We start from the raw sequence: 144,179 nt of genomic DNA, 5'->3' as shown, positions 1-144,179 counted from the left end.
GTATTCCGTTCATTTCAAAACCTTATGTGGTGGGCCCAGCCAGGAGCAGATCCATGGTTGAGTATTAGCCTAGGATCCAGGAGATCGCAGTTTGATTCCCGGTCAGGGCACATGACCAGGTTGAGGGCTCGATCTCCAGTGAGGGACGTGCAGGAGGCAGGCAATCAATGACTCTCTCATCATTGATGTTCCTATTTCTCTCTTCCTCTCCCTTCCTCTCTCTGAAATCAATAAAGATATATTTAAGACAACAACAACAACAACAACAAAAACACCTTATGTGGTGAGTACTATAATTATCCACACTTTACTGATGAGGAAGTCAAGACTCAGAGAGGCTTAGTAACTTGGCCAGGGCAGGCTCACACAATCAGTGATGAAGCTGGAGGTCCCACTCAGGCTAAGCCTAAGCCCAGGACCTCATAGCTCCTTGCCTAGGCTACGCTGGGGACACAGATTTCCCTTCCTACTTCCAGGTTGTGAGTCCTGGGCTTTTTGCCTCCCCTCCCAGGTGAACAGTGACCTGCTCCAAGGAAGAAGCCTATCTCAGCTCCATTTGGAGGGTGACAGATGATTGCAAAATCTTCTGAGAGAACCATTCAAAATGAGGACAGAGAGAGGATAATAAAGAGCATTTAATAGATCCCTGCCTTACCACTTACCTTCAGTTTGGGCTCCTGATTGCTTTAACGTGGTCTTATTAGCGTGCATGCGTGCATATATGTGTGTGAGAGAGAGAGAGAGAGACGCAAAATAGAAAAGTATTTATACCAAAAAGGTAATGGGGGATTTTCAGGCTTTTCTGAGAGGTTGCAGGCTACAAAACAGATTTGTGGGTGCATTCTAAGCTCTTTGTGTTTGTTCTTTCTCTTTTCCTCTCTTTTATGCTTAATGCACATTAAAGAAAGCTAATTAGGGCGCCGTAGGAGTAGCATAAGTAACTCACATCCCTAAAGAATGTTATCTATTGACTGCAAAATATTTTGCACAAAAAGGCATTTTCATTTTTTGAGGAAAAAAGTAGCTAATACACACTGCCCTACTTTACATATATTATTTTCTGTTGGTATATTCTTAAACTTAATACTACATGGAACATCGATTTTCAAATCTAAGTTCCCCAATCTAAAACTGAATGGAACTGGAGTAGGTAAGTTTCACAGGCTTTAGGTGCCGGTACAGTTTTTAGATGATAGTTACAGAATGGCAGACTCCTAATTTCAGTGTGAATTAGCTTCCATAACCAAATTTACTACAAATTGGGTGGCTTAAAACAACAGGAATTTATGTTCTCATAGTTCTGGAGGACCTGGAGTCCAAAATCAAGGTGTTGGCAGAATTATGCTCCCTCTGACAACTCTAGCGGAGGATCCTTCCCAGACTCTTCCAGTTTCTGATGACTTTAGTCATTTCCTGGTTTGTGGCATCAAAACTCTAATTTTGGTCTTTGTCTTCATGTGGCTTCTACCCTAGTTTCTACCTTTCTCTGATGAGGACTCTGACATTGGATATAGGACCTATCCAAAATCCAGTGTGATCTCACTTTGTGATTCTTAATTATATTTGCAAAGACATTTTTCTCCAAAAAAAGGTTTCATTTACAAGTTCTGGGGCTTAGGGTTTGGATGTAAATATTTTTGGGCCACTATTCTACCCATTATACAATATTCGTAGAACAGAAAAGGGGCACTGTAAATAATCCAACTGAAAGTAACCTCACAGGGTGATTTGATCATAAATTCCTAACTGGGCAGGTCATGGTGGGTAGTCATGCCTCAGGCATATAACTTTTTTAGTAAAAGGTTGATTTTTGCCTTAAGCAAGCCCTGTTCACTGTTTCCATGCAAGTAGGTTAACACACCTTTGAAATGTTTGTTTTTCAGACGCCTGGGAAGAGTAACCACTCTCAAGAGAATAGTGATCTTGTTAACTCTCCTGCAATTTAATCCCTGCCTTGCTTTCTCCCACCTTCATATAATCATCTTTAGGCTCCCTCCTTAATTCTAAATGCGTATAAGAAGCTGCAAAACTGTCATCCTCCCAAGCATTTGAGATCTTGCGTCCCAGCAATTGTCATCAGTTTGGCTTAACGAACTTATATAAAAATTCTGTGCAGTTTGGATGTTCTTACCTCCACAAAACAAAGACCCTTTGATAACCCTTACTTAATCCTCATAATAATGCAGTGAAGTTTTGCTGTCTCTCCATTTTATAAATTTAGCAAGAGAAGCTTAGAAAGGTTAAGTGATGTACCTAAGGTCACCCATTTGTCAGGTGGTGGAGCTGGGCCTTGGGCGAAGGTGTGCCTGGCTCCTCAGCCCAAGGTCTTCCTAATCACTTAGGAATGACTGGATGAGTACATGCACCCATAGTGAACTTTATGTTTACCATAACCTGCAAAGTGTAGGTGGCTAATCATAGCTTTGGCCTGAAGGGGAGCAGAGTTTGCCATTACAAAATACGCCTCTGGGAATATTGATCATTTTAAGCTGGCTACTTTTAGGAAACTGCAGACGTGGGAGAAGCTCTAAAAAACAAGTAGAAGTTACCCTTTGTAAAAGGACACCTCCATTTGTGAGGGTGTTTCCCTCACTGTACCAGGAAGAAGAGGGTATCTAAATCTCTAGAAATGCTTTTCAATGTAGAAGATAGGACTTGAATCTGCATAACCATTTTACCCTTGCTTACTGTGTTTTTCCCATCACCTCCCATAACTGACACTCCACCAACATCTTCTTTGGACTTTAGCTGAAGGTGGTATTTAAGGTGATGGTTTTGGTCATTTGTCAAGCTACTCAGTTTACTTGGGTCTTGCCCATGTATACAGGAAGTATACATATTATTAAACTTTAATTTGTTTTCCTCCTGCTAATCCATCTCATGTCAGTTTAATTATTAAACCAGCCAGAAGAACCTACAAGGGTAGAGGAAAATATCTCCTCTCCAGCAGACCAAACCATCCAGAGCAACGGTTCCCAAGTGCTGGTCCATGAGCCAGCGGCAGTTCAGGATGAAAGATTTACCAGTCTTTGATATAAGGAAATTATGACTATAAAATAAATTTATTTAATTTAAGAACCACCTTTATTATGAGATCATGTCCATTCTTTTCTGATATTTACAAAATAATAGCAATAATTACTTGCAGTTATTATTATTATTTTTTTAACATTCTTCCTTGGCAAAATAGACTGATCGTTTTGAGTTGGAATTCCCTCTCTCTATATATTTTTTTAATCCTCACCCGGAGATATATATATTTTTTCCATTGCTCTTCACATAGAGTTGAAGGGAGAGAGAGAGAGAGAGAGAAACATCGATGAGAGGGACACATCGATTGGTTGCCTCCCACACACACCCTGACCTGGGCCGGGGATCAAGCCTGCAACCGAGGTACATGTCCTTGGCTGGAATCGAACCTGGGACCCTTCTGTCCACGGCCGATGCTCTAACCACTGAGCAAAACTGGCTAGGGCCCCCTTCCCTTTTTTAAAAAAAAGACTTCTATGAGATCCCAATACCTGGAAATGGCTATTCTAGAGACAGTTAAGAAGCAATCAACTTCAGAGCCCTATTTGAGGACAGATAGGCTGATGCCTTTAGTGGATGATTTTGAGATTGCAATAAGAACTACTCAGAAGTACCCTCTTTCCCACCATGCCCAGCTGACTCTGAGCAAGCCTTCATAAGGTGTCCCACCCCACCAAGTCCATGAAAGGAACACCCCTTTGATTTGAGCAAAATGGTTGTAGGCTTTTTCTTTTAAAAAGTTTTGTTCAAATGAGGTCTTTGGAGAGTATACATATCTAAAGGCTGATTAAGGTGATTAAGGGGTGAGTAGAGGGAGAGGAACGGGCACTGCTCAGAATGGCCAGGGGTGTTTGGTGGAGGGAACAGGGCATACCCAGAGTGTTGGCAAACAGCACAGAGGAGGTGAAAGAATGGGGAGGGTCTTGAGGGGCATTACGCTAATTGAAATAAGTCAGATGGGAAAGGGCAAAAACAGTATGTCACTCATATGTGGGATATAAAACAAAAAAGGTAACAAATAAAACCAAACAAAAACAAACTCGTAGATATGGACAACAGAATGATGGTTACCAGAGGCGAAGGAAGGTGGGGAAGGGCGAAACGGGTAAATACACGGTGACCGACGGAAACTAGGTTTTTCATGGTGAACACACAACAGAGTATACGGATATCAAATTATAAAGTTGTACACCTGAAACTTATAATTTTATTAGCAATGTCACCTCAATTTAAAAAAAAAATGGGGAGGTCAGATTTTGCCTGTCATTCTACCTCAAAGCAAAAGTCCAAATCAAAATAAACACAACAAACGAAGCTCCCATGATGTCATCAAAAGTGGGCCAGTTTCCACGTGGGAGTTTCAGATGAGCTGATGGAATTCTTTTAGTTTCTCTAATTCAGAAAAGATAGAGTCACGGGGAAATCTCTTTGCCGTAGTGTTCGTGTCGTTGCTGGTGATTAGAGTGACTGATAGGATAAATATAGGCAATTACAATCTTTTCCTTGCCCACATTTCACAACATTCAGCCTTGCCTAACAGAATCGATCTGGTACCCACAACTACAAAAAGAATATACTGAGCAAACAGCAGAGCACAAAATATACGACACAGTTAGGCACGTACCATGACCCCAGAAAGGGTTGGGTGTGTGGCGGATTTCATTTTTATTGTCCCCTTGGTGAGTCATAAATCACTGCACCCAATAAACTGCTGACACACTTTCCAGCCTGATGGTAAAACTACCCCTCGCTGCTGAGGTGCTCAAAAGTTAAAAAGCCACCTTTAGGAGGCAACAAGTATTAGAGCAACATCAGAAAGATTAGATATGGTCGGGACTGGAACTATCCTGCCACACAATGGATTTATTACGTCTGATGTATAATTGCTTTTTTTCCTGAACCAGATCATGTTGAAATTAGCAATGGTCAGGAATCAAATCTGGCGATATTTCCCATCTGTAAATATTTCAATATTTTAAGGAGACAAGGACTTTTGAATGGCAAAGGAGAGAACGGCCCAGGAATATTTCTTCACAGTGAAAGATCTGACCCTTAAATTTATATTCTATCTCTATTGATTTGTGGGTGAGGGTGGGATTAAAGTATTTGAAGGTTGGAATACAGTGGATCTCCAATGAAAACACCAAGCAAATACCCTCAGCGTCTGTATCCCAGGAAAGTGCAGGAGATTTAGCAGTGTGATGACAAACAAGATGGAATCTCTGCTCTCAGGGTGCTTACAATACAGATAGGATGTAAGGTATGTATGTGCATAACTCTAAAAGGTAGGAAGTGATGAAGGGCTGGAGAGATACAGAGGAAGTGAGAGGGGAGAGCATTCTCCTGGCTGGGGCACGGAGGCAGCCTCATGGAACACTTGGCATTTGCACTGAGCCCTCAGGGTGGGGTCTAGAAGAGGACCTAAGACATTTGAGATTCTACTAAATAAGATTAGGGCTCCTCAAGATGTAGGGATGTGCATTCCTGAAAGACAAAACAGCATGAGTGTGAAAGCATAGGGCTTTTTCCATGGGGACAACCTGGGGCAGGTGGAAAATAGGGCTCCTAGTGGTGAGCAACAGAGTTAGTTGGAAGACAAGAGGGACTTAGATTGTGGGAGCTTTGAAAACCCGACTGAAGCATGGCCGGTGTGGTTCAGGAGTTGAGCATCGACCTGTGATCCAGTAGATCGGGGTTCGATTCCCGGTCAGGGCACATGCCTCGGTTGCGGACTCAATCCCCAGTCGGGGGTGTGCAGGGGGCAGCTGATCAATGACTCTCTCATCACTGATGTTTCTCTCTCTCTCTCTCTCTCTCTCTCTCCCTCTCACTTCCTCTCTCTGAAATCAATAAAGATATATTTTTGAATAAATAAATAAATAAATACATCTCTTCATTAAAAAAAATAAAGAAAACCAGACTGAAGAGTGTGACTTTTATTCTGTATGTAATTATTGCAGACGGCACTGCTGTTTGCCAGCTCAGCAGATATTACTCCTTTTTTCCTTTGCTGACAGAGCCACAGTAATCATAGAGTTTGCATTTTATAGACCATTAGCGGTTATAAAATAGCTTTGTAGGTGTTTGGCCAGAGAAATGGGGTTTGAGCTGATCAGTCCTTTCAATGGACAGCCCTGGAGAGGGGGTGGAGGCGTGGCAGGAGGGAGAGAGACTTGAGACAGCCAAAGAGACAAAATAAAGGCTGTGAAGCACAGTAGTAATAGGATACATCTGAGAGCCTTCTAGAATAAAAAAGTAATTTACAAAAGTCACTTCACAAAATATTAGGAAGGCAATAACTTTATAAACAGCCTGGAATGATAACAACACATTTTGATTTAATTCATTCTAGGGGACAACTTAATTTCACCACAGAACTATGAGACCTGTTCCAACCAAGGACAGGGGCCACTGGAAGGCTCTCCTTACATGTTGTGACCTAGGTTGTTGGCACACATTGCTGCCCTTCCTGCCCCCCAATAGTATCAGTAAGTATGTTAAACATAGATGGACTATAGTGGGTTGAATTGTGTTCCCCCTAAAATATATGTTCAAGGTTTTGATACCTGTGGATATGATCTTATTTGGAAATAGGGTCTTTGTTGATGTAATGAAGTTATGATGAGGTCTAAGAGAGTAGATCCTAAGAGTTCTCATCACAAGGAAAGAAACACACTTTTTCTATTTATGTTTGTAATGTTTGTATTTCTGTGAGATAAATGTCAGCTAAACTTACCATGGTAATCATTTCACAGTATATGCTGTCAACTCATTCGGCATACCTCAAACCTGCACAGTGCTGTATATCAATTATGTCTCAATAAAACTGGAAAGAAACCATTAAGGTCGCACTGAATGAGGCGGGCCTCTAACCCAATGACTATTGTCATTAGCAGAAAGGAAGATTTGGATGCAGAGACAGAACAGACAACAGGAAAGAAGGCCACCACGAGGCGGAGGCCAATGGACGCAGAGGTTGGCGTTATTCTGCCACCAGCTAAGAAGTGCCAAGACAGTCACACCATCAGAAGTTAGAAGAAGCAAGAACGGATTGTTCCTTAGAGCCTTCCGAGGAAGTGTGGTCCTGCCGACGCCTTGACTTTGTGCATCTAGCATGCAGACTGTTAACGTAAGAAATCATTCAAACCTGTGAAGGATTTTTGTGAGGTTATTTGAGCGAAACTGTCAACTGCTGGGAAGCCAAGACCTCAAAGGATTGAGATAACAATCTGGAGAATGGCAGTTTTGCACCGTGCTTTATAGGTTACAACCAAAGAGAGAGGCGTCTGCGGGTTACATGGAAGCCATTGGTGATAGATTAGGGAGGTGGGAGATGGTAAAGGGGAGAAACCTCTGGGATTGGATACAAAGTAAAATGATAGACAAATACTTCTTTTCCATAGGTGAGGACAGGCTAGTTAACAGTCAACAGTTAACAAGACATTAATAACAATGAGAAGATTCCTGGTTTTTGCCCTGGTGCATTGAGGGCCCCGAAAAAGGGGAAATTACTTTGTTTTGCAAAGGCCTGTGTTAATCAGGTATGTTATCTCAGATGGAAAAGATAACCGACAGGCATAGTTAAGGTGAAATTTAACCTTTGTTAGGGAAAAATACTGCCTTAGGACATGGCTACCGACCATAAACTGCTTATGTTTAAAAAGTTTTAATTTCAGACCATCCCTTGTGGTTACTTTAGGTCTCTGAGTTTGCAAGGCCACCATGCAGGTCTCCCCTGAGCTTGTCAGGTTTAGCATGTGGCTCCTTTTCATCCACAAGACATTTGAGAGAATACATTTCTGTTGAAGTCGTCCAGTTTGTGGTCAACTGGCTATGACAGTCCCAGGAAACTAACACATGGACAATGAAAAGACCAAGACTGTTGTGCTAGATGAGAAATAATCTATACAGATGCAGCTAGGCTGAATGTAAACAGATGGAGGGTAATATACCACACAAACCCTAGCCGACAGAAGGCCGCTGTGGCGATATTTGCATCAAACCAGGTAGACTCTAAGGTAAGGGGAACACGTCTCACTGATCAAATAAGCTATTCAACAGAAACACGACAATCCTAAATTGTATACACCTAATAACATGGGTTTAAACCATACGAAGAAAATTTATCAGAACTAAAAGGACAAGTAACAATCCACATTAGATCATAGACAGACACCCATCTCTCAGTAACTGATAGAAGCAGTGTGGGCAAAAAATGGGGTTCTATGGAAAGTGACTGATCATAAATTCCTAACTGGGCAGGTCATGGTGGGTAGTCATGCCCCAGGCATGTAATTTCTTCAGTAAAAGGTTTATCTTTGCCTGAAGCAAGCCCTATCCATTGTTTCTTTGAAATGCCCCCTTAAGAAAGCACATAATCTTAACTCCCATTTCCAAATCTCCCTTATGTGCCCTCCTTAATTTCAAATCTGTAGGAGAAGCTGCAAGATGTTATTTGCCAAAGCATTTATTTCAGTCTGTTGAAATCTTGCTTCCTATCCCCTTTCTGGTTCAAATAAATTTTTACGGGAATTCTCTACAGGTTTGGATATTCTTACATGAAAAAAATCAAAATATTTGAGCAGTGCAATTTACCAACTTCACTTAAGCCATGAGCTGAACTAGTGCAGAATTGACTTTACCCACCAGCAGACAGATGGATGTCCACGGCAGGGATGTTTCCACAGTGTTGGAGGGTTTTTTATTTATTTATTGTTAATAAGATTCCTTCTTATACCAGTTGCACAGACATTCTATAAGGGTAGAGCAGGAATAGCTTGCAACTTTCTCGCTTTAATTCCTACCCTCCAGTGTTTTGGTGAAGGGACATTAGGAGAAATAAAGGGACCAGGATAGTTAGGATTTGAGTGGCTCAATAAATATACAAATGAAGACAAGACCAGAATTATAAATACAAAGATTTATTTGGAGGGTTGGGTATTGGTGGTTAAGAAACCAAAGCTGTGTGAGTACAGGAGCCAGTGTGGTTGACAATCAGGGAGAGGAGTCAGAGTCCAGAGGCAGGGAAGCAGGACAGCCTTTCCTTGTCCTCTGGAAGCAGGGGAGAGGTGGGGCTGTAAAAACGGACATGAGATAAGGAGTGGGCCAGTGGAATATTATGGGAGGGTACGGAGGATAAGAGTGCGGACTTTGGAGTCACATTGCCTGAGTTTGAATCCAGTTCTAACTCTTACTAGCTGTGTGACCTTAGGCAAATTACTTTACCTCTCTGCGCCTCATTCTCCTAAATGAAAAAAATCAGGATGAACAATGGTACTGGGTTATCTTGTCGTGGTGAGGATTACAAAAGTTGATCAGGTTGTAATGAATATAAACAAGTTGATAAAGTTGCCGAGTTCCTGGCACACTATTCAGATGTTTGCTGCTTCTGAGAAGAGCCATCTCAGGGACACTGCTCTAGCTGTAGGTGCCCTAGCAGTTGAAGGTATTAGTGCAAAGGTACAGGGCAGGACAGAGGGTGCCTGGTAAAGGACCTCTGGGTCTTTGGTTCATCTTTATAGATTAGAAAGAACCCTGAGGCAGGTGGCCTCTGCAGGATCCCAGTGCAATGAGTCTGGAAAGCACAATTGCCCCTTTCATTAGGATCAGTAGTATCTTCATCTTTTCTCCATCTCTTAAACTTAGTGACATTTTTCTGATTATGAAGTCTCCATATTGCAGCATGGTTTGTAATAGGTAAAAATGGGAAGCAACCCAAATGTCCATCAATAAAGGGAATGGATTAATTAATTATGCTATATTTGATGACCACTCTATAGCAGTCAAAATAAATAAGTTGGTTTTGTTGTAGGCGGTGGGAATGCACTGGGTGTTAGACCGGTGTGGTCAGACTAGACTTGGGTTCAGTGACCTTGGTACTTGGGTTCTGGCTAGGAAAGAATTCAGAGCAAAGATTCAAACAATAAGAGAACATTTACTTAGTTAATCATAGAGGTGGAAGAAGTAATTCCTAGAAGAAATGGGCTTAGGAAACAAGTTATAGAGGCAAAGGAAGGGCCCTTGGAGCTTGGGAGTGAGGAAGCTAATGCTAATGCTAATGCTAACAAGGGGGAGGGTAGAGGGAAGGGGGAGGGGAAGGGGAAGAGGAAAGTTCTGGGCATGCTCCCAGGAGGGAGACCACACTGGGTCCTCCATCCTAAAGCTTTTAAGTGAGGAGATTTTAGGGGAGGTCCCAGGAGAAGATCTCAATAGAATATTCAGCAGTTTTCCAAGTGTGTCCTTGCAGGGTTGTGGTCTCCACTGACTGGTTGGAGCCAGGGTGGGGTCATTATTCAATGCAGCTAGCTGGACCTGAGGTCAGCTTGGCTGGTTTTGTTGCTTTTCTGGGCCTGGAGCTGAAATACTACTGAGGCTTTGATGTTATCTCTAGGGAGGCAAGGTCAGGGGGTCCAAACCATAAGACCAAAGATATGCTAGAGAAGGAAAGGCCACCCTGGGGGTAAGGTCACACCCTACAATTGTCTGTTGCTAGGCATCCAGGGCTCTCCACCCTGATGACCTTCTGTACCTGGCCCTTTGTCCTTGCTCTGCTCATGTCTGTCTAACTGCCTATCACAGTTTAATATATAGCAACCTGAATGACTCTCAAAATCTAATATTAGTGAAAAAGTAAGTCATAGTGTAATAAAATTTTGAAGTACACAAAAAGCAACATTTGCCTGGCCAGCATGGCTCAGTGGTTCAGCATCAATCTATGATTCAGGATATTACGGTTCAATTCCTGGTCAGGGCACATGCCTGGGTTTCGGGCTTGATCCCCAGCAGGGGTCATGCAGGAGGCAGCCGATCAATGACTCTCATCATTGATGTTTCCATCTCTCTCTCTTCCTCTCTTTTTTTTCCCCTCTTTTTTTTTAGAAAAGGCAAGAAAGTAGTCAGCAAAATTAAGGATGGGATAGGGGAATGAGATCATGCACACGGTGTGATTGTATGTGGTAACTGATAGGTTCAAGGATGATTATTTGACTATTATGCTTCATAACATATATATTACCTATATTCCTTTGTGTGTGTAAAATACTGCATAACAAAAAAACATGATTTTAAAAATGAATGTTAGAGTAATGTTTCCAACTTAAAAAGAAACACACACAAAACCACACGTGGCATTACCCAATGAGTTGCCCGGTCCTGCCCTCAGTATGTATTCTGTCTCATGCTATTTACCCACTTTCTTGCCACATTCACATAGACTCTGCCTAGTTACCATCCTGGTCCCCTCTCCCCAGAACCCTCATTGTGGCTTCCTAATTCCCTATCCATTATTTTCTCTAATTATACCCACTGCTGTCCAGCGAGCCTTTTTTTTTTTTTCAATCTTATTTATTTATTTGTTTAAATTAATTTTTAGAGAGAGGCTGAAGGAAGTGATAGAGGGGGAGAGAAAAAAAACACATTGATGTGAGAAAGAAACATTGATTGGTTGCCTCCTATAAGTGCCCTAACCCGGGATTAAACCCGAAACCTGGGCATGTGCCCTGACAGGGAATCTAACTTGCCACCTTCTGGTGTGTGTAATGGTGCTTTAACCAACTGAGCCACACCAGCCAGGGTCCAGTGAGATTTCCTGAAGCATAACTCTAATCCTGTTTTACATAGCTCTAGTACCCTTCAGTGACTCTCCATGGCTCTTGAATTAAAATCTAGAGCCCGACTTTCTCAGCCTGGCATTCAAGGCTCCTACAATCCAGTTGCTGAATGCTCACAAGGCTCAAGCGAAACTGTGCCATTTCCCATTTATGCCCAAGATCCCCTGCCCTGGTAGCTTTGTCCTGCAGTTCCCCTTGCCTCTCTCTTACTTCTCCACCTTTCTATTTTTGAAAGTTCCATTACCTCCACTGTTGTGAGGCCTTTCCTGATCCAGCCCTGGGATAGACATGCACAAGTGTCCCTCCTCTCAATTCTGCTAGGGCTCTCAACGCTATCAGGTGGGACACTCACCATTTTCTGCCTGTAGTACTGGTATGTTGGACCTGTTCACATCCCCTGTGGGGGACGGGTCATATCTGATTCATTTTAAAGACATATTTTTTAAAAAAACAACATTATATGATGTCAATGAAAGCATAATATTTAAAATTTAATAAAAATATAGACTAGATGGATGTATACTCAGGAAGAGAGGGTTTGAGACTAGGAACAAAGTGGACTCAAGTGCCATGTGTAACATTCTATTTCTTTTTTTAACAGTTTATAAGTGTTATTTATTTACTTATTTATTTTAAAGTCCTTACCCGAGGACATGCTTCGAGAGAGAGAAACATCGATCAGTTGCCTTCTGTCCTCTCCCTGACCAGGGATCAAATCTGCAACCCAGGCATGTGCCCTGACCAGGACTAGAACCACCAGCCCTTTGGTGCACGGGAGGATGCCAACCAACTGAGCCGCTCCGGCCGGGCCATTCTATTTCTTTATTAAATATCTTAAGTAAAAACAATAGTTAATTCTGGGTGGAGGTCCATTATTTTCTTGTACTTTCTCGTATTTTCCCATATTTTCTTTTATTTTGAAAAACTTTTCATGCCCATTATAGAAAATTTAGAAAACAAAGCATGGGAGACGCCAGTAACTAATATCATCATTTTGTCCTATCAGGATGTGTGTTTAGAAGTGTGTTTAAAATTGTACTGCATACACAGTTTTATAAAATGCTTTTTAAGTTAATGTATTATATATTTTCCTTTGTCATCATTTAAAGACATGACTTTCAGTGGGTACAGAATAGTTCATCTTCAGCATATGTTATAACTTATTCTATCATTTTTCCATGACTGGATATATAAACTGTTTCTAACTCTTTGTCACTGTAAATAATGAGATTGTGAGAACTGTACATTTCTGATTATTCCATTAAGACAAATTTCCAGGAGTAAAATTATGAGTTCAAAATATATGGCATTTTCAAGGCTGTTGATACACATTGCCAAAAGTTTGGGCCAGTTGACACTCCCACCAGAACTGTATGGGATATGTGCTGATTTTAAGGTCCTTTAATCCAATAACAAGACTCCTAACTCACCCCACCTCTTTTGCAAATTTGTTTTTCCTGTTCCTCCAGGCCTGTTTTCTTTTGGATTTCCTCTAGTGGTCCTTCAGGCCCCAGGAAGGGAGTGGCTGCTGGCTGCAAGACAGGCCAGGTGGGCGATTTCCCTAATATTTGCTCCTGTGGGAACCTCAGAGCCAACCTCTTCCCTCTGATGAATTCAGTCACTTCCAGTCATTAGGCTGAGGGCGTCTTATGACTGCTCACCACCTCTTCCTCTGTGGCTAACACATACACTGTAGTCTTCCTTCACAGAGGAAGGACAACCTGTTATTTTGTAGTTGTTGCTGTCTTATATCAATAGGAAGCCAGTGACAGTACTCTCAGCCAAAGCACAGATTCACCCTAAGTGACTGTCCCTTTCTAAATGTAATAAGCCAGCTGTGATGTTGACTATGGCTGGCAAAAATCCCTTTCATCTGGGAACATCTCTCCATATCTGAAATTTATTCTAATCAGTGGGCTACTGATGAATGTCAAACGGTCCAGTGAAAGAACTAATGGTTTAGTTCTGGCCTATTGACATGTAACATGTACGGGGGGTGGGGGGGAGTAGGTTTACACTTGTTCGTATGGAAAATAATACTATAATTAATAAATATTAATATAAGAATAAACTGTGTTTTGTGTACTCACAATTGTAAACCTACTTTTGCTCCACCCTGTATGTTACAACCCACATATTTGCTTCTAGCATATTTGTGGACATAAACCCCAACTATTTCTAGAGCCTTCCACCTTGTTATAGTACATTGCTTTTAAACTTACATTGACATAAAGCAGAAATTATTTGCATACCCAACTGTCACCTTAAGATTTCAATCCATTCAAGATTTTAAAGTAGGATAAATAGCCATATCCTCACCATGACCCATAAACCTGTCTGATCTTATGCTATACAAACTCTCCCCCTCAAACCTCCTTGATCTTCCTTCTAGACCACAAACACAGCATGTTCCCTCTTGCCTGAGGGCCTTTGCACGTGCTATTTCCATTGCCTGGAATAGTTTGCTTCGTTCTGGAAATTATTCCTGACCCAGCAGGTCCCACCTCCTCCCCAGGCCTTCACCCCATTATTGACTGTGTCCATGGGTTATGCATATATGTATATAACTTCTTTGGTTAATCTCTTCCCACCCTCCACCCCTCTTCCCTCTTCCTCTGAAATATGATTGTCTGTTGCATGCGTCAATGTCTCTGGATCTATTTAGTTTGTCATATTCTTTTGTTCATTAGCTTCTTCTTAAAGAAGACCCTTTAACATTTCATGTAGTGCTGGTCTGATGGTGATGAACTCCTTTAACTTTTTCTTATCTGTGAAGTTCTTTATCTGAGCTTCAGTCTAAATGATAGCTTTGCTATGTAGAGTCATCTTGGTTGTAGGCTCTTGCTTCTCATCACTTTGAATATTTCTTGCCACTCCCTTCTGGCCTGCAAGGCTTCTGTTGAGAAATCAGCTGACAGTCATGTGCTCCTTTGTAGGTAACTAATTGCTTTTCTCTTGCTGTTTTTAAGATTCTCTCTTTGTCTTTAACCTTTGACATTTTAATTATGACGTATCTTGGTGTGGGCCTCCTTGGGTTCCTCTTGTTTGGGACTCTCTGTGCTTTTTCGACTTGTAAGTCTATTTCTTTCCCCAGGTAGGGGAAGTTTTCTGTCATTATTTTTTCAAATAGGTTTTCAATTTCTTGGTCTCTTTCTTCTCCTTCTGACATCTCAATAATATGAATGTTGGCCCCTTGAAGTTGTCCCAGAGGCTCCTTATACTATATTCATATTTCTGGATTCTTTTTTCTTTTTGCTCTTCAGGTTGGGTGTTTTTTGTTTCTTCATGTTCCAAATTGCTGATTTGATTCTCAGCATCCTCTACTCTACTGTTGATTCCCTGTAAGTTATTCTTCATTTCAGTTCATGTAGTCTTCATTTCTGATTGGTACTTCATTATGTCATCGATGGTCTCACTTGTTTTTTTTAATAGTATTATTAATATCCTTGAGCATCCTTATAACCATAATTCTGAACTCTGTATCTTGTTGCTTGATTGGATCCATTTCATTTAGTTCCTTTTCTAGAGATTTCTTCTGTTATTTCCTTTGTGACATGCTTCTTTGCCTCTGCATTTTGGCTGCTTCCTGGTGTTTTCTTCTATGTATTAGGAAGAGCTGCTATGTCTCTTGGAATTGGTAGAGTGGCTTTGTGTAGTAGGTGTCCTGTAGGGTCCAGTGGCTCAGCTTCTCCTGTCACCTGACCTGGGTCTTCTAGGTGCTCCCCAGTGTGGACTGTGTGCACGGTCCTGCTGTAGTTGAGCCTTTGTTGCTATTGACCTCACTGGGAGAAATTGACCCCCAGACCAATTGGCTTTGAGGACCAGCTGCAGCTACAGCTGAAGAGCTGCTGTGCTGGAGCAGGACTTACTTTAGTGGGGTTTTGGTGTTCACCAAGTCTCCCCCTTGAGTGTGTCACTTGTGGATGAGGTAGGATTGTAATCTAGCATGGTCGAGTCTGACCACCAGGTGCACTGTCTCTGGGGCCTCCTGAGAGGTGCAAATTCAGCCTCTGCTTGTGCCCTTCCCAGGGCTCCCCAGCATGAGCTACACAGCAAACCGTAGTTGGCTGCTACTTATGCTGGGCTTGGAGGTGTCCAGGAGAGGCCAAGCAATGAGCCAATGCAGGCTGCCGCTAGTGCCAGGCCTGGGGCCACTTATTGGGAAGTATGGGGCACGCTGAGGCCAGCTACTGCTTGTTTGAGAGATTTTAGGAAAGTCCTAAGCATGGGGCTGGAGAAGGCACTTGCACAAAAAAGCCCCTGGAAATGGCCTGGGTGAGCCTGCAGGTGGGGAGGGGCGGGGCCTCCGGGAATCACGGGGCGGGGCCAACGGTGTGAGTCAGGTGCTGGCAATTCAAATATGGCACCTGCCTGCCAGCCGTGTGTGGGAGGACTTGCCTAAGGAGCAATGGCCTCCGCCAGCTCTTCTGCCTGGGAGGAAGCTGCCTCTACACCTGTCGCCCCAATTTCAGGCAGGTTAGTTCCTCCCCAAATGTCCTAGGTCCCTTTCAAGCTGCTGCCCGGAGCTGGAGCTCAGAGGGAGCTTGTCCGAGTGAGTCCGTGCGCGGGCCCTTTAAGAGGAGTTGCCTGGGACTCCTCAGTGACAGTCCCCGCTGATTTTCACAGTGGGAAGGTGGGGACATCTCTTCCCGGCCCTGAAGCTCTGGGCTGGGGGCCCGATGTGGGGCTGGGACCCCTGGCTCCTCCAGGAAACCTCCTCCGCCGAGATTCCCTCCTGGGTTAACCTGAGGCACCGGGTGTGGGCCCTTGGCCGCATCTCCGGGATTCAGCCCCGATCCACCTGTGTCTCTGCCCCTCCTACCGTCTCGGTGCTTTTTCAGTTCCCTGTTGTCGGCCTCCTGTTCAGCCAGGTTTCAGGAGGCTCTGAGTGATGGTGGTTCTGTATTTTAGTTGATTTTGATGAGGTTGTGGGGGGCGGCGGGTACCGCAGTTACATGCGCCAGCATCTTGTTCCCCATGTCGCCTCAGTCTCATTTGAAAATGGGGACAATATCTTTACATTTTCTCCATCTTAAGTCATCACCAACTTTAAGATGACCATCATTTAATAATAACTTTTTAGTGGGAAAAAAACCCCATACCCCCTTCCCAAATCAGCACTGCTCTCATATTAAATATACATACTGGTTGTAAAACACACCCAATATCTGACATGTTAAGAAGTAATAAATAAATAAATAAATAAATAAATAAACATCTTAGAATTTAGACAAAATTTGGAGGTCCCTACCACAAAGGATGGCTATCAATATTAAAAGAGATGAATGCATGCTGTGTCTGGCTAAGTGCCTAGCACACAATAAGCATTCAATAAAACAGTGCTTATTTTATTATTTTTTTAAATCCTCACCTGAAGCATTTTTTCCATTACTTTTCAGAGAGAGTGGAAGGGAGAGAGAGAGAAACATGGATGTGAGAGACACATGGATTGGTTCCTTCCCACAGGTGCTCCAACCAGGGCTGGGGATCGAGCCTGCAACCAAGGTACATGCCCTTGGCCAAAATTGAACCCCCGGGACCCTTCTGTCTGTGGGCCGACACTCTAGCCACTGCCCCAAACTGGCTAGGGCAAAATGATACTATTATTGCTATCATTTGAGTTTGAAGTTAACTTGATTTTAGCCTGTGGGCTGTATATCCCCAATGACATTAAAGGGCCCACGTCTTCTCTCTCTTTACAAAGTCAACCCCTCAGCCCCGAGTGTTTAGTAAGGAGCAGTGAACACTCAATAGGTGTCTGTAGTGGAAATAAGTGAAGAGTCAACCACCAGGACCAAAGCTGTTTTGAACCTTGTCTCTGGCATGGTCTCGAATGGAAGGAAAGAAGCCAGAGGGTGGGGTGCTGGTCCTCCTTAGACAGTCACCCTCAATATCCAGCTCCTTTTCTAAAGAAAAGCCCTGGTTTGCTGGGCCTGCATTTGCTGTCTCTGTTGTGGTCAGGATGTTATTGTTGCCTTTTCTGTGTTTTCACGAAATAGCATAGGAGCATGTTTATTCTAAGAGATTATTGTTGGGCGTTTTCAGTCCTGCTGCACCCCCTTTCCAGACCCTCATTACTTCTTGTTTGCTCCATGCAGTCACCTCCCACACACCTCCAACTTTCCTCCCTATCTGCCTCTCTAGCTGTAGAACAGAGACAAAGATGACAGCCCTCCCCAAAAGTGAGAAGTAGATAAAATGATGTGTGGAAACTTATCCTTAGACTAAAAGGCCATATATACGTTTGATTTAAGAAGTATACCTAAGATATTTTTAGGTGCTGTTATTTCTTTTTTTCTTTTTAAAAAATATATCTTTATTGATTTCAGAGAGAGGAAAGGAGAGGGAGAGAGAGATAGAAACATCAATGATGAGAGAGTTATTGGTCGGCTGCCTCCTGCACACCCCTGATTGGGAATCGAGTCTGCAACCCAGTCATGTGCGCTGACCAGGAATCAAACCGCAATCTCCTGGATCCTAGGTCGATGCTCAACTGCTGAGCCACGCCCGGCCGGGCAGGTGCTGTTATTTCTATGTAGATCTGTCAGTGACAGGTGACAAGTCATAAACTAGTTGTAAAAATAATTTATCTTTCCCTTCTTCTCTGCATTATCATCATTTTCAGGCACTGCAAAAAACAAAAAAAAAAAAAAAGAAGGCCTTGTTTTCAATGACAGATACCATCTGAGTGGTCATTCTGTCTGTGTGTTCCATGCCTCCCCTGTCCCTTGAGAGCCATGAGCCAGTCCCCAGTGCTGGGGAAGAAGTTCCCTGTGTGCCAGCCTTCTGGGTAACAGTCACCCACAGAAGTGCCCCGGGTCAGGAGGCTCCCCGAATCTAATTTTTCTTTCATTATTTTAACCAGATGCTAATGGAAATCAACAGGTGAATGAGTGACTTTTCATCATGCTTTGGAAAATTTCTTAGTCAGAAGCTGTTCAATGAGAAAAGTAATTCTTCAAGTCTTTTTGAATCTTGTGTGTGTGTTTTTTTAAGATTTTTAATTGATTTTTAGAGAGGGAGGAAGGAAAAGAGAGAGAGAGAAACATTGATCAGCTGCTTCCTCCATCCCCCCACCTGGGATGAGCCTGCAACCCGGGCATGTGCCCTGACCAGGAGTGGAACAGGCAACCTTTCCATGCCCTGGACAATGCCCAACCAACTGAGCCACAACAGTCAGGGTGAGTCTTGTGATTTTTATCAGAATAAAGTTATTTGCCTTAAGGTTTTTCTAAACCCATTACTTTCCTGTAAACGACTTTCAATTGAAATAATACATTTCTCATTATGTAGTTATTTTCATCTCCTGGAGACTCAAAATATTTGAGAAATATTTTAAACTCCTATTCAAGGACCATTTTCACCACTGTAAAGTTCACATATGATGATATACAGTGGCTATTTTAATACCTTGCTGCCATATTAATAAAATCCAGACATACTAAGAAAAGAAAGGATCTGATACCTTAATAATATTGCAGTGCTTTTTTGGAAATGCTGAATTATCACTCTGGCTGGAGTTGGAGAGGCAAGGGCATTCCTTTACTTGAAAGCATCATATGATGCCTAATGACCTAGAGAAAGTATGGCCATGCTTCCCATCTTACTCGAAAGGCACCCATCCTTCAGCTCAGCTTTGTGGGGATAATGCTTCTGAAGGCCACATTTTCTCATTTGCCTTTCTCTTTCACTTACATGAAAGTCGCTAGTTTTAGGGTAGATCTCACATAATTGCTCGTGGAGAATGGCGTCTCATCCCCTTTCTTCTAGATTACAAAGCCCATCTTCGAAGCACTGCAACCTTATCTACTCCCAAATCTGTTTAATCCATTGGAACTGCCAACTTTGGGAGCCATCTGAAGGTTTATGTAGACTCTGCATACCATTCTTGTCTGGCTACAATGCTACCATCATTTAAAATAATACTTTGTAGCTGCCTAAAAATGTTCAAGGTTACTTCTGAATCATAAATACATAATGTGCTTAAAATGCGTTTATAAAATAATTCATTGATTGTATTTAGGAAACTGTTGTATGAAAATTATTGCTAATGGTCTTAACTCGATAGGATTAAGCAAAAAGGCAAGATTATTAGTCACAGAATTTTTCAGTGTAATAAACCTTTTATTCCTTAAAAATAATACTTTGTAGAGTTTCAGCACCTTTTATTTAAAATATTTAAAATTGTTTTGTAGGAGATAATTTTTCAGTTTCACGTGTGAAGTGAGAAAACTCACATGGTCTATGAGAATATCAGTTGCACAGTTAGAAAAAGAATCTCCATAAGGGCTTGTTCTAGCAAAATAAACTTTTCTAGAACTGATATATTTTTACTTAAAAAGAGTTGACAAGATGATATTTATTTCTCTTTCTCTCCTCCATGGGAAGGACTTCCTCGGTTTTAATAATATTTTAGGTATACATAGTTATTTTCATCCTAAGATATTATTGCCTGAAACAGTCCATTTCAAAGAGGTAAGGACAGTTTCCTCCAGCTGTAACAAAAAAGATTAACTTATTTGCTTACGATTGTAATGAAGTTCATGATAACTGCATCATGGAAATATCTAGTGTCCCTGATATTTTTATCATGTGTTTTAGCAAAGAATTCACATTCATCTTAGTATTGTTGCCCAACTGGTCCATGTTTTGCCCCGCTGGCGTGGTAATTGGTTGTTTGGGTCAGAAAAACATCTTAAATTCCTTCGTAAGTTGTCTTTCAACACATTAGGGATGGGAGCGCAGATGGTATGCCAGCTATCTGGAACTGAAACGGAATGTCTGTCAGCATCAGTTGCGTCACAGATGGTGCTGTTGCCACTCCTGCAAATTAATGTTCACAGAAAAGCTGTGACATGTGTGTAATGGAATATAGGTGTGTCAACTGGAAAGAACATCTTCTAAAGATCCCCGAGATCATATTTATATTTGTGTTACAATTTCTTTTTTAGAAGTGTGTGAATAAATGATTATTTAGTCATATAAAAATGACCCTGTGAATGAACCCATTACCATGAATGCTTGCCCATCAATGGTGATAATTGCTCTAGGTTTCTTCACTGTTTTTTTCCGATCCATTTCTTACCAGTATTCTACAGTTGTGAAATAGTTGATCTTCTAAAAGGCTGTGGCCTTTGATGGCATTTTCCCTGATTGATTATTCTTTTTAGAGCTATGGTGTCTCACAAAATGTTAATAATTGTTCCTGGCCGGGCGCGGCTCAGCGGTTGAGCATCGACCTAGGATCCAGGAGATCGAGGTTCAATTCCCAGTTAGGGCACATGCCCGGGCTGCGGGCTCGATCCCCAATGACTCTCTCATCATTGATGTTTCTGTCTGTCTCTCCCTCTCCTTTCCTCTCTCTGAAATCAATAGATATATATTTTTTAAAAAGTTAATAGTTGTTTCATAAAAACAAGATTTTCCTGGCTGTGTTAGGCAGGGTTCTCCAGAGAAACAGAACTGATAGTGAGTGTATAAATAGAGATTTATTATAAAGAATTGGCTCATGTGATTATGGAGGCTGGCAAGTCCACAATCTGCAGTGTGGACCAGCAGACAGGAGACTCAGGAGAACTGATGGTGCACATGTAGTCTCAGGGCATGCTGGAAAACCCTCTCTTGCTTGGGAGAGATGGTCTTTTGTGCAATTCAGGACTTCAAATGACTGGATGAGGCCCAACTATATTATGGAGACAAATCTTCTCTATTCAAATTTTTGGATTTAAATGTTAATCTCATCCTGGAGGATGTGGGCCATTAATAGTCCTGCCTGGATTGCATTGTTGTACTTTTATATTGATCTTAATCACAAGGCATGGTACTGTAAAAGACACCCTAAGTGGTCTCCTGTGTTCCAGACACCCTAAGGGGTCTTTCTTAGCGCCATTGTGGAATAGCAGTCCAATTTCCCCTTGGTCATCAGGATCAATCGTCCGAGCCAGCACAGTAACTCCCTTCTGTGCCTGTTGATTCAGAGGCATAAGGAGTCCAAAGTGGCCAGGTGCCAGTCTTAACTTCCAGCTCAGTGGAATCACTGTTGTGTCTCCTGGTGGAAGTATTTCTCCTTTTGGAACTAAGATCTCTAAGCCATGAGGCTTAGAGTAAAAGGTTATGGGGGCAGGAAGCAAAAATTTTGCTAGTGGGTCACTAGGCGTAATAGTGAGTGGTGCCACTCCCATTTCCACCTTGATTCCTGGACCTGTGAATCCTGTCTTTTGGAGAAACAGCACATGCTGGACACTAATACAGAACACACACATCCTGGAGAACCTTGCCCTAGCCCTGCAAGGATAAGGCATTCTGCTGTTCTATTGAGCTAGCTGCTTTGGGATGGTGGGGACTATGGGAAGACCAGTAAGTCCATGAGCATGGGCCCATTGCTGTATTTCATTTGCCATAAAGTGGATTCCTTGATCAAAAGCAATTCTGTGTGCATACCAGGCTGGTGGACAAGGCATTCTGTAAGCTCATAGAGAGTAGTTTGGCAGAAGCACTGCATGCAGGGAAGGAAAATCTATATCCAGAGTTAAGTGCCTATTTCAGTAGGAACAAAAATGCCGCTCCTTCTATGATGGAAGCAGTCCAATATAACCAATCTGCCACCAAGGTGACTAGCTTATTATCCCACTTCTGAAACTAAAATCTGAGTTAGTTAGGGTTCTTCCAGTCTGAAGGCCAGCAGGCTAGAGACTCAGGAGAGATGTTGGTGCAGTTGAAGTCTAAAGCATTCTACTGGGGGATCCCTTCTTCTTCTGGTCAGGTCTTTATCTGATTGGATGAGTCCCACCAACATTATGGAGGACAGTCTGCTCTACTCAAAGTTTAAATGTTAATCTCATCCCAAAACACCCTCCAAGTTGACACATAAAAGGAGGTACTGTGCTGGCTCAGGTGATTGATCCTGATGACCAAAAACATGAAAGAAACAAAAATAAAAAAATAGGGGAAGGGAACATTGCATGTTTTAGTCCCTTTTGGAGGAAGAATCACATTCACATAAAGGGCCTGTAGTGAAGGGACCTTTTAATCTTTCTATGACCCCACTTATCCCAAGTTTACTTACTTATGAAGCATCCCTCCTTTTTCTTTTTGGAAAGCATATTACCATCTTGCTGGGTACTAGTGTTTAAGCGAACACAGTCAGGTAAAAAGCTGGTCTAAGGAATGGTGTCTATTTAAGCAGCTGGCTCATTTGGGGACTAAATTGATGATACAAACTTCATTACTGGCTTTATTAACTGAATGAGTATTATTAGCCTATTGGGTATTTATGCAATTGATTTGTTGGGTGTTTCCTATCAGCTCTGTTGTCTAAATCACAGTACCAAGGAGTGGGAAGCGAGGGATGGGAGTGGGCATTGTCAAATCATGAATGTGTACAGTAGTATCTAAGCAGATCAGGGGTGGGGGGGCTACTGCTGGTTTTGCCTCATTCCTTGTTGAAAAGCCCAGTCGAGCAAAAGACAGTAGCAGAGAGGGCGTGATGGCTGCCTCCAACTCGGAGTATAGAGAGGGTCCCAGGATTCCACACGTAAAGGTCAGATGTGAAACACCAGGCCCCTTAATGATTACTGTCAGCACTAACACAAAGTACCATCTGAGAAAGACACAAAGAGAAAGGGGATCCTACGCAGCTATTCTTCTTCCACATGTGTATTCATAGGCTTATGAGTTCTTTTTCAACTCAAGGAAATAATGAAGCATCTTTAATCCCTGGGAAACTTGATGAGTACATGTCTGAGGGCAGAAAGGCATGGAAATATGATATTACTTGATAAACATTTTCTGAAGTTGACTTTTAAGAATGTGACATTCTAGGTGGATCACACGTAACTTTCAAGCTGTATAGTTTTATAAAACCAAATGTGGTTTGTCCAGTTAATCCAGAGATGATTATCATCACCCCCAGCCTTAACCCCTTTCACTTTTCACCCAACCTCAGCCACCATCCCTGGTCCTCACAGCAGAAGGGGGCATTGGAGAGAGACAGGGGGAGTAGAAAGCAGAGAAGTGGGGAGCACACAATCAAGAGGTGTTGATTTGGAAGATACCCTTGAAAAGGACAATCTCTGAAAAATTGACCTGAGCACTAAATTATGGACTATGGATTTAATCCACCACAAAGACCTGAGACTTTTAGGCAGGGAGTGAGTGATATGGCTAGATAGGCATGAAAATCATTCTTATACCCACTGGTTGTTATGGGGAGTCAGGTGAGAATAAGTCTTTGTATGCTTTGTGGGTCTCTATCTTATATATTTAATAGGAATATAGCTTCTGGAAGACAGATCCATGTCCTTGCTGACAATCTGGCTGTAACGTGGGCTTTTAGGGCCCAAATGAGCTCCCACACTACTTGTTAGTAAGAGAATGTCAGCAAGGAACCCATTTCTGGCACCTTTCCAAATATGCTCAGTACCCCCACCCCTGCCCCGCCTCTGCCTCTTCCTCCCAGCCAGAGAGGCCTCTGTGGTGGCTTGGGCTGCTACCCGGTTTTCAGCTAGCTGTCACATCCGCTGGGTGCGACGGTCAGGATTGGGCCAGCTGCAGTGCCTAGTCTGCCCAACTGGACCCTGCTGCTACCTGGGCTGGGGGTGGCAGGTGTGACACGACCTGTAAGGTGGGGGAACTCAACTTTACCAGTGAAGGACAGGAGACAAGAAGAAGGTGGCAGACAAATTGCCTGCCCTCCCCCCACCTCCCAATCTTTCCTGAGATGCGATGGTTCCTGATGGCCTTTCTGGAGACTTCCCACAGGACCCAGAGGCAGCCGGGTCTTTGCAAAACTGTGGCCATCTTGGTAACAACCTTAAATTTGTTCCCTCCTTCTCTGCTTCATTTCCCTGTCCCCTCACTCCCGAAACCCTTGCCAACAGGCAAGCGTTGCCTCAGGGCCCTGTTTTCTAAGGAAGTGAGTAAGGGTGATGCCCACATAATAATATGGAAGTCATTTCAGCTCATATGCGATCTTTCCTACAGAAGGGAAGCCAGAATAGATAATGGGGGTGGAACTATAGCCTTCATCAGGTAGGGGAGAGGTCTTCAACTCAGCAGCTACCCAAGTAGCAGGAGCCCTTTGGCGGCATTTTAAGATAATTAAAATGAGTGTCCGAGTCTGGGGCTCCCTCCCTTGAGAGGCACAGGCTGGCTCTGTGTGGCTCTAGGCGGCTCAGATTCTGCTGCTTTCTGGGCCCATCTTCACCGAAGCCCCTCCAGCTCAGGGCTCCCTCCCATCTGCATTGTCCCTGTTCCCCCCCTCCCCTGTCTCCCCCCAGCTCTGCTCTAATTAGAGCGTAGCTAACATTTTCATCCTGCGGTTTCTCGGCATTTTAAACAGCCTGGTGGCAGCCTCCAGCCAGGCTGAGCTGCCTGTCTGCTCTGTTCAAGTTATCTCCCCAGGAACCAATTACCGGTTTTTTGTGAGGACTCAGGTTACAAAGTTGCATAGGTTTGGAATGGTCTGCCCTACCCTACTTTTCTCATAAATTCTGTGATTTTAGAGTGTGATTTTTGAGAATGTGAGGTGTCGTCAGGTATGCATATGTTGCAATCTAGCAGAAATGTTGGTGTCTTTTCAAGTAGACGTGAAATGAGGTGTTGAATGAATAAAATATATTTAAAAACATTTCTAGAGATACGGGAAGTGACTTATCCACATAATAGTGTGATTATTTAAAAAAAAAACTTTCTGTGTATGTCAGGGAAGATTTAAAGTCCCCACACTGTAGCTAATTAAAAAAAACCCACAGACTATTTTCCCTTGGTAGTAGTACATCACCGGTAAGGGGTAAGCATATGAAGCCGATCGCCTTTTTCTGTGCCCTCTGAATCCACCCTTCTCCATCACGCTCTGTGCCCCGGGAGGCCGGACTGACCAGGCTGCATCAATGGTGACTCTCTTGCCGTCTGGCCCCTGGTTGGGTCCAGCCAATGTGAGGCAAAAGAGGGGATCCAAGGGAGGGAGAAGAGTGAGATGGGGTGCCCACACCTTTAATACTCTCCGACTGTGGTCTGTGTGTGCCCCCAGTTCCTGCTGTGATCCTGCTGGAAAAACAACTTTTTGAAGGTTTAGGTATTTTCCAACTTTCAGTAGATGAATGAGTGAGAGGCGACTTTATTAACTCTTGTCATAGTCATGCTCAACTAATTAGAAATTCACAAGAAATGGAGGGAGAGATATTTCACCATGTCTTTAAATAAGTAAAGAGTGTCTCTTCTTTGGCAAATGTGCATTAAAAAATACAATAAAATACATTTGAAAAAGTGCCATTTAAAACATAATTCCATCTGTTTTTTGATGATTCAGAAGATCCGTCTGTAGACAGCAGTGTCTCAAGAGCCATGATTATGAGTAACAATTATAATTGTACTTAAGATGTGTGGAAAGTCTGGTTAATAGAAAAACGCAGAGAAGAATTTTCTAAACTTTGGGTATAATAACCCTGTATATGTCTACTATAGAAATCCCCTATGAACACTGCCAAGTTACTAATGAAACAGAGACCCATAAAAATGATCCCATGATAGATTTTATATTTTGAAAATAAAGTCAGAAATACTTGTTGATTGTCTCCTACATTCCAGGCTCTATTATGGTGTGTTTACCGTATTTCCTTTCATCGTCAGGGCAACCCAACAGAGTGGGTTTTATGATCTCTGCTTTATAGATGAAGAAATAGGCTCAGAGAAGGTAGCTAGCCCAAGATCACACTCCTGGAAAGGGGCAAAGCCTGGATTAGAGAACACATCTGTTTGATTCTATGGCACATACTCTTTCACTAGACCAGTGGCCATTTCAAGGATTGTGAATGGAAATTCAAGAGTTCACAGTTTGGCTTTTCCAAGCGTTCAGTTTTGAGTGACCCTAAAGAGGTTAATCCCAGCAGGCAACAGCAACTGGTGCTTTCCCTTTTGTTTCTCCTTCTAGGTGTAACTGATTCTTGTGCTCCAGGCAGCGCCACGTGTCATTACCCACTTCGGTGGCATAAGGCCCCCATGTCAGCTGGCAGGACCACCCTTCCTGATGGTGGCCAGCAGTGAGCGCACCGCGAGGGCCTAGCCTCTACCTTCTCCCCCGAGGGAGTGAGTGGTGGGGGCCACCTCTCCAGGCAGTCACTCCCTGGACCGCGGATTGGATCGCAGAGTTTAGATCTTCTAATGAAAGCAGCAGTTTTTACTTATTCTTGAAGACCTGCTTTAAAATACTAGCGTACCCTCAGCAGACAAAAGGCAATTTTTATTTTTCGTGTCCCATAAACAAGGCAAAAAGCTCTGTGTGAGAAAGGAAAATCAAGGCTTATTCTTCAATATTTTATGGTCCTCAGACTTGTATCTGCGTGTGTGTGAAATCCTGAAGGGTGACTCGGACCTGGACAGTTCATCGGGGCGGCCTGGTGGATGTGGGGGACTGATAGAGGAGCAGGGTGGCACACCAAAGAGTGTGTGTTGGCAGGTATGTGCCTGCCTTTCCTTGAAGCCTGCTGTTGGTTGGCAAGCTGGGGAGGTAGTAGAGTTGAGAGCAAGGGCTCTGGAGAGACACTGCCTGGGTTCCGATCCTGGCCCTGCCGCTTACCTCTCTGTGCCTCAGTTTCCCTGCCCACTGGAGAGGTTCAGAACAGGCCTCCCTAAGATGTTAGTGTCTCTTTTCAAGTAGACATGAAACAAGGAGGTATTGGATGAATAAAATGCATTAAAAAAAGACATTTCTAGAGATATGGGAAGTGACTTATTTACATAACAGTGTGATTCACTTTGGCAAGTGAATTATTCTGAGCTGAAGACAATTGAGACCATGTGGGCTCATGAGAAGCTTCTACCTCTTCCTTAAAGACTCTAAATTGGGAGACTCACCCATTATTCGAGTTATAACCAGAGATTACTTTTGATGAGCTATCTGTAAGGCAGGACAAACACCTAATTACTGAACATCTGTTCCTCTTATCATCCTGCCAATGACCTTCCTCTCCTCTGAAGCCCCCAGGTTCCTTACCTCACCCTTAGCTCAGAATGTCATAGGTACCTCATTTTAACTTTCTATCTCTGAACTTTTCATGTATGTGGGCTCTCTGACTCTCTCATATATGTGGGGCTCCCATACATACATATGTAATTAAATTTGGTCATTTTCTCTTGCTGACTGTCTCATGTCTGTTAGATTATTAGACCAACTGGAAGAAATAGAGGGTAGAGGAAAGTTGAATGTATGTGGCGAACTTAGATCAGTGCTTTGCACAGGGTATACCATGTACATATTAATGGAAATTATTATAATTCTCATTTTTCAGAGGCTCAGAAGTATGAATCAACTTGTCTAAGGCCATACAGCCAGTGAGTGAGTGACTGGGACTGGAACCCAGGTCTGCCCAAATTCGAAACTCTCTCCTCTCTTATGGGTAGAGAAGAGTGAGCCAGGGGAGCTGCTGTACAAGCTGATGATGCTCAGCCGATGTCCCCAGTGACAACTTCTTTCTAAAAAGGGAATGCTGGACAAGGTAACCCCAGGAACTATCCCGAATAGGTGGAGAGTGAGCATTTTCCATCCCAGGGCTGCCCAGGGGACAAGTTTGTGGTGCCAAAGGCAAGAGTCAGCATTAAAATCCAGATCCATGTGAGATCCCACTCAAGATAATTCTGCAGGCACGTGGCTTTGATGCAGGCAAATTTTGAAACAGTCTCTCTCTCCCGGCCCATCATTCTTGTGTTTAAAGTGTTAAGCCATTTTCTCTGCTGAGAAACATGTGGATCAGGGCCATGGGCCGTGCATTCACAGTGCCTTCAATATTTGCTCAGTGTTCTATATCCAGTTCCTAGAATTGTGCCTGGGTTTGAACGCACGCCTGGTGCTTGCTGAATATTTATTAAATGAATGGGTAAGTGGATGGATGGAGGAAAGAAGGGAGAGATGCATCAACGAGTAAACCTTTTTCATGATGGGAGGCAGGCAACAGCTTTAATGAAACCCACCCAGTGGCCTCCAAGCTGGGGCCAAATGTGAGCCCCAGAGCAGTAGCCTAATGTAAATGGTGGGTTCTCTGCTAAGCCTCTGTACACTTTCCCTCCTCCCCCTCTCCCTGGTGAGCATTAGTACCTGGGTGTGGATCCTCCCACATGGGACCCACACGGGTTTTAGGACACACAGGGAGAGAAAACCCCTGGCATATCCATGTTTCACTTCCCTGGGTCAGAATGGCTCCTGGAGCCTTAACAAAAAGCGCATTGTGGCATTCATCTGGCGATAGGGGTGGAGGAGTGAGCTTGGCACAGCAAGACTGGTGAGAGGCTGTTTTACTAATTCAGGTGAGAACCCGTGAGGGCGTGCGTTCAAACCCAGGTGGTGAGAATAGCCTGGAGGTGATGTATTCTGGAAATATTTGCAGGGAGGATCGTGGGCACTTATTGCACTCATCATATCCTGCCCTGAGGCCTTAGATGTCCCCAAATAAAGTGAGTTTATGGTTTCCAGCTGAGAATGTTGGCAAGACACCAGCTGCTGCTAGGAACTGGCGTTTTTAGAATGGCCACTATATTCACTGTATTTGAATTTCTGAGTACCATCTGTTTGGCTCTACAGTGTGTTTCTTTCTATAATGAATAGAGACCTCTTGAAATGGCATTTAATTCAGAATTTTTGCATCTAGGAAGTCACTGTAACTTTTCCCACTACATTGTAGCTAGTACCCTTCCCCTCCCTGTTTCTCTGTTCCTCTCTCTTTCTCTGTTTCTCTCTGTCTCTGTCTCTCTGTTTCTCTCCCTCTCATCTTTCTTCTTTAACCATGACTCCTTCTGCATATTGTAGAAACACCCTACCCTATAAATTTGATTCTGATCCCAGGAAAGCAAAACTTTTGTAGCTCGAAGGCACCCCCGAATTTTATTCATAGTTTTCTTGCCCCTGGTCCATAGAGTTGCAGTAGATGGAGGCTCTGGCAGAGAAAGGGCTTATCTGGTGTCAGGGCCCCATGTCATTCTAAAGGCAGGTTTTCACTTGTTCCGATGCTCCTCCCATGAATTCTCTAGTTCTTTCTCCAGAGATGTGCTGCAATCACTAACAGCTTCAGGGCTTGCCCTTGCTCTGATGAGTAATACCTGCCTGCCAACCATTGTCTGCCCCACCAGGAGGCTGCTTCAACAAGGCAGAGGGCAGGCCACAGTCACTTTGGAAGATCTACTTTGTGCCATCCTCTGGGGACCTGCCTTTTTGCTCTTACCAGTTTTTTTGTGTTGGGTTCCAGCCTCAGTCTATTCGGATCTGTGCCTCCCTGTTTAACATGGACTCTTGGGTGCTGGCTTCCTGACCTCAGCGTTACCCGAGTTCAGGTCTCCCACTCATTGCCCAGCTTGGGCCTCTGGATGCCATACTCTGACTTGGAACCTTCTCTGGTTCAGTCTGGAGACCTGACCATTGTCTTTTCCCTGTCCTGAGGCTCTTTATGTCCCTGGGTGGCAGTCAAGCCATTGGCCTAGCTGTCCCCACTTGAGCCTGCTTGGCTAAAAGAAGGTGTGCATTGTTATATGACCCCTACACCTTTCAGTCACTCCACAGTGATCCTAAGATTTCTAAGTTCTCCCTCTCCTATCTTTCATCAAAATTTGAAAATCCAACTTCTTATCCAGAAATCTCATTCAATGAACCTAACTACTTTGATTATACCTTTTAGGTTTAAGCTGTGCTCTTGGTCTGTGTTTAAGGATGGTGTCTGCTTTGTTGGGAACCTTCTATTTTCACTTTGGAGGAGTTATTTTTCAGTTTAAATTACTTTCTAATGGAACCAAAGGGCCACCAAGAATATAATGCGATCAAGAGTAAGGTTAGAGAAAATTAAGGCTTTTGATGATTACTAAAAGGTGATTTCTTTGTGAAATGGAAGTAATATTAAGAAAAAATTAATGTACTTCCTCTTCTAAATTTTTGGATAAGTTACTTTATTGTTGATGACCCTGAGGTTATCCATCTGCCTCAGGGGTGTGCACCGGGGTAAGTAATGGGGATTTCTGTTGACATTACAAAGGAAATGTCAAGGAGAACTGAAAAAGCAGTCCTTGGCTTCTGACACTCCAAATAGGTTCTTGCTGCCAAACAACGGGCTTGAAAGTCAGGTTTTGCTGAGAGAGGATCCCAAGTGATCAAGGCCTGAAACCCTGCCTTTCAGTTCCTGAGCCTTTGTGGGAAGAAGGGGGAGCGAAAGGCTAAGAAGAGGAAGTAAGAGCGTAGTCTTTCCCTCCCTCCAGCTTTATTAAATAATAATTGACAATTAAAAATTGTTTATATTATGCTAAGTAAAATAGGTCAGACCGAAAAGAACAAAAGCGACACGATTTCATTCACATGTGGAATATAAAACAAAAAGTAGCTAATGAACTAACAGAACAGGCAAGAACAAACTCATAGACACAGACAGCAGAATGGTTACCCGAAGAGATGGGGCAGAGGGGCAGGGAAGAAGGCAAAGGGGGTCAAATACTTGGAAGGGAAGGAAACTAGGCTTTGGATGGTGAGCACATAATGGAGTACCCAGGTGTCAAATCATAACCTTGTACACCTGAAAATTATATAATGTTTTTAACGTGTTATTTCTAATAAATTTAATATAAACACTGTATATATTTTAAAGTATACACTTGATTATTTGATAGATGTACACATTGCGAAATGATCATCACAATCAAAGTAATTAACATATCCATCACCTTGCATAATTTTTTCTTTTTTTGTGGTGAGAACACTTAAGATTTACCTTCTTAACAAATTTCACATGCACCGTAAAGTATATTTAACTACAGTCACATTGTTGCACATTAGATCTGCAGAACTTGTTCATCTTACATAACTGAAGCTTTGCACCCCTTGACCAATACCCCCCATCCATGTCACCCTGACCCCAGCTCCTGGCAACCACCATTCTACTCTCTATTTTAGATTTCACAAAAAAGTGAGATACGTGGTATTTTTCTTTCTGTGTCTGGCTTATTTCACTTAGCATGTCTTCTAGGATCATTGATGTTGTTGCAAATAGCAGGTTTCTTTCTTTTTTAAGATTGCCTAATACTCCACTGTATGTATATACCATATTTTCTTTTTTCAGGCAACCATCGATGGACACCAAGGTGGTTTGCATATCTTGGCTATTATAAATAATGCTGCATTGAACACCAGGATGCAGACATCTCTTCGGGTCAGTGATTTAATTTCTTTTGGGTGTATATCCAGAAATGGGATAGTTGGATTATATGGTAGTTCTAGTTTTAATTTTTTGAGGAACCTCCCTATGTTTCTCATAGGGGCTGCACCAGATTACGACGTTCTTACTAACAGCGGGCAAAGGTTCCCCTTTCTCCACATGGTCTTCACTACATCTATCTGGGGAGAGAGTCCAGAGAAAGAAGGGGTGTTATTAAGTTGAGGAGATGTTGAGACTGTGGGGCTTTTGTTCCAACTTTATGTTTGGAGTCTGGGAGGGGATTGTCTTGCAGGCTGCTCCCTCGGGAACCTGAGGACACCCACGTGGAAGTAAATTAGGAAACACAGAGTGGGCCAGGGTTCCATTAGCCTGAGTTACTCTTGTTCTGGAAGGGCATGAGTGGGGCCTAGGTTTCTCGGGAGCTCCTGGTGTTGGGAGTGGGGCTGGAGACTCAGAAGGAACTGGGTTTCAGACCAGTAGGTGAGCAGGAAGTGGACCTTCCACAGAGGCCGAGGAAGGACCACTCAGGCTAAGAGCTCAAGGGGGATGTGCTGGCACTCAGGGCTCCAGGAGGAGGGGACACCTGACCAGGGGATAGTAATGATGTATTTTGACCCAATAAAGGAAGATTCGAGTGTAGTATGCTTGATCACATTTCCTTAATTGCAGAACCTGGGAACCCTGGAAGGATATGCTACAAGAACTTAATGGTGTTACACTGGTTCTTAGAATTGTAATCTGGACTTTTTCCTTCTGCTTTTCTACTTTCTAATATATTTGGTTGTGAGGAAGTGCTCATTTTATGAAAAGAAAAAATAAAGCTATTTTAAAAAATAAACAACAAAAGAGAATCATACTAGACACATTACTCTGCAACTTAACTTTTAGTATTCCAAAGCCAACCCTACATGTCTATAGACATAAATCTCTTTTTTCTTTAACACACACATATAATTTTACACAAATAGAATCACACTTTTTTGGTTCAATTTTATTTTTCTCTTTCCTTTTCCTTCTACCTTTTACCTTCTCCCTTATCACCCCACCTTCTACTTTCCCAGGTAAAATGTTAGCAACCTCATGTGTACACTTTAGTACATTTTTCTTTGGATATAGAAATATATTTAAATATGCATATAGACATGTATACATCATATGCCTACATACATTTAGACACACATATGTAAATACATTTACAATTTTTTTTGTGTGTGTGTGATGAGACCATACTATAAACATATCTGCATTTTATTTTTTGTACTTACTACACCTCCTGGGAAGTCTCCCCAGTCAAGTGGTGTAACTCCAATTCATTTTTAATGGCTCTGTAATATTCTATGATGTTGTTGTATTATAATCCATACATCCATCTATGAGATTTTTGAACATTTCTTAATTCTTATAGATGGTGGCTATTTGGCCACTGTCCTTTGAGAGTTTATTATATGTCTTATGTTCCAAATTATTTTAACAATGAAGTTTTATTAAAATGATGATGATAATACACTGAGATTTTTATCTACTTATTTCTAATGACATTCAAATGTGTTATTCTATTTTAGGGTGAAGGCAATAATCCTTGGTTAATGTGAGTGATATGGAGTAAAATTGTAGAACAATAAATGAACGAATATTAGAGAATCTCTACTATGTAAGATACAAATCTCACTTTAATTAGTGGTTTGCCACAGAACTCTACTAGAACACATATCAGGGATTTCTGTGGAGGGCTGAAATTTGGGCCAAACTAAAAAAAGGTAGTGACTCATATCTGAAATAATCAATTGTTGGGAAAAAGGCTTGATAATCAGAAAGCAATAAGGTTTTTACAGTTTTATTGAGATTTTCATTGCAATTATTACTAATATTTGGCATTCAGGTGTAGACCATATCTGATTTTTAGAGGTTAATAAAATAGTATTAGCTTCTCATTTTCAAACTCTCCTTAATCTCTGTAGGAATTAGTTTATGCCCCAAAGATTTGAGTTAAAGACAGTCAATACTTAACTGAGATAACTCTTGCTTATACTTCTAAGTCCAAATTTTTGAAAGGTTATGTACATCTAAACTCCCATGTAATTTTTTAAAAACCTTTTTGATTGTGAATCTCATTGACAATAGATGAAGATTATACTTTTTATTTTAATTTGCCAAGCATTGAAGACCGTGACAGCTAAGTGAGATAAAAGCCAATATTGCTTAGCTGGGTTAACTCTGATGACGGTTTTTAAATCATTTCCTATCATTTTAACCACAGGAAGGAGAAGTTGTTAGCCTGTCACTTTTGCTTTAAATATCTAACTGTGGCTTCTATTACAAACAAGAATTGTGAAACATACTCACCCACTGTCGTAAACTTCACTATTATAAACAAGCACATAATAAAACTTTTAACTCATAAGCTCAAGTTTAAAACCAGGCGTGTGGGCCAGGAGGTTTGCTAACGCTGAACACAAGTCTTCAGTCACATGCACAGTTTGTAGCGTATAATGGATAAGGTTGATTTTTTAAAACAAAAATGTTACTTGCAGGAAATAGAACCAGAATTACCCGAGAATCTGCCCAATGTTTTCTTTACTCTTTCAATCATTTGACTCTGGACGAAAATCAGGGCATCCTCAGCTCACAGTCAAGAGACTAAACGGGAAATTGAGGCTCGGGTAAAGCCTGTAGAGAGAAGTAGAGTCCCCTTTGTAATAACACAGCTTAATCACCACCTTTGCCTTCTGAATGTTTTTTTAGTATTGCATCTCATCTCTGGGGATGGCAAAGAAGGTGAAATGCAGGCAGCCCCGGTGGTGAGCGATCTGGTGCGAGAGAGCCAGTCTCCGCCTCCCACACAGCCTTCCCGAGTGTGGGCTGAGTTCCGGACGCAGGCCTTTCCCAACCTCCAGGCTGACTCACCCGTGCCTGCGACCGAGTCACATCCCGTCTGGGCACCGTGTCCCACAGGCAGGCCCGGCTCCCGCTCACCGGTGCTGGGCAGAGGCACAGTCCTCTCGGGGCCTTCAGCTGCTAGAATGAGGAGAGACCTTGATGGCCACCCCTTATCTTCCTTGCTTTGCTGCTGATGAAGTTGAGGCTCAAGGAGATGGAGTGTCTTGTGGTCAACCCCTAAGTGGATCCCATTTCCCATCTCCTATCCTCTGGATCTGTGTCCTTTCTCTCCCACTGAGCTCACTGCTACTTAGCTCTGATTCTCCCTATCGGAGGCCCCCTCCTTTGGAATTACTCCGTTCTGTTACTTTGGGAGAAGTGCAGTCTTGGGTCAGCCTCGGTGCAAAACTGTCAGTCACCCACCTTGTTACAGAAGATGGCTGTAAGGGTGCTGAGGGCATGGGACTTTTGTTGAATGAGATAAGATTTCCTCTGGGTTGTGAGGTGCTGGCCTGGGGAGCTGCAAAGAGCAGGGAAGGTGAGCTGGACTGTCACTGCTTTTTCTGTGGCATCCTCCATCCATATCTGCTCTCCCACCCAGTCCCCACCAGCAGCTTCCACCACCCGAAATGCTCTCTGTGCATCTCAAGAACATTTAGGGGCTCTCATATCTCTGATACATTCAACTGTGAGCTTCGTGGCTGAGAGCTGCTTCATGAAGACAAAATATTATTATTGATACTTTGGGATCATTAAGACTTCTGGTCATAATTAGCTGCTCAACTCTTTTTAGCCTCTCTTGTCTGCAATGTTTTCATTACCCTAATGAAGGAAAATAGACTTCTAATTCTAGATAATGCTAAATTGTGACAACTTCATCAGGATTTAGGTAGAATTAAATTTCTTTATAAATAGTTTAAGTTCTGAATGGATTAAATGACTTTCCCATGCTTTTTCTTTATTTCAAAAAATCAGAAAGTAAGCTACATTTTACCTTCTCCTGGAGCTTTCCAAACAAACAAACAAACAAACAAACAAACAAACAAAAACTACTAGATGGGGGCCACCAGGTTCAGGTAGTGAATGAAATAAAGAACCTTTAAGAAATATGAAGCCATTATTTAGAGAATTAATCACTATGATTTCAATGAAAAATGTAAGCCAGCCTTAGCTGGAGGCAGCATCTGATCCCTTTTTATCAGTGTCATTCACTGATGGCTTCTCATCTAAGTGAATCTTGATTCCAAATTACTTTCAAAATTTCCCTGTAGGATTCCATGAGATGCCATAGGTTATTCTGTAAAAGGGAATACTAGCTATAGATTTTTTGCCCTTTAAATTCTCTTGAAAAATTAGATGTAAGAAGACTGCTGAACACATATGACATTCCATCTGCCAACGACAGGGAGGCAGATGTCCTATTAACATGGGCATTCTCTTTGAGGATCAGTGGTCTATGCTCTAAACCCTATGTCTTAATTACAATATACATTAGTCATGTTATTCCATGCATGAAGGCTACTAACCAATTACGTCATACAAAGTCACTTCCCAAGGTCCGTAGCTGACAGAGAAAATGTAAACAGAAAAGTGAGCTATTGGGGTATTCAAACTGTGTCCACTCTAAAGGAGCTGAAACAGGAATACATTAAAGGGAATGTTAATCAGTGTCTTTGGTTTCTATAAAATTATTCAAGATAATCTACACATTTTAAAGTAGCCTAATTCAGGATTACCCAATTTTATAACCCTGGCAGTTCACATCTCTGACTTGCTACAGTGTACCTATAAGAAATAGAATTTTTCCTCCAGGCCAGTGTGGTTCAGTGGTTGAGAATCAACCTATGACCCAGGAGATCTCAGTTTGATTCCCAGTCAGGGCACAAGCCCGGGTTGTTGGCTCGATCCCCGATGGGGGGTATGTGGGGGGCAGCCGATCAATGACTCTCTCATCATTGATGTTTCTATTTCTCTCTCTCTCCCTCTTCCTTCTTCTCTCTGAAATCAATGAAGATATATTTTTTTAAAACAAGAAATAGAACTTTTCATAATACAACATTGCAGTGAAAACAAGAGACGTAAACTTGGGGTACTGCATTGTTGTTGAGATCTTGGGATTTTGTACAACAAAATGAGTTCAAAACCAGACTCCAGCAACTTACTCTCACTTTGAGCATTATTTAACCCCAGTAACTTGTTTTCTCACTTATAGAATGAAAACAGCAGTGGCAGATGCCTCACAGGTCTGTTTTGAGGGTGAACTGTAAAGGGTTTAAGGCAGCATCCGGTAAGCAGTAAATGGCCAGGGCAGATTAGCTATTTTTATTAGTTTTTATTCATGCTGCCTCCTACATCAAGACTGAATTTAGCAACAGCATTCTTCCTTCTAGCAGCATACTAAAAAATAAAAAATTTTATTTCTTACTTTATTTTTGCTCCATTAAGAAGTTTACAAATCTCAAATAAATTTGGGGTCATTTCTTATAGCAACTCATGATAGTATTTTATCTTAACTCCTGTTAGGATTTAAGAAAGTTTCTTGGTCAAATGATCTTGAGAAGTGGTGAGACAAGCTATCATTTATCTATATGAAGATTAAAAAATTGCTAGTTACAGTAATAAGAAAATTGAAAAGTGGCTTTTCTATGGCATTATATACCATGCTTGATTTAAAGTGTCATACAGTTGGACATTTAAGCTGTTTCTTACCTTTTGCTGTTGTAAATAATGCAGAACATGAATAATAGGTAGAAAACAAAATTAAAAAAAAATAATATTTGAAAACCCTTTCTAAATGACTATAAACTGGTCCCCAAAGCTTGACATAAAAAGTGTGACTCAGACGTGGCCAGTGGGAGTGTAAAATGGCTCAGCCACTGTGGAAAAGTTGGTGGTTCTTTAATAAGTTAAACACAGAATTGCCGAATGACCCAGCAATTCCACTCCTGGGTATATGCTCCCCCAAATTGGAAACAGCTGTCCAAGAAACTTGTGCATAAATGTTCATAGCAGCACTATTTTTGCCCCAACCTCTTGGAATAGGCTTATTGAAAGACATTTTGATCAACGTAAAAAATTCCTAGTTTAGTTGAGATGCTGTCGAAGAAACCCATTTCCCAATAGACACCTCTTGCCCAACTTCTTTTTTCTTCATTTTTTTCTTTCCCCCATCTCTCTGCCCACTTCCCCCTGAACTGTTGCTTATATTTCAGGTCTCCCGGCATATGGAAGAATATTATTTTGGTGGCACTGAGAATGGAGTTGGTTGGTGTTCTTGCCGCTTTGTCAGAGTGAGACCATCAAGACTTTAAAAACTCTCACGGGCTGGCAGCCCAGACAGGCAGTATGGGGACGCACTGGAGCTGGCAGTGCCCGTGCAGGGGTGAGCGGTCGCTCACTCAGCAGTAAATCACTGTGTCACACCAAATCCTAAACATACCACTACAAAAAGTGAAAAAAAAAAAGACCTTAAAAACTCTCAGGAGACATAATGGACTCTGATAAAGAATTGTCTGTGTTTGGATTCATGTTAATATAGATATTGTAGACATAACTTTTTTCTTAAAACGTCAGCAGGGAACTGCCTCTATTTGTCGTCTACAATTGGTCAATTCTTTTGATAATTTGCTGCCAAATAGCTTTAAAAGGGACATATTTTTCACTTTTTGTCCCTGATGATGATTTTTAAAAACCATCATTGGTATTTAATGTGGGAGGGTATGAGAACTAGGAACAGTGGACTGGACCTTAAGAATACTACTATTATTTACCAATAAAGTAATGGCTTTTTAAAAATTGAAGTAAAAAAATAAGAATTGAATATTCACCAACTATTCAATTAACCATTTTGAAGTCCATAATTTAATACATTCACAATGTTATGTAACCAACCCCCTCTCTAGTTTCAAAGCTCTTTCATCACTCTAGAAGAGAGCACATTAAGTAATCATTCCCCGTTGCCCTTTCCTCCAGTCCCCTGGGAACCACTTATCTGCTTTCTGTCTCAATGGATATTTCATATAGAAGAGTCATATAATACATAACATTTTGTGCCTGGCTTATTTCATGTAGCATAATGAGTTCAAGGTGCATCCATCATAGCACGGATCAGTACTTCATTCTGTCTTATGACTGAATAATATTTCCTTGTATGGATATATCACAATTTGTTTATCCATTGATTCCTTTATGGACATTTTGGTTGTTTCTACTTTTTGGCTATGTGAATACTGCTGCTATAAACATCCACGAACAAGTTTTTGTTTGAACATTTGTTCTTAATTCTTTTGGGCATATAACTAGGAGTGGAATTGCTGTATCATATCGTAATTTTGTGATTAACTTTTTAAAAAAAGTTTATCTTTGTTGTTGAAAGTATTACAGGTTTTCCATTTCCCCCCCACATTGGCCCCCTCCACCTCACTCCCATTCCCTCCCCAGGCCTTCACCCCATTATTGTCTGTATCCATGGGTTATGCATATATGCATATAACTTCTTTGGTTAATGTCTTCCCACCCCCCCACCCCCACTTTCTTCTTCCCTCTGAGATACGACAGTCTGTTGCATGCTTCAGTGTCTCTGGGTCTATTTTGTTTGTCAGATTCTTTTGTTCATTAGCTTCTTCTTAAAGAAGACCCTTCAACATTTCATGTAATAATGGTCTGGTGGTGATGAACTCCTTTAGCTTTTTCTTATCTGTGAAGCTCTTTATCTGACCTTCAGTTCTAAATGATAGCTTTGCTGGGTAGAGTCATCTTGGTTGTACGTTCTTGCGTTTCATCACTTTGAATATTTCAAGCCACTCCATTCTGGCCTGCAAGGTTTCTGTTGAGAAGTCAGCTGACAGTCATATGGGTGCTCCCTTGTAGGTAACTAATTGCTTTTCTCTTGCTGCTTTTAAGATTCTCTCTTTGTCTTTAACCTTTGGCATTTTAATTATGATGTGTCTTGCTGTGGGCCTTTTTGGGTTCCTCTTGTTTGGGACTCTATGCTTCCTGGACTTGTAAGTCTATTTCTTTCCCCAGGTAGGGGAAGTTTTCTGTCATTATTTTTTAAATAGGTTTTCAATTTCTTGCTTTCTTTCTTCTCCTTCTGGCACCTCAATAGGACGAATGTTGGGCCTCTTGAAGTTGTTCCAGAGACTCCTTACACTATCTTCATATTCCTGGATTCTTTTTTCTTTTTGCTCATGTTTTTTGTTTCCTCATGTTCCAAATTGCTGATTTGATTCTCTACTTTTCTGTTGATTCCCTGTAAATTATTCTTCATTTCAGTTTGTGTAGCTTTCATTTCTGATTGGTATTTTATTATGTCATTGATGATCTCACTAGTTTCCTTCATAGTCTTACTAATATCTTTGCGCATCCTTATAACCGTAATTCTGAACTCTGTATCTAGGAGCTTGCTTGGATCCATTTCATTTTGTTCCATTTCTGGAGATTTCTTCTGTTCTTTCCTTTGTGACATGTTTCTTTGCCTCTGTATTTTGGTTGCCGACTGGTGTTTGTTTCTATGTATTAGGTAGAGCTGCTATGTCTCTTGGAATAGGTAGAGTGGCTTTGTGTAGTAGTTGTCCTGTAGGGTTCAGTGGCTCAGCCTCCCCGTCACCTGATCTGGGTCTTCTAGGTGCTCCCCAGTGTGGGCTGTGTGCACTGTCCTGCTGTAGTTGAGCCTTGGTTGCTATTGGCCTCCCTGGAAGGAATTGACCTCCAGGCCAACTGACTGTGAGAACCAGCTGCAGCTACAGCAGAAGAGCTGCTGTGCTGGAGATACCCCTAGGGAGCAGGATTTACTTCAGTGGAACTTTGGTGTTCACCGAGTCTACCCCTTGAGATTGTCACTCGTGAATGTGACAGGGTTGTAATTGAGCATGGTCAAAGCTACCACCAGGTGCACTGTCTCTGAGGCCTCCTGAGAGGTGCAAATTCAGCGTCTGCTTGTGCCCTGCCCAGGGCCACCCAGCATGAACTACACAGCAAACAGTAGATGGCTGCTGCTTGTTCTGGGCTTGGAGGTGCCCAGGAGAGGCCAAGCTATGAACCAATGCAGGCTGCTGCTAGTGCCAGGCCTGGGGCCACTTATTGAGAGGTATGGGGCACTCTGAGGCCAGCTGCTGCTTGTTTGAGAGATTTTAGGAAAGTCCTGAGCAAGTGGCCTAGAGGCCACTTGCATAGAAAAGTCACTGGAAATCACTTGGATGAGTTTGCAAGTGGGGAGGAGTGGGGTCTGGAAATCACCAGGATGGGGCAAAAGGTGTGAGTCAGGTGCTGGAGGTTCAGAGAAGGCACCTGCCTGCTGGCTGTGTGGGGGGAGGGCTCATCAAAGGAGCAATGGCTTCTGCCAGCTCCTCTGTCTGTGAGGAAGCTACCCCTCCAGCTCCTTCCCTGATTCCAGGCAGGTTAGTTCCTCCCTAAGTGTCCCAGTTTCCTTTCAAGCTGCTGCCCGGCGCTGGAGCTCAGAGGGAGCATGTCTGAGTAAGTCCATATGCAGGCCCTTTAAGAGAGCTGCCTGGGAGCCCCACAGCCTCAATCCCTGCTGGTTTTCACAGCTCGAGGTTGTGGGACTTCTCTTCTGGGCTCTGGAGTCCTGGGCTGGGGGCCTGATGTGGGGCTGGGACTCCTTGCTCCTCTGGGAAACCTCCACCGCCGAGATTCCCTCCCGGGTTTACCCGCAGCACCAGGGGTGGGCCCGCAACCGTGTCTCTGGGATTCAGCCCTGATCCGCCAGCGTCTCCGCCCCTCCTACCTGTCTTGGTGCTGCTTCAGCTCCCTGGTTGTAGGGCTTCTGTTCAGCCAGATTTCAGGAGGCTCTGAGTGATGGTGGTTCCTTATTTTAGTTGTGATTTTGATGAGGCTGCAGGAGGCGGCGGGTGCGCGGTTACCTGTGCCGCTGTCTGGTTGTCTCCCTGTGATTAACTTTTTGAGGAACCATCAAACTGTTTTATACAGTTGGTTGCATTATTTTAAATTCCCATCAGGAATGCACTGATTACTTTCCTTCCTTCCTTCCTCCCTTCCTCCCTCCCTTCCTTCCTTCCTTCCTTCCTTCCTTCCTTCCTTCCTTCCTTCCTTCCTTCCTTCCTTCCTTCCTCCCTCCCTCCCTCCCTCCCTCCCTCCCTCCCTCCCTCCTTCCTTCTCTCTCTCTCTCTCTCTCTCTCTCTCTCTCTCTTTTTCTTTCTTTCCTCTTTCTTTCTTCCTTTTCTTTCCTCTTTTTTGGGTATAGTCATCACCAAAACCTATTTCATATAGATATGAAGTAGTATCTCACTGTCGTTTTGATTTGTAATTCCTTAATGACCAATGATGTTGAAAATTTTCCACAGGCGAGTGAGCTCTGTCTCACTATTGAAGTTATTGTTTCTTTGAGGAAATAAGAACAGGAAAGTGAGGTGGGGCCAGGGAATCAGGGAATGGATGCCTTGTTTCCACCTGTGGATTGTCAGAGTACTGTAGGAACTTATTTTAAACCAGGGATCAATTCTCTGTTTTTTCAATTAAACCGAGTCTATAATTCCAATAGAAGACATTGAGATGCAAGACAATTTCTACTCTTTTTGGATTGGCAGGGGAAAGCCATAGCAGAAGTATTCCAAGAGGAGACTGGTTATGCCTTATAATGACTTTTGCAGAAAAAGTGAGCTTCAAGTTCTTGACAAGAGAGAAATGGTGCCTCTGAAATTCTGCATCTCTTTCCTGGCATTTTGCAGACTCTGTTTTAACGGCTATTCGTGTACTAGCCTATAGCTGATCCGGACTGGAATACCATTACCCACTGCCAAAAGGACAGCTATCTAGATACGTATGTCCCTATGTGTTCCTTGATAGAGAAAACAGTTCTTACTTGATGAGAAAGAAATAATTAGCTAGACACTCTGTGTGTTTGGATGCAGTGGAAAGTACTTTTCCTGATGGAAGCTTGTTGGAATAAGACAAATCCTCATTTATTTCGTAGCTTCATCTACAAACACACAAAAACAGTGTTTATAATGAAAGCCACCCCTGTATGAAGAATTGTTTCTGTTATTTGATCCCCTGAAGGAAATATTTGAGGACCTGAGGCTTCCAGTATCAATTGAGAGAATATTCTGGTAAATTCCTGATCTGGACAACCTACCTAAACTGTTCTGTAACTGTTTCCCTGGGTGACTGGAATCCTTTTAGCCTATCAGGTGCCCCTTAGCCTTTGCCTTTTTCTTTCACTGACTTCTGTCCCTCTTCTTACATTCGAACGAACGTTTGATGTTGGGACAAGAACAACTCATTATGCTTATGACAAAGCACAAAAACTGTCTAGAAAGTATCTACTGATCACGTAATTACAAACCATGACTAATAGTTATCTAAGTGGAATTAAGGGTAATGACTCCAAGAGGTCCATAGGAAAAAAGTGCTCAGTGTTTCCTAGCAGTAACAATTGAATAATGTTTTCCACTTTCTTTTATAGAACCTTTACCCTAAATCTCAAAATGCTTAGGAAGAACCCTTTTTTTTTATGCCCTAGAACAATTCCTTTTGAAAGCCCTTATAAAACTGTCCTCAGAAACATCACACTATAGAGAAATGGAAAGAAGCTTGAGGTTGGCCAAATTAGTCAAAAGGATGATTTTTAAATGCTCCCCTCTCAAGTCACTGATGTCATTAACTTTCTCCCCCTCTGTTGGGAACAGGCTGTTGTAAAAAGATTTTCTGAAAGTTCAATTTCAGGGCATGTTTCTTGCCTTTTATTTTTAATTTTTAATATAGTTAGTGTGGGCAGAGATCTCCAGTAGAGACTGTTCTTCCGTTATGCTTTGGAATTAAAAAAGATAAAAGTGGTAGATATTTCTTTCACTGACTGCAGTCATCTCTTGAGGGGAAAATTAATTCCTCCAGGAGCACATGTTGGCTTGAAGTACAGGGAAGTGAGGTAGCTGGTGTAATATCCTGAAGCAGGCACCTGCATGCTCTGTTCTTCCCAGCACCTCTGTGGAAAGATGAAGAGACCTCAGTGAGCTGAAAAACCTACCTCCTCTGCTTGCAACCTATGGGTCCTAGAGGTATGGAGTACATTTCCTCCATTTTCTGTGGAACACTAACCTATCAAACCAAATCAAATGAAACCAACCGTACTTTTTATCTTAGGCATTATTTCTGGGTTACCTTTTCACTTCTCAGCAGATATGAACAACTCAGCAGGTTAGAAACTGTGACATCAGCTTGGTTCAAAAATAACCTTCTGAATTCATTATCCCTTTCCTATTTCACAAGCAGGGTTTGAGCAAAGGGGTGATTTGGTATATTTTTGTTCTATGCTTTAATTCCATTAAGCACCAAAAATATAAATAAACAATAGTTCAGACAAGCAGAGAACTTTCACCTAGACAGTAAAAATCAGAATCCCATATTTATAATAGTCTTTCCACACAATTTCATGGTCTCAGGGGAAATACATGCTCTGGAGATATTCATGGAGGCAGGAACTAAAGGATCACCTCACCTGAAATCCCAAACCTGACAGCTACTTACATCTGTCAGGTTAAATATAGTTTAGTTTCTTTGCCTTACTCACCAATGTGACATTTATCAAATCCTCATACAAAAGTGTAGGTCGGAGAGAATGATGAGATTGTATTATTTAATGGACTCCTAAAGTCGACTAAAATTAATGAAGTTTAACTTTAGATGTGTTTCTTTTTGTTTGGGCTTAAAGGAGGGCCTGCCAATATGTATATACACCACTTAGGGAGTTTACATTCAGGAAAGGGGCTATATCTGAAGTGGTTTGTACTTTGAAATATTGGTATGAGAGGGAGTTATGCTGATGCTCAGGTTTTCATAGAAATGATAAGACATCCTATTTAATCAACTCTAAATGATATACCCGAAAAACATTATCACTTTAAAAACATATGCATTAATTAGACCCTATAACCAATCATGCAAAGTTGCATTTAGAGTTATATATTATAATGCATTATTCAAAATTCTCATTTTCACCACTTCTACCCTATTTTACTATAGTACAGCAATGCATCAAATGGATAAATAGATACATCAGGGTCATGGTGCCACAAAGGGCCTTTCTGTGGAACATTTCTCAGGTATCTTTGATTATCCAAGCCGCCACTACTATTAGCTTCCACCTGATAACAAAGCATATCCGTTATTTATACACATTGCTTATCTTTTGATCTCTCATAATTTCTTCTGAAAGTTAAAAAACCCCTTCTACTTAAATGATGGCTGACTTCAAGGTGCACAGCTGTGAAAGTGACCCTGTATCTATCTCCATTGCAGGGTTTTTCTGTCCAACTCAAAGCCCAGTGTTATATTGTTATAAAAATACAGCTGTCATTAGAATTGGGGTTTTTGTTGTTGTTGATGTTTAGAGAATATACAGGGTGTTCCAAAAAATGCACATACACTTTAACAGCTGATAGCTCAATTTTGAAAATGAAATTTATTTTAATAAATACTGTCTTTATAATTATTCAAAGTGTGTGTATACATTTTTTGGGGACACCCTATATGACTTAAGTCAAAGGATTGGTTTTAAACTATCATAGCGATAAATGCATCTGTCCTCAGTGTGGGCATTTTATTTGTTCAAATAATGGGCCATTTTTTAAATTCCCTTGAGAGAGAGTCTATTGCCCACACAAGGGAATGAATAATCACACTGAACATTCTCTCACTAGTTGTCCCACACTCTTTGCCTGTGTCACTCACCTGGCATTACCCTGCTTTCTCTGCCACTTTCACTGACCGTTCATGAGCCCATGAGCAAGCCAACCCTCCCTCTGGAGCTCTCAAGAATCTACAAACAAAAACTTCCTGGGAACTATATCATTCTTTTCCTACAACCCAGCCCAAATAAAAAATCCAAGAGAACAGTTCTCCTCCATTAATCAAACTATCTTCTGAACTCAGTTTTTCTAAATGTCTTCAGATTCCTCAAATATCACAGGTTTCTTTCCAGCAGCCTCACCTCCCATGGTTTACTCACCTGGTGAAGTGATATGGACTTTCTGGTTAGATCTCTTCTTAAGTCTTCTCCAGGAAAATATTAGAGTTTCAGCTACTTTACATAGGAGTGCTTCACTGCTATGTATTGAACTATTTTACTGGCATCCTTTAAATATTATATGGAAGTCACCACTAACATATAGAACCAACCTTAAATAATAATAATAATTAAGAGCCTTGGAATGACCCTCCCCACCCCCACCCCCAAGTCCTGTCCCCTTGTATACAAAACTAATGAGATCTTTTTTAAACTGAAAGTTGGAAGGGTTTTCACACAGTTAAACTTTATAAGGAACTTCTGGTGTCTTACACTTTTTAAGATTGTCCTGAAGTATTATTCCATGAGGTCAACAGTGCCTATTTTTGTGTACCATTGTAGTTCTTGTGCTCAGAACAGTGTTTGGCACGTAGTAAGTTCTCAGTGAGTATATACAGTCTGCCCTTTGGCTGTATTGAGAGGTTGTTGGTAGTGCTGGTGTGAGGACCTGAGCATGGGAGAGCAGGCATTCTACACGTGGTCCTGAGTACCTGGGAACTTACAATCACGTTGGCCACATCATGCTCAGAACCATTGAAGCTGGAAGCTGTCTAATGTGTCCAGACAGAGAGAAATAAATGGGGAGATTTTCATTCTAGAACATGTTAATTGGATGCAGGTTTTAAATTTTGCTCAGAAGCGTTTAAAACGCCTCTGATCAGAAATCACATCCTATTCAAACATTTGGGAAAACAGAAGTAAGAATTTCCATCCTGTTTATGGCCATCTGACTGGTGGGTTGAGAATTGTGCTGGTCTGGGGCCCCATTTAATAATTCTATTTGTTACTGTGCACTATTCTATTCACTGATATGTAAAAAACAAAGACCCAGGAATCATGGGCTTAAACAGCACAATTGCCTGGTTGAGGCTCTAGCATAGGGAATACAATCTTAGGTTCTCAAAACACAAGTTCTCTGGCTGGGAATGAATGAAGAATTGGCATATGCCATCCACCAGAGGGCACCAGTACATAGTTCAGCCTTAGAGCCCATGGTATCAAGACAGGGCTTTAAAATTTTATTATTATTATTTTCAAAAATCACTTTAAAGGATTCACCAGAGTATCCAAGAATGTTTGCAGTGGGAAGGGGCTTCATTACCACCCAATCATACATCCGTCAGCAAAGACATTAAGTACTTAGAGGTTCCATGAGCTGGCCAGCAGTAAACAACTGGTTAGAAACAGGGCCAAAAGTTAAACCCAGTAGCATTTTCTCATATAATGCTACCTGTTTCCTTTTCTTATGCTCTCTTCTCTGAACATCATTAATCCAGTCCCGAACAGGAAGGGCTCATTTCTGCAGTAATCTGCCTACCCCGTGCTGGAGCCTACCCAGGGGGAGGCAAATTCTTCCTGCAGGATTTTTCCTGGAAGCCTTGCCCTTTGCAACGCCTAATGTGCCTTTGTGGTGTTCCTTCCTCAGGAACTAGTTAAGAAGAATGGACAAGACGCTCCTTTCCACTTCTGGGCCATTGTGGTGCTTCCCGTGGCAGTGATGTAGTGAGGAGGACATTGGGGTTTAAGATTTTAATCTTTTTAGCTTAAGCCTTGCCGTGATGTCAAAGGGCCAGGAAAACACAGCACAATTTGTATATTGTATTATGAAGATTTCTTTAGGGCATTTAGAAAATTGAGTGGAAAGAATAGAACGAGACAAAGTAACAAGAGGTTATTATAAATGCACAAATAAGTTGTATACTGTCTTTGAAAGTAATTTGAACATCTGTGTCGTCTTTTAGCCTTCTCAAGCTCCCAATGCAATTCCAGGCAAAATCAATCCCTTACATAGTCCTACACACTTATATGTTTTTGAAGAAATAACTGTCCTCTCTCCACGTTTACTATTGTTCTTATAGAATAGTAAATGTACATATTTGTTAAATTAAAAATAAATGTTTAACTAAAATATAACACAAATAAAGGAAATTATGTATTGATTTTCACAATGTGAACACAAGTTATAAATGCCATCCAGGCCAAGATATAAAATGTTACTGGCAACTCTGAAGCCCTCCTCAGGACCCCTCTCAGCAAATCCTCTCCTCCCCCAAATGGTAACCAATATTCAGAAATCAATCAGTGGTTGTTGGTTTTGCAAGTTTTTGAACTTTTTGTAAATGAAATTACAGACTATTTTCTAGTGTCTGGTTTCTATTAGTCAACATTTGTCCATGAGATTCATTTATGTTTTTAATGTAGTGGGTTTGTTCATTGTCATCGCCACATACCATTCCAGCATTTGAATAAACCACTGTCCACTTACGGTTGATGGACTTGTGAGTTGTTTCCGGTTTCTGGTTACTATGCAGAGAGCTGCTGTGAGCATTCTTGTGCATTTCTTTGGTATACATGCACCATTGTCTTCTAGGGATTATTCTTAGGAGTAGAATTGCTGGTCATGGAGGAAGCATATGGTCAGTTTAAGCCAAACTCTTTTCAATTGGTTCTACCAATTTATATTACCAACAACAGTCCAAGGAAAGTTCAAATTGCTTGATATCCTCTCCTGCAGTGGCTGTTCTGGTGGGTACATAGCAGTGTTTCATTGTGGTTTTAGTTTGCATTTTCCTGATGACTAATGATAAACAACTTCCCATATGTTTGACAGCCATGTGGATGTTTTTTTGCAAAGTGCTTTTTCAAGTCTGTTGCCTATTTTTTTCTATTGAATGGCCTTTTTTTTCATTAACTTGTAACAGTTTTAATATATGTTGAATATGAGACCTGTGTTGGATATTTGTATGCAAATATTTCCCCCCAGTCTGTTATTTGCCTTTTTACTTTACTAATGGTATCTTTTTGATGAACTGAAATTCTTACTTTCAAATTTAGTAAATTTTATCCATCATTTTATATATGATTATTGTTGTTGTGTCTTCTTAAACACTTTTTTACCTACCCCAAGGTCCTGAAGATATTCTCCCTTTTTCCTTCCCTATAATTTTTATCTACTTTCCACCTACTTTTACAGCTACAGTCCACTTGGAGTTGGTTATTATGTTTGGTGTGAGGTAGGGGTTTAATATATATTTTTTCCATATAGGTTTCCAACTGCTCCAGTACAGTTTATTGAAAAGGCCATTCTTTCCTCACTGATGTGCCACTTTTGTAAAAAATCAAATCCCCAGAAGTCTTTACTTATTCAGAATTGAGCCCAGTTCTATACTGACATCTCTTTTCCCCAATTGCAATAGTTTCTGAATAAAATGTGTTCTAACCATTGTCTGGCTCTGGTTTTCTCTATCAGACTGGAGATAATCTTCATGGGGTTAAATAATGAATACAATTTCAATTTATTTATTGGAAATCTAACTATTCAGATTTTCTATTTATTCTAGTGTCAGTTTTAAGGTTTTCAAATAAGGAATATGTTCTTTCATCTGCATTTGCAAAAAACGTTTTTGGAATAAATTTTGTAAGATCCTCTTAAGATCTTTTTACATACTTGTAAGATTGGAAATGATATTCCTTTTCCACTCCTTATATTTATATTTTGTAGCATTTTTTCTTTTAATCAGTCTTGTTAGAAGTTTATTAATTTTGCTGATAGTATTTATTGTACTTTATTTTCTGATTTTTTTTCCTTCATGTTTCTTTGAGTTTAATTTTTCCTTCTTTTTCTAACTTCCTAATATGAACACTTAGGTAGTTGATTTTCAGTCCTTCTTTTCTAACATTTTTAAAAGATACACAGTTCTCTCTAAGCAGTACTTTAGCTGCATCTCTCAAAGTTCGATATATCACATTCTTATTATCATTAAAAAGATTTTTCAGTTGCCATTGTGATTTATTCTTGGATCCATAGTAGTTATCTTAAGTTGGATCCCTGGGAAACAAGTTCTGAGATGAGAGCTGTATGCAAGAGATTTATTGGAAGGTGCTCTCCACATCTACACCTGTAGGAGAGAGATATAAGGATTGTGCAGAAGGAATCATCTAGCTATTAGACTTAGATGCAGAGGTCTTAGCCAATCTCCTGTGGAGCTCTGGACATGAGACAGAGCTTCAGGGTTGCCTGATGAAGACAAAGGCCTTTGTACGTGTGCATCACTAGATGCAGGATGTCCCTGGGGTGGGGGTGTAACTTCAGGCAAGAGGGCTCCTGGCAAGAGTATGGTGTCCCTAGCAGCTGAGAAAATAAATGTTTGGGTTTTGAAGTGGGAAGATCTGCATATACCTGAACAGCTATTTAAAATCTCAATTTCCAAGCAGTTGAGAATATTCTGGTCATCTTTTTCTTACTGACAGCTAGTCTAATTCTACTGTTGTCAGAGAACAAACCCTAATTTATTTCAATTTCTTGTATTTGTTGGGAATTGATTTGTGACCAGCATATGGTTCATTTTGGAAAATGTCCCAAATGCACTAGAAAACAGTGTGTACTTTTCATTACTGGATGGCTTGCTTTCTCTCTATCAACTAGGTCAAACTTATTAATTGTGACATTGACATTTCTTATATCCTTGCCATTCAAATCTTTTATATCCTTACTGAGCCCCCCTCTCCCCCATTCTACCAGTTGTTGAGAAGGCATGTTAAAGTTTTCCACTATATTGTGGACTTCTCTATTTTTCTATTTAGCTTTAAAAATTTTTTACTCAATGATATTAGATACGTACCAATTTATAACTTGTATTTTCTTGGTGGATTAACACTTTTGTTATAAAATGTTCTGCTTTAACTCTGCTGCTATTTCTTGTCTTAAATTGTAGCATGTTTGATATTACTATGGTTATATAAGCTTTATTTTGCTGTTTGCATGGTATACATTTTCCATCCCTTTACTTTGAACCTTTGTGCCTTTTTATATTTAACATGTGTATCTTGTAAACAGCATTAGATGGGTTTTGTTATTTAATGTAGGCTGTTAGTCTTTGTCTTTTATTTATACTACTTAGACCATTTATATTTTATGTAATTATTAATAGGTAAGTTTTTAAAAAAAAAATACATCTTTATTGATTTCAGAGAGAGGAAAGGAGAGGGAGAGAGAGAGAGAAATAGAAACATCAATAATGAGAGTCATTGATCAGCTGCCTCCTGCACGCCCCTGACTGGGGATCAAGCCCGCAACCCAGGCACATGCCCTGACTGAACCCCGATCGCCTGGATCCTAGGTTGATACTCAACCGCTGAGCCATGCCTAGCCGGGCAATAGGTAAGTTTTTAATCTACAATCTTTATTATTTTTTTATGCTTGCTCTACATCTTTGTATTCTTTTGATTTTTTTGGTCTCTTTTAGATTAACCAGCTATTTTTTTAATGACTCTTTTTCCCTCTACTGGTTTTTTGTTTTGTTTTTTAAAGAGAGATGTTTTTATGCTCTTCATTTGGAAGTTATTATAGAATTAAAACAATTCTCCTTGACTGCTGAGTATTGGACTCATTCTTGGTGCCCTCCTTCCTTTTGGTATCTTGGCCTCTCAAGGCCACTTTTCTAGCCTCCAGTCCCATTTTGTCTTCCTAGCCCCATAAAATTGCCCAGAGCTCTGCTGCCTTTTCTGCCCTTTAGCATCTGCCCTCTGCCTAGCTTCTCAGTCTCCAGCCCAGTACCAAGAATTGGCACATACCCCGCAGGTGAAATTGGGATGCAGAAAGTTGGGCTTTTTGCAAGTTCCCTTTTTTCTTGGATCTGGTGCCCAAATTCTGCCTAGTTGCCTTGGCAGCTCTCCCACGCCTTTAAACAATTAAAAACAAAGATTTTTTATCCGTTCTTTTTACTTTTTCTTTAGTTTTCTTTAAGCTACTCCATGACAGCCAGAATCAAAAGTCTTGTAATTGTACTTTTAGCACATGTATTTTCTGGCATATAGGAAGCCTTGGTCGTTTAAGAAACCAACTAGTATGTTGTCTTGGTCGCTTGGGGCTGCTTTAACAGAACACCTGCTGTGTACTATGAGAGCTTGTAATCAACAGAAATTTATTTCTCACAGTTCTGGAGCCTGCAAAGTTTAACATCAAGGAGCTTGCAGATTTGGTGTCTGCTAAGAGCCCAATTCCTGATTCATAGACAGCTATCTTTTTGTTATGTCCTTACATGGTGGAAGGGGCAAGGGAGCATTCTGGGGTCTCTTTTATAAGGGTACTGAACTCATTCATGAAGGCTCCACCCTCATGACCCAATCATCTGCCGAAGTTCCCACCTCCAAGTACCATCACCTTGGGGATTAAGTTTCAACATATGAATTTTAGGGGACACAGACATTCAGTTTATAGCATATGAGGTGCTTAAAGAGTCTATATATGGAGAGAAGTGATAGAGAGATTGTTTTGTTCCAGTAAATCCATTGCCAACTCCAGACCCTCCTTCTGAATTGGCCTATAGTGCAGAGAGACAGCACCTCACCCTACATGGAGTCACCTCTCACCTTCACTGCAGCTCCAGAGTTACACCAACAATGCAGGGAGTGACTGCCTGAGTGTGTCATTTAGTACCCTAGGAGGGCCCTCCAGCCTTAAAATGCCTTCTTACTCCACCCACCCCAGCCTGATGTTGATGCCTGACATCCCTTCAAGAATGAACAGATCCCATAACTAGAGGAAGTTTAAACATTTTAAAACTCTGAAAGCACAGGGTAGGTAAGATATTAACTTTGGTGAATGATAGCTATCAAATTATTTCTTTTTAAAAAATATATCTTTATTGATTTCAGAGAGAGGAAGGGAGAGGGAGAGAGATAGAAACATCAATGATGAGAGTCATTGATTGGCTGCCTCCTGCATACCCTCAACTGGGGATCAAGCCGCAACCCTGGCATGTGCCCTGACTGGGAATCGAACCGTGATCTTCTGGATCCTAGGTCGACGCTCAACCGCTGAGCCACTCCCGGCCGGGCTCAGATTATTTCTTAAGAGCAGGATTGAGGTGAAGGGAGAGGCTATGACAGAGGGAACTAGGTGGAAGACAAGCAGTCTCACAGTCTGCCAAAGTTTTGTGAATGTCTCTGTCTGAGTCTAGGGCACAGGAGCAAGTGGTCCTTACATTGCCATGATAACCAAAGGGGCCAGGTGGCTTGACAGCCTTTATCTCCTACGTGGACCCACAGTCCTCAGCAGATAGATAACCGAGAGGGTGTTAGCCCATCCATCCTCTGATGACTTTTACCCCTATGCCACTTCCTCCCAGGTCACAGCTGTGGCCCAGGGAAAGTCAGGTGGCAGGAAAAATGACCCCATTTGATGCTCCTTAGTTAGATCTTTGAGATTTTTCTTTTGCTAAAATGTCAGGGGCACAGCCTTTCTAAAAAATTGATTACTGGTAACGCTGGCATGCTTCTGATGGATAGGCGTTCTCTCCTTGTCTGTTGTCTGTTTGCGTATGCTGTTCTATAAATATGTTAATTGGTGCCACTTTTCATTTAACTGTCACTGCTGTCTCTCTTCTTGACAAGCTTATATTAAACTCTCTTATGATGGAACAAAACAAAACCACCCAGCCATAGGGGCCTATTTTGGCGAAAGAGGAATGTAAGAGGAAGAAAATTTGTAGTCTTCTGTGGTGTTAAGACTCATCAGTGATAGTTTGCATGAAAAATTTAGAATGCAAATTCTTTCATAGCTGTGGACTAAAAAAATAACAAAAAAACAGCCCTCCAAGAAACTACTGAAATAAGGCAGGTGGGGTGGAATGATCAGAACAGCTGCAATTTAGGGAATGGGATGAAACCAATTTCAACATTCATCAAGTCTACTTATTTTAGATGGCTTTGGTTTTGGTAATGTTTCAGAAACCATATGGGTTCCTTTCTGCCTTGAAGGGCTGCAGCCACTTAACAACAATGGAAACTTAACTGGTTCAGGCAACAATTTCAAGCGTCTCTCCAACTGATAGAAATTGGGATTAGCTACTTGTATAATAGAGTATATTTTTACTAACTCCCCTCTTTTAAGAATATAGCAGCAAATAATTTTAAAGGTCTGCTTCTGTATGCTCAACAGTTTATAAGACCAATGTTTTGGGATTTGTCAACTAAGATTTAGGGTATGATGAGGCCCTTTATTTCCAGATGAACTTAGATTGATACCATCCCAGACCAGTCGACAGGTGTATCAGTCAGGGTTCTACCAGGCAAACAGAACCAGAGCTAGCAGGGCTGGTGAGTTACTGAGGCAGGCCATCAGGAAGAACTCTCTGGAAGCTCTCAGGCAGGAAACTGCTGTTGCAGCCTACAGGTGAAATTCCTTCTTCCACTGAGAAACCTCAGTTCTACGCTTAAGGCCTTAGGTGGATTGGGCCAAGTCCATGCACATCACCAAGAGTGGTTTCCTTTCTTTAAAGTTAACTGACTGTAGTGGCAGCCACATCTACAGAACACTTTCACCCTGACCAGTGTTAGGTTGAATAACAGGGTAATGTAGCCTTGCCAAGTTGACACCTAAGACTAACAGTTGGTCATGAAAAACTGTCCTCTGGTTTAAAAGGAATGTCTGGAAGGACCATGCAGTGTATTCATTATAAGGGCACGAGCCTGAGAGGCTGGCTGCAAGGTCTGCTCTCTCGTCCTAAATGGAGTCCTCCCCGGGGTGTGAGACAAAACACAGATCGTGCTATCCTGTTCTCAGGGCTTTTAATACTGTGACAGGAGGACACTAGACTCAAGGCAGAACTTTCTTATTTGTCAGAATGAATATCCACAGTCTCAGTCTACCATCTCTTTGCCACTTTGTCTTTGCTTCTGGAGAAGGGGGTGTAGAGAAAGGCTTTTGAGAATTTGTAGTCTGTGCTTAGTTCTGAATTCAAAAGGTACCAGAATGAATACAGTTGGTGTAGGTAGGGATTCTTTACTTATCGGTAATGTTTTGTTTTAGAACAGAAAAGACAAAATGTGCGCTTGGTCCATCAGAATTTATTCATAGAAACTTTCATTGTGGCTTCACATATTGTATAGTTGGAAAAATGTTAAATTGGACAGACAGAGCTCTTTTAGTTTGTTTAGTAATTTTATACTTTTAAGTATATATTATGCTGGAACGTACAAAATGAATGCAATGAGAATGAATGTAACATGCATCCAGTAAGAAATAAACTTTGAACTTAGGTCTAAGTTCAAAGGAATAGGCCTAGAACCCTTGGTCACTAAACACTGACCCCTCAGAGGTGAAATACAAAGGGGAATAATTACCCAATTTATTTGTTAAGTGTAGTTTGTCAAATGGGATTGTGCAAATTCTTCTTCTTTCACCAGAAGCTTATTTGATCTTTTTGTCTCTTGGGTTGCCTGCACTTTATCAAATGTAACTTTGAAATACAAGTTCAGTTTATATGAATATATTAAACACACACTAAGACACTTTGATGTTTCCTGAGCATGACAGATATTCCTTGTAAAACCTTTGGTATTTTTACTGTTAGTGCCAGTGAAGAGGAAAAGGAAAGTTTAAATATTTTGATTTTTATTTCAAAATAAAATTATCTCGAGATAATTCCAAGAGAAAAAAAAAACCCAAGCCCTTTGCAATATTATTTATTGCCAGAAAAACCCCTCACAATGCTGTCCACATTTTGTGCAAATGGGAGTAACCCCAGTGCACACGCAGCGAGCTGACAGGAGCTGGCCCCCCAAGGGCAGGCAGTGAGGGCAGCCGTGCTGCTCCACCAGGACACCTTTCAGCGTGTGGTGGAAAAACTCAGGGCTTGAAATCTGCTGCCTGGAAAGGAAAATTTTTGTCCCTTGTCTTTTTTGTCTTGTTTGAGGATGAAATATAAATGGGAGTGTTTGTTTTTGAGCCTCTTGTAACTATTTTCTTGGAAAGTAATACTTAAGTGTTTTCTTAAAACATCATTTGAAATTGAAAATGCAGACTGTGAGGCTCTTTAGTTTATTGATGGGTGGTCTTCAGAGGCTGGGCAGGGACTGGGTGTTGGGGTGTTTGCTGTGTGCGGTGATGAGGTGTGGGTAGGCCTGGACACATTATTTCTGAGAAACCTTGGAAATATGCCCCACAGTTTTTCTGCTTTCACCTCCTTTCAGCTCCAGAGCATTTGTCCCCACAGTATCCCATCGAGGTCATGCTTCAGAGTGTCACAGTGCTGGGGAGGCCTGTGTGCAGTGAGGATGGGCTCGTTCTTGCCTTTGAACACCGCTCAATGGACATTTTGCTGACAAGCTAAGCCAACGTGAGCAGTTCTCTATTTATAGGTGAAAACTGGCAATTGCTGGGGGTAGGTGAAGAGCCTCATTTCTATTACAGTAGTGTTCGAACTCTGATGATGCAAGATCCATTTCACATTGTAACTTAGAACACAATTGTACTTGTGTGTGTGCACACACACTTGCCCATCAAACTTAAATAGAAGTCTCACAGACCAGTTCTCCCCCTTGTTCCCTGTGATTTGTTTTGATATTTTGTATCCTGAACTATCCTATCCTATCCTATCCTATCCTATCCTATCCTATCCTATCCTATCCTATCCTATCCTATCCTATCCTATCCTATCCTATCCTATCCTATCCTATCCTATCCTATCCTATCCTATCCTATCCTATCCTATCCTATCCCATCCCCTATCCTATCTATCCTATGCTATATGTACCCAAAATACTAGCCATGAATCATTCAATTAATTTTATGACACTTTAATGTCTTGTAAAAAACACTGGATCTACTCCTAGAAAATAAAATCAGTGGTGGTACATTTTCATAAACACTGACAATGAAAGAAGACTTCTGGACTGAACAGTCTGGGGCCCACAGATACACTGATTTCTGCCAGCATGCCCAGCCCTTCTCCTCCCGCAGTCGGAATGATAAAGAGGAGAGAGGTAAAAGTGCGCTCTCTCAGTAGGGTACAGATGCACACAGGGCTGTATGTATTTCTTTATCATTTTTTTGGTACCATGCATAGTCTCCAAACTTGACTTTCCTTCCCCTGAAGTGGGGTGGGAAAGGGAAAGAAGAAAACTAGTGTCAGTTGAAACTGGACAGTGCACGGATTGGTGCTGGGAAGAGGGACTCTTTTCACAACTCTCACACCTCCTCCCAGCTAGTAGTAAACAGAACTTTGGGTAGACTGACTAGTCGGTGATCTGGGTGAATGCCTTGATGTGGCATTCATTTGCTCTCCAGGGTCAACTCTGGTAGACATTCTAAAAGCCCCTAGGAAGGAAATTAATTGCCCACTTTTCCTGTGTCTAAATGGTGCTCCCTTGGGTTTTCAAAAGCAACTTTCAAAGGAGAATGTCATTTGGTCCAGAGTTCTGTTTATTTTTGGGTTCCCAGTGTCTGGACTTCTTTATTAAAGGCTGTGAACCTAAGGTTTTAACCACAAAGATTTACCACCATGTTTTTAAGAAAAAGAAAGTCAAATTGGGGTTAATGAAGGTTAAAAATCTTTGAATCTCCCTGTAGGACTCTGTACAGACACTTGTTTTGCTCCTGTCTCTTCCCTGGTGTGCCAGGTTATTGCAGAGCAGCTCGACCAGAGGAAAAACAAGGTAAACATCACCAGCAGTGGCTGTTGTAACAGGCAGCATCTCCCCCGCCCCCCCCACTAGACAAACCTCTTCTTTTTCCCTTTAAAATTTTGTCTATTTGACATTTTGAATCACCCCAGAAGATAGAATATTGTTTTTGTTGAAGCCACCGGGTAAGCGTCTCTTACCTACTTTGTCTGGAAAGAGTCCCAGACATCCCTTGTCATTTTGCCCCATCCCAGGAAAATACTGCTCTTCCCAACTAGTCTGGGTCATGGCACTGAGGTCTATAGCTCACGTGGCCCCAACATCCAGTGTGGAGACAAATACCTGAGCCAGGGTGCCTGAGCACGGTGGAGTCGAGCTCACGTGTTACAATAACCCTGAGACCTGGTCTAGCTGGACTGTTCATTTGCAATGGGCCTGCCTAGACTTTAAAACTCAGGTGAAATGAAATGCTCAAAACTCTGAAGATGTTAGTCATTTAGTAAGTGAAAATAAGGAGATTCTTGGAGGAGACAGTGGTTGGAGTATTAGAAGCAGGCTTGTCAAAACAAATGTCTGCTGTCATCTTTGCTTTGCCTAATGGATAGGTGGGTACCAACATTGGGATATAATTCTTAGGCTGCTTGTCTGTCTTTATACCTCAAAATAGTCACCATCTACTTTCTGGTTCTCCCAAGACTTGGCTCCAACACTTTTCTTTTCCTTTATATCCAGTTCCTTCTTTTTAAACAGGGATTCTTTTCTTCCTTGTATGCAAACATGTTTAAAATATTTCCCATTTTGGAAAACAAAACCCTTCCTTGGCCTTCCTCTTCCTTCCGCCAACAGCTTCTTCTTTCCTCCAGGTATAAACTTCTCTAGGTCTGTGCCTGTCAAGTTTTGGCATGCACCAGAATCATCTAGAGAACTTGCTGAGCACAGATTACTGGGCTCCATCCCCAGAGTTTCTGATTCAGTAGGTTTGGGGTAGGATCCAAGAATGTGCATTTCTAACACGTTTTCAGGTGATGCTGATGGTTGGAGACCCAGTTTGAGACCCACCACTCGGGAGAGCACTCTGCATTTGTTAGCTGCACTCATTCTTTTTTTAAATCCACTACCCCAGCTGCTGCATGCAACCTGACCTCTGCCTCGTCACCATCCACATGTCAAATCCAGAGAATGCTTTGTGTTCTATCTTACTCTAGATCTCTGTGACATAGGTCACCCAACCTTTTGGCTCCATGACATCCCTCTCTCCCCAGTTATCGCCTTCCTTTCTGCTTGCTCCATTTGAGTTGCCTTTTCAGGACCCTCTTCTACTCATGATGGGTTTCACTCTTTCTCAGGGCACTGTCCTCATCTTGTACTCTTATTCTATACTCCTCCGGGGATGCCTCAGCCACAGGTATGCCTTCAACTGGCAAGTCAATAACCCCAACCAACTCCTCTGCCACAGACTTTGCTTCTAGCTCTGCATCTGTATATCCATAGACTCTTGAAGATAAGCATGTCCTCAAATGGATTTATTATGTTTACTCCCAAGCCTTCCCTCTTATTTTTCTTATCTTCTTGAATGACACCTATTTATCCCAAGCTAGATATCTGTATGCCACTCTTATATATTTCTCCCTCATCCTTAATCAATGATGTCCAATTCATCGTCAAGATCTCTCTTATATGCCCCTTCTTTCATTTTTCATTGCTAATGCTTTTAGTTTACTTTTGGCCACTGTTACTGATATTACTAAAACAGCCTCCTAATTGTTGAGTTGGTTTCCAGTTTGGGAAAGTATAGGAGTAGCACATGAAGTAAAGATTCAAAGACACAAATATTAGCTTTCTGATGCTTCAGTTTTGTTCTCTTTTTGCTATTGTAACTAATCCTCATGGAAAATGTAAATAAGTAGCAGAGATGGCTAGAATTGGAGTTTACTTCTATGTCTTTGTATGTGAAGTTGACAAAACTGATACAACTTTCCATCTACGTTTGAGATAGTGGCTGAAAAAGTCTTGGTATTACTTGTAATTTTTTACTCACTGAACAACTCATTGAGTCTTTCAAAATTAATTAAATGTTTCTATTCTGCCAAACTATTAGAAGAGAAAAATCACCAAAGGAAGCACATAATAAATGAAGTTGTACTTGAATAATGGGTACAGCATTATAATTTTGTATCTCTGTTTGGATTGTTCTGCTCTTGAATGGATATACTTAAGGTTTTGAAGAGCACCTTGATTTTGTTTCAGCTGTACCTTTGTCTCTACCCCAAATAGCCTGGTTTGTAAACACAGAAAATTGAGAAGCACAATTTCTTCTTTGCTAAAAGAAAGCCCATCTGAAGTGTTGGAACTCTACTTTCGACATTAAAGTGATACTAGCTTTAGCCTCTGTCTAAGCCTATTCAGGTTGCTATAGCAGAATACCATAGACTGTGTGGATTAAACAACATTTATTTCTCACAGTTCTGGAAGTTGATAAGTTCAAGACCAATGTACCAGCCAATTCAATTCCTGGTGAGAGCTCTCTTTCTAGTTTGCAGATGGCTGCCTTCTTTCTGTGTCCTCACATGGTAGAAAGAGATCATCTCTCTCAAGTCTCTTCTTATAAGGGCCCCACCCTTATGACCTAATTACCTTCCAAAGAACTCACCTCCAAATATCTTCACTTTGGGGATTAGGTTTCAACATATGAATTTTGGAGGAACACAAGCATTCAGTCCATAGCAACATCCTGTAGGAGGTGAGAAGTGGGGAGTTTTCTGAGAGGAGATAATTTGAAGTGAAAATGTGGCCTTCACACACAATTGAGTTTTTAGGATGATGCCATCTGGTTTTGGCTCATGCCACCAAATATGGTATATTTACAACTAAAGTTTAAAAAGACATACCAAAGGCATGTTATATCTCTGCCCCGAGGGAACTTATTAGCAGAGCTGAGGTTTTCTCATTGTTTCCTATTCTTATTCATAAATAATCCTCCAAAGTTTTTTATGCTTAAAAAAACAAGGACATCCCTTTATGTCCTTGTCAGGGTGGGATGGCAAGAGGATAAAGATAAATGATTCTCAGTTTTCATAGTTCCCTTAATATACTCTTTTTATATATGAAGAGAATTATCAGGGAGTGGTATTGTTTTCTCCAAGTCTACTGAGCTCTAACTCATTCCATCTATCTACAAAGTTTCTGTTTTAGAGTCACATAATGGTCTGTGGCTCTCCTATGAAGTCTACTGTTTGGTGTTGGAAAATATTTTGGATCTCTTCTTTTCCAGATCAGATTTGCAAATCAGCTACATATTATGAATAGCCACTCTTCAATTGTATGCACCATCATGGGTAGATTATCTTTCTTAGTCCATGAATTGTACAGGGAAAAGTTCTATCTATCCTCTAGAGTAAAAACCCTGAGCATGTTTGTTGATCAAAGGATAGTGAGGGGAGCATTTATGGCTGGGGGTGAGTTGAGAAGGGAAGTAATGTACATGGGAGTAGACACTGTAAGGCATCTATAGAGGTAGTCAAGATAGTGAGTATAAAGGTTTGTTATCACAATCCAAAACATGATGTATATTTAATATTATTTACATGTGGACTATGTTTTTATTCCTTACTAATTTTTAATTACAAGTTAGTTCATTTATTGAAAAAATCCAATTTCTTTATTCACTTTTGTCTTGGCAGTGACTAACTCAGCCTGTAACTCTCCTCTTGACTGTGGTATTCATTTTATAATATTTATTGCTTCACATAAAAACAAACATGGGAAGTGATTTATTATGAGTTCATATTTAGATTATATGCTAATGTGTTCCAGAATTTCATACATTGGTATTAGTAGAAATAAATATAAATCCATTGATTTAAACAACCTAAGTGAAGCACTTACATATTTCTGTAAAATCTCTCAACACTTTGAGCAGATTTTATATCTCTGGAGAGAGTGACTTTGCTTGCTAAGCTGCTGTGGCTGAGTCACATTTCCAAGCCTCCTTTGCAAAAGTGTGGTCAAGCTCTTTTCTCTTCAAGGGCAATCTTGGAGGGAAAATTGGGATGACGGTGGGACCACAAGAGAGATTTAGTTCTCAGTTTTCTGTTCCTAGAACAACACTGCTGTTAAGACCATGAGCTTTGGAATCACAGACCTAGGATGTGATCCTCTTACTAGCTATGCAGATATTCTAACTTTTCGGGACCTCAGTTTCTTCTTCCACAAAGTAGGGATAGAAGACCTGTTTTTCAGGATTACTGTGAGGATTAAATAGAAAGTACTTTGCACAATGCCTGGTATATAATAGTCAGTGATGGGATGGGAATTATATTTTATTTTTATCTTTTTCACTTCATAGTAAAAATGCTTCTGATTTAGTGAGTTTTAGCTATTTTCTCTCTGATTCCTATTACTTATGGTCAGGTAATATGCTATGCATTTCTATTTAATTGGTTCTTTTCTTTATATTGTTTCTCTGTCTAAACATTCTTTTATTCACCTGGAAAAAGATATCCTTCAAGGTCTAGCTCAAAGACTACCTGCTGTGCTAGATTTACTTTCCAAAAACAGCCAAAGCTATATTTTTGACCCCAAAACTCTTCCAGGAACCTTAGTATTTCTCCGTCAAGTTGTAGACAGGACTTTGTGATCATGCCAATGAATAGAATGTGGCAAAATTGATGATGCATGGTTTCTGAATCTAGGTCCTCTCTCTCTCTTTCCTTAAAATCAAGTCACCACGTTGTGAGGGAGCCCAGGTAACATGGAGATGCTACATATAAGTGTTCTAGTTAACAGTCCTAGGTAAGGTCCCGGGCAGTAGTAATGAGCATCAGTCTCCAGAAAAGGGAATGAGTGAGCCTTCGAATGATTTCAGTTCCAAGACTTTGAGCAGCCCCAGTTGAAGCTAAGTAGGGCAGAGAAGAGTTGTCCCCACTGACCCCTGAACAAACTGCAGATTCAAGAGCAATGCAAATGTCATCATTGTCTTAAACTACTAAGTTTTGGGGTAGTTTGTTAAACAACAATAAATAGTGGAAACACCTCCTCTATGAAGCCACCTTTGGATCTCTTGGTTTTCTCCTTTGCTCAGAATTAATAATTTTTCTCTGTGTTCCCTTAGCATTTTATTTATTTTTCTAACACTTAACAGCTTGTTAAAGTTTGTGAAATTCTTGACGGCAAGGATCAAAGCTTATTCTTTTTTGTATTGCCTGTAGCACCTAATACAGTACCTGGCATAGCGCAGGTATGAGCAAATGCTTATTAAATGATGGTCGACTTTATGTTGCCTTGTCAGAGCTGTTATACCACATATAGAAATTTCCACTCTATTAATTCCTGGTGTAAAATGGCATCTGCAGGACAAGCAAGTCACATGAAACTCAAGGATGGTGGTGACCATCCCAGAATTTGTAATAAGATTGGATGGGAAAAACCAAAATGTATGACCAGAGAAAATGCCTAGCAGTCATTATGCAACACTCACTGGTCTTTTCTGGTAGTCTATACACCAAATTATCTTGTGATCATTGCTGTCAGGGCCTCTAAACATCATGGGGCCTTAATTACCCTCATCAGAATTTCCTTTGTAGCAAGAGTTCTTCAAGATTTCAGGAGCTTGCAATGACTCTCAATGGTGCTCTCTTTACATCACAGAAGTGTTCCACAAAACGTTCTGATATGCTTAGAAAGCATAATTCTCATATTACAAACCTGTTTTCCACACTATCAACTTTGCTACAAGGAAACACATGTGCGTTTCCAAAGCTTCAAGGTCGCATATTTCTCATAAATGGAACGAGCACTTAACTGAAAGTCTAGAGACCTGATTTTTCATCCTTGCTCTGCAATTGGCTGGGAGTGTGGTCCTTGGAACATCTTTTTCTTTTTTTTTTTTTCCCTTCAGGTTTCCACTTTCTCATTTATGTCCAAGTCTAGCACTCCTTTTCAAGAGCAACATAACACAACATTTTTATAGATATACAGATGAAAACTCAAAGTGCTTAAAGCTTCCCGACCCATACACGAAATTGAGGGTGTAGGGAGCATTAGGATTTTAAAATTATGAATGCCTTCTCAATGGCTGACAAGACTAGCCTGTTCATCAGCTGTTATTTTTGTGGCTGCAACAATCCATTTTAACCACTAAGAAATGGTTAGAGAGCAGCGCTGTTCTGAAGAGGAAATCCCAGCAATGCTCCTGGCACGGCTTTGATTGGTCACATCAGATCATCTAACTGTGGACGTTCACTGAGCTGCAAGATTAGAGAAGTTTTTATGACTCCTTTAAAGCTAAATTTGTTTCAGGTCCGTCTTTATTGACTTTAAAGAAAGAGGAGGGGGGAGAGAGAGAGAATATCAGTGTGAGAGTGAAACATCCACCCGTTGACTCCTGTACGTGCCCTGACCGGGAGCTAACCTGAAACCTAGCTATGTGCCCTGACTGGGAATTGAGCCTGCAACCTTTTGGTGTTTGGAAGGACACTGAAACAAGCTGAGCCACCTGACCAAGGTTTGTCTTTAAGAGATACTAAGAAAAGGCTAAAACATCACCCAAGGTTGCATTTTGAGACAATAAAGAATACCCAGCAATGGGATACAGTGGCAAGCAGAATCACACTTATCCTCAGTATGCTCTTTAAAGGTGGTCTAGACTGAAACAGAATGGAACTTGTCTATTTACAACATTTTTCAGTTTTTCTGGGTGGTGAATAAAGCATTACACTGCCACCATCACTTTTTCTCACCTGAGCCAGGAGATTTTTCTTGTTTGATATTTTGAATGCTTTACCCATTGTGAAAGTTTTTTTCCCCCCTCTTGAATTTTGCAATTACCAGTAAAAAGAAATGAAATGACAATTTGTTTAAAAGCCATATAATGCCCAGCCAGTGTGGCTCAGTGGTTGAGTGTCCACCTAGGATCGAGGAGATCATGGTTCAATTCTTGGTCAGGGCACATGCCCAGGTTGCAGGCTCGGTTCCCAGTGGGGAGGGGGATGTGCAGGAAGCAACTGATCGATGACTCTCTCTCATCATTGATGTTTCTATCTTTTTCTCTCCTCCCTTTTTCTGAAATCAATAAAAACATTAAAAAACACACACACACACCTTAAAAGACATATAACAAGAGTATCTTAACAATACCCTAAAAAATGAAACCCATGGCATGTTGCGTGAAGTATATTTGATGTCTTGTGACATTAGATCACTTTAGATTTCATCTAATTCCTTCAAAATCAGGTCATCTTTGCACCGTTTCTATTTCCTCATTGCTCCTGTGTGCATATATGTTTAATATATTTTTGTGTGTATTTTATCTGAGACAAAGAGTATAAAATAGTCATGCTCCAAGAACAACGTTGAAATGATGTTCTCCAGGGCATAGAACGCCTACCTGATATTTCAATGGCGTGATGAGCACAATGAGCTCTTTTGTGCTGGGGGTCAGGGCCAGACTGATTCTGCAACTTTTTCTTATTTTATGATCTTGACCTCTATCTCTCTGTTTGTTTTTTTTCAACAAAAATAAAATTCTTAACTGGGCTCATTTTCATGACTGACTATAAAATTTTTATTTTCAACCCTACCTGTTAACAGAGGAAAGCAGCACTTCCTCTCCCCTGTACTTGGAAGAAATTAAATGAAAACATCAAATAATATAGCTACTAGAAATATTGGATTAACTAAAAAACCGAAAAAACCAGGAATTGAGTTTAATTTTTAATTGTGTGAGATTCTCAAATAGTTCTCAAATTTAATCCTTAATTTAATTTTTAAAAGTGCTGTGTATTTCTGCCCGGCCAGGCATGGCTCAGTGGTTGAGCGTCGACCTAGGATCCAGGAGATCGTGGTTCGATTCCTGGTCAGGGCACATGCCCAGGTTGCAGGCTCAATTCCCAGTAGAGGGCGTGCAGGAGGCAGCTGATCAATGATTCTCTCACTATTGATGTTTCTATCTCTCTCTCCCTCTCCCTACCTCTCCCTGAAATCAATAAAGATATATTAAAAAAAATAAAAATAAAAGTACTGTGTATTTCCTATAACACTTTTCTCCCTTTCTCGCCCCCTCCACCACTACTCTTGGAATTCCTTTGCAATGGAGACCTTTCCATGGTAGAATTGTCATTGTATTTATTTTAGATATGAGTTATTTTGAGGGTAATGGCAGATAAATTGAGGGGAGACTGCTTGGGCAGTCTTTATTATTTAAAACTATTTATTTAGAGTAGAATTATTATTGCTATTTTTAAATACTTAGAAAATTTTTTGATTAAATTACACAGAATCACTTTGATAAACATTGCAAGAGGATACAGTAATACAATCCTTCTTTTAGTACTGTAATATTTTATTTGAGTGGGTTTTTAAATCAATAAAGACCAATTCAGTCCCCTGAGATGCATAGGCAATTTCCATAGATTTGTATGCAATTCTTGTGTATTTTTAAAAGTGATGAATGGTTTAGTGTGATTGTTTAAGAAGAAGAGTGCATCGCTGGTCTGGAGATGTTACACTGGAGAGAGATGGCATACATATATCAGATGAAACTGGTAATGGAAGTCCATGATGCCTCCTGGATGACCAAGTATTCCTGAATGTTTGACTTCTGTTTCCAGGATGAATAATGTTTTCCAGTGATTCTCTATCACATGCACTTTGGTTTCCCTGTATCCTGGACAATTATACAGTCTATCTATAGCTGTGAAACTCTTAATGAGTTATTACATGCAGATGCTTCGAACCCTGTCTGGCATAGAATAAGCACCATTTAAGCATTAGAAATAATTATTACGAACCATTCCAAGACCAGCTCAAACAACTCACCAACCAGATAAAACAGAAATGGAAAGTATGGGTTAAATCAGTGTCAGAAGGAGGAAAGATATATTAGTTAGCATTTGCTGTGTAACACAGACATCCAAAATTTAGTGCTTTAAAAATAACAACTGTTTATTTAGCTCATGATTCCATGGGCCATGAAGTTGGACTGTGCTCAGGATGGCAATTTTTCTGCTCTTGGCTCTGTTCTCAAGCATCTGTGATCAGCTGGTTGGTCATCTGATGCCTGGTTAGTCTAGGATGGGCTCAGCTGGGATCATTTTCTTTGCTCCACAGCCTACCTTGAGCATGGTCTCATGATGAAGACAGAAGAGCAAGTCACAAAGTCACAAAAATCAGCCAGATTGGCCAAAGAAAGCTGAAAAGTCAATCAAGATGCACTGAGTTAGAAATAAACTTTACCTATGGATGGGAAGAGGTGGAGGATCACATTAAAGAGGGGGTGGATAGAGAAGAATGAAATACTTGGCCATTCTTACAATCCACCAGACAGGGTGAGATGGCTGATGTGAGAGCAGGAATTAGAAGATTTGGAGATGTGTATGTGTGTTTGTACATGCAAGGACTTGCATTTTGGGGAGCAGAGCTTGTGTCTGGTGTAAAGAGGGGAAAAATAAAGAATAACTCCAAAGTCATGATTGCAGATGACTTAGAATATAGTGGCACAATATAGATAAATAGCAAATACAGTGGGAGAAACATTCACCTTTGAATATATAGATTTTGAAGAAAAAGAGATGTTTAGGAGAAACTAAGTGGCCCAGAAATTCAAAAAACAAACCAGGCCTACATACTTAGGATGCAAATAGATGTAAACAACAAAAGCCTGTTGTCTCCCCCCAGCAAGCATCCACTCCTCTTCTCTGGTGACAGCAATGATGTGATTTCCTTTAGGGGACCCCCTTCCAACTCTTAGTTCATGTGATCTGGATGAAGGTAACCCTGGCCTCTTGCCACCCAGGCCTGGCCAATCAACACATTCCATCCCTCTGGGCACAGTGATTGGGTTAGAAATGGCACCTGACCAAACTAGGTCTAATAAAACTAAATTCCAGCACTTTTGTTGGAACCACTGGAGCGTTTCCTTCCACTGGAACAGCTGAGCTGGGAGGCCATGGAGCTGCTGGAGGCCATCTTACCAGTGGAATCAACCTAGGAGCAGAGCCAACAGAAACAAAGCAGAACTGTGTGTGTGTGTGTGTGTGTGTGTGTAGGAAGAGAGAGAGAGAGAGAGAGAAGAAATAAAATCTAGATCTCTAGTCCAGATGTACCTACAGCCATACATACCTCTAAGCTTTTTAGTTTCAGAAACCAATAAATTTCCTTTTTTACTTGAACTAGTTTGAATTGGGTTTCTGTCACATGTTACTATTATGAAAAAAGAAAAGAATGTGAACTTAGAAAACAATTACATCTTCAGGGCTGATGAAAAATTAAAGAGTGAGTAATAAAAGCCTACGGAGACAAGAAATCCATGAAGGGGAAGACTAACAGAAAGGAGGGGTGGACAACAGTGTTGATGTCACAGGTTGGGGAGCAAGGGTTCTACACAGCAGCCCTGACTTAGGAGCCAGGAAGGACTCCGAGGGAGTGCTCTTGGCAGCCGAGAGGAGGACTGGAAGGTGCTAGGCCAGGAGCGAAGGAAAGAGTAGGTGAGTTGCTTTTTCCATAAGAGGGACTCCTAGTCACTTGGGCTTGAAACCTTGGAATCAACTCTCCTGCCTCCTCCTGCCACAACCCACACGTCCAAACAGTCATCTTGTCCTGTAAATTCTCTCTCCACAATTACTCTTGGACTCGAACCTTTCTTCGCATTCCTGCTGCCAACAACTTGGTCCAGGTGCCCAGTAGTCCTTTCCTGGCACCTGTAAAGGCCTCCTGGCTGTTGCCGTGCCTACGGTCTTTCACTTCTGTCATCTCTTTTTTATTCTGCTGCCAGATTATTTGTCCTAAGGCTCAGTTCTGATTGTGAAATAGCCACACACAGTGAAGGGCCTGGAACTGGGAAACCAGAGCCAGCTCTGACTTGCTATGGGATCTTGGGAAAGACCTTCAGCTCTCTAGGTTCAGGGTTCTAATCTTAAAGTGAGGGGTTGGAACTAGATCTTCTGATATTTGTTGCCTCTCCACTGCCTTAAAAAAAAAAATTCTAGCCCTAATCTAACTCTTTCAACCTTAACTCCTTTAGATTGGACATCTAATCTCAGTCATATTCATTGTTGTAGCTATCAAGGCATCTAGAACAGCAATTAATCCTCAGTAAATGTTGACATGAATGAAAACATATGAGTCGTTACTGTGTGGCTAACTCAACCGTCTTGCAAGCTGCCCAGAGCAGTCTGATGTTGTAGGTCTGCTGAACAGGATTACACAGAAGAGAGTGGTCTTCTCATGGTTTAGCTCTTGACAGTGGAGAGGAGTGTGGACAGGCCAGTCCAGGAGAATAAAGCCAAAATGGAGAGAAGGGAAAGTCTAGGAGACAATGGTGGGTAAAGAATGGGAAATATGGAGGTGACAATTATCCCCAATAATTTCTTTTTATAGCAAGATTATCAAGTCCAGATCTGTAAACTTGTTGACATGTGGTGAGACTGAGTACTGACAGTCGGTGCCCATAGCCAGTAGCTAGAATTATGTGGCTCTTTCCTACCTTACGCGTGAACCTTGAGGCCTTCCTCTGGATGCTGGTTTTTTATAGGGCTGAGGGGAAACGGGCAGCTGTACTTGGGTGAACCTTTGCTGCCTCCTTATTGGCTTCCCCTGTCCACCCACAGCAACTTAAATCATTAAAATCCCGTATAATTAAAATTTCATCCAAGCTGCACCAGTTGTGTTTGCAGGCCACAGCGGAGTGTATAAATATCTTAGAAAGGAGTAAAGACAGGGGCTGCTTCCTGCCGTGGTTTGTCCCCTTGCACAGGAAGCTGTCTGCTGCCGTGTGTGCTACCAACAGCCCAGTGCAGCCTGAACTCGCTGCTCCCACCAGTCCTGCTCTGACTGGACCTTGTTTTGTAGGTTTATTTACGCAGCTTGGGTCTAAGGGTGACACGTTGGTGGTGGGGGTGGATGTCTTTGCTGGACTCTTTATGGGACTTGGACTCTGTCTGTCTGTCTGTCTTCTTTTCTCTCTCTCTCTCCCTCCACTGTTGTCTCTCTCCTTTCCTCTTTCCTCTTCCCTCTTCTCTCTTCTTTTCCTTTCTCTTCTCTTTATTTCCAGCTCCCTTTCTTCTCTTCTTTCTCTCCATTTAAAATTTGACCTCTTGTCACTGATTATATTTACAATATAATATGTAAATAAATGCTTTATTATCTCATTTAACTGGAAAATAAGAGTTTATCTCCCTTCCTACCCATCCTCTATGCCAACGTCAAATTAATTTTTCTGAAACACAATTTGTATTGCTATTTTATTGCTCAGAATCCTAGTGGTTTTGCATTACTCACAGATGATGTTAAGAGTCTTCTGTACATTCATTCACTGAACAACTCATTTTGAGAACATGTCACATGCCAGGCACTGTCAGGAGCTCTCTTGCCATCAATGCTCCAGCAGCTCCAAGGTTGGAAAGGGACTAGCCTGCAGATTGGCCCCTAGCGTGGGGTTCTGGAGCCCTGTGATCGTGACCTCTTTGGGTTGTGAGCTGTGTGTGTCTCTAACTCATATAATACTTTGCTTGGTGTGGGTATCATTGAACTGGTGGTGACTTTGCTTTGGCCTCACCTAAACTGAGATGCTTGAGATCAACATATGTCTTTGGGTTCCCACGTAGCAGACCTTGAGACAAGGATTTGAGTGCATGTATCTGAGAGATGGTCCCAGGCATGTGAGACAGGAAGGGAACAAAGCTACTGGAGTCCACTTTCTCTGGGGAACTTTGGGAAGCAGTGCAGAGTATGCCTCGGAGTAATCCCAGTTAAGGCTCCAGGAAGCTGCACATTGTTGGTCATATGTGCCCAGAAGTTATTGGTTGAGAGTAGAGCCAGGGGCCTGAACCTGCTTGTACCTGCTTCTCTGCATGTCCTGAGGTCGGATAGAAGAGCTCAGAGTCACTCACATTGCACGAGGCAGCCTTGCACACGTAGAGGTGAGTGCTGTGGGGGCTACAAGAGAGGACTGACAGATTCACTATAGCAGGGGAGATCCGGTTTTGTGCTTTTAGAGTATCTTGTACAGTTGATTCTCATTAGTTGCGGCAGTTACTTGCTATGGAGCCACTATGAGCACCAAATTAGTGAATACTGCATCATTGCTCCCAGAGGAAATACAGGGTTGGGTACCCGTGAGCTGCGAGCCAACAGATTAACTCATAACCTTGTTTATGTGTTTGTGTTGAAACAGTTTATTTAATATAAATTGTCATTAATGTTGAACTCAAAGACAACAGCATTATCACCCATGCCTGATGAAGCTTGTCTAACTCTTGTACGTTCCCCATAGAGTGCATCACAACCTTTTGCCCTTAGGAACACTAAAAAGCACTTCAGCACTATGATGAGGGGCCAAAACCAAAAAAAATCACAGCAAAAAGAGCAGAGATGTGAAAAATGTAGCACTAAGTAGACTTTGAAAAGGACACTCCTGCAGCGTGAGAGCTGAAACAAGCAGGCGGTTGCCGAGGTCCACCTCAGGTGGACCATGTTCATCAGGTGCTCATCAGATACATGTCGTGAATGATCATGACAGTGGCTTGAGTTTTATTGATTTGGGTTCACAAATAAGTTTTATCTAGCTGGTGAATTTACAAATATGAAATCTGAGAATAATGGGGATTGACTATATCTCACCGTAGGACAAATATGGTAAAAGTCTACTAAACCCAATCATATTAAATATGGCCTTGTGTTATTGGGAGACTAAAGAAAGACTAAGGCAGGCCTGTGCAAACAGTCGGAAGTCTGTGAAATAGTGATCAGTCTATACACAGTCGTTTAAAATCACCATTAAGTTATGCTATCTAATAAAATAACATTTTTGAATTAGAATAAATTGTCTCTGGCAAATTTGGATTTTCCTGGAGACATCAATATCTTTATTTGCATTGGAACAAAGAGGTCAGTGCCTAAATTAGATGAATATTCATAGGATTATTTAACTGAGTATATTTTAGGTCACCTTTTAAATGTGTTATACATGGAGGAAGGGGCTTAGAAATATGCCCTGGTGTGGGAATAAGAAAGGAAAGCAAGAGATGTTAATTTTTAAAATAAGGCAATAAGCCATAAATTTTGCATCTGTGTGACTATATTTATATATAAAATAAAAATGTTTATATATAAATATATATTTAGGCATGCATATATTAAATGTAAGCTAAGTCAATGAAGGACGAATGCTGTATTTGTTGGAAGCAATGAAAGTATTGGGCAAAGGGAACTAGATTTTGCGGCTGCCCTTAGTCATCTCAAAATGGCTTATGGTTGGGTGAAGTTGGATAGAAAATTAGATAAGTGAAAGTACCAAAAATGTTTCTATTTTCTTTTGAAAGATTTTTGGTTGCTTTTGTCTGTTGTCTCTGTGGGTTTAATTATGGCCAGAGCTTGGTTATGGCATGAAGAAAACAAAGAATACTTAGGGATAAATTTTGACTATAATATGATAATGTGTGATAATAAACATCACCTGTGAGTTTTTGTTCGTAAAATCCCACTAAGATACAATCTCTCACAGTATTTCAAAATGAGTGCATGCATGTTTGCATTCATTCATTCATTCATTCATTCATTCACTTGCTCATTCATTGGTTATATACAGAGTGCTCACTCTGTGTCAGATGGACTGCTGGGTATTGGGGATGCACTCATGAACTAAACCTGTAGCAATTCTTGCTTTTGTGGAGCTTACACAGTAGTGGGGAGAGACAGATACTGAATAAATACATGCTTAGCACAAGATTCAGATGCTGGCAAGAACAATAGAGAAACACAGGGCAGGGAAGGGAGATGGGGCTCCTTTTATGCATTGCTTCAAGTCTTCACTGTCCTCCCTTTCACTCCGGCCACTGCTGCCAACACCAGTCCTGCAGACTTTGGCCAGGTCTGCACAGAACTATGCACAGAACTCTGATGTTGAGCCTGGGACACTCTATTGGGACTATGTCTATACTCAGATGTGCACAACCCCAAAGTGTGGGCAGTTAGTGCCCAGATGGGCAGGAGGGGTCAATAAATGCTTCTTGTTCTTGTTCCCCAGAGGGAAGGTTCTTATACACATTCCTAAGGTCCCTCCAGAGGCACCTGGAAGGATCAGTCATCACATGGAGACAGCCAGCTAGATTGCATGCACATCTTTGACGGCCCTTCCCTCATTGTCTCTTTCACCTGCCCAGTCCTGCCGTTTTGCTCCCTAGGATCACATTCTGCTTTGCCCATCTTATATTTTGCTTTCTTACTTTATAGTTACATGATGTACTTGGATCCCCATTTTACGGGCAGGTAAGTTGAGTCTTTTAAAAATATTGTTCATTTGAGGTTTTTTTTCATAGCCAATAAAGTGGTAAGTCCTTTGAGGACTGTACTACAGATACTGATGTACCATATTGATGGGTGTTGATCTTAGAGTATCATCCCTACCTTCATTTATTGAGCAATTACTTACTGAGTACTACTATGTGCATGGCACTGTGAAGCAGCAGGAAGACACAAGGCTTCAAGAACCTGAGAATGTGGTAATGTATGATGCAATCCAATTCCTGGAAGTTTTCTATTTAAATATTCTATATTTAGTGTGTCTCATACACTATTTTTTTTCAATTTTATGGGAAGGACTTCCATATATCAAAGCATGTTCCTGCTTACTTCAAATCCCATAAGCCCCATTGCTATTCTCAGCTGCCTTACATCTCTTCTCTGATGTATCCTATTGACTGACTACAAGTTAAATTCTCCTTGGCAGGGGCAAGGTGAGGGGGGAGGAGAGTAAGAGTGGGGGGCATTATTCAGTGGAAATAAATGAATAAATTGCCATGGCCTGAAAAATATGGAAATTAACAAAATCATGTAGATCAACACTCAGTTCTTCTACTGACTGAGCTCATTTAATGTGACAGAGGTTCTCCAAGGGGAGACACGTTCAAGAATGTCTTCCATCTCGCTGCAAAGAAAGTCTCCTTTGTGGCTTACACTCTTTCCGCCAGCCTCACCTGTCTTGGGTATGGCATCTCTGGTTCTATTTTTATAGGTCCTTTTTGTATTGTGCCCTTTACTGCGTAGAGATCATTTGTAACTATGTTGTGTGGTTTTCATTTTCATGGGCTTCTTTTCCCTCTTGAGCCATCTCATTCTCAGGGGACCCTACCTCTCTTTCCTTGGCAACTGCTGGGAGGGCAGCAGGACGCAGATCTGAGCATGCATTAAGTCTCACATCTCCTAGGAGTTCCTCTTTATTAAGGAGGGTCACATCCAAAGTAGCCATTCCTTTGCCACTTTCTGAGAAGTGAAACTGTAAGGAAGACAAGTTAAATTCAGACATTTATCAGATGACGTGATTTTCAAATGGAAATTTGTAATATTTCTAGGTAATTGAAGTCTCTCTTTACTCCCATAACTTGCCGATGCGCCAATTTTATGATCAGTATCAGGATTAACCAATTTCTTTAGCATACTCTCATTGCACTGCCTCCTTTGTTGCTCTCTACCTATGTTATATACACTTACGTATGTATGTGTATGTGTAGATATTTTACCGTTACCCAAATTTCTCTACTAATATTTTACTCTTGTATTGATAGATTTCCCCAAAGGTTAGAGTGACCGTATGTCCGAGTTTGCCTGAGATAGTCCTAGTCTATCTGTTGTTCTTGGGATAGTTAATAACTAGTATCTCCTTTTTTTTTGTTTTCACAGTGTGCTACTTTGAGCTTTAAATTATATGATCACCCTATTGAAGTTTTCTTTTCACATCTGTATCCTTTCGAAATCCTAAATTAGAAATAAAGATAAAAACAACATCTGTGCCCCCTGACCCTTTAATTTCCTGACCAACACTTCCAGCTTTGGGGGATTTTTCCAGTCACATGCTCCTGGCTAAGTCAAGTCCAAGTATGACTAGACTGACATGCCCTTCATGGTTTTTTTTCCTCCCTCCTGGGTCTTTGACCCCCTAGTTTCAATGTGCTGGTTCCTCTGATTCTTTTCTGCAAGATGTGTGGTCATGGATTATCCTCAGTAGGCACTGATTCATGGTCCTCGTGAGAGTGAGCTATTCCTGTTGTACAGGTGAACTGGTTCCAAGTGTCTTCTCTTATGTTTCTTGTTCTCTTCTTTTCAGCAAGCTGTATCTTGAGAATCTTTGATATCCTGAATTGGAATTTTCTTCATCCCCTCCACCCCCCCAGGAACACTTGGTTGTGTGTAAAAAGCAGACACGTAGACAGGAGCTGGCTCCACCTTTCACAGGCTCTTGAAACAGGGAGACCAGTTTGGCCAATTGGGATTGCTAGCCCCAAAAGAAACACAGCAAATCCCCACAGGTCATAGAAACAGTCCTCTCTGCTTCTCTACTTTTTGGGAAATAAGTTGTATTGAGAATCAAGCCCTTTGCTTCTCCTCTAATACCCCCTAAAGCAAGCTCCCCTTTGACTTGTTCCAGTGGGAGGAAGGCAGCACATCTCAGTGGTCAAGATCGTGGCCTTGCAGTCAGACAGCTTTGGGTTTCATTCCTCACCCTGTGCCTCAGAGATTAAGTTACTTTATCTCTGAGTCCAAGTTTCCTTGGATATAGGGGAAATCTTACCTTATCAGATACAGGGGAAAGTTAAATGAGGTCATGTATAGAATATGCTGAGCATTGTGCCTGGTAATTAGTATATATTAGTAAATAGCTGTTATTCTTATAATAATATTCTTATTAGTTTCAGTGTCAGAATTATAGCAAGCTGTCGATTCATCACGTTTTATTTTACAAAGGTGACAGCAACTCCTAATGCAATGCCACCAGCCATTGAGCCAACAGGGAGGTTCTGAAGGCAGCCCTACTCTTGGGCAGCTATTGGTGGCTGAGAATTCCTGAGTCAATCAACCAGCCAGTAGGCCATGTGATGTAATAAAATGATTCTCTACGTGTGAGTAGTTGGGGGCTCGATCTTTGCTTTGCAGAGTCCTTCCCTTTTGACTCAACAAGGAATAACATCCACTATTGCTTTTTCACTTGAGGAAAGATAATCTGAGAATGAAGGATGGAGAGAAACCAGGATCTTGAATCTGTAGCCTGACCAGATGGGAACTATTTGGATGTCTAAGAGTGTGATTCCCCAAGTGAAGTTTGAGTTCTCCTGCTCAGCTACATTTTCTTCTGGAGGCCAGGAGCAAGACCCCCAAATTCCTGACATTCCTCTCCCTTAGATTCTTGGTTCTTTGATTTTCTTCCCATCATAAATTGCCTTTTAGATACTGGCTCAGTCAGGACCCATACCTGCTGAAGCAACACTTACTAGAGGAGTCTTCAATGACTCCTTTCAGTTGGTAACATTAGTTAGAGGATCCCGTTTTTCTTCCACATTTATCATTATCCATTTCATGAAGACCTGTATTCAGATGTTGTTATTTCTTTTTAGAGGTGTACTTATTTCCCATTTCAAATTGTTGGATGATCTGATTATTTCTGAGCAATATCTCTAGGTAGGAAAAAAGTGAACAAATTGAGGCTCACAAGGATTAAGTGACTCTCTGAAGATCTTATGATGAGTCAGGAAGCAAAACAGGAATAGAAACCACGACTTTAGTCTCCTAAACTGTTTTTCTGACCACTAGACCACACTTCCTCTCCAGACTATGAAACACTGGAAAATGGGAGTCAGGCAGAGAATAAATATGGAGGCGAACCCACAGAAACACAATTTTACTTGTTCCCAAATCATGTCATTTAGCAAAGGAAAACAGAGAAACACCCCAGTCTCTTTGCTGTCATCAAAATTATAACCTAAACCCACAATGGATATAGAATAGGAAATGAGTCTGCCCTGAATTGACATACTTCTTCCATTTAAAATGAATTTGAAAAAATTGTCCATTTTTCAGTCCTGATGTTTTTCCCTTTCACAAAAGGAGCATCTAAGCATTCGGTTTTATTTAGATTTAAGGGTGTATAAATAAAACACCTTTAGTTCTCTCATTCTTCACACAAGAAAGACCTAGCCAATAATTATTTATTACATATTTAAGGTCTTGTGGGAACAGTAAGTATATTAGATGTAGTCACTGCCTTTAAACATAAAATATGGTTGGACAAAGGCTACATGTTACCCATGAAGAGCCGGAGGCAGTTGATGAATATCAAATGAGCAGAAGTGATTAAGAGGCAGTGTTTGATGTGTAATAGTGAAAACCAAAACGATGTTGATCAAAGACTTGGGGTTGAGTCCCAACTCAACCACTGGCTAACTTTCAATCTTGGGCAAATCAGATCCTATGCACTGACAGGTAGTGGTAGTAATTGCCTGCCTTGTCTTCCAACAGCATTGGTGTGGAGACCGACATGAGAAAGTGCATGTAAAATGAGCTGTGAGCTGGAAGATGAAATATGGGAGGTGTTCAAGTCATGGGAAGCATCTGAATCATGCCAGGGTTGCACAGGCTAGTCTTTCTGCTTTGAATCCAGAATCCCCAATGATGCATCTTTCAAGGGGTAGTCAGCATGTCCAAATGGAAACCAAAGCAAGACATTAAAAACAGGCTCCCTTTGAAATTTTTTTTGGCTGTGAGAAGAGAAGAGAAAACGACATGATATTTTCCCTTTGGCAAACAGCTCCTCGCCTCATCATTTGGAATAAGTGTGAGTGAGAGATGCCTGAACACCTTCTGTGAAGTCTGCTGATAATGGTTGTGAAGAGAGAACTTTTCCATTTGGAAGAGCGAGGCATGGAGCTCAGGGAAGAGTCCTCTGTTGACTGGGACAGAGGTTGCCAAAACCCTTCCCACCTGTGCTTCCCAGGGAGAAGTGACAACAGTCTTCCATCACCAAGGCAATGTGGCAACCAGCAGGAATCCTTAAATGACCCTTTCATGGAAACTAGCCTGAAGTTGTGTTCAGGGCTTCCATCTGTGGCTGAAGCTGGGTATTGTTGATACGGAAAACTTGAACAAGGGCAGGAATTTACTTTTAAAATGAGGCAGGGAAAATTGATCCTCCTAATTGTGAAATTAGTCTGGGAGGACATTTTAATTCCAGGAGGTCTTATGATTTTTCTTCATCAAGGAGACAGCAAACTGTAAAACTTCGTTCTCTAAGATTCTTTCACTGACCTCTGCTTGCATCAAGGCCATCTTTTATAGCAATAATTCATCACACTTTACATCTAGCAAAAAAAATGTAGATTTCTTGTGTTTGCTATATGACCCTAATTGTGACATCAAAAGGCAACTATTTAAGTTGTCTTCTATCTGAAATAAAGCAATTGAAATACAACCCTTGTCTTCCTCTCGGGGTAGCACATGGCTTAATAGAAAGAGCACTGTAGGCCCTTGTGACAGAAGTAGAATAATAGATAACATTTAGAAAATAATACCCTGGCTCCTGCCAGCCCTCAAGCACATTTTTTATTGTGAAATTTATATGAAAAGCATTGTGGGTGGGTTATAATATATTAGCACCATCTAGTGGTGATGGGTAAGACTGTCTTTTTTCACTCCCCCCTACCCCACCTCCATCAAACAAATTCTGGCCAAAACACAGCTGATTGAACTCTATTTATAGTCTTTTATCTAAACTTGTTGCCAATTTATGCTTTGAAAGTTAAAGGCACTGCCCAACTGGGGTAAAACGATGGAGGGGAAGTGTGCAAACCTATTGTAATAATAGCAATAGTAGTAATATCACTAACATGTATTGAGTACTAATTATATGATAGACTTTGTACTAAATGCTTTTTGACATTATTTGTTCAACTCTCACAAGACTCTAGGAGGTAGATGTTATTCTTAATATCCCTATTTTACAGGGGAGGCGGGAAGAATTTGAGGAGCTGGCCCAGGTTGCACATCTGGTATTTAGAGGACAAACACTTCCCTTGTCTCACCGACGTGAAATTTTCAGGCTTTTCGCGTTGGTGCCGCCAGGCTCACCTCTGCTGGGCCGCTGTGACACAGGTGGAACCCAGGAGGCTTCCCAAGCTCAGAGAGTAACGGCAGCTTGGGGAGCAGTGGGCGTGCTGATTGAGAATGGGCGCTCCGGAGTCACATTAGAACTGGATCCAAGTCACAGCCCACTCAGTTATTCCTCCTGTGTTTGGCCAAATTAAGGTAGCCACTGAGAGCTTCAGTTTCTGCTTCTGTAAAATGGAGATGATAATATATTATTCATGAAGGAGTCGGAAGTGCGGAAGTGTGTGCAGTATGCGTGGGTAGAGTCTGGCTCATGGGGGATAGTAAATCTCTATTATTAAATATCTATTTTAATTTTCTTGAGTGCTAAAATCATGCAATGACTGGAGCCCTCTACTTTCCTCCCAAGTTATCAAAACACTTACTTTGTGGATGAAAAATAATGGGACAAGAAGGGTTTGTTTTAGGGTTCAGTAGCAAATCTGGGGCGGAAAGGAAAGGAGTGTAGCTCATTCCTAATATGTCATTTATTGTGGAAGGAAATGTGGCTCACTCACCCCACAGTGTTGCTGCTGTTGGCAAGTTTGCCCATCAGGGAGCCAGAGGAGGTTCACACAGTGGTCAAGGGGCTCCTCCAGCCTGTACCTCAGCTGCGGGGGGTGGAGAGCTGGGAACTGGGCCTGTCCCCTCCTTAGCCCTTGCAGAAGCCCTTTCATTTTCAATTCTCAGGGGACTGCAGGAGATCATGGGTAAACAGAGCCATCTCTTCACTGGAGTTTTTCTTCTCTGTTTGTGCTCCTGTCTATCCATTCAGCACAGTCTGGGTTTGTGCTGAAGGGGTTGAGAGTTTAAGATGGGCAAAGGCAGAATTTATATCTGGAGGATGAAAGACAGCAAGTCAGTGTAACAGGAGGGAGTTGGCCTCAATGCAGCTCATTTAAATGAAAATAAGACTCTTCCAATGCCCAGGATCAGCAAGGAGGGCCTGACTCCTTTCTGCTTTGCTGGGCACGACCATGGCCCTATTCCTGTCCTATCATTGTTGCTCTTTCTACAGTTCTGAGCTACTTAAAAATAGAGAGGGCTTTAGGTTAATGTGTCATATTAGGTGATATTATATCACCTCCAATACTCTCTCTGCCCAGGGATGCCCTTTATTACCACAAGTCTGATAAGGTCACTCCCTTATCTAACGCCAGACAGTAGCTTCTTATTGCTGTCATTCAAAAGTGTGAAATCTGTAACTTACTTACCAGGGCCATAGTCCTGGCCAGCCAAGCAGAGAGGCGTCAGGCTCTCATCTTCAGCCTCATCTCCTGCTCCTCCCAGCCTCCTTCTTACACTCCGGGCACCTTGTTTCCAGAAGGCACTAAAGCTCCTTTCAGACCTTGGGGTATTTGTACACACCTTTCCCTCCAGCAGGACATCTTCGCTGGACTCACTCTTACTTATCCTTGTGTTCCCAAACTTTGGCGCACACTGGAATTGCCTAGGGAGCTTTAAAAAATCCTGATGCCCAGACTTCACCTTACAGTAGTTTAATTAGAAAGAATCTCTGGAGGTGGAACCCAAGAAAAAGTATTTTTTAGAGCTCCCCAAGTATTTCAATGTGTAGCCAGTCTGAGAACCAGTTCTTAGATCAGATGTTTTCTCCACATAGATGCATAATTTCCCAGTCTGGCTTGGATGCCTTCATTCCATGTTCTCATAGCACACTGCACATTTCCACTCGACTGTAAGCTCCATGAGGCTGTGCCTATTGTGTTCACTTCTCTATGGTGTCACACAGAGCCTGCCGCCCTGAAGGTGCCCATGGGTGCCAATAAATAACCATGGAAAGAATAAAAGCTGGAACGTGGATTTATTAGTTTCCTCACTGCCAGTAGCTGGCAATCTCCAGAGGATGGGAAGCTGCAGCTTGATGTGGCTCAGGCACATGCCCCAAAAGGAGAGTCAATGAAACAGCTGCTAAGAAGCAGAGGACTCCCTGCTGGGAGGGCACCTCAATCCCATCTCCTGGGGAGAGTGTTTCCCTACCTTTGGGAATGCATCTATTGCTGGGCCATGGCAAGGACCAGAATTATCAAGGATTACATTTGATCATTGGAGAGCCCCCCCTCAAAGGTACTGGCCTATTAACTTATCTTTAATTAACTGTCTTCAGCAGGAAATATTTACCAAGAAAAGCATTCTCAACACTCAACAGTCAAAGGATAGTTTCATTTGACTGTTAACTCAAATTGATAGCGTGCTTCTTGGTTAGTATTCACTGGTATGGACAATAAATTAAAAATAAGTTAATAGAGCAATATATTTGCATGAGAGCAATATATAGAGTATCAATATAGTCCTAGTATCTAACTCAGAGAGACCAAACATAGGCTTAGTTTACAACTCCTAATGTGCTATATTGAGAAACAGCATAGATATGTACTCAGGATAAAAAATTAAAAATATGTTTTCATGTATAATGTACTATATAATTAAAGCATGATGACAGGAAAATCTTGACATCCATCTCAATAGTTTGTATTTTCTTTTTTGCATTCACTGCTACAGATTTGTTGCATAGTATCCCAAGCATGGAAAACTACCTTACTGAAAGGGAATGGAAGAAGTAGTAACATATAATGAATAGACTTCTCGACTACCATTTACCAATAGATTTTGCATCTGATTTTTTCTGTAGCTGTTGATGATTCATTTTATGCTAGCATCTCAGTTTCCCCACCCTTAGAATGAGAGGAATACAATTTGCCTTTAATTGCCCTGGCTGGTGTGGCTCAGTTGGTTGGAGTGTCATGCGTGCACCAGAAGGTGGTGGTTCGATTCTGGTCAGGACACATACCCAGGGTGCGGGCTCCACCTGGGAGGCAATGATAGATGTTTCTCTCTCACATCTATGTTTCTCTCTCTCTTTCTCCCTTCATCTCTCTCTCAAATCAATGTCTTCCAGTGAGGATTAAAAAAAAATTGCCTTTAATTAAAATCTCTATTTCAAAAAAAACCACAAAAAACATCTCTTGGGAAGCTGGGTCCAATGGAAAAATAAAATACTTGAGAATCTGACTTAGCCTATGCTAGGAATTTTATAGGCACTTCATCAGGGATTTTTTTCCAAGCGATTTGCACGATATGCAAAATGTATTTTAAGCCGAATCCCGGCTGGGAAGCCGAGCACAATAACCTGTCCCAAAAGCAATTATCACATCAGGACACACCCGTTGGGATTGGAGGCTCCTATTTAAAGTCTGTCCAAACACCGCAGCCCACGTGTCTAATGCCTTTGGCAGCACGAGGAGAGCCAGCAACTGCCAGAACCTTATTTAACCAAACAGGAAATGGATGTTTTCTGAACCAAAGTTTTGAAAGTCGAGAAACACCTATTTTGTGAACAGGATTTATGGTTTCATTTGTATGAGAAGAAATAAAAGCAAATGGACAAAATTTAATTTTATATTAAAAAATCATGGCTCTGGAGCCCATTTTCCAGTTGGAATTGAGGGTGTTTGTGAAGCCAGTTGGCTCGAAAGGTAATCTCCTTGAAACGCAGGGACTTTCCTAGGCATGTAAAAATATTTTGATCTCTGTAGATCTCTGAGATTTTCAGTGATAAGATTCAGTGCAGGCCTTGCCTTTCCCAGGGAGTGTTCGCTCATAACTCCTCCCCTTCTCTCTGAGTTAGACCCCCTTTTGTGCCACATACCCATCACTGGGTTTCCGTCTTGTTTTGGATGGTCCTCTTCTCCACTGGATTGTGAGTTACTGGTGACCATGGATGCTGCTCCATTCATCCCTGCTCCTGCTGGACCTAGCACAGTGTTGTTCAATATACAATTGCTCTATCAATGACTAAAGGAACAAGCAGTGCTGTTACCATTATAGGCTTGGTAGAGTGTAGGTGGTGATACTTGGAACCCAAGCAAATAAAGCTAGTGAAGAGCCACTCTTGTTTGCGCATGACTAACTTGTACCACGATCTTGCGTCATCCGAAGGCTGAGTGTTCAGGAAACACTGTGGTTCCAGTTAGTCAGTGTATTTTGGCCCTGTTTGATTCTTGTCACTGCCCGCTGCAGCGGTGTGGGTAGGCAGAGAAGGAGGGATGGAGAGAAGCCCAAAGTAACTTCTCAATAATCAAAGACTGTCTTCTTCAAGGCCCCTTTTCCTGCCTTTAAAAGAAAATGCTTCTTTAACACATCATTTCCTAAATCACCTTCTAAGAGGAGAGAAGCATAGGAAATCACTTATTGAAGATGGTCAAGAATTATTCTGGTTCAGTGTTATTCAAAGGGAATAGCTGCCTTGGCTCAGAGCCCAGGTAGCCTTTGGTTTTCTGTGGAAGATAGATTTTAGGGGTCTCAGAGTTATGGGTAAAATGTTTAGAACAGCCAGGCGTATCAGCAGTTGAGTTAGGGGGTTCTGGATAAGAGGCAGGCACTTGACATAACAATCAAAGGTGCTTTGACGAGTGGCAGAAGGGACAGAATCCTGGAAAGCCAAGGAGTGAACTTGAGAAAGGAGATCTAAGTTTAAATAAGAAAGCAGCAAAGATGACTTAATTTCTTGAACAAAGGAAGTGTGATGTGTAATTTTTTCCCTAACAAAATCTCAAATTAGCTAGAAAATATGTCTGACTTACATTCCAGTGGTGCATTAAAATTATTCTAATTCTCAAAATACTAGGATGAACATTTGTGACTGGAAAGTGCCTTTATTTAAAACTGTTGCTCCCCCAGCATGAAACGACCTAGAGGGTTAAGTAAAATAAGCCAGACATAGAAAGACAAATACCATATAATGTCACTTATATGTGAAATCTAAAAAACAAAACAAATGAACCAAGAAAATAAAACCAAAACCAAGTCATAGATACAGAGAACAAACTGATGGGAGGGGGTGGGGGTTGGGCAGAAATGGGGAAGGGGGTTAAGAAGTGCAAATTTCCAGTTATACAATAAGTCATGAGGATGTGACGTACGGCACATGAAATATAGTCAATAACATCATAATCACTAAGATGACGACATAGTTACTAGACTTACTGTGGTGATCACTTTGTAAGGTATATAAATGTTGAATCACTATGTTGTACAGTTGAAACTAATAATAAAATGTCAATTATAATTTAAAATAAGTTCAAAAAAACCAAAAAGCAAATAAAACTGTTGCTCCCCAAATTATACAAAAATAAGTACCTTTACATTATTGTGGTGGAAATTCTATGGAAAAGAATAGACCCCATAATATCCATGGATGAATGAAGTCTGCTCAGATTTACTTGTGGCGATTCAGTACCCAAGACCTCAGATCCAAGAATCATCAATTCTGGTAACTCTCTGCCCCCATGTCTATATTTACTTTCCAAAACCCTGTAATGTTTACCGAGGGAGTAAATGAAACTAAGCAACAGCAGCTAAATTATTTGTTCATAGGAAGGTATCTTAAGTAAAAAAGAAACATTAAAAACATCTATTGACATGTTCTTGGGGCAAAAATAAAGAATAAGTTAATTTTTGTGTTCATACTATAGATTTCTCTTTGAAAGGTTTTTTTTTTTTTTTAGGTTATGTTCTCACCAGTCAACTAGTAAATAGTAGGACAAAATATTACCTAAGCCAGCATGCTTTAAACATCTAAGATCTGAATCTTCTATTCAGAATGTGAGATTTCCTTATAGAAAAGTTGTAGAGTCAATGGCAGTAGAATATCATTTTTTAAACTAATATCTACTATGTCTCAGGCACCACACGAAGTAATTTATATTTTATTGATTCTTCCTCACAGCCCTAGAGAGGTATTGCTAGCCTGGTCATGTTATAGATGTTGGACATGGAAATGGACTCAGAGAGATACAGATGCTTGGGCCACGTGCCATGGTTTGTCAGTAGAGGACAGAGGTCTAACAACTACCAAAGCTTGAGCTCTTGCCCAGTTAGATAATGTCTTTCATAAACAAAGCCTTATATGGGGGCACAAAACATGTTTATAAAATGCTTCACTCTAATTTAGAAAACAAACAAATGTAAAACGAGGAATACACAGGAGAGAAACATTTATATAATAAATTTTTATTTGCAAGTCAACCCCAAGTGAATTTTAAGCTACTTTTTGGACCATGTGCTTTCTTTTCAGAATATTTAAAAATAGAATCACTTAAGGCCTATGGCATTTGAAGAATTTACATGTTAGTGCTTCCTATGAAGATAAGAAATCATCAATTCTCCTGAAAAGGTCCCTTTTTCTTCTTTTCCTTCCTAACTCAGAAAGTGAAATTGAGGAAGTGGGTTGATGGGCATGATGCCCCCATGGAACACTTTGCAAAATGATTCTATTGCTGTCAAATGTGTTTCAAAATGTCCTGGAAAGACAAGGCATGGTTCTTTAAGAAAAGACTGTATAATGTTTTGTTATATCCGAAATGACTATTGGGCCATTAAAAATGCTTAGCATGGAAAGGCAGTCATTTCCAGTTACATGAAAAAGACAGTTCTGAAATAGTGTACACAGTAAGATTCCACTGTTTGGAAAGGCATACGCATGGAAGAAGAGACACAGGAATGCTAATGTATTAGTTTGCTAGGGTTGACATTACGAACTAGCATAGACTGGGTGACTTAAGTGACAATTCTGGAAGCTAGAAGTCTCAGATCAAAGTGTCGGCAGGGCTGGCTTCTCCTGAGGCCTCTGTTCTTGGCTTGTAGATGCCCATCTTCTTCCTTTGTCTTCACATGATCTTCCCTCTGTGTGCGTTGTGTCCAAAAATTTCCTCTTCTTATAATGACACCAGTCATATTGTATTAGGGCCCACCCTAATAACTTCACTTCAACTTAATCACATCTGTAAATACTCTACCTCTGAATATAGTCACATTCTGAGATCCTGGGGTTAGGACTTCAACATATGAACTTTGGGGGACACAACGCAGCTCCTAGTTGGCATCCTGAGTGGGAGGATGGTGGGCAGTGCTGCCCGCGGAGCCGTGCGGTCCTGGGCAAAGAGAATCGACCGAGTTCACAGCTTATCCCAGTCAGGGAAACTGGAAAACTCATATCTTGGTAACCATCTGAAAATTCAGTAAACTCTTAGATTTCAATTTTTCTAACCCAGTTACCACAATTTAGTTTTGATGAGTACTTTTGAAAAGAAAAACTTACTAAAAATCATTATGATAATAAAAATTCAACCCTTCATGAACATTAAAAGCAGAGTAACAGGGGAAAGTAAAAAATGATGTGGAACAAAAACGTAGATTTGTAAATAAAGGTGTGTTCACAAGCTAGAGTTCAGCAAATGTTCTCAAAGTGCCTGCCATCCCAGATGCACCAGGTGAGGAGCTTGGGATACAAAGAGGAAGCATATCTAATCCCTGCTCCCAAGGCACAGGTGGGGAAGGAAGATGAACAGAGAGTTCCAGCCCGTGGGATATGGATTGTCGTAGAGGTATGTTCTGGCACGGTGGGAAAAAGAGCAGGTGTTAATTAAACAGACACGGGCAGGTGTGTGGGAGTGCTCTTGGTGGAGGCCACCACAGCTGGTGTGGTAGAGATATAGAGGCAGGACAGGGCCTGCTGTGGTTCTGGGAACCATGAATACTTTGGCCCAGTTGGTGAAGTGGGATTGATGGGGAGAGGTGAGCTTCAGAATTTGCAAAGGTTAGAATTCTTGAAGTAGGCAAGGGAAATCCTTTAAAGGGTTGAAGCAAGCACTTAGAAAGATGTGGCGGTGTGCAGAAGGATAGACAAGAGTGGGGTGAGTGTGGATACAGAGTTTATTTAATAAGTTATTGCAAGGATGTGAAGGATGGGAAAGACCTTGACAAAGTTGTTGGAAATGGAGGGAAGAGGTAAATTAGAAAGACATTTGGGAATAGAATCGGGGTCTTGATTGCTACTCTTAGTAAGTGGAGAATGTGAGAAATGGAGGAGTTTAAAATGTTTTCAGTGACATTTACCTAACCAAGGTTTATTAAACTCCTACTATATGACAGACCCGGTGGCAGACATTGAATGCACAGTGGTGGGTAAGATAAATCAGGTTCCTGCTCTCACATCCTCAAGTCAGGTAAGGACGAAAAACAACTAAAGACACATTGAAAATGAAGTGAGAGAAGAGTGATGATGGTGGAACACCTTACAGATTTCTGTCTTGGTATCTGCTGGTACTTACTGTCAACCAGATCAGGAAATCTAGAAGACAGAAAAGACAATGAGTCTGTTTGGGGACACTTTGAGTTTACAGTGGAATATATAGAATATAATCCATTATTTCCAATGTCATTGGAAAATAAGAATATTTTTCCAAAAGAGAATCTTCTTTTTCTTCTTTTTATTTATATGTTACGTGAATATTATATGGGAGCCACTTTCTTCTCTTCCTCTTCTCTTTTTAAAAAAATTTATCTTTATTGTTGAAAGTATTACAGGTGTCTCATTTTTTCCCCCGTTGACCCCCTCCACCTCACTCCCACCCCCTCCCCAGGCCCTCACCCCACTACTGTCTGTGTCCATGGGTTATGCATATATGCATATAACTTTGGTTAATCTCTTCCCACCCTCCACCCCCTTCGCCTCTTTCCTCTGAAATATGATTGTCTGTTGCATGCTTCAATGTCTCTGGGTCTATTTAGTTTGTCAGATTATTTTGTTCATTAGCTCCTTCTTAAAGAAGACCCTTCAACATTTCCTGTAGTGCTGGTCTGGTGGTGATGAACTCCTTTAGCTTTTTCTTATCTGTGAAGCTCTTTATCTGACCTTCAGTTCTAAATGATAGCTTTGCTGGGTAGAGCAATCTTGGTTGTAGGTTCTTGCTTTTCATTACTTTGAATATTTCTTGCTACTCCCTTCTGGCCTGCAAGGTTTCTGTTGAGAAATCAGCTGACAGTCGTATGGGTGCTCCCTTGTAGTAACTGCTTTTCTCTTGCTGTTTTTAAGATTCTCTCTTTGTCTTTAACCTTTGGTATTTTAATTATGATGTGTCCTGGTGTGGGCCTCTTTGGGTTCCTCTTGTTTAGGACCTTCTGCGCTTCCTGGACTTGTAAGTCTCTTTTTTTCCCCAGGTAGGAGAAGTTTTGTGTCATTTTTTTCAAATAGGTTTTCAATTTCTTGCTTTCTTTCTTCTCTTTCTGGCACCTCAATAATATGAATGTTGGGCCACTTGAAGTTGTTCCAGAGACTCCTTACACTATCTTCATATTTCTGGATTCTTTTTTCTTTTTGCTCTTCTGGTTGGGTGTTTTTTGCTTCCTCATGTTCCAAATTGCTGATTTGATTCTCAGCGTCCTCTACTCTACTGTTGATTCCCTGTAAATTATTCTTCATTTCAGTTCCTGTAGCCATCATTTCTGACTGGTACTTTATTATGTCATTGATGATCTCACTAGTTTCCTTAATAGTCTTACTAATATCCTTGAGCACTTTTATAACCATTATTCTGAACTCTGTATCTTGTATCTTGCTTAGATCCATTTCATTTAGTTCCTTTTCTGGAGATTTCTTCTGTTCTTCCCTTTGTGACATGTTTCTTTGCCTCCACATTTTGGCTGCTTCCTGGTGTTTGCTTCTATGTATTAGATAGAGGTGCTATGTCTCCTGGAATTTGTAGAGTGGCTTTGTATAGTAGGTGTCCTGTAGGGCCCAGTGGCTCAGCCTCTCAGTCCCCTGAGCTGGGCCTTCTAGGTGCTCCCCTGTGTGGGCTGTGTGCACTGTCCTGTTGTAGGTGAGCCTTGGTTGCTGTTGGCGTCACTGGGAGGAATTGACCCCCAGGCCAATTGGCTGTGAGGACCAGCTGCAGCTACAGCTGAAGAGCTGCTGTGCTGGAGACACCTCTAGGGATCAGGATTTACTTCAGTGGAACTTTGGTGTTCACCGAGTCTCCCCCGCTTGAGTGTGTCACTCGTGGATGTGGTAGGATTGTAATACAGCATGGTCAAGTCTGACCACCAGCTGCACTGTCTCTGAGGCCTCCTGAGAGGTGCAAATTCAGCCTCTGCTTCTACCCTGCCCAGGGCCCCCCAGCATGAGTCACACAGCAAACCGTAGTTGGCTGCTACTTGTGCTGGGCTTGGAGGAGCCCAGGAGAGGCCAAGCTATGAACCAATGCAGGCTGCTGCTAGTGCCAGGCCTGGGGCCACTTATTGAGAGGTATGGGCACTCTGAGGCCAGCTGCTGCTTGTTTGATTTTAGGAGAGTCTTAAGCATGAAGCTAGAGAGGCCACTTGCACAGAAAAGCCCCTGGAAATGGTCTGGATGAGCTTGCAGGTGGGGAGGGGCAGGGCCTCAGGGAATCACTGTGGAGGAGTCAAAGGTGTGAGTCAGGTGCTGGAGGTTCAGAGAAGCGCCTGCCTGCCGGCTGTGTGCAGGGAGGGCTCGCCAAAGGAGCTGTGGCCTCTGCCAGCTCCTCTGCCTGGGAGGAAGCTGCCCCTCCAGCTCTTTCCCTGAATCAAGGCAAGTTAGTTCCTCCCCAAGTGTCCCAGGTTCCTTTCAAGCTGCTGCCCAGCGCTGAAGCCCAGAGGAAGCCCATCTGAGTAAGTCCATGCGCCGGCCCTTTAAGAGGAGCTGCCTGGGCCTCCCCCAGCCTCTGCTCACTGAGCCACAATCCCCCCTGGTTTTCACAGCCTGAGGTTGCGGGATGTGTCTTCCTGGCCCTGGAGCCCTGGGCTGGGGGCCCTATGTGGGGCTGGGACCCTCACTCCTCCAGGAAACCTTCGCCGCCGAGATTCCCTCCTGGGTTTACCCTGCAGCACCTGGGGTGGGCCCGCAGCCTATTCTCTGGGATTCAGCCCCAATCCGCCGGCGTCTCCGCCCCTCCTACCGGTCTCGATGCTTCTTCAGCCCCCTGGTTGTAGGGCTTCTGTGCAGCTAGATTTCCGGAGGCTCTGAGTGATGGTGGGTCTGTGTTTAGGGGTAATTTGATGAGGCTGCGGGAGGCGGTGGGGACAGGGTTACCTGCGCCGCCATCTGCTTATCTCCTTGGGAGCCACTTTCTTAATACCCAGTGTAGTGCAAGAGTGAACTTTCCTAGTTTAGTATGAAGTGAACAAGGCAAACAAAATGTGGCAAGTGTGGAGCATAGTTTTTACTAGAGAAAAATAGCTTAAAAAGAACCAAGTAAAAAGAAATATAAACTATGGAGAAGGAATATGGATTATAGATGCAATTTTTAACATGGTGGCCAAGGAAAGTCTTTCAAAACAGGGGACGTTTTAATAAAGACCTGACAGAAGTGAGGGAGAAAGAAGTGGGGGAAAATTTCAAGGGGTTGGAACTATAAATGCAAATAGTCTCCATTGACGCAGACCTGGAGTTAGAAGGACAGCAAGGAGGCCAGTGGGTTGAGTGAGGAAGGTGAGTGGCCAAAGGGGAGAATGGTCCGCAGCAAGGACAAAAAGGGACAGGATGTGGTGAGGACTGAAGGTCATGATGGGTGCCGTAGGTCTTTATAAAGTTTTCAGTTTTTACTTGGAGTGAGGTTGAAAGACATCAGATGGTTCTGTGGATGAAAAGGGGGCTCCAAAATAAATCTGGCAAGCACAGTGACAGAGAGTAAGCTCACAGGGTGACCTGATCATAAATTCCTAACTGCACAGGTCTTGGTGCTTAGTCATGCTACAGACATAAAACTTCGTTAGTAAAAGGCTTGTGTTTACCTTAAGCAAGCCCTGTTCATTGTTTTTGTGCATCTAGGTTCACCTTTGAAATGACTCTTTTTCAGACCCCTGGGAAGCATAACCACCCTCAAGAAAACATATAAACTTGTTAACTATCCTGTATCCAGTCCTTGCCTGTTTTCTTCCATAGTCATGTAATCTTAGGTTCCCTCCTTAATTCCAAATACATAAAAGAAACTGCAAAACTATCAGTCTCTGGAGCATTTGAGATCTTGCTTCCCCACAGTGTCATCAGTTTAACTCAAATAAGCTCTTATGAGAACATCTACAGGTTTGGATGCTTTTTATGTTGACAGTTCTTAGCAGAGTGAACCTCCTCCAATATATATCTTTTTCCACACTACTAAGCAATTAACTCAATTGTGACACCATCTACCAGGAGATAGTGTCAGATCCCACAGATTAAGGACTCAGTCCCACAAATCTGTTCCCCTCCAGGACACCACTTTAGATGTCAATCGAAAGTCCAGGTTGTCACCTGTGCTTCTGACTGCCTATAAGTGGGAGGTTCCCATGATGCCTTCCTTAGGTTTGATTAATTTGCTGGAGTGGCTCACAGAACTCAGATAGTTACTCATGTTTATCAAGCTATTACTAAGGATAGTATAAATGATACAGAAGAAGAGGCAATGAAGAAGTACATAAGGCATGTGGGAAGGGTTTGGGAACCTCCATGTTCTCTGGGTGTGATCCTCTCCCCAAATCTCCACATTTTCACTAACCTAAAAGCCCTGCCCTTTTAGGCTTTTTATGGAGGCTTTATTACATAGGCATGATTTACTAAAACATTGGCCATGATGATTGAACTCAATCTCCAGACCCTCTTCCCTCCCAAGAGGTTTGGATGTGACTGAAAGTTTCAGCCCTCTAATCACAATGTTGGTTCTCCTAGCAACCAGCCCATATCCTTAGGTACAACCCAAAAGTCACCTCATTAACATAACAAATGACACCTTAATTGTTCTTGCCCCTTAGAAAATATTATGGGTTTTAGGAGCTTTGGTGCCAGGGACTGGACAAAGACCGAATTCATATTTCTTGCTGTAAATCACAGTACCACAGAACCCATTATGTTTTTTGGGTTCTTGAGTTCACTCTGACTCTTCTGATGGGAATAGAATGAAAGGGGAGGAGGGTAGAGTCAGGGAGACCCCTTGATGCTATTGCAATACTGAATGCAGATGATCGGGGTTTGGCTCAGATGGTTCATAGGCTTTATTTAATTGGTTCATCTAATTAGCAGTGGGGTTTTTGAGAAGTAGTCAAATTCTGGATATATTTAAAACTGATGGGATTTATCAAACTGTTGGAAGCAGAGTCAGAAAGAGATTTGAAGATGATTAAAAAATTTCTGACCAGTACAGTTTGGAATGAAACTGTTGTTATGTGAGATGGGATCGACTGAAGGGGAAAACGTTGGGCAAAGGGCTAAAGCATGGTTTTGGATATGTTAATTTCAGATGTTCATTAGACAGTGAAGGGGAAAAGTTGAACTGGTCATTCGAGATGGGAGTCTGGAGTTTTGGAGAAGGTCCAGGCTGCAGATAAATACATAAATACACTTGGGAGGCTGAAGCATATTGATTGTATTTAAGTCTATGAGTCTTATACACCGTGTTCCATAACCTCTCATACAACTGAGAACTTTGTTTTTACAGACAAGCATGCCGATATTTTATCTAATATATACATCATTGCATTCCTAGTTGCATACCAGTTGAAACACATCTTTTTAAAAAAAGGCACATTCAAGACTGTTCACAATAATACTACTTGCAACATCCCAGACTGGAAACAACTGACATACTGGAACTACCTGCAATGGTGTGGATGAATCTCTCACACATAATGTTGACCAAAAGGAGCCAGACGCAAAAAGTATATGTTGTACTTTTCCACTTATATAGAATTGGGGGAAAAAGTGTGAGAAGTCAAAATGGTGGTTAACATTGGTGAGTGGTGAGTTGAAAGGGGGCCTGAGAGGGACCTCTGAGATGCGGGTCCTACTCTTTTTCTTGAACTCTGTGCTGGTTACATCACTGTGATCTCTTAATGAAAAACCATCAAATCACACACATTTATGATCTGAGTACTCTTCCGCATATATGTTGTATTTCAATAAAGTGTTTGCTTAAACTGTCTTTATTGATCCCACTTCTTCCTTCAGCTATTGATGTTAAAAAAGATACAGTAGAGATGAAGAAATTGAAACAGTAGGTGAGAGCAAAACATTACTAGAGAAACATCCTTGAGTAGACAAGAGGATACGGAAAGTAGTAGACAAGTAGGTGGTTTGGCCTTTGCTAGGAATATGAGAAGATCATCTGTAGTGTCTGGAAAAAATGGGTATGGAAAATAGTATGGTGTTTCCCCCTTAAAAACTAATACATGACCCAGCTATCCCACTTCTGGGTATATACTCAAAAGAATTACAGTCAGGATCTCAAAGAGATATCTGCACCCCCATATTTATTTTAGAATTATTCACAATAGCCAAGATGTGGAAACAACCTAAATGTCCATCATGGATTAATGGATAAAGAAAACATGGCATATACATAACAGTGAAATATTATTCTGCCTTAAAGAAGAAGGAAATCCTTCCATTTGAGACAACATGGATATGTACTTGGAGGTCATTATACAAAGTGGAATAAACCATGCACAGAAGGACAAATACTGCATACTGAAGTATTTGTCCACTTATATGAAGTATCTAAAATAGTCAACTCGTGGAAACAGAGTAAAATGGTGTTTGCGGGGGCTGAGGAGTGGGGGAAATGAAGAGCTGACGTTCAATGGGTATAAAGTTTCAGTTACACAGGATGAAGCTCTTCTAGAGATCTTCTGTGTAACATAGAACCTACAGTTAACAACACTCTAATGTACATTTGAAAATTTGTTAAGAGGGTGGATCTCATGTTAAGTGTTCTTACCACACACATACAAAAGGGGGGTGCAGGAAGGGAGAAACTTGGAAACAATGGGTATGTCTATTACCTTGATTGTGGTGATGGTTTCATGAGTTCATGCATATCTCCAAACTCATCAAACTGTATACATCAAAAGGGAGTCTTCTTAAAGGGAGGAAGAAATATTGAGGGATTTTATACATTCCCTAGTTTTTGAGTGTATCTGAGGAACAATGTTGCCCTCTAGTGTTCAAGTTTGTTTCTTTTATTTCATGCTGTGTTGGGTGGGCAAGGGTCCACATGTGACTGCAGACAAATTCACCTTGTTACTTTGGGTCTCTGTGACATTTTAAATTAAGGTTTTCAATGAAAACAAAGGTAAAAATATTACCAGTGTTTCTTTTGCTTGGTAGAAACAGTCCATTCATTGAAAGATACCAGGAAAGGCCATTTTGAACAATGGCGTAAGGCTTGTGTACGTAGCAGGTCCTTTATATGGAGTCACAGGCAATCTAAGGTTCAGTGACAGCCAAACACAATTTACATTGTTTTTAAGCATTTGTGAAATGTTCGGGATTTCTGTCAGGGTGATGTGCTAGGTAGATGATACACATGGTCGTGCACAAACACACATAGGGCGAAATTTTATACTCAATATGTATAGTTTGGATTTTTACTAAGATCATTCTTCCAGAACATATTTCTTGAAATAAAATAGCGTTTAACCCCCCTCACCCGCATTTTGCTCCAGGTATGATAAGAAAAATTTTTATTTTGAACTCACAATGATGTCTTTTGGTAGGTCAAAGTCAAGAGAATGAAGTAAGTATAGCAACATTATTTTCATTTATAAATTGAGGAAAAGGGTGTATAAATGAAAAAACAAACAAACACTACATACAGGCAGGGTTTCTCTGCAGTATGTAGCTCCCCTCCTTTCTTGAGAATATTTTCTCTAGAAGCTGTGAACTTCCCAGAGCCTCTCTAGCTTGTGGGAAGTTGTGTAACTAAATTCACTCCATGGGCCTTCAGACAAACCTGGATGAGTCCTGGACTTGCTAGTTTACTCTGAAATATTGGGCAAAATATCTGACCTCTCTGAGTCTCAATTTCTACGAAATAGGAACTGTAATCTAACTTATCACTAGAGAAGTATTACATGGGAAAAAGTGTGTGAAAGCATTTAGCACAGTGACAATGAAGAATATGACATGAAGGACCTATCCCACAGTCTTTGCAATAGTGAATTCTGCTGACAAAAATGTATTCCAGGATCAAATGAGAGTAGGTTGTTGCCTTTGGAATTCTTTTCAGCAATGATATCAATATACAGTCTAGATCCCAAAGCAAATTCTATATCCCGATTGTAAAGCCCTCTCTCTAGCTCTTGCAGGTAAAGCAGTCATATCCACCCCACCCCCACCCCCCGGACTGAGCAACTTACTCTTTTCTGTTCCTTCTAAAATTTCCTTGACACTACTGCCAAAAGTTGGGAATTGTTCATAAATTCAGAATGAGCCCTCCCATAAGATCACCCCTTCCTTGTGAATATATTTACTTTTTCCTGATTCTAGAAACTCCTTTTACTTAATTTCTAGCTGATAATTGTTTAGGATTATCTCTCCATCAACATTGGCCTCACATCTTGCCTATTTTTAAAAGTTCTCTATGAACTTTGAAACTAACTTTCCATTACCTTAAATTTTTCTTTAATAACGGTTTTCAATCAATGTGGGATGAAACTTCAGGAGGTGGTATCAGCCTGATCTGATGGGCATCCCCCCACCAAGCCCCTTTCCTGGAGTATGTGGGAATCCCATCATGACGAAGGATGAGACTGGAAGTTACCCTTCCCAGCAACCACCAATTTCAGAACTCTGTATAGCTCAGGACTCTTGCAGTTGAAAATCACAGGAGCCCTTGCCCGGCCGGGCGTGGCTCAGCGGTTGAGCATCGACCTAGGACCTAGGTGATCGGGCTTCGATTCCCGGTCAGGGCACATGCCCGGGTTGCGGGCTTGATCAATGACTCTCTCATCATTGATGTTTCTCTCTCTCCCTCTCCTTTCTTCTCTCTGAAATCAATAAAGATATGTGTAAAAAAAGAAAGAAAGAGAGAAAGAAAGAAAATCACAGGAGCCCAACTCAAATTTGTTTAAGCAACAAAGAGATTTATTGGTTTGAGAGACTTAAGAGTCTAGAGCAGATAACTCTTTGTGGATACCTCAAAGAGTTATACCTGGGGCCTGGCAGTCTATTTATGTGCATTGCATGGGATACACAGTCAAAATTTTGTCTTCATTGGTGTGTTTCAAAATATAGTCTCCAAGACAGCAATGAGTCTACCATGGGTCCCTTCCAGCTTTGTGAATGGCTAGTTCATCCCCCAGAAATGCTTTGAAACACTGTTCACAGCTTCGCTGTCTGGGGGTGGGGGTGGGGAAGGTCTTTAGTTTTTGAATGCTCCAGGCAAGGCTGGCTATCTAATCTGCAGGGCTCAGTGCAAAATAAAAATGCAGAACCCCTTTTTCAAAATGCAGGGAAAAAGTGCCATTAAAAATACTAAAATATAAACCTTTTCCATTTTTCTGTGGTCTTTCTCTCTACCTTTCATGTTTATGTTTTCTAAACCATGTTGCTGAGTCATTTGGTTTATATTTTTTAAGTCATTCCTTCAGATTTTCAAAAATGTCATGTCTTGTTCCTCTAGCTTATCCCTTAATCTTATTTGACTTTGTTTTTTGAAAGGCATTTTTATTATTGCTTAGGTCAACATCTTACCCGTTTTTGAGTCAGGACTTTGGGAATAAAGGGCATGAGAGTGGAATGATTTCTGTGTTTTGTGCCAATATTGTCATCTCTTGGCAACACTGAGTTAGAGACAAATGATGTATTGACCCAGTAACTTTCCATTTTCGAGGCCAGTGCCTTCTGTTTAATGACTTACTATATCTAACTTTGGAGATTTCAAGTGTGTTGAGTATTTATGGTTCTGTTGTGAGCTCCTAGTCTCTGAAGAGAATAATAATAACATAAAAACATAAAGCATTTCTCTCCTACTTACCTGAAAGACAATGTGATAATTTCAGCATTTTTCTTCATGGGTCTAATCGCTGTACCTGTACAGTTGAGTTGAAGGCATAAAGCCATTAGATCTGTATCTGCTCTTTTCCTGGTGTCAGAATGATTCAGATAGCCCCATACTCTTGCTCAGAAAGAACTCCACCTTCCTTGGGCCTTTGCTTGGCTTTCTTCTGTTCAGTTTACTACCAATTGCATTCACACATTCATATATCTTTTCCTGATGCACCAACAAACTCCCTCACAAAAGCCAGATCCTTCCTATGAGCTATAAATTAGTAAAGTTTTAACCTACCTTTGTCATGGGCTTTCAAAAAAAGTTCCACTGAAGATTGATTTGCCTTAAATAGATTTTATAAGGCTTTCATGGAAAAATTACATTTAGATTTTACCACTTCCCCATCTTGTAATCACATATTTTAACTGAACAGTCATGTGTTTATTCAACTTCTTGGATAGGACGCACGACAATTTGTATTTTGTATACCTACCTATTACACATTATATATTTCAGTTAGAAAAAGATTTACAGTGAACGATAATCTTTAAATTCTTGTTTCAAATGTATGCTCTTTATTTTGAAAATAGGACCATTCAGAAAACACATACTATGGTTCATAATGGTGTTATAACAACCTTGAGACTGATAGAGAGGTTGTATAAATCAAGGGATGAGAGCCCTGGGAGAAAAAGTTCGGAAAACTGAGATCTAGTTAGGATTATGCCCTCAATTGAGGCCTTTTAATGGTTTACCCTTCTGTAAAATAAGAAAATTAATAGTGATGTCAGCTTCCCAACATTGGAAATGATATTAAAAGGACATTTAAAAGAAAAGATAAATGGGATGCTTCTGTACACACCCACCTATGGTGAGGTTGCACTTGGTTCATGATGGGAAACTCAGGGTGCAGGTCTCCTGATGCCCCATGGTTAGTTAGGTTTTCAGTCTTTACCAAGACCCAGCCACAAGCCAGAAGCTGTTTCTCAAAAGGAGACTAGTTCAGATTTCTGATTTATCTCATTAACTGTCTGTATGAAATATATTTTAATACAACCTTTCTATTTTTTAAAGTAATTACCTATGTTCATGTACCAAGCAAGACCCAGTCAATATACAATCACCATACTGTGTTAGCTGATAGATCTTTACAGCTTGTTTTCATAGGTCAAGTTTCTCTCATTGTTCTTTGAGTTCTACATTTCTCTTCCATTTTATAATTAACTTCTCAATTTCAATAAAAATATTGGAATTTTGAGTTAGATTGTACTGAATTTCTCTGATTTTATGGATTTTCAAATTCTTGCAAGTATCCTTCATATTTTAGCCTTTTGTTTCATACCTTTTTTTTTTTGTCCTGTGCAGAATTCTGGGAGAATTTTTCAGCTCTGTGCTCTAACTTCGTAATTTATTTCTCAGGGGTGTCTATTTGAGATTTTTGTTTTGATAATCTTGTTCTTTCATTTCCAAGATGTCTAGCTGGTTCTTTGTCAAAAGAACTCATTTTTATTTCATAAATAAGATAACCTCTCATAACTCAGAGGTTATTAATTATGCTTCATTTAAAATCCTCTCTTGTTTGTTCTATTGTGCATGTTTTCCTATTTGTTGCCTCTTATGCTTTTCTTTCAAAATGTTAGTTTTCAAAAAATATTTTCTTGTTTCTTGCCCAGGTACTCATTTATAAAGTTTGAGATTTCCTGTTGACACATGTGTGATTTTGTTTGTTTGAAGTGACCTGCCTCCAGTAGTTTTGGAGAAGGGGCCAGGATGGAGCATTTGATTTCTCTGTCTTTTGGGCATTGGGGCTTGCTCCCTGCTTCCCTAATTTGTCAGAAGTTACTGTTGGCTCCAGCCAGCCTCTCCAACCTGAGCATTAGAACTGCTACGGTCTAGGGCAAAATGCTTTCCTCTGATTGCAGTGGAAGTGTGGAGTGAAGGGATGGTGAAGGCAGGGTGGACCCATTAGGCTACCTTAAATGATCCAAAAGTGATTTCACAGCTCTGATGGTTTCCCCAGCTCCCTGTAACAGCCACATTCAGGCTTAGCGCATACCCAGCTCTGCTCTGATTTTTTTCTAGTTTTCCTCTCCTGGACTGAATTTTGGGCTCTTGTTTACTCTGTCAAAGCAAACTTATTTGCCTTCCATCTTTTGAGAATTAGCCAAAAATCTATACTAATGGATTTTTGAAATTATTCTCATGTATAAACACACATGTGCACACACACACACACACACACACACACACACACACACAGACATACACGCACACTTTCTAAATTTCCTGTATTTCTGGGGATTTGGGACAGAAGCGGAAGCAGTCTATGTTCTCAGTCAGCAATCTTGATCTAATTCCATTTCATGTTCTTCAAATGATGTAGGTTCCCTTTTGTGATTCTATATTGCCTCAAACCACAAGTTATCCCCGCTGAAATATTCACAGTCTTGCAGTATAAAGGCACCAGAGATAAAGCTACTGGAACATAATGACTCATAGTAATGAGGTTTCATTCGAGGGTAATATGAACAACTGGGGACTTTGGTCTTTGCTCCCTGAATTCTGGAATGCTTTCACATTGGGAAAGCAGGGGGTAGTGGCTGGTCCCTTGGCTTTTGTTCACGGACTCTCTAGCAGACTGTCTGCTTGATGGATGTATTTTCTCATTGCCGGTGATGATTCCACAGGGGGTGATTCTCTAGCAAACAAAGGCTGACGCAGTGCATTTGCCTCCTCTACAGACTCATGCTCATTCGCTTTGCTATTCACTCCCAGTGTCCATTTCTCCTACTCAATATATCACCTTCTGATGAGAAAAAAAGTACAAAATGTTAGTCATGTGATGATTTGGATCATGTTTAATGAAAAAAATTTTCTCCTTAATCCAGTATTTGTCTGGAGCCACAGCCTGTGATTGCCAATGATTTTGTGCCATCTGAAGCCCAGATAGCTTGCTCCCGAACCAATTTTGGGCTCAAAGGATTCGTGCTGAATTCCTGCCGAGGGCTGAGACTCTCAGCCTGGGAATTAAACTGTAAATCAGGAATGATTCGAAGTCACAACTTTGCTAAATCTGATCTTCTTTCTCTTCCCAGTGCCTTTTCTATTTTTCCATTTTTCTATTCTTTTATTATTGACCAAACCATCTTGGATTCAATGCTATACTCATACCTCAGATTAAGGGGGGTGGGGCATGTAGAGAACAGCTAGCTGCCCCATCACTTCCACAGAGAAGAAATGGATGGACTCTCCCCTGTTTTAAATTTAATTCTTACATATCAGACTCTTAGTGAGTTGCATATCTGTTTCATCCTCACAAATCTTATGTACTTAGGTGGGAATCTCTTTAGGCATCATAGGAATTTTCATCTCACCTGACTGCTTTTATGTAGGTATGTATGTGTGTATGTGTGTATTTTTGGCCGAAGCCTTGTTTTCACCTCTTCCTTACTTTTTTTTTTTCATTTTTCTTGAACTTACTGAGGTGACATTAGTTAATAAAATTATATAGTCTTCAGATGTACAATTCTATAATACCTCATCTGTATATTGTATTATGTGTTCACCAGTCTTCTGTGTCTTAAGGAAGTGAAAGTGACACACATTAGCTGCTTTCACAAGAGGTTGCCTATTTTTAAGAAAATAAGCAGCTTCAGTTGACATGGGAAGCTCATCAGGAATTGTGGCCCTCCTAGACCACTGCTGGTTTCCTTCTCTCTCTCATGGTCCACACAACCTCTTTTTCTTTTTTTATTCTTTTTTTAAAAAATTTTTAAAAAATATATCTTTATTGATTTCAGAGAGAGGAAAGGAGAGGGAGAGAGAGATAGAAACATCAATGATGATAGAGTCACTGATCGAGCCCGCAACCTGGGCATGTGCCCTGACCAGGAATCGAACCCCAATCGCCTGGATCCTAAGTCAACGCTCAACCGCTGAGCCACGCCCGGCCGGGCCACACAACCTCCTTTTCTTGTTGCATCTCCGTTTTGCTGTTTTCCATCTGCTTCCAACTAGACAATCCTCTGCTGATCTCCAGTGGGAGTACAGAGGAAACCAGTCAGTTGACTTGCTTAATCACCATTGTCCTGGTTCCCTTTACACCAGGCCACTGCCTTGGTCTCTGCCTGTCTTGGGTCAGACACTCACACCTGCTCCAAGCAGTGTCTTCCAAATAGGGCCAGTTTAACTCAGAATGGGAAGTGGGGGGACTGGTGGGCACCACAAGGGACATGTCTAGGATCCCTATTTCCTAATACATTCTTCAGGCCACTTATAGTCCCTATCAGGGGTGGGGAACCTTTTTTTCTGCCAAGGGCCATTGGATATTTATAACATCATTCTTGGGCCACACAAAATTATCAACTTAAAAATTAGCCTGCCATATTTGGTGAAACATGTAATTGACTCACCCCTAATGTGACGGCTGGAACTGCTCTTTGGTGAGGCTTTGGCAGGGCCTCATGGGCCGGATGTTCCCCACCCCTGCCTAAATGAAGAATATGAATGAAGAATATTTTCTACACTGGTGTGTGGCATGAACAATTCCTTCTGAGCCTGTCTATAGGTGCAGTTGACTCCATACTTTACTGGCCTGTGGGTAGGACTATGGATCTCCAAAAGTGCTCAGGCATGTAGGGTACTCTGAGCGCTTTTCCTGTGCACTACAAGGCTATCACTTCTGATAGAGCACTGCTTTTTCTGACTTGATCTGGCCATCGATTCTAGCACTCTCAATCCTCTTACTCAGTGATCATGACAACACTAATGAGTCTATGAGATTTTTCTTGTCTACCTTTATTGCTTGAGGCTGTGTCAAATCTGTCATCAGGAGAGATCCTATGGGTAATCAAAGTAGACAGTTCATTCATTTTCTCTCAGCACACATTTAAAGAACACTTTGAGAGGCATTGGGGGTTTACAGCAGTGAATGAAAGCAGCCATAATCTAGCAGAAAATAAAAATGTCATGTAATTAAAAGGTCTATGAATGTTGTAAGAGGAAAATGGTGGGTACTCTTATCAGAGAGAGAAGCATTGGACAGCTGGTGCTCATTCATTTACTCATTGGTGCATTTATTAAAACATACTCATCGAACACCTTTTATGTGCTAGGCACTGATCTGGCTACTTGCATATAGCAATGACAAAGACCTCTATCTCACAGGCTTTATATTAAGGCAAGAAAAACAATAACATTTCATGGTATGGATAAGTCCCACGAGGAAAGCAAGGTAAGGATCAAGGAAGTGATGGAAGAGAGTTACTATTTTTCATAGTGTGGCTATAGCAGACTTCACTGAACAGATGACAATTGATCTGAGTGCTGGGTGAAATGAAGGAGGAAAACCTGTGAATATATGGGAGAAAGAGTTCCAGAGAGAGGGACCAGCACATACAAAATCCTGAGTCAGGAATATGCTAGGCATATTTGAAGAACAGCAAGGTGGCCAGCATGCAGTTGGATACAGAGAGAAAGAAGGGAAGAGGCAAGGTGTCCAACTGGAGGCATAGCCTGGGACCAGACCATGCAGGGCCTGCTAAGCCTTGGAAAGAAAAAGATTCTGGATGTGGTTCTAGTGAGATGGCTTTGAGTTGGGGTGTGACATAACCTGATGAATCTGGTCTGTTTTAAAAGGATCGTCACAACAACCTTGTGGAGAACAGATTCTGTTCTTGAATCAATTTACTGCTGTTTGTTTGAAGAAACTATATAGATTTTATTTATAGGCTTTCAAATACTAATTATGATCTATGAACTGCAGAGTAGGCTTAGTTCCATTTTTCTCTTTACCAGAAAATTTCTGGATTGTTACGCCAAGGTGAAGGCAGATTTATTGGCATGAAATAACTAAGCCATGACAATTCCATTAGGAAGACCTGATAGTATCTTTATAATGGCTGGAACTTTCTAAACATAAAAGGACAAAATGACATTACCCCCTTTTATAGTATCTCATCCTCTTTTCAGTGAGTGCTTTATTGGTTCTCTTGCTTATGAGGGTATCATAAGCAAGTCAAGTTCAGTTCTCATTATTCATCATAGCCATCCAGGAACACACCCAGGAGAAAGGAAGACTTCTGCTGTATCTGCACAGACAGTATTATGCTCAAGTTCAATGTAAAAGTGGATGGGGTTAGGGTCTTGAGAGTCTAGAGTAGGTCTTGACCATGTGCTAGGTGAAAAATTAGCAAAACAATAAAAACATTTTGTTGAATGAGCAAGTACTCTGTCAAAACAAAAGTACTTTATTAAAAACACCTATGTGTTTTTAAAGGGCTGCAAAATGACATTTTGGCCAAAAGCTATTCATTTTCCTTTAAATAAGTCATTAAAGTAAGTCTTACTGCCTTCAGCAGAGTGGCAATTTAACAAAATCATCAGCTACAAAGCCATGAACAATTAAGACCTGTGATTCTACAATTAGTTGTTGATTTAACAGTCTCTTAGGTTGGGCATTTTTTGGGGAATTTGATTTGTCCTGGAAGCATTCGTCCTGGCTAAGTTTTACTGAAGATTTTCAAGCATAGGCTAGATTACATTTTGGTAGAGTTCTCGAAGGGGCAATAGCAGTCATGAAAAGGATGATTGGCTTAGATGACCTGTAAGGTCTATTTCAACCTGAGATTCAATGATAATAAGATGAAATCTTGAATTTGAAACCCAGAGGTCTTGAGCTCTGCTTTCTATAATCTACTCTCCTGGTGATTCAAAATTAATCTGTAGAACATCTCTTGAGTTCCTACATAAATTTGAAAAAAGCAATTTTCCTTTTGAGAAAAGAGTGTTTCAGTCCTTGAATGTCCCATTAAACCTTTTTATTAATGATAGAAAAAATATGTGTGTGAAAAAATTGCAAGACAGTAGCTGTCCAAAAGAACTACCATGATAAATATGTTCCATATCTGTGCTGTCACATTTAGTTGCTACTAGACACACAGGAATACTGAGCCTTTGAAATGTGGCTTGTGCAACTGGGAAAGTTAATTTTAATTTTTATATAATTTAATTAATTTAAATTTACATGGCCACATGTGGCTGGTGGCCAATTTATCGAACATTATAATTGTTGGGCTACCTGAAGAATTATTCAATACTAAATAGCACCTTAAGTCAAATTAAGCATGGTTATTTTATCTCTAGTCTTCACGTGTATGTATGCATGTACATATACATTATCTCTCTCTGTCTTTATCTTGTCTATCTATCTGTCTATCTATCATCTATGTATCTATTGATCTTCTATCTATTTATCATCTATCATTTATCCATCCATCCATCCATCCATCCATCCATCCATCCATCCATCCATCCATCCATCCATCCATCCTATCATCTATCTAATGTTTTCAATAGCACATTTTGCAATGTGTGGAGGGAAATGTGAGTGAATGGAGGATTGAAAGAATATAATGAAGGTTCTTTGTGTTCATTCCATAGATAAAATTATTATTTTTTTCAAAAAGGGAAATAGATAAAAAAGAGGGCAGAGAGAAGTGCAAGCAACCTACTTGCTTAGTTTTTGAGCCTCATTAGGGCAAATCAGCTTTATTGGTGCTTGGAAATTCATTTGGAAGATTGAAATAATATATTCCCTAGAGGCAATTCAATATTTCAAAGCAATCCTTTCTAGGTCCTTCCGATCTTCACTAACACTGTGTGCTCTGTAATATATAGACAAAGGTAAGATAAAGAGTGTTTGGAACAATTGAATCCAGGGTTCACTTTCCATAACTCTGATGTTTTCTTGTAATGGCTTTGAAGAAGGAGAGCTTTTAAAGAGAGGGTAGAAGGAAAGAATTGATGGGTAGAGTGGAGTTTGATGAGTTTGTAAGAGACTATGTTATTAGCCTAGTGATCATATAGTAGAAATAAGATGATTAGAAATTTTAATAAAGGATTAATTTCTTTCTTTCCCTCCGCTGAACATCCCATTATGCAAGAACTCTTCATCTTAAAACCAAAGTCATTGCATTTCCAGTGCTCCTGTCCTCCATTTCACTGTCCTCATAGATTGATAGAATTCTTCTACTTTGAACTTTAAATGGCTCCTCATTGCTTCCAAAGACCATAAATATCTGCTTCTTACAATTTGTCACTGAAGTATACCTAATGTAAAGGCCATGAACTTAAACCCTGGGAAATCAAGGGAGTGGCTTAAAGCCAACTGCAAGTGGGACACTCTTAAAGTTTTGTGTTTAATCTTAAAACTTCATGTGTCACATCCAAAGAGTCAGTATTTCTCTGGTTATAAAAATAATATTACTCTCAAGACCAAAGACAAATATGGACAAACCTGTTTCCTTCCTGAAACCCTATTTCATTGGTGATTAGTTTATAGGTAAAATATTAATGTATTAAACTTATCATTTGCAGAAAATTAGGCTGAATTGAACTAATGCATCAGATTTGCCATATAGGCAATTCCTCTGCTGCTTCTTAGTGTCACGTAATCTAGTAAGTCAGACTTAAAGAAATATGTAAATATAAAAAGCATTTTTTCTTTATTATTATATGAATTTGTTAGAGTAATCTCTGGAGAGAGAAGTCCAAGTGTTGCCAGAGGGAGGAATAGTAAGGATTTCAGGCTGCTCTTGGATATTTTGATGAGTTCTTCCTTGAGAGACATGAAGGTTGAATAATATGCAGACAGGAATAATTTCCGATTCATGAGTCAGGTCTCCTCTATTGTCTCAAGAAAGCACTCCTCAGAGTAGTTCTTTTCCCTAGAAGAAAGCTGATTTTTTAATCTTTTATTTTACTGCTGATAATTTTAATCAGATGAAAATGAACCAACAGTCTTAACTCTTAGTTCCCATGAGCTAGTCACTAACTTTTTTATTTAACTCTCAAATTTAATTTTTCTACCTTAAATTTTTTATATTAATATTTGTCTCTTTTATCAGGACAATACATGCACATGGTTAAAACATCCCTGCCATACTCTATCACTGGCAGGAAGCAGCCCACGGAAATGAGATGATGTGAATGTGGGGCTGCAGGAGCTGTGCTGTCATTCAAATGGCCCTCCTTTCCATGGCAGAAACACTGCTGTTTGTTTGACATGCCATGAGGCCTTGTCCCCTTGAAGTGTGGTCTCATATCTCAGGCCTGGGTAGGTGACTACTGCTGGAATATCAGGAGCTTGCAACTGTAGTCAGGCTGGCCTTTGAAAGGAGACTCATTATTATCAAGGTCATGCACAGCTGCTTTGCTCGTGAGCCCCCTGCACAGGAACAGGTAACGGAAGGGGGAGACGTACCATGCGCAGAGCAGGTCACCCTGGTCAGTGATGAAGGATCTCTTGGTGGTGCTTGGAGGAGGGAGTCAGAAGAGTCTTCCCTCAGGGTCTCTCAAAGATTCCTCAAACCCTTTCATATGAGGGCTCCCAGTTGGTAAAATGGTTCACATCTGGAAACTGTATAAAACAACAGCTACTATTGACAGTATCAAATCTTTCAAATGTCAAGAATATCCCATTTCTATTTTCTGGAGTTCTCCATCATTTGGCTCCCATCTAGGCTGGGTAGGAAGGGAAGAAAGGAAATGAGGGCTCCCTGTAACAGTGTCAACAAACGTCCTCGAATTCAGGCCCTCTTTTCACTCCTGCCCTCTGTCATGCTTGTCCCTCCAGACTGGAGTCTTAAATCCCCTCCTCTTACTCATCCTCCAGCCCCCTTTATGTGTATTCTTAGCTTTCACTTCCTCTGCTCCTATGAATCAGCTGACATTTCTCAATCTATTTCCTGTCTCCCAAAGTAAGGTTTCAAAGTTACTTCTCATTTCATGGGAGACATCTCTAAGCACTCATGGTTTTTTTTGGTCAAGTTGTTTGTTCTATCTAAGTGCCTCCCCCCCTTTTTTTTTTACCACCCCATCGAACACAATGAGAAGATCAAGAGGCAAGCCCTTTGGTCTTGGCGAATGATGAAATGAACACTGCTGCATTTATTGGTCTTCACAGCCTGGAGTCTGACAACTACCACTCCAGCGGTTTGTCTTCATTGACTTGGCACCACATTTGCTATTTATTCAGTTTTTCCAGTTCACCCTAAATGCTCACTGACATACTTGCTGATCTTTTGTTTCTCATTTCCCCTCACCAGCTATTTTCCATCAACTGTGCTGCAAATCGACATGTTTTCACAGAAGACCATCACTAAAATGACTAAATATTGAACATTTGTTCTTTCAGCCATCTGTAAAAAGAGAACCTCAGTTTCTCATCCAGGTTTTCAATATGTCTTTTGAGCATATTAAATTATGCCATTAGAAAGTTTATTTGATAAAGACATGTTTTAATTTGTTCTCTATTTCTGACCTAAAACAGATCTGAAAATATCTCCATTGAAAGGTTTTATGAAATCTCTCCTGTTACTTGAGTTCCACCTTCTAAGGCATTGTTGACACCAGTTTAAAGAGAGTGTAAAAGAATATGGATATTTTTAACTTTTTTTAATGCAGAGAACTATGGTTTTATTTGCATTTTTTATTAGCATCATCCTGATTTTTGCTTCTTAAGATATTTATAGAAACACAAAAAGTTATATTGTGTAGAGGAGTAAGAAGTTATAGAAAGACCTAGATAATACTATGTGTCTGCAGTAGAAAACGAGTATTTATCAAGTTTTATTTATTTATTTATTATTTTTTTATTTTTGCAAGTTCATTGGTAGTCTTTATTATTTTTAAAATTAAAAAAATATTTATCTATGACTGAAAGTATTACAGATGTCCCCTTTTTCCCTCCATTAATCCCCTCCACCCTGCATCTACTCTACCCCCAGGCCTTCCCCAGACCAATGTCTGTGTCCATAGGTTATGCTCATAAACATGTAAGTTCTTTGATTAATCTCTCCCCACCCTCTCCCCCACCCCCACCTTCCCTCTGAGATCCCTCAGTCTGTTCCATGCTTCTTTGTCTCTGGATCTATTTTGTTCATCAGGGACTTTTTTACTTTTAATTGTGCTTTGTGTTTGTGATTGCAGTCTAACAAGTTTTCATGATTAATGTAAATATTGCTGCAAAGGTGATCTTTCATGTATTTATTGCTAATGTTTCTTACATGAAACATTAAAATTAAGTTCATTTGTTCTTTATTTAACTTTTTAAAAAATACGTTTTTATTGATTTTTAGAAAGAGAGGAAGGGAGAGCAAGAGAGAGAGAGAAACACCAATCAGTTGCCTCCTGTAAGAACCCTGACTGGGCATCATCGAACCGCAGCCTAGGTACAGCCTGACCAGGAACTGAGCCCACAGCCCTTTGGTGTACAGAACACTGCTTCAAGCCATTGAGCCACCTACCAGGGCTGTGAACTCCCCTCCTTTTTTTTTTTTTTAAAGTTTTTATTGATTTCAGAGATAGGAAGGGAGAGGGGGAGAGAGAAGGAAACATTAATGACGAGGGAGAATCACTGATTGGCTGCCTCCTGCACGCCCCCTACTGGGGATTGAGCCTGAAACCCAGGCATATGCCCTGACCAGGAATCAAACAATGACCTCCTGGTTCATAAGTTGATGCTTAACCACTGAGCCATGCCGGTCAAGCTGAACTCCCTTTTTGAAGAACCAATCCACTGCATGTTTCCTGTTAACTGCATATGACATTCTGAAATAAGTCTTGATCAGTTTAACATTTAAATGACCACAGGGCAGAGGCATAGCCTTATGTCTCAATAGATACTATTTGACTATGGCTTTGTAGAAATGCAACATTCTTTAATAACAAGAATTATCTCCAAGGAATATAAGTGAGTCTCTACTCTAGAAAGTCTAAGACACACTAAAACATGAAAAATTGTCATTGAGGCTCTGTCGACTGGATGATTAACTGAGAAATGGGAATCAATGAATGTGAAATATTTAGGCAGCAGTTTCCATAGAGAAACTCAATAAGCTGACGTAAAACAAGAAAATTGCTCTTTTTTGTAAGAGAAACACCTCCCCCTTTTTAAGATGCTGTGATGAAATGCTAAAAAGGACTCACAAGGTGAAAGCTGATTTTCCCTGAAGTGCACATTGTAAATTCCAAGCCAACATTCTTTCAACAAGATTAATAAGTGCTGTTCATGGTGTTCCCTGGGTAGATCAACAGTGTGAAGAGCACAGGTATAAGGCTACAAAATAAAATCCTCTGTTATTTTCAGATGTATTTGAGCTGCAGCCAACCATAGGAGGAGCTCTGATCATCTTCTGTTGGGAAGGAAACAAAGTGTAGAGGGTCAAGTTATAAAACACAAATCATTTTTAGGTAAACCTGGTGGTTAATTAAAGGGCTGACTTGAAAGCTAAAGACCTTTACTTGAGAATATAGAACTTTCCTGCCTTCTAATTTGCAACCCTTAGGAACATAAAAGTGAGAAACCCTCCCTAAAGGCTACAAATATAGAGTAAGTCAAGGTGGACTCAGGTCAGATGGGAAGTCAAAACTTTGAACACAGGGAAAGAACAGAACAGCTCATGCCCCTTTTCCATTCTGATGAGTAATTAATAATTAAAATTCAATGCATATTTTTATTTATTTTAAATGACAATTGGAATTTCTATATAATTGCTGGAATTAGTTCCTTAATATATCTACATTATTGCTGGAATTAATATGTTAATTAATATCTTGATTCCAACAATAAGGCAGTTGAAAAATAAGGGCCTTGGGAGTGAGAAAACCTAGATTTGGACCTGCCTGCTTTCAATTTCTGTGACTGTAGGCAATTCTTTTTGCCTCTCTAGGATTTAGTTTCCTTGTCCATATAAGGGCTGGGCTGAATGATCCTAAGATGCCTTCAACTTCATGATTTTTATGATTTATGAAGCTTGGGTTTCAGAGCTGGCTGACTCACTGGTGATTTATCTGAGAAAAATAATATTGTTGACTCTCAAATGAGAGACTAATATTTCCTGTGGGTGAAAAATTAATTTTTAGCTATCATTAATGTCAAACCAAAGAAAATATCCTGACTCCAATAAGAAATTTAAAGAGTCTGCTCAAAGATAGATGACTAGGAATTAGCAGTGTGTGAGTTCCCATAATTAACCAAAACTCCACACAGGAATTCTTTCTAATTTATTAAAAAATTCTGCGGTTCCTTTTCTTTTCCAAACTAAATATTCTCAAAGAAATAAAAATATGCTTAAGGAGTGTACTTAGCTAGGAGCTACTATATTGTATTTTCCTACTAATAGTGTCTAAATCTTTCAGAGGTGAAACTAATATTACAATGTGATAATAACACACTGCCACATGCTAATCCACCATTTGTACTTTCTATTGAATCCCCAAGAAGAAAACGAACTGCCAGGCACTTGAAATGTATATCTTAAATGCAGGTGCTATGAAATTTGGAAGAAAGAGATGATCCTGAGGCCATAACCAAAGTGACCGACTGAGTCATAGTTGTGTGATCAATGATTACATATGTAAAATACAGCAGTGGATGTTTAGGAATTGATCAGGGGGGATGCTAACATTAACGACAAACTCGAATAGACGTAAACAATGAGGCAAGTCCAGAAGGAGGGTGGGATTCGGGGCTGACCTAGCCCAGACCTCTCTTTGCTTCCTGGTGTTCTTTCTTCCCCCTCAGGTCCCATGTGTTGCTCCATCCTTGGTTTAGATGCTTGCTTCAGAGTCAGAATGTAATAAGCTCTCTTCTGGCTCTGCCTCTCCTTGACAGATCACAGTGCCTGGAACCCAGCGAGCATACCATGAATAATAAAAATAGTGATAAGTGCTGGCATTTATCAAAATCTCATTGCATGCTGTATGTGTTTGACATGTATTGATTCATTTACTCTATCATAATCCTGTCAGGTGGTGGGGTACTTAAAAATATGTAAAAAATTAAATAAACAACAACAGTCAACAAATTCTTTGCAATGCCTCCCTTTGAGGTGAGGTCTAATTTCCCTCCTCTTGCATGTGAACTGGACTTAATGACTTGTAATGAGTAGAATAAAGCTAAAGTGATGATGAGAGACTTTGGAGAGTCATAAAAAGGCTATGGCCTCCATTTCGGTGGTTCTCTCTCTCTCTCTCTCTCTCTCTCCCTTCTTCCTTTCCTCTGCTGCCGCCCTCCCCCCCCTTTCTCTTTATCTACCCCACCCCACTCACTCAGGGGAGAAGTTAGCTGCTATGTTTTGGGGACACTCAGACAGCCCTGGGGAGAGGCCCTCATGGTAGGGAACTGAAACCTCTGACCCACAGCCACGAGTACTGCCAACGACAGGAGTGATTTTGGAAGTAGATTTTCCAGTCCAGCTTCAAGATGACTGCAGCCCTTGTCCGTAGCTTTATTACAACTGCATGATGGTAACTGGTTCAGAGCTACCCAGATAAGCCACTCCAGGATTTCTGATCCTTAAAAACTGTGTGAGATAATAAATACTTGTTGTGTTCAGCTTCTAAGTTTTGGGTAATTTGTTATACAGCAATAGGTAAGTAATACAGGCAAGTACTATGACCCCCATTTTACAGATAAGCACGTTAAAGCAGAGGAAGGTAGAGTGACTGGTCCTAAGTCACAAAGCTGGGAGGTTGTGGAGGTAGGAGGCAGACCCACCCAGTCTGATCTCCCAGTTCACATTCTCAGCTTCTGTTGTACATACCTGTGGACTACCTAGTTTATCTGAACTATTTAATCTTTCCTTTTAAATTGTCCAAAATATCAGAATTGGTAAATAATTTCAGAGTGATTAACATGAGCAGCTAACAGATAGTGTTAAAGTGTTCTTAAACTTATTTTATTTGTAGTTTAAAATAATGTTTACATGTCTTAGGAACCATATGTCACTGATATCACAGATTATAGATGTGAGAGGTAGAGCATAGCTTTAGGAAAGGGGTAAGAAGTTTGCTGATTTTCCACATAAAGAGAGAAAATCACTTTGAATTCAAATTCTATGTTGATAGTTTCTACTCATTAAAGGTATGGCAATGAGACAATAGTACATTAGAAGTACTCTATATAGTTTTATAAATTCTGGTAAGCATAATTCTAACTATGTCAGGTGTTGGTGATTTCTTTCGACATTAAGATAAGACTTGGTGAGGTTTCTTTGTTCTGACTTCATGAGACCATTGACCTAAAAGTCAAGGAAGCCTAGGTTTTAACTCCTGTATCATTGCTGAGCTATCCTGGTGAAGTTCCCACCTTATTTTTTCCTTTCTCATTTGCAAGTCTCTCTTAGTTTCCTGCTTCTCAGTTGGAGAGAGGAAGAGGCTGGAAGCTAGATTTTTCCTGAGTCTCCCTGTTCTCCATACTTTCTTGTTTCTGAACCGCAGGTGGGTGAGGGCCGTGTGGATTGGCTGTGAGGTCCTGGGGCAACAAGTGACCGTTTCTGTTCTACACAGAGGGTTCCCTCCACTTTCTTGAGAACAGAGTCCAGAGGGGGAAGTTGCTGCCCGAAGTCACTTGAAGAATGAATAACAAGGCTTCATGGTCTGGTTATTTTTTCACTGCTGTAATATTTGCTTCCAAGTCTTACCTGAGGGTGGGATGATTCTGTACCCAGTCTTGGGAAGTGACCTAGACAACATCTATCTTGTATTCCTTGTACCATGAATATTCAAGTGTCTCTTATCTTGCTAATGGATTGAAAGCTCTTGGAAGCAGAAAAATGGAAACAATGCTCTACTTATTAGTAGATAACTAGTGCTACTAGTAAGTGAAAGTGAAAGGATGGATGAGTGGGTGAATTGATGCATGAATGGGTGGAACTATAAAGCACATTTAATTCTCCTACTAAGGCTGCATTGTTAGATGTGCATTGAAATAAAAATAATCTTATGAGTATTGTAAAATCTCGAATCTGATGCACAAATGAATGGCTTTGAAGTAAGAAGAAGCAATAAAGGAAAGCTTTCTATACTGAAGGAATAAGAGGGGTTTGAGGTGCGATGATGAACATTGATTCCCAGTGGTCACAGCAAGAATGGAGAGTTAGACTTTGCCTGGATCTATCTAGGTTTTGGCCAATAACTAATTATAGCTATGAGACTTAGATTTTGATAGTAATAGTTGCAAGTAGTTTTACATTATAAAAATGCCTTTCCTCATTAAGATTTAATTGACATTAAAATTTACTATTTACTAAAGGTGAAGGACACTATGTGACATATATTAGGCACCCAATAAACCAATAGCAGCACACTGAGTCATGCTTCTAATCTGTCTGTCTTCTGCAATATCTCCTCTTCCCTCAGCCAGAGAAAGCTGCATTTAAGTCATCTTATATGATTGGGGCAAGCCCATCTGGATAATCTCTGTATCTTAAGGTCGACTGGCTTGGAACTTTAGTTACATCTGCAAAGTCCTTTTTGTCACGTAGCATAATATGATTATGGGTATAACACCACAGGGTAAAGATCATGTGGACCAAAATTCTGCCTACCCACAACCATAAAACTAGAAAGTGGCAGATTCAACTGCAAATTGAGGTCTAAGGAGCTTCAAAGTCTATATCCATTCATTATACCATCAATACACTACCCATGGGTTAAAATAAGAAAAACGTATTAAAAAATAGTTTAGCATCTCCAATAGAATATGAGTAATTGTTGATGTCATGAAACTACCCATGTTCCCTTCCTGAAATTAATGATTTGAAAATATAATCCAGGATAGATAAATCAAAATGTTGAATTCAAAAGGATAACTGATATTGGGCAAAGTACTGGAAGTCTCTGTGCTTTAGAATGCTCACCTGAAATATGGAAATGATAATAACAGTACTTCATAGAACTATTGTGTGATTGAATGTGGCAAAGCATGTGAGACAATTTCTAGTGCATAGTAAATGCCCAATAAATACTAATTATTGTACATACGCAACAGTGCCCTTGACTTTATAATAACATTTATCACACTTTTCCTGTCTGCTTGTTTCATGACCTGTCTTCCTTTCTTGACTGTAAGCCTCATAAGAGCAGGGACCACGTCTTTTTTCACTGCAGCATTTCTGGAATCTGGTACTGAGCTTGGCATGCATGAGGGTACTCAGTAAATATTTGCTGAATACATGAGTGAATAATTTTGGATGAAATCCCTCACTTATTTTTAACACAATGTGGGTCAAATAAAACACATATGAGGGCTCCACTTGGCTTATGGATATCCAATTTGTGATTTCTGCCAAAAAAGTATGGCTGTAATAATTTAACATGAAAGTTTTTCAGACATATGCTATTAATTTTCTAAAGAACTCTAGAAGACTCAATAAACATCTATAGTATGTCTAATTTTAAATAACATAGACACTGGTGAAACTTTGACATTTTCATAGTTTGGATGATTGAAAATATTTCTCTCCCAAACTGTAAGAATGACAAAGTTGTTTTATTCTATCTTCCTTTGAATTAAAAACAATTTTACCTGCTTTTAAAAATGGCAATGTGTCTTGATAGCTCCCTAATTATGGTTCCTAGCACTTTGCTGGTTCTCAGGGGTGTTTCATCTGTTATTTTTTCTTTTTCTTTTTTTTCTTTTAATATATCTTTATTGATTTCAGAGAGAGGAAAGGAGAAGGAGAGAGACAGAAACATCAATGATGAGAGTGATCGGCTGCCTCCTGCAAGCCCCCGACTGGGGATTGAGCCCGCAACCCGGGCATGTGCCCTGACCGGGAATTGAACCCCAATCGCCTGAATCCTAGGTCGATGCTCAACCGCTGAGCCAAACCCGGCCGGCTCATCTGTTATTTTTTCATAACACCAACATGCCGACCTTGGAGGAGGACCAGAGCTATACTTCTAGAGGGAGTCAGCTCAAATTAGCTCTTGGTGCCCAGGCTCTGTGCTCCCTACTGGTCCTTGAAACACAATCTTTCCACTCAATATTGAACTTTATGGCATTTGGTATTTTGATACTATTTGAAAAGGGGGAAAAAATGAGTTAACTCCAGTCAATGTAGCATTAAAAAGTTTCCTTGGAATAAAAATTAGTGTAGAAATGGTGAGACACATTCATTATTAGGACCAGGGCCAGAAATTCACTATGAAAAACTGTTAATTGTTAAAAAAAAAAAGCTTATGTAATTAAATACTGCAGTCTCTATAACCCTAACGCGTTGCTGATATAATTATGCGTACAACTATTTTAATCAAATTTCAGTGGCTGTCTGGACAGACTGGTAGAATAACTGGATCTGCAATTTAATTAAATAAAGAGAAAAAACTCTAAAAGAGGAAAAATGTTGTATGGCTTTGGTGTCTTGTTTTCAAGACATGGTTTGGAGATGAATAATCTTTATGGAGAGAGAGAGAAGAGGTTTTAGAAATGAGACATTGGGTAAAAGAGAGGGAAAGAGAAGCTATTATATTTTTGAAACCACTATTAGGGATTATTCTTTAATTCAAACTGTGAACTAGGGGTCCATATTAGATTTTGTGTGTTTGGTATTAAATGACATCGAAGTTTTGAAAAATGGCTTTTCCATTTCCTATTCATTCTCTCATGATTTCTGTGTTGCCTTTTCTGTTGTCCTTCCAAGAAGAAAGTCTCTGCAATTATGTGCTATCTTTCAATTTTTACTTTTGTTAGTATATTTTGTAGTAAAAATTTTACATTTTAGAATGCAGTTTAAATACGGACCCGGTAAGAAAACAATGTCAGCTTAAACCTGGAGTCTGGAGGAATCAGACACAGCTAAGTAGTTTGCAGAGAGGAACCTGGGAAAAGTCCAATCAAAGTGTAAAATTTCACAGTTTATGATGGAACTTTTGACATGAAATCATAAGAAATCTTTCAGCTTTTGCCTGACTCTCTGGAACCCACTTTCTGAAGGAAGCTAGCTGACATGTGAGGAGACTACCCTAGACCACCATGCTGTGAGGAAGCCCAAGCAGTCACATCCTTTCTCATTGCTTCACCTATTGTGACAAGTCCCAAATATATACATTTGGCAGACCTCACTGAGCCTCAGAATCATGTACCCACAGGTCTATTTCATATCTCTGCTTGAAAGTCCTGTCCCACAAGCATCACAGTCTTAATGTTTAGGACTAAACACATGAGCCCGGCCGGGTGTGGCTCAGCAGTTGAGCATTGACCTAGAATCCAGGCAATCCGGGTTCGATTCCAGGTCAGGGCACATGCCCAGGTTGGGGCTCGATCCCCAGTTGGGGGCATGCAGGAGGCAGCTGATCAATGACTCTCTCATCATTGATGTTTCTATCTCTCTCTCTCCCTCTCCCTGAAATCAATAAAGATTATATATATATATATATATATATATATATATATATATATATATATATATACATATAAAGACTAAACACGTGATTTCTAGTCCTCACAAATCTCCCTGACCTTCAATTTCTCATCTTGGGAATTGGTTCCAAAATCCACCCAGCACTCCAGCCAAAACCTAAGAGTCAGCCTTCATTTCTCCTTCTATCAAACCCACAGCTAATCCATCCACAAATACTATTGATTTTGCATCTACCAATGTGCCTTGAATTTTTCCTAGTTTTCTCCATATCCACTGTCTGCAGTGTCATCTCTTTCAATAACCTCCTTACAACAGCCTCCCAGCCTCCTTTCCTGCCACCTACTCACCAGCTACAATCATGTTTTTAAAATGTTAGCTGGATCTTTTCATGCCCCTACATAAACACTCGAACGTCTTGCTATGGCACTTAAGTACAATGCAAATAACAGAATGTGACATGAATGGCCCTACATGGTCTTCTACAACCTCATTCCATGTCTCTCTTCCCTTGCTCGGTTCTTCCAGCACACAAACCCTGTTTCCTAGTGGCCTTGACAATGGCTGTTCTGTGCCTGGAGCATTCCCTGTCTATTCTCCATATTCTCAGCTTAAATGTCAGGGAGGCCTCTTATGATTACCACATCGAAAGTACTTTCTTCTGGTATTTTCAGTCATAGAATTCTATATTTTTACCATAGTGTTTATGATCATTGTATTTTTTGTGTGTGATTTTACATTTAATATTTCTTTTTTAAAAAATTTAATTTAATTTAATTTTTTAAAATATATCTTTATTGATTTCAGAGAGAGGAAAGGAGAGGGAGAGAGAGATAGAAACATCAATGATGAGAGAGTCATTGATCGGCTGCAGCCTGCAACCCGGGCATGTGCCCTGACCGGGAATCAAACCCTGATCGCCTGGATCCTAGGTTGACACTCAACTGCTGAGCCACGCCCGGCCGGGCTACATTTAATATTTCTTATCTAGGTCTATACAGTATCCTTTAAGCACCACAAGGACACAGTCCATGTCTATTTTATTTTATCCATTATGTGTCTGGCACTTAAGATAGTACCTGGTACACAAGAGATGCTCAATTAATTATTCTGTCAAACAAATGAACATATACCAAATCCTTAGAAAATCTCAAGAGAACCATGTGGTTGACTTAGAGGAGAAATTATCAGAAGCTAAGGGGGAAATTGTGAGAATGCATTATTTTCCATAGTAATATAGAGAGTGAAAAAGTAAAAATAGAAAACTGGAGACCCAATCCCCACACATCTCCTGCTATACCTCTTGATTTGCTACCCAGCCTTTCATCACCCAAGCTCCCATCTTTCTCCTCATCCTGGAAATTTGACTCCCAAGTCCAATCCTTTAGCAACCCTGCCCTCTTCTAGCTCATCTTCACCTGTAACACCTTCCTACTGATGTTCCCTCCTCACACCAAGGATGCCCCTACCAGAAGCCTGAAACCACAAGACTTCATTCTCACCACCCAGTGAATGGGAGAGACTGCAATGGGGTGAGGGAGGTGGGAGGTAATTGTCGGTTCCTCCATCCAGCATCTGTGCTCCCAGCACCCAAACTGACTGGGGGAGAGATAACTGTGGGATTTCCAAGCACAGGTGTCAAGTAGACACATGTATACATGATTCTGAGGCTCAGAGAAGAGGGCTGAGCTAAATGTGTACATTTGGGAGTTCATACTAGACGAAGCCTTGGGAAAAAACCAAGATTGATAGAAAAAGGCATTGGAAGGAGGAGGGAAAAGGGTTGACAGCAATAGTAGGAAAATTTGATAGCTGGGAGGAAAATAAAAATCTTTCTTTCTTCTTCTTGACACTTGGTTCGAATAGAAAGAGACTGTGTCACAAACACATCAGCTCCTGATATAACTTCTGCTTCCCAGACATCAACCTGGGGAAACAAAGTGAGGGATACTTAATGTGTTTTTCTAACTCTCACTACTAACGTTACACTATCCCAGTACCCCACAATTTTACCAGTTCTTTCATGAAGCCCATGAGGGATTTGAAAAGTGCTTGGGAACTTATCCTTTCCACTACCACATGGAGTATCACCGCTGTCAATATATATATATATTTAAAATATGTCTTTATTGATTTCAGAGAGAGGAAGGGAGAGGGAGAGAGAGAGAGAAACATCAATGATGAGAGAGTCATTGATTGGCTGCCTCCTGCACGCCCCCCCACTGGGAATCGAACCCCGATAGCCTGGATCCTAAGTCAATGCTCAACCACTGAGCCACGCCCAGCCGGGCGCTACTGTCAATATTGATCCAGACATTTACCACTGTCAATTAAGGGGTCTCCAGAAAATTATTTTTAAGATATTGGGAAAAACATGATGTTTTATCCCCTCTTGATGAGTTTTAGCTTGCCATTAATTAGCCTAGTGATAGAGGAAGAGTGGATTGGATTAACTCACAAAAACAATAAACTATAGTGTCAAGAAAAAATTAAAGAGGAAGAGACAAACAGTATAAGTATGTCATGAAACTATTGACAAAATTTAAACCCAATTTATTTATTCATTAAGAAAAAAAATAGCAGTAGTAGAAATCATTGTAAATTAGCCTAGATGTTAAGAAATGAGGCCCAGGGACAATAACACAACAATTAGGAACCAAGTAATAACCTCTGAGCAAAATATTATCAGGTTGCATTGGTTGCAAAATCAATGGACACTGGGCCACTGTGAAAAGATGCAGTTACTCTGGAATTAAGAAAGTTGGGCGTTGTGAGGAGGAGTGGTATTTACTTGGTTTCCAACTCTTGAAAGAGGCAGTTTGACTGGGAAGTGGGTGGCTTTGTGCGTAGCATTTGTGACATATTTAACTCTACATGACATGGGTAGAATTCAATTGTTATGTTGACTATTTAGCATTCCAACACATCCTCTCACCATGTTACTGTTTTGACTCATGTTGCTGCCTTTACCCCCTACCCTAAAATTTTTACACCCCTCAGAAGCATTAAGAACCCTGACTGTTAGATTTAATGAGAGGGTATGTCATGTACTTTATCAAAGCAGGTCATGATTTTATTAAGTTGCATTAAACCTGTCCTAAGGCTCTTCACCATGTCAAATTATAACTCAGCACTTTTAACGTCCATGGGATAACGTAGGAATTTCAATATGATTCTCTATGGTGACTAATTTGATTTTCTAGGACAGTGATTAGAGAAGAAGACACTGGTTGAAGATGCTTCTCTCAGGTATTATCTCAAATGAAACCACTTCATGGTGTTTTAAGAAAGTCAAGCTGTGTCTTTGAGAGCCTACAAAGAAACCAATTTGTCAGACTTGTGCCCTTCTTTGCTAAGAACTCTGCAACATGTTAGTGTGCACTCAGAAGTGCAGGAGACCTACCATCCTGACTACATGTGATGCACACTCATGTAGCTTGTTCTTCTCACACCCCAGTGGCAACCTTTGAAAAGAAACCTATCTGACTAGCAGTTGTGTGACCCTATAATTTCTGGTGCTATCCAAATCAGAAATTCAAATAGAATGAGCTGACAAGGCCACCTTTTCTTTTGACAGTCAGAGAATTAATGAGTGCTTATCAAATGCTTATGTGAATTATAATTTGAGCCTTAGGACAGAAATGTGTGGGCTAGTGATAGAAGTCAAAATTTCTAAGTTAAAACCTGGGCCTAAATATGCTATTATCTTAGTGTCTGTAAATTGTATATAGTTTTATATAAAAAATTAGTCTAAGTTCCAGTGACCTGGTTTATATATATATATATATATATATATATATATATATATATATATATATATATATATATATATATATATATATAAAATATATATTTATAAAACATAAATATATATATATAAAATAAACTATGTGTATGTATATCATCTATTATCTATTTATCCATCCATATATACATATACACATACATATACATTCTTTTCTTTAGAGAGAAAACAATCTCATTGGGGCTAGAGGGAGGTAAATGTAGAACTTGTCCACCAGCGCACAAGGTTCAGGATGGAACTCTTAGTAGGAGCCAGGAGAGACACGGGAAGAGAGAGAGATTGCTCTTAAAAATATCATCCACTCAGCAATTACATTAGAAATAAAATCGTTCATTGTAAAGGCCACTGAAAAAAAAAAACATTGGACTGTGGTAGTGGCCAAGTCAATTTGCTGAAATTTCACAGCTCTCTGCAAATTGGACTCTTGTTGGCACTGAGGAGCACGTGGGTGAATCCCAGGCACAGAAGAATGTCAGCTGGGCTTCTTCTGTGAAGATAGAATCTTGTAGCTGCTTTCAATCCTGAGAAAGTAGTTTAGAAGGATAACAAAATTATACCATTTCCCCCCCCCCCGTATTAAAAACATCAACTTGTTTCTCTTTGGAAGGTGTTTAAGGTTCCTGAGACCTGTGTTTACCGCTGACTTTTAACAATGACATTTACCTGTCATTCCCATATCCCATCTTAGTTACCAGATAGTTTCATGGTGTCCAGCCTAAACGGGCCCCATTTGTGCTTGGTGACCACTCTGTTCTCCCTCCCAGGATAAGGCGTGTCCTTACAGCCATCTGGGGAAAAATGGACTATCTGTTTGCTCCTCAGCAGCAGAGACGTTTGGCCATTTTTCTAGTGCTCTGCCACTTTGGAAACTCACCGCTACCCCCTTGGTTTCTTCTGCTCCTTCTGCCACCTGCCGACCAGCTGTCCTCTCCCTGAATGCCTTGAGTTCAGATTGCCCAGGGAAGACCGGATCCCAAATGCCAGCCTAAAGCCGTGTTTCTCCTGGACACACCTGTAAGATTATTTGCCATCGGATGAAACCTTCTTTCCTTGTCCGCCCTAAATGGGATCAGAACGGTGGGGTCACGTGGTACCGTACAAAGTCACTTCTGTGCAAGGAATTGCCTCCTGCATTGAAAGCAGGAGGAATTTGGGCATTCCTCTGGCCCTGCGTAGGAGATGAGAACCCTGCCTCACAGGGTGGCTGTAAGGATGGAAAGAGAATGCCAAGTGCCCAGCATGGGGATCTTCTGACTGTCTTTTCACTAGAACCTGTGGCCAACAGTAACTTTTTCAGATTTTCAATAAGTTACAATTTTTTGGTTTTACCTTTTTAATTTGTACATCTCAAGAGTGATGCAAATGAGTCATATTTAGGATACAACAGCAAAAGAATATATTGGTGATGGTGATGGTGGTGGTGATGAGATGATCATCATGGCCAGCACTACTGAATGCTGTCCATGTGCCAGGTACTGTGCTAAGTGCTTCACACGAACTATCTTACTTGATCCCCACTTCAATACTATAAAGCAGGTTCTGTTTTTGTTTCTATTATACTGAGTTGGCCACTGAGACTCACAGGAAGGTAAGGTAACTTTCCCCAAATTGCATGACTTGTGGACCTGATTTTGAAATCCACTGCAGAACCAAACTCCTAAACAGCAGGCAGGTTAAATTTTTAGTTTCTGGAAAGTTATTTTGGTGACCGTGCTGCTCTTAGAGACTCATTACCTAGCTTGTTAATTTATGATAGCTACCTCCTCAAAGTGGCTGGCATGTGAGGGGTACACATGAAACTGACTTTTAAAAATTACTGGCCAATCAGGTTGGATGTTTAAAATATCAGACAAATCAATGTTTAACTGAGACAAGAGTACCTATGACAAGTGCACTTTTGGATATATACATGTAACAGAGGCATTGATAAGTTATATTTTAAGAAACCAACTAGAAAATAAAATCTGTGAGCTGTATCTCTCTCATGGTGGCTATAGAAACTGATACTGCTAATTTGTATTGATTTATATTGTGCTAGTAGCTCATGGAAAAGTGTTTTCCATGTTTTCTTCTTAAAACTGTGAAGTACAACCATTGGAACCAGCACATTTGAGACCTTATTTGTAAATGATCTTAAATAAGGTGTAATTTTAAATAAATATCCCATATTTTTCACTTTATTTAATTCTGTCATCAGTGATACAGACATACTTATTTATTGACATATCTAGAGCTTCTGTTTCAAAGCTATATGTGAACAATTATATCGCCCTAACACGTTGACTCATTTTTTTTTAAGAAGAAAAAAAAAAAGCATAATTTGCTTTTTTCTCTCTCCTTTCTACTTGCTAGGAATTGTACTAATATTTATTACTTCTAAATAAGATGACAAACATGTCAATAGGTCTCTTTGAGAAGGTCAAAGGGTGTGACATGGATATTTTTGAGGCTATTTTAATATATTAAGTAACAGCTTTCTCAGCTTTCATTGAAAGAAAACCATAAAACATTCCCTACATTTAATAATTTATGTGAGTTTATAGCAAAGGAGCATCAGTCTAATAGTTCTGGAAACAGATGATGAATGAAACTGTGATGCTCAGTGTAGGTAATTAAAATCAAAAGGACAAGGGACAAGAGTGGAACTGTCGTAATATTAAAACACGATCAGTGTGAAGTATACTCACGCACCTTCTGACAGTGGAGTGCCGTGGCCAGCATCAGCCACGAAACCCACAACGCTGTGTAAGTAGAATTTATGCACTTGTGCATACAGTCGTCAGTGATAAGAGCATGTGGCGTGAATGAGTGTCAGAGACGGTGTCACGCAGTGTTTCACTGCACAGAGTCCAGTGCTTGGATTCGGGGCCCAGCTCTGCCGCGTCCCAGCTCTGTGACTCCGAGCAAACCGCTTAACTGCTCCAGGCTTCTCCTCGTAGGTCAAATGTGGATGATAGTGGCCTCTACCTTAAAGCACTGCTGGGCCAATCCAATGATTGAGCACAAGGCATTTAGACAGTCGATGGTACACAGTAAGCTTATATGCGTCAGCTCTTGTTATATGATTGTCACTGTCATTCTTCTAGAGGGGATAAAGTAAAGGTGAAGTTAATGCCAAGAGGACTGGTCCATATTGAGATGAAAATCAAGCAGCACAAGGATAAACTTCTGAAAAGGGTCCGACACCAATGAATTACTGATGATCTCCAACATGCAGACCACAAGTGACCCGCCAGCAGTAAACCAGCGTTGGCTCATGGATGTGCCCCCGTCGGTTGACAGCTCCCCCCACTGAGCCCGAGCTCATGCTCCCAGACCTGCTGATGGAGCCAAATTCACTTCTGGAAGAATTCAGAGTGAGACCGTTCATCTCTGTCCTTTTGGCCAGGACATTGGTCTGTGTGCTTCTATCAGCTGAGGCCAGATGTCCTGCCAAGTGCAGTGCAGATTTCCTGCAGCGGTGGCCCAGTGGCCCTTTATCATGTGAGGGGGAACCAGTTTACTCACATTTCCTCCTGCTCGGCAAAGGCCTCTGTTAAGTGCTCCTGGGCAATAACTGTGCATCGTCCTTTATGATGGGCTTTTCATTTTTACCTCAAAGTCACAGCTTTTTTATCATCCATGAAGAATTCCTGCACCTCTACCTTCAGGTTTCTCAGTGTCTTACCTAATTCTACTATTTATTCTCGCTCACAGGAACTCTCTAATCAGCAAAACCCGAGAGTCTTCTGCACCCTTGTAGCAATGGCCGATACACCTTGAAATCAGCAAAGCAAGCATGTTGGGGTATTTGAAGGTGCCTGAAAAAAAACCACATAGTATGTTTGATTTATAAGCATCCTATGGGGCACCTATTATTGGTACTTCTATTTTATAGGTGAGAAAATGAAAAGAGAGAGAGATAAATAGCTTCTCACAGATTAACCTCACAGATAGAGGTTGGTTGAGCTGGGATTTCAGGCATATCTGACTCCAGAGTCAGAGCTCATCTTTTTTTTCCCCCTGACTAGTTTGTAGGCATCCCTTTTTTGGTACGAAGCAGTGGTTTAGTGTACTTGTAAAATTCAGTTCTCTGAAAAAGTGAAGCAATCAGTAGTCCGAATGGCCAGGTTATAACTATCTGCTAATCAAACATTATAAAGGAATTGACTAAGGGCCAAGGCTGGGAAAGACCGACTCTTGGCCTGGGTCACACCACTGGACAAGAAGTGCTACTACCCCTGGTATAAGCAGGGTGCCCCTTGGGCCATCACAGCCTTCCTCTCAGACCTGGGTGTCAGGTTTTGGCTGGAACAATCAAGGAGCACTGGGTGATGGGGTGCTGGAAATGGAACAACATCTGGGGGAAGGAGGAACCCAGATAGGGCTGGGGGGTATATGGTCTTTGACATTGGTAAGTTCCATGTTATAGATTCATGTGCTTATAAAATAACTGATGGGACCTACCAGGTTCTCATTTTATGTAAGACCTCAAACAATGATGTAGATGAGCACAGACCAGAATCTGAAAGAGCTTGATGGCGATGCACTGGACACCAGGCCGATGGCAGATGCAGAGTTTAGCAACGGTGGAAAAAAACGGCCACACTGTGCAACACGGAACTCTCCCTCTCAGAGGCAAGTCATGACTGAGAAGGTAGGAACGGATAAACAACAAAACAGGATGTTTTTGGAAATTTGATAGATTTCAGAATATTTTTGCGTGCTTTGACCATGTAACTGTTCTTTTTCTTAAAGTTCTAATAAAAATATCTGTGAATGTGGGATTGAAAAGGAGAGATAAAGCTTTTAACTTCTGCTTGTGTGGATGTGCATCAGAAGAGGACAGATCCTATGACAGTAGCTGCCAGTCGTGAGCAGAACTACCCTCCTTCATTCCCCCCCTTGAAAGTCCCAGGGCCTCTGCGTCTCTCCCTTGATTCTTTGCATAGACAGGCAAGTTGTTTGATGAGCTATCTCTCAGTTCCTCACAGAGGCACTCCAGTGCTCATCTTAGAAACCCACAGAAAAAATAGTTTCATATTCAATAAAATGAGAGCAGATATGAGAGAGGCGGGCATCAGCTAACATTGTCATCTGATGTCAAACTGAGTGAACAAATCCAGAATGTTGGAAATGGTATAGACGATTGTCTGGGCTCTCCAGAGGCGTGAATGTCATGAACCACAAAAATGGTGATTGGGAGGAGCTGTCCTAGATGGATATAGACTGACCAGACATGCTAATCAAATGCAACAGCAACATGTGAATCTTGAGTGGGTCTTGAATCAGAAATTTAAAAAAAAAATGTAAAAAATATTTTGGGGGACGATTGAAAATAATTGAGATATGGACTCTATTGTACACAAAGTTATTGACTGATGTTAATTTTAAGTGTGGCATTGATATTGTGCTCATAGAGAAAAAGGCCCTTATCCTTGAGACATAAATGCTAAAATTTTTAGGAGATCTCATGATGACTGCAACTTGCTGTTAAATCCTTCAGAAGAAAAGAAAGTAGATCGAAATAGAGATAAAGAAAGCAGCAAAATGTTAACAGTTGGTGAACTGTAAGGGATGGAAATAAAGGCGTTTCATGGTAATATTTATTCAGCTTTTATTAGGCTTTAAAAATTTCCAAATAAAAAGTTGGGAGAACACAATCCTTAATACTATTCCTCTCATAGATCAGCAACCACCTCCTGAGTGTCTTCCACGTGCACATGTCTTCTTGGAACTTGTTTTACTATTTTGTTCTTTTAAAAAATCATTGCAGAAACAAATCCTCTTGGGCAGTGTTCACATGGCTCGGTTTTGTTTTGTTTTGTTTTTTCTTTCTTTCTGTTTCTTTAATTCTATTTTGTTTTACCCAGGATGGTGCCTTGGCTGGGTACACACTCAGCACTCCAGAAACACTGTTATACTTTTAAAAAGTAAATCGTATTTTAAATAAATGTCACTTGTTAGACGAAACACCTTGGGGATGTTACTTTACATCTCCAAAATGCCCATTTGTGAAAATTTGGTCTCCAGCTTTCCTCTCTTGGGTGATGGGTATGTGAGGTGCCCAGTGCTCATGCTCTCTCTGGAGTGGCCGCCAGATGGCAGTGTTTCAGAAGCTGTTCTGCTCGGAGGTTAGATGTGAGCATCCAGGGCAGAAGGTTCGCAGCTCTGATGCTGTGCTCATGGTCCAAAAGGTTTCAAACAAAGACTTGGAAGCCTATTGGGAAAAAGACAAGATAAGATGTTCTTGTGATATCCTTTGCCTAGAGCTCAACCGGTTTCTATAGCAGCAATCCATGGCGTTTTCTTATTTGTCCCAATGCTAAGTTTGTAATTTTTCTCTAGTTACTTATATTTTCATGTATTAATGCAGGGACTTCACCTAGCATCTCCCTCTGCTAGCCCATGGCCCGTTAAATCTACTACTTAAACAAATGTAAACTGCATTGAACTCTATTTGTTGCATGGATTTTAAACACAACCACCAGTGAATGTTCTCCCCACCTATAGAAACACTGTGTGTAAGTGTTGCTATTACACTGCCATTATTCTTCAGATTCAAAGGAGAACACGTTTCTCACTTAGAACCTTTATATAGGACATAATCTTTAATAGGTTCAATTTTTAATACTGGGCTTTAATAGTCTGTGAGGAGCTAATAATTGAAATGCATGATTCCTATGTTCCTGTGACAAAGCAAACAGAGGTCATTTTTTGTCCAAAGTCCAGTGCAGACTCAGTAAATCCCAGAGTAGCCTAATAGAAATAAAACTTGATGGTTCTGCAGTTATCTTTGGATGAGCTTCAAACTGAGGCTATAGATCATTATAAACGTCTGGGAGAGTTCACTGTTGGTAAAGCCAATCCCTAAGCTTGTGAAGAGGTGAGGAGGCTGCTGTGGGACCCTCTCAGTGAGTGTGGTCTCCTTGCTCCATAAATCTGCACGTAGGCTTGTCTCGGTGTGGGCTCTTTGGCAAGGGCCCTTCTTAAATGCGCAGGGTGACCTCAATGTCTGGAGAAGCATCATTTGGGTCTTTTCCTCTGACAACCTCCTGATAAATTCTCCCCCCAAATGGAAAGACACTTAAGCCACTGTGCTTAAAGGATTATCTTGTTAGAGCCGTATAACCTTTGGATTATCCAAGGCTGAATGAAGTGCAAACGTTTGTCTTTCACTTGGTGAACCCACAAACTGAATTAAGCCCCAGCTCATTTATCAAGTCCACTGACAAAATGGCTTTTGACTGGGTAAGGACTTGGTGATGTGCATGGAAAAGCTCATGCCTGGGCTGGTACCTGTGAACCCAAATCATCACAGTCTGCCTTAGGGGGTAAAGAATAGTTTGCTATTTCAAAATTCTGGACTACCTTTTGTTTCTGGTTTTCTAAAGATTCCAGGTATTAATTGTGGACTGTGAATAAAGTGTTGTAGAGTTTATTATCTTTGCCTTTGACATCAAGACACACCATTGTGATCAAGACTCAATTCCTAAGATTTGTATTGAATATAGATTTATTTCCCCCCCTAAATTGGAATACACTTTATCACCCTGTGAAGGAATGACTTGAACTAAAGTTTTAATAAGAGAGCATATCTTTTCTAATTGTTTGTAAACTCTAACATCAGGAAAGGACCAGAATAATTTTGAAATGCTTTAAGGCAGCTGTCTCTGGACTGGTGGCATAAAGTTATCACAGCTTCTAACATCTGTTCCTATTAATATGTTAGCAAGTTGCACCATCATAAATCGTTAGGGTAGGAACTGGCTGGAGCATCCCGTTTTGCCTTTAAAGGAGCTCCAGTGTCCTGCAGGACTGAAGGATTCCAACATGTAACACTAGCTGGTGATAACTACGCTCTCAGAAAGATTTTAAGGCAACAGCTTAAGTGAGAAGACATGCTCTTTTATGGCTCAAAGAATGTAAAATATAGGATGATGTAAATACTGAATGGATCAGAGCTGCCTTCATTTGAGTGGAAATTCAAAGCTAAATCCCTCCATAGAGATCAGTTCAGTGTTGGAGATTTGAATGACTGAGACCCCACTGCTACTTCCTCCAAGCCCCGGGCCGCACTGCTGTTGGCTGGGATACCATCCCTTCCCTTCTCAGGGTGTTGGCTGTCTCAGATTTTAGCACACAGAACGGCTCCACGGGCCATCTTCAGTTCCCTTCTTTTACTCCTGCTATCGAAAGAGGTAAATCCTTGGCATGTTCTCCTTTCAGCACAGAAACATCAGAGTACAACCTGGGGCCGTTTTTGGCGACTCATCCCTGTGCACCTCTGCCCCTCCTCCCAACTCTGGGACTACGAGAGTGAATGTGACCGTGTCTGTAACAGAGTGAAAGAGTGCCAGAAAAATCCAGTGCGTGAATAATGTTTCCAAATGGGGTTACCAGGGCTATATTTCTGGATGACAGTTCATTTGATTCAGGCCCTGAAGGACATGCAGTATTTTAAAAGGCACTTTGGGGAAAGTGGGCCGTTAGTCAGGAGTGGCAGTAAAAGCCTGAACAAGGAGATGAGAAAAACCTGTGGCAGATTTTGATTAATCCAGCCTGATGCTCCTGGATTATAGTGTGCATGTGTCTGAAGCATAGACTATAAGAAACCCTGGAAAGGTGGGCTGGGATTAGAGCAACGGTAGCTAGCACACAATGCCATGCTGAGGGGTTTGGTTTCCAGTTTTAGACAATATGAGCCACTGGAAGTATTTGAAAAAGGAAGGGACATAAAATGTACTTGAATAGTCAGTAACAAGGCACCTACTGTGTGCAGGCACTGTATGAGTGCTGCTCATGTATGCATACATTGCATCTTCTCAATAATTCTGTGGAATAGGTATAATTACTCCCAGTAAAATGGAAGCACAGAGCTAGAAGTGGCAGAGTCTGAACTCATACCCAAGCATCCTGGCTCCTGAAGGCGGGATTGGCAGGGAGAGGGCCCAGGGGGAAGGAGGGGATACTGCAGTAACAGCACGAGACAAGAGAGACCTAGACTTGCCAGGAGAGCGCCAGGGGCAGGCAAGACCCTGAAGAGGAAATAGCAATGTGGGCCTTGGTAGCAAAGGAAACATCGGCTATCACATGTCATGGTTTCAAATCTTTCCTCTTGGTCTTAACCCCTCCCTCCCATAGTACCTACCTTGTGCTTATCTACTTCACTCCATGATCCAAGTAAGGTCTCGCCTGGGAAGAATCAGGACACTACTCACCTCATTTTAGACATGTGACATTTGTGGCAATATCTCACTTTCCCAGAAGCCACATCACTTTGTTTGGTAAAACTTCTAAGCCTATTTCCATGACAGCTGTGACATAGCTAGAGAGATGCACCTGCCATTTTGTTTTAATCCAAAGGAAATATACTGTGTTTATCCCAGATCTTTAATGCTTTTAGAAAAGATCTGAAGACCGGAATAGAGTGAAAACACCATCTTATTCAGTTTGGGGATTTTCCATTTGCATCTCCTGATCATTGATTTGCAATATGTGGTTTCTTAATCACTCAGAACAATACAGTTGATGTCCTTGCCAAATTTGGCTTTCACAAGACACCTTGGCTAGAAGAGACCTCTTTAAAGTTGGAAATGTTTATGACAGAGGTTTTTGCTAAGAACATTGAACTGTAATACTAATGCAGTGTCTTAATTTAATATATTATCTTAGTAAGGGAATGGATATCATTATCACTATATTGATAATGACATATCCTGGATATATAAAGACCTTTTTACCTATCAACTCTTTGGGAACCATCAGGAAAGCCAATTAATTTAAATACCTTCCTTGAGTCAACCATGTAAAAAATGAAAGTGCTATGATATTAATGTAGTTATTTCACAATGAGGAGAAAAAAAGCTAGTTTTCCCAGCTTGTAGAAGCGATAGTCTAAAAATGGTTTAAAGACTGTCTGGATGGGCAGCCTGTCCTGGAAAGTTGAGAAAAAACCATAGACTGGGGTTTTGTGGCACATGGCCTGTAAGGGCCTCCATGGGGCTGATTCTAGTAGGAAGGAGCTACATTTATTGAGTGTCTAATGACAGCCATGCCTATTCCAATGGCATTAACCTTAACCACTCTCTAGGAGCTAGGTATTTTTCACCTCAGCGAGACAGAGCAATTTTCTATGGCCCCACACAACTGCAAGTGAGAAAGCAAAACTTGTCATTCAAGTCTGTCTGACTGTGTAAACAAGCTCTTTGCCTCAAGTGACTGAAGGTGGCAATCACCTTTAGTAGCACAATAGGGTCTTTAGCTGTGGTAGAGATTCTACCAATCATTTCAACATCACTGCTTATCAGTGACACAGAAATGAATTCAGAAGGCCAGGGGAAGATAAAGGTCAGAGTTTGACTTGAATTTTCCCTGAATCCTGAAATGGTGCTCATGGAACCTATAAACACCACAGTAATAATCATGAAACATGTAACAATCATGGAAATGAACTGACACTCCTTGGACCTCCCATGTACCTATCTACCCAACAACCCAAAGGGAAAATTATGTAAACCATGATTTACAAAGATGTGATGTCAGCATATTTGATACTTTTCTTGTGTTGGTAATGCAAAAATAACTGTTTAGGGGCAGGTATATTCAGAGATGCTAGAAATAGGACATGGAATCATAGATTTCAGATCCTTATCTAGAAGAGCTAATGCATTAGCTCATAATTATCACACAATGTGTAACCATACCAGGCCTCTTTGAGTAATATCTATACTCCATGCCAGTTCTTTCTCATCTGCTTGTTTAAGAATATTATTTTGCTTTTTTCCACAGAGGGAGAGGTTTGCCAGGGAGGAGAAAAATTCCTATGAGCAAAAGGCAAGCAATTTTCAACATTTCATAATTGTTTACCTTTGCAGTGCCTTCTGTTATCCTAACCAAGGCTTCATATTACTTCAGGGATAGGATGACCATTAAGTTAATGTTGATACTGTTTGTGGCTTTACAGAAGAAGAAAAAGACACAGAAACACAGAGTTTGCTCCTGCAAGAGCATCACCTGGAACTAATGTCCAGCTAAGGATAGATTGGTGACATCCAGTAACGTCCACTTTCCTTGCTGTGCTCGCAGAATGTACTAATTATGCAGAGCAAATCTGCTCCGGGACATTCCCCCTTTAGCTTTGCTGGCCATTTTTTGTCTCATCTTAGGGATATTTACATGAAAACATCTTTGATTCTTAAGAGTTTGTTTTTTCTCCAGTATGCAGGGCTATCCCTTTGAAAATAGTGACTGTTGTCTCCAAGCCCTGAATGAAGGAGGGGTCCATACTGTTCTGCTTGTAACAACAGAGGTAAATTGCTAGAGAAACATGTAACTTCACAGTTAACACCAACAGAAGGCTCTGAGTTAAAATAAACATGCTTTTAATGTAGTTGGAACCTACAATATGCATGAACAATAATCTTGCTAATAAATTCTGGATTAATGAATTGGACTTTCTCAACTTCTTCCTAAAGGGCCACTTCTAACATGGTTTTGAAAAGATCTTTGAAAAAGGCTCTTTGAAAGATCTTGCACCCCGACAATTTATATAAGATCTTTTAAAAGACCCCTTCAAAGGATTTTCCATCTGACATATTATTTAAGGAGTCTTAATGATATTAACTATAATGATAGCTAAATTTTGAGCCCCTTATTTAAAGGTAGACACTGTGCTAAGCACTTGGCAAGGATTAAAATGCTGAAGTTGAATCACTAAGTTATCATAGCTTGCCCAAGGACCTGTCGACAGTAAAGTGGCAGAGCTGTGATCTGATCTCAGGAATCTGACACTATTGGTGGCGGATGGCATTAGCTGGTAAACTATACTACCTCTCAATATTGATCCCATTGGTTATTCATTTGTAAAAGTCAAATTTTAAAAAGCTGATGCTTAAAGAACTAGAGAGTAAAACCTTCATTGGATAAGCAAAATTTTCCCAAAATAAACTTTTTTTCTCCCACTGTGTCAATTGTAAAGTAAATAAGAGTCTGATATATATATATATATATATATATATATATATATATATATATATATATATATTTTTTTTTTTTTTTTTGCCTCTTCTTCATGTAAAGGCAGAAGAGTGAATCTAGAATGTCATTTATTTTTATAGTAATTTCAACCATATCAATCCTCAGCAAAATGGCATTGCTGAGGACTGGAGGTGACATCGGCCAGCTCACAGGAAACAGATCTGCTCTGTCTGGCGTCCTTCCTCCTTTGCACTGACTTACTCTTAAGTTATCCTTTGGACAGGGCTCATCCAATGATGAGACAGAATCAAGAACTGGTGGGTAAGGAACAGGCTTTGGAGAAGGGATTCCACAGAGAGACAAGCTGCTGTCCTCTGATGTTCTCTGAGGGAACAGCATCCTTTCTTTGCAAAAGAATTAGTTCCTCAGAGCGCTGCTGCAATGAGTAAGTGTTCTTGAGTTCAAGGGGGTGGTCTCATCAGGGGTGTAGGAATCCTTTCAAATATGGACAAGTTACTTGAACTTGCAATGAACTGAAACAATAAAGGGAACTGATGTAAACAATATAAACTTTTATGACTTTTTTAGGAAGAACAGAATGATGCTCTCTTGTAGTTTACATTTTTCACTGAAAAATGCCTCAGGATTAATCACAGGCATATCACTGAAGTCTTTATACGCTAGCTTTCAACTAAGCTGGATTAGATTTGGTCTTTTCCCTCATTGCCCCACCATTTAAAGAATGCCACCTATGTTAACTTTTGTGAAATCTCCTCTTAATGGAAACACAAGGAATAATTAACAGTCTCAGCAGCTCTGTTCAAGAGTCCCTGTCGCTCTTTCCTGCTTATATATCTGAAAGGACAGGCACTGCGAGCAAACAAGCCTTTTCAGCCCCCTTTCTATTCCTCCTCTCCATGTACCTTATAACCAGTTCAGGATTACTCATGTTCGATAGGAAGGTGTATTTAAAAACTGCTGATGACAACCCCTCAGTGTGCATTAATACCAGGTGGTCAGTTGGAGCTCTCTCCCTTAGATGCACAGACATGTTTTCTCCTTCTGAAAAAGTTCTATTCCAAAAAGCAGTGGTCTGCTTAGGATTTTGTGCTGAAAAAAAGCAGTTCTTCATGTGACTGTGGGCAGGTTCCTGCTTCTCTGACTTGTAAGATAGGACCTTCCTGGCACATGGTAGTCAGTCAACACAAATTATTGCTTTTTCCCTCTCCCATTAAATGAGGCAAACGTAGAATGATTAGCACAGGACCTGGCACATAGTAGGTGCTCCTGAAATGTCAGCTATTATTGTGTTTTGGCATCAAAAACATTATCTAGCATATAATATATGCTGAAAACTTCTTTCCAAAAATGAATAAATAAATGTCTGTACCATAATATCTAATTCTTACATAATACTTACTAGGTGCTAGACACTATTCTATCTGCTCAATTTATGTCAACTAATTCAATCTTCTGAAGAACCCTATGACAGAGGTAATATAATTAGAACATTTTATAGCTGGGGACTCTGGGGCAACAAAGACTCAAGTAGAATTGCCCAAGGAAGGAGCTCTGCTGGTGTGTCCACATACACCGGGTATGTTTGATACCTGTCTCCAGGAGACAATAAACCTGCCCTGACTAACACACTGGGAGAGTTTCATGGGGGAAATTCAAACAAGCCAGGTTAAGAAAAGAGGCACTGGGGTGGGTGGCAAGTTTGTTCAAGGCCTCAAAGTGTAGGTAAGGACTTGAAGCGCCTGATTTGCAAGACTTGTCCTAAATATCTTCTAGTAGTGTCTTTTCCCCTCTTTTCACACAAATATGTAGGACTTCCCACAAATCGAAGTCAAGTCAGCAAATAACAGAACCATTTGCGTGCTCGGCGTGCTCTGAGATGGAGGGTGCGGCATTTCCCCCCGGTCAGCATACTCCTGTTGGCCAGTTAGGTCCATGCTGGCATTCCCTTTCATCATAACATGGTGGTGGACTATTTGCTGGCTGCTTGACCCTGCCCAGGTGGACCTGGCCTTAAACTGCACCTCTATAAGGTCAGAATTCTTATTTTCTAAAGAGCAAGAGTTCTATGTTAGGACACCCATGTCACATGCTGACAGTGTGAAGTATGAAGGACCTTGAAGTGACAGAAATAGGCATTATCTTTCAATAAAGCTCATTATTTACTGTTCCTATGACCTGTCTTTTTTTTTTTTTAACTCCTTACCCAAGGATATTTTTCCCATTGCTTTTCAGAGAGAGTAGAAGGGAGAGAGAGAGGAACATCGATGTGAGGGAGACACATCGATTGGTTGCCTCCCACACATGCCCTGACCAGAGCTGGGACCGAGCCTGCAACCGAGGTCCGTGCCCTTGGTCAAAATCAAACCCAGAACCCTTCAGTCCACAGTCCAACCGCTCAGTCAAACTGGCTGGGACCATGACCTATCTATTTTGACTCTGTGCTTCTCATTCTCAGTAAATGGAAATGCTGTGGGTCGATTTGGATCCCCAGGGAAAAATCTCATAGTTGTTATTGCACTTCTGTTATCTAGACTTTCATTATACAAGCCTAAACCCTTATCTTTTTCCCTCCCAAGTAAAATGCTTTGTGCATGTGTGTGGGCGTGTTTATTTTAAGTCTCAGCCAATAAGGACAAAGTGTGAGGAGGAAAATCCTATAATTTTAAAGTCCCAGCTGCGAGGCAAGGAGAAAGCTCACTTCGATTACGGCCCCACGTGCACAAGTGGAAAGGTCTGAGTGTTTCTTAAATCCCCACTCGTCAGAAGAAACGTCTCTGTTCCTTAGCTTCTTTCTGTCCTAATCGAGGGAATTACATTTTCTCAGCTGGTTCATTTCTTTATCAATGGCAGATGTGCTCTCCCTCCTCCTTCGGAGATAGCATTTTAATTCAAAAGTCAGTTGTTTCAATTGCCTTTTGCTAATGAGATGAGTCATAAGATGAGGGGAACTGATGCGGTTTTAATTTTTTTTTCAAAAGCAAGCACACCGAGGCAGCCTGCAGGGCATTCGCTGCCCACATGTCACTCATTATCGGTTCATTAAGGCACTCTCAAATTGAATTTGTTTGTGTAACCAGTGTTTATATTTCCCTCGTTGATGATTTATCGCTTTAACTACAGTAGCGCTCCCCAGAAGACGCAGGCGGCCTGTGTCTGTGACTCAGACCTGCCCATGGTTTTTTGTGCCATGGTTTTCGGGTCACCTGGATGCAGACCATCCAGTTGGCTTGGGAGTTTCCTGGCTGCCTTTCGAGAGGAAATGTCCTCCTTGTAATGGCAGATTCTGTAGTATAAGCAGTTTCAAGCACAGAGATTTAAGAACAAATTTGTGGCTTGCTCCCTTTGTCTGAATAAGGGAACTAAAATGCAGTGATACTCTTTCACGTGATGCGCTTAGCGATTTGGGAAACCTTGGCAGTTTAGAAGTTTGAAAACTGGAAAAGGTGCAGTTTGCACAGTGCGATTGCAGTTTGTCCAACACTTTCGTGGACACAATTTTTGTACCCTCAAAAGTAGAGAGGTTCCCAAAGTTTAAGAAGTTAAAAGTTTCATTCACTTAGTAGCTGCAGGGCTTCTAATTGGCTGAAGCAGAGCTTGGAAAAGACTGGACTTTAAGGCTAGTTCTTGGCCCATTTTCTCATTTTTATATAATATTTTCTGCTCTCCCAGTCACAGCTGCTAATTTTAGGATTTAAAGCTCCACTAAGACATGGTACTCACGTGTGGGAGTGGAGGGGATGCTCCTTTCCCCTTTCCTTGGTTTCCGTGTGGAGGGGCCTCTGTTAGAGCAACATCCCGCACCTAAAACTTTGGCCCTTTCTACAAAGGTATCTCATGAGTTTTGGGGATGTCGCTGGGCATGCTCATGTCTTCTTTTTAAAAATCAGTATTAAAGCTGACAATTTGATATCTATCTCCCAGACCCAGTGTTTATTCTCCACAATTCTTAACTTAGGGAAGTTATGGCGCCTGGTTTTTATAACTCCCATCTCTCCTCCTCGACCCTGACTCACAAAACTGTAGCAAAATGACCTTTTCCCTTTAATCAAATTGTTGGCTTGTTCTCCATTTTCTTTTCAGGTTTTTATAGTTGGGGGAGTGTGGTAAACTTTAACATGTCTTTAAAATCTTTAATTTGGGGGGAACTGCTATACTGTTTTTCACAGCAGCATTCCCACTGACAGTGCACAGTGTCCTAATTTCTCTACATCCTTGTTAATACTATTTTTTTGATAGTAGTCATCCTAACAAATGTGAAGTGGTATCTCATTGTGGTTTTGATTTCCATTTGTCCAGTATTAGTGATGTTGAGCATCTTTTCATGTGCTCACTGGCCATCTGTATATCTTCTTTGGAGAAATTTCTATTTAAGTCATTTGCCCATTTCTGATTTTTTGTTGCTGTTGAGTTGTAGGAGTTTTCTGAATGTTTCTGAATGTTCTGGATAGTAACCCCTTATCAGATACGTGGTTTACAAATATTTTGTCATATTTGATGGGTTGCCTTTTTATTCTGTTCATTATTTCCTTTGATGAGCACACATTTTTAAGTTCAATATAATCTCATTTGTCTATTTTTCTTTTGGAGCCTGTGCTTTTGGTGTTACATTCAAGAAGCAATTGACAAATCCAGTGTCATAAGCTTTCTTTCTACATTTTCTTCTAACACTTCTATAATGTTAACTCTTACATTTAGGTCTTTGATCCCCTTTTATTAATTTTTGTATATGGTATAAAGCTGGGGTTCAGCTTCATTGTTTTGTATGTGTGTATCCAGTTTTCCCAGCACCATTAGTTAAAAAGACTGTCTTTTCCCCATTGAATAGTCTTGGCACCTTTATAAAACAAAGATTTACCATATATGCAAGGGTTCATTTGGGGCCTCATTGTATTCCACTGTTCTATATGCCTGTCAGTATGTCAGTACCACACTGTTTCGATTACTGTAGACTTGTAATGTTTTGAAGTCAAGAAGTGTAAGACCTTGACTTTGTTCTTTTTCAAGGTTTCTTCACCTTAACATTATTTTAAAAGCAAATTTATATTAAATGTATAGTGTTTATATCACTGATTTTCTGCTCTACTCACCAGATAACAATTTCCCACTGAAATGGCTTTTCTAACAGTAAATATAAGTCTGTTGGCTATTTCAGGTAAATTGCTTCTTTGAAATTATTTACTTGGCCTCATGGCTTATTGGCGAGAATACTGCATTAGGAGTCAGGGGACAGGGATTTCTGGTCTCAGTGCCACCAACACATGATTGTTTCTTCAGGCAAGTTATTTAACATGATAAAAGTCTTAGTTTCACCCTCCAAGAAATGTGGAGATTTGGCAGGATGAGACTTAGGGTCTCTTTCAGCTCCCAAAGTTCAAGCCTTGAATAATCAGAGACATAAATTACAGCATCAGGATTATAAGTCAATAATATCTTAACAGCTATGTATGGGGTCAGGTGGGTACTTGAAATATCCTGAGGACCACTCTGTAAAGTACATGATTGACTAACCACTATGCTGTACATCTGAAACTAATACAGAATAATATTGGTAAACTGTAATGAAAAAAAGCAGATACGGATACAGCTATTTGCTGAAGGACTATTTCTTTTGATTTAGTATAGATGCTCTATTCTTGTTAAATCTTCCACTTGTCAGTCATGGCTCATGTGCAATGATCTGCACACATGTGCATATCTAACCTATGAAATTCTTTCCTCTAAACAGCATCATGTCATTTCAAACATGTAACCAACTAGGCTCCGTAGGTGCAAAGACAGAGCAACTTTATTCTTCCTCACCACTTCCCCTTGAACTTCATCTATGGAATAGCTCTTATCAACTTTGGATAAAGTTTTGGGCATCTCAGTGCATCTTGCCTCTCCTAGAAATTCCAAGTCCACTCCAGTTGAAAAATCACATAATGCCATCTTTTTTCTTTCTTTCTTTCTTTCTTTCTTTCTTTCTTTCTTTCTTTCTTTCTTTCTTTCTTTCTTTCTTTCTTTCTTTCTTTCTTTCTTTCTCTCTCTCTCTCTCTCTCTCTCTCTCTCTCTCTCTCTCTCTCTCTCTCTCTCTCTCTCTCTCTCTCTTCCTTCCTTCCTTCCTTCCTTCCTTCCTTCCTTCCTTCCTTCCTTCCTTCCTTCCTTCCTCCCTCCCTCCCTCCCTCTCTCTCTTTCTCTCTCTCTTTCTCTCTTTCTCTCTTTCTCCCTTTCTCCCTTTCTCTCTTTCTCTCTTTCTCTCTTTCTCTCTTTCTTTCTCTCTCTCTCTCTCTCTCTCTCTCTCTCTCTCTCTCTCTCTTTCTTTCTCTCTCTCTCTCTCTCTCTCTCTCTCTCTCTCTCTCTCTCTCTCTCTCTTTCTTTCTTTCTTTCTTTCTTTCTTAGGAAGATTCCATTTCTGTAAAGTATGCAAACTACACAATACACTTTTTTAAAGATACAAACATATGTGATAAAATGATAAATAAAAATAAGGTAATAATAAACCAGAATCCAAAATACTGCTTTTCTTGGACAGGTCAGGAACAGAAATAGAATTGAGGTCTTCAAGGTGACTCGAACTAGATGATGCGTATGTTATTTTTCAAAGTATTGCTATTATATTTTACATGTACATTTAAAACGTTACTTTGTGCTTATTCATTATTTTAAAAATGAATGAGGCAGCATTGTTTACAGTGCTCCAAAATAAGTGATTCATTTACTAAATGAGTCACAGATACGAAGGCGTGATGCCATATGTTCAGCTCTCCCTGAGAGCTTCTGCCCTCCTCTGGATCAGGCCAGATTCTGCTCTTGGCTGGAGGCGAGCTAGCTGGGAAATGCTGACACTGTTTCTCTCTTGCGGGTCCCCACCCCTTCCACCACTCCCTGGCTGCTGTTTGGAGCCCTAGAGAAAGAGGAATTAAGAGCAGAGTTGAGGAAGGCTTTAGCTCCCTGGGAGAATTGTAATCTGGTGTTGGTTCCACCCAGGGTTTGGCCCTGTACTTGCTGATTCTTTCTCTTGCCTCCTGCATCCGGCTCCTGTGAGCTCTGAGAGCCAGCACATTACCACACGATCGCACCCCTCCCCTTTAGTCAGGTGGCAATCAGGCAGCCATCCCCTTGTCTCGTAAACATTAGAGGATACAGTTAGGTTATCCATGGAGGCCTCTTAAACCCCCTTCGACTGGCTTCCAGGAAAGGGAAAAGCGGGGGCACATCAGAGCCAGCCTGCAGAGCCGGCGCCCGGGCCCGCGGTTCCAGGGCCGCGCTCTGTCTTCCGCTGCGCTGTCCACGGGGAGGCGAAGCAGCCACGCCTGCAAAGCTGCTTCATCTCTCGGCCTGACCCTTCGCAGTCCTCCAGGCTCTTGCTAATCAAAGTATAGTTCTTGGACCACAGACATCGACTTCACCTGGGTGCTTATTAGACGTGCGAACACTGAGCCCCACCCCTAGCCTGCAGAACCCGCATTGTGACAAGATCCCCAGCTGGCTTATGTGCATATTACAATTTGAGAGGCAACGGTCAAGAACTTAGAATGGGTGGTGCCTACGAAATGTGCATGGGATCCTGTGCTGAGAGCAGGAAAAGTCACAGCACCCTGGCACACACACGCACGCACCATAAGGTCCTACATAATGGGACGCTGAGACAGAAAATGGATGAGCATTAAAGGGAAAGACAAGATGAGGTGGCGCATTTTTAACACTAATGAGGTCCCATGGAATAGGTTTAGTGTTTGCAAGAGTTTCATGTGATGCCATCACATCAGCATGTGCAGAAGTCTTATTTTCAGCTGTGTCTTTGTTGCATTATGGTTCCCCCCGCCCCAGCTTAATTGCTTTTCCTCCCATGTCTTAATCTTCACCCTCCTAAACCCCTAATGACAAGTCAGCAATTTGGGTTCTTCATTTGTGTGGTTCATGTGATTCAGGGATTTCTTTTTGTAAACTGGGTAAACTTTTCCATATTTCCAGTTATATTGTTAGTGGGTTTGGAGGATTTTTTCCATTTATAAAACACTTGCTGAAGTTGTTGAGTCTTGGAATTGTTAACGATTCAGTTATTTGTCATAAAAATATGGAGTGTGTGTGCATGTGTGTGTTTAATAGAAATCAGTTAAAATGATTACAAAGAAATTCCCCGAATTAGAACTTTTGTCGTTGGGACTAAATCAAACTGTAATTTGTCGTTTGTCAGTAGGCTAGAGAGCACGGCACACACATTAAAAGCACACACATTTCAGCATTTTTGTTTCCTTTAATTTTAACTGACTTATCTGAAAGCCGTGGGCTGGGCTTAATTTCTGTACACCATCTGTTACCGCTGATTTGAGGCCATTCTGTTTGGCTCGGGCACGTAAAGCGCAGCTAATTTCCCCATCACTTGTCTGAAGGCAACTATTTATATTATACGTTGTCAAGTTGAACCTATTTTGATGTATTAACTTATTCTTCCTCCGGCAAATCAAACCTTTACCTTTACTTGGAATGTTTAATAGCTGAGGAAGTGTAAGGTAAGCAGGTCAGCAAACGAGGGCTTTTTCTGCTATTCTTTATATTTCCCTGGCACGCACCCACTTACCCAGCCCTCCAGTGTCTCTAACACTTACATACCACCGTTTTCTCTTTGTTTTTCTCACTGTGGCTTTTCCCACCACCGGACTAGCCGAAGCACAATCTTGCAACTGGTCTTTGGTGATACCAAACTCGGTACTTTATTGCGACTGCTCTGGTTTTTCCACTGATGTCTCTCTTCCTTTTCAGGATCCCATTCGGTTTATCTTATTGCATTTAGTCGTTACCTCTCCTTGATCTCCTCTGGCCTCTCATAATTTATTGGTCTTTTCTGTTTTGCTGTTGTTGTTTTTTTAGGACCTTGTTCGTTTGGGGATTTTGTAGAATGTCCTTCACCTTGGTGGTGTCTGATGTTTCTTTCATGGTTCCATGGGGTTCTGAAGTTTTGAGAATACAGCAAAGGGGAAGCGCCCTTCTCATTCCATCCTCTTGGAATGTCTGAGGTTGACCTCACTCATCCTTAGTGAAATTAACCTGTCACCTCAGGGCCTAGCCACCAGGCAGCCTCTCATTTTCAGTCATCGCCCCCTCCAGCCCACTGTCCACACCGTGACTCTCTTCTTCTTACTCAGGGGAATGATTCGATTCTCTTTCTCTACATAACACAGGCCTCTCGGGGAAATATTTGAGAGAATTATATAAAAACAAAAAACATTTTAATATTATTTTTCTCTCCAAGGGTGCTGAGATCCCAGGCTTTATCTCTAAAGATGGAATCATGAGAAAGAAATCTTTGTTTCCTGTTAAAATTTCAGCCATCAAGAAATCAGATAGCAGCTCGGCCAGGGTTTGACATTTTCCTGAGCCATCTGGCAGGCCAGGGGATGAAGGAGGACTTGGGAGGGTTGCGTTGTCTTTCTAGAACCTTTGATACAGTTCTCGTTAATCTGCTGCCTTTTTTTCTGAGCATTAAGTCCTGCCCTGCGCTCCCTTTCCCATTTGTAATACACTTTTAAAAAGGCGCTGAACCGTGGGCTGGGTCTCAGTGAGGTCAGCTTTCCATCAGAGAGAGGAGCAGGCCGGGGTGTGGGGGTGCGTGCAGGGCCAGGTTTCCCCACAGGGCCACTGTGTGATGGGCATTTTTGCCCAGCTTCTTTCTTTGGTGATGAGATAGGTCCTTGTTTTGACCAACTGATGTGTTGTACTCGGCATGTGGCTCTTTCCCTCCCTCCCTCCCTCCCCCCACTTTTGCCTTTCTTCTTCCTTCTTATTCTCCTCTTCCTCTCCTCTTCTTGTTTAAAGGGCTTCCTTTTCTAATCTTCATTGTGTCTCTTAAGATTTCTGCCTTCCCTCTTTTGTGGATGCAGCCCTAGCAGATGCTTGATGCCCCACACATGTCCCTGCAGCTATTCCAAAGGTCAGCTGGCAAAAATGCCTGGACGCCGAGGTGGCCCTGGGCATCTCTCTGCCCGAGAGTGGTCTCTGGTGGAGGGAGAAGCCGGAAGGTAAGGTAGTTAGGCTCCATGAGCGACCCTCATCCATGAAGGGGTGAGAGTTGGTGGGTAATTAACCCAGCTTCCTTGACCATTGGATAAGACAATTCCATGCTGGGGGTCTACACCAGCTCTGTCCACTAGAACTTTCTGTGATGGTGAAAATATTCTGTCATCCACCCTGTCCAGTATGGTGGTGATTAACCCCTTGTGACTATTGAGCACTTGAAATGTGGTTCATGAGAATGAGGAACCTAATTTTAAATTTTAGTTAATTTAAATAGCTACATGTGGCTAATGCCTATCGTGTTGGAAAATGAACATGCATAGTCTCTCAGAGGGTCCAGGGCAGGATAGAGCCCATTGGAGTCACCCAATGAATATACCCCCCTGCCCATTGGCTTTTCTGCTTTTTTGCCTCATATCCCCCCTCCTCCAACTTCCTGGATCACCTCCTATTGGTTTTATGTGTCAACTTGCCTAGGCTCAGGGATGCCAGATAGCTGGTAAAACATTATTTCTGGATGTGCCTGTGAGGTTGTTTCCAGAAGAGATTAGCATTGAGATCGATAGGCTGAGTAAAAAAGATCACCCCTTTCCAATGCAGGGGGCATCATCCAAAATGTTGAGAGAATAAATTGCACCAAAAGTCCAAGGAAGGGCCTATTTGCTGTCTGCTTGAGCTGGGTGATCCATCTTCTCCTGCCCTTGGACATCTGAGTTCTGTTCTTGGCCCTTCAGACTTGAACTGGAACTCATACTATTGGCCCGGCTGGTTCTTAGGCCTTTGGATTGAACTGGAACTACTCCAGCTGCTTTCCTGGACTTCCAGCTTGCAGATGACAGATCACCAGACATCTCAGCCTCTGCAATCACATGAGCAAATCCATCATGAGATAATACATCTCTATGTATCCTATTGGTACTATTTCCCAGGAGAACCCTGACTAGCACATCTCCAAAAATTATTGGCTTAAAAATTCTTTTCTCAGGGACTGTTTCAAGGGGGTTCCCAAACTAAAAAGCATTTGCACTCAGCCTCTCCATCCAAGTCCCACTCTGTCTCTCTGCTAGTGTCTCTGACTTTCATCGCCTCTGCCTCTGTGTTCCTGCAACCCAGTGGTTCTAACTGCACTAGGGGGACTTTCCCATGCACGACACAGGCATAGACACAGTGCTTTAATGAGCGGAAACAAGCCTTAAACGTTTGTTTAGATTCTCAAAGGCCACCTTCTGAGACTCTGGTGTGCACTACAGAGGAAATACAAAAGGAATAATTGTCTTTATTCTTTCTGACTCTTGTTTTAGTACCTCAGAAATGCATGGAAATAAAATAATCTATGCCCTTGGGCTTTTGCTGTAGGTCAGATTCGTCTTTTATAGGGAAATAAAAACACAAAATGAAATAGAAAAGGGTATTGAAGAAAGATGTTTTTCAAAGGACTAAAACAGTCTACTTATTAAGAAAGACATATCACCTTGGTTAAACTATCCATTTCTCAGCTCCCTACTTGCTTGGGATTGATGTTTGCCATAGAGAAAACTCTCCCCCAGGGAAGAAGAGCTCAGGCAGAAGCACAAATAAAGGGAGCGTTGGCTTTGAACACACTGGGTGCTCCTTCCTGCACCTTTTGGTGGTCCTCCAATCTCATGGTGCTTGTAGTCCTGCTCAACCTGTACTCATTTCTCAGTTATTTGTATTAATCAACAGTAGAGTTGCTAATAGCAAGAATGTCTAAGCCAAAGTCTACCATTGTAATCCTGTAACCATGCCGGAAGCTTTGATGATGGGAGTGTAACCCCTGCCTTAAACACAGGTGATGTTAACCAAGAAAAGCACTCGTTCAGGAAGCAATGTGCTCTTTGTCATTTTAGGATGCTAGTGTTAAAATGAACATAAAGACATATTACTTTTGAATGTGTTTGGGTTTTCCTGTTATCCAATATCTTTTAGACATTTTTATTTTTATTATTTAAAAAATATATATATCTTTATTGATTTCAGAGAGAGGAAAGGAGAGGGAGAGAGAGAGAGAAACATCACTGATGAGAGAATCATTGATCGGCTGCCTCCTACACAACCCCGACTGGGGATTGAGCCCGCAACCTGGGCATGTGCCCTGACCAGGAATGGAACCCCGTTCGCCTGGATCCTAGGCCGACGCTCAACCGCTGAGCCACGCCCGGCCGGGCTTTTATACATTTTTAATGTTACTTGTATTCCTTATTTATTATAATTATAAAATTGGATAGAAGGAAGAAAGGGTGACATTATTTCCAGGTAACATGATTGTATATGTAGAAAATCTTAAAGAATGTACAAGCTGTTATAGTTTACAAGTGAATTAAAGGAACCTTATAAACTATATTTCTATACATCAGCAACAAACACATAACAATTAAAGAAGACTTTATGAATGGAAAAGACTGGAGTGGAACATTCAGTATTATTAAGACACCAGTTATACCTAAATTGATTCTAAAATTAATGCAACACTCTTCTAAATCCCAGCAGAAAGTTTTGTGTGTGTGTGTGTGTGTGGAACTTGACTACAAAATTTACTTGGAAGTGTGAAGGACTAGTAACACACAAGGCAATCTTGGAGACGGATAAAACGGGCACTTACACTGAAGCTCTGGTGTGGGATTCAAGAGGAGACAAACTGGCCAAGAGAAGGGAGAGAGTTCAGAAACAGACCAGGACATACACTTTCGTCTGATTAATGCAAATTCAACACTACAGTGCAGCAAGCAAAAGACGAGTCAATTGGATATCCACATCGAAAAGAAATGTATCTTGACCTCTACCTCACACCATGCAAAAGGTAAATTCCAAATGGCTTGTAGATCTAAGGTATTCCTTTAAAAACTTTAAAAGAGAAATCAGTAAAATATGCTAAATAAGTGGGATAATATTATAGAAACCTACAACACTTTCATTGTGTATGACCACTGACTGGTATGATCATTGACTCCAAGAATATGGAAACTTTTATGTGGAATGTTGGAAGTTTATAGAATATTTCAGTCATCTGTGTGATCTCATCCTTTGGCAGGGATAATACAGTAGGTGATGCTAAAGTTGTGGTGAAAACAGGTAAAAATAGGACAGCATCCACTGTTAGTGTCCACACGCTCCATGTACATTTCAGTTAAGTTTTCTCTGGATTAAATGGAGAAATGGGTTTTCTTTAAGTCCATGGAAGAACTGAACCCTGAAATTATTCAAAAGCTTGATTCTGCCAGAGATTTAAAGTTGACAGAAGGATCTATTTCATCACTGTCTTTGAAATGAAAGACACATTAACTTGATATTTCATTCTCTTAATGTCCACTTCAAAGATATTTCAAGAAAAATAAATGACACAGTGTATACATGGTTAAAACTCTTCATAAGAAAATATTTTTTTTTTCTTCCTCTATTCTCCCCTTCCTTTTTAAAAAATTTTATGTATTTCTCCCTCTCTTCTTTTCTTTCTTAAACCCCCATGACTAGAGGGATAAAATAAACTCCTTGTATCCTATCCAGCAGGTGTTCT

This window comes from Miniopterus natalensis, chromosome 3, assembly GCF_054644295.1.
Source record: "Miniopterus natalensis isolate mMinNat1 chromosome 3, mMinNat1.hap1, whole genome shotgun sequence".
Lineage (NCBI taxonomy): Eukaryota > Metazoa > Chordata > Mammalia > Chiroptera > Miniopteridae > Miniopterus > Miniopterus natalensis.
Note: the sequence above shows the minus strand (reverse complement) of the source record.